General features: G+C 36.8%; 1 protein-coding gene across 4 annotated transcripts; it reads left to right on the forward strand.

Annotated features, from left to right (window-relative positions):
- Window positions 1-34,228: 34,228 nt before the first annotated feature.
- LOC131027864 (uncharacterized) lies at window positions 34,229-114,241 on the forward strand. 4 transcript variants are annotated; one of them, XM_057957973.2, is made up of 7 exons: window positions 34,229-34,379; window positions 36,997-37,114; window positions 57,922-58,060; window positions 96,818-96,988; window positions 112,356-112,486; window positions 112,696-113,075; window positions 113,223-114,241. In XM_057957973.2, exons 2-7 carry the CDS (start codon window positions 36,999-37,001, stop codon window positions 113,897-113,899), a joined length of 1,614 nt encoding a protein of 537 aa, XP_057813956.1. In that variant the 5' UTR covers window positions 34,229-34,379; window positions 36,997-36,998; the 3' UTR covers window positions 113,900-114,241. The 4 variants fall into 4 exon arrangements, with proteins under 4 accessions (XP_057813956.1, XP_057813949.1, XP_057813963.1 ...); XM_057957966.2 differs by having other exon boundaries at window positions 112,696-114,241; XM_057957980.2 differs by lacking the exon at window positions 96,818-96,988 and having other exon boundaries at window positions 34,231-34,379; window positions 112,696-114,241.
- The last annotated feature ends 29,938 nt before the right edge of the window (window positions 114,242-144,179 follow it).

The raw sequence follows: 144,179 nt of genomic DNA on the forward strand, positions 1-144,179 counted from the left end.
TATATATATATATATATATATATATATATATATATATATATATATATAACTCATTAATTATACATATGCATTAATTAATAATTTAATAAATAGAAGTTATCATTAAAACTTTTTAGTAAAAAAATTAATATATAAAAAAAAAACTTTTAAATAAAATATAATTATAAATACATTTATATTTATATTTTTTTTGTTTTGGTTTTTTAAATAAAATAAGGAAGGCCACCCACGTGGTTCCCCACATGGGCTTCCCTTTCAAAGGGATGGCTGATGTGGGGACCATGACGTGGTCTCCCCACAACCTGGATTGTGTGGAGACCACGCCATGGTCTCCATAGCCATGGCCCCTCCCATGGTTTGGGGAAGCCACGACTCTTCCCAACCATGGGTTGAGGGCCATGGTCTCCCCGACAGCCCCCTCTATAATTAAAAATTGTTGCTATCATTTTGTTTTCATTTTATTTTAATTTTATTTTTATATAAAATGAAAACCCCCAACTCTTGCTACCTCAAACTCAGAATTTTCTAAGAAATTTTTGAAAAAGAAAAGAAAAGATTTACAGAAACATACAAGTTTCTATGATTTTTTTTTATTTTTTTATTTTTATTTTTTTAATTTTATTTTTAAAAAAGAAGATAAATCCTCAAATCAACAAGATAACTCAGAAAACACAGAGAAATCATTTTCTGTTTCCATTTAACCAAACACAAACAAATTTCTCAGATTAAAACCTGAATTTGAAAGCATTTATTTGGAATTTTAACAAATTCTTATTGTAAACAGCCAACCCAATTTTTTTTATTTTGAAAACCAATTAGAACAACCAAAAAAAATGTAATCTGAGGTTTGGAAAAGAAGCAAAGAGGGTTTGAATTGGAGATTAAACTATAACTCTTTCATTTTCCCCAAATAAATGAGATTTTTCAACAACACAACCAGATTTCTTCCAAAAAACCAAATAATCGAAGAGTTGAACCAAAAACCTACCTCTTTTAGCATTCCTGGCAAGATTTGATGAAGAGCCTAACCTATAGCTCAAGCAATCCTTCTCCAAAATATTTTCCCCAAAATTTCTCGAGAAACATCTTCCAAAATGTCTCCCGGCCATTTTTTTCCAAAAATCATTTCTCTCCAAATATTTTTCCAAACCTAGGTTAAATGGCAAGTTTTTGACCGAAAATCTCATTTCTAAATAAAAATACTTTTACACAATTTATTTCTAATTTAGAAAAATCAAAATGCCTCTTCCTCATTTAATTTCTAATTTTCTCAATTTTGACAAAATTAACCTTTATATTCCAAAATATTAATGAGCATTATAGGGGAAAAACACTTGCTTCGAATGGCGCTCTGCAACTCCGACTAGACCTAGGGTTTGGACTCTGGGTTGCAGGGTCATAAGCACTGATGTGGGGGAGTACGCTGGTTCTCCTCCACGTAGGTAAGTGGATACATCGGCTTGTGTGCAAGTTAAACTCCCTGCGTCCTTCTCTGTCGTCGCCTTCCCTTCCTCTGTGCGAGCAGTTAATGCAATTTAATGGAGAGCTCTTCTGGAGGTGTCGGAAAACCTAGTGAAGATGTGACATTTAAACCTAAGTCACTCAAAGATGCAGTTACTCTCTCCTCTCTCTCCATCGACGAAGGTGCAAGGTTTGTTAATAACTTTAATGGCAGCCCCCGTGGAGAAGGTAAGGATCCTCACTCTTCTCGGGATTCCATCTCCATTTCCTCTAATGATTTAATGTGAAAAGAAATTAATATGGAAAAGAATAGGCTTAAAGATGCAACAATTTTCTTTGCGACTGTAGATGTAGATAAATGTCTTGCGCATAAATTTTTGGATGATTGGATTAGAAATGTTTGGAATATTAAACTAGGTTATCTAGTTTCATTTTGTAGGCTCATTCAAAAAGCTTTGTTTGTAATTATTTTTAAGGATCATAAAATGCAAAGAGAGGTGCTTAATAAACAATACTAGACTGTCGAAAGATGCACATTTTGTGCCCTCTAATGGTCGCCTAAAGCGATTAATGAGGAAATACTTGCACTCTCATGCCCTAGATGGGTTTTAATTCGAAATGTGCCTCCCTTGTTGAGGAGATTTATACCTCAAATCATTGAACCGATAGGAAAGGCTATTCAGGTGGATAATTCAACCTCTCTAATTCCGCATCTGGATGCTAGGGTATTGATTTCAATCAACCCTGGATGCGATTTCTCCAAAACGGTTAACATTAACCTAGAATCTGAAATTGTTACATGCCCTATTGAAGTCCTTGGCGAGGTGAATGTGTGATTTCTCTGCAGGAAAGAGGGACATATTCATAAGAATTTCCCTATTATTAATAAATTCAAGGGAGTGGATAGACCCCGAAATCAATCTAATAACCCGCAAATTGTTCATGCGAAGCATATCCCGAACATGGAAAACCTTAATGCCATTAGTAAGAAAATTAATAATCTCTTAACTGGAGAAAACTCTAAACCCCAGGAACCGATAAAATCTTCAATTCAGGTAATTATGGAGTTGTCCCCACCCCTCATTATGTGATTTCGGACGCTCTAAAATAGATGAATGAAAATTCGCAGGATGGGTTTTAGGTTGTAGGGAAAAACCCTAAGAAAAGAAGGAGGAAAAATGCTCAACAGTTAGCCCTGGAAAAAATTAGGGCAACTTTACCTAATAATTCAAATTATGCTATTAATAAAACCCCTATGGATAGCAATTTAATATCGCCTATGGAGGACAATGTGCAAGAGATCTCCCCAGAGATGAAATTCTCAAATTTAGCTTCTAGTTTGAATAACTCTGGGTTTCAAAATCCTGAAGATAGAGATTGTGTGAATGGTGAGTTGAGTAGGGGAGGGAGTCGGTCTGGGGTGATGAATAAAGCTCCCCATAGAAGTTCGGCAAACATGGATGTCTCCTTTGAGGTTGACTCACCAAAAGTCTTCTTTGAGGTTGACTCACCAAATGTCTCCAAGGCAAATCCCTCCTCCCTTGCTCAACCCACTCCTGACACATTCTCTGTCATTCCCCCGAAGAAGTTTGTTGAAATAGAGGACACCTGTGTGATCGAGGTCATTGTTGCTGACCCTAAGGTTGGTGAAACTAATTCCTTAACTAGTGATACAGTTAATTTAGACCATCTAGATAGGTTGAAGGCATTTGAGCCTTGCTTTGAGACCCCGAAGATCCCCAGTCAGGGTGACAATAGGAAGGCATCTGAGGTTGAGGAGTGCACAGGAGAAGAAGGAGAATGGACAATGGATAATGAGAATTCTGAGGCACTTCCTAGAAGAAGAAGAGGTGGACCTCTGAGATCCAAAAATAGGGTTTCTAATAATAGAAGGAATAATGAGGAGAAGAAAGATCATCTCTCGAGATGCTTTAACAAGTTTAAGGCATCCAAATAATAAAAATAATACACCTTGTAAAGATGAAGCGCATCTCTTGGAACATTAAGGGTCTGGAATCTCTAGATAGGAAGCAGATTGTCAGGAAGTTTGTCAATCAACATAAGAATGCAGGCTTTGTTATGTTTCAAGAACTCAAGGCTGTCAAGTTTACCCTGGAAGTCAACCTAGAATTTATATAGAAAGACTCTATTAAGGTTTTCTCAAAGCATGATAGAGGTAGAGGAGGTGCTGGGTTACTCATTAACCCCAAATGGAAGGAACACATAGTGAACCAAGGATGCTTGTCATGTAACAGAGCGGTCTAGGTTTCCTTAGAATACAATGGTATCAGATTTGGAATTTGTTCAGTCTATGCATCCAATGACTATAGAGAGAGAACTGAAATGTGGGATTGGATCGTTGCATTATCGGATATACCTTGGATTGTTGGGGGTGACTTTAATATGATTGAATCTAGTGAAGATAAAAGTGGAGGTGTCCCTATGGAATGGAAAGGAATGGAGAAATTACATTGGGAGAGAATGAAAAGTTGGAAGAAGCTTTTTGACCCCCTGTTCTGCAATAAGAAGGAAAACACTGAAATTTGGTAGATTTGGTGCAATTATCAGAGAGGAAAACATAGGATCTATTGTAGACTGGACAGATTCTATGTTAACAGAGAACACTTCTCCTTTAACCTTGGCAAGAATGGCAATGCAATGACAGTTTATCCGACCACACTTTCAGACCATCATCCTATCATTTCACAGATTAGGCTCAGAGACTCCTCTGAGGGACAAGGAATTGCTAAGGATAAATTCTTTCTAAACTCCAGTCTTTTAAAAGACACGGATGTGTTGAATGCAGTAAAGATTATTAGGTTGTTTAACAAGAGTAATAAAAAGTTGAACTCTAATGTGGACAAATGGAATCAGAATGTCAATAGTTGGTAGGTTCTACTGTAAACCATAGGACAAAAGAAAGCTAAGGATTATAGGTGGAAAGAGAGAGCACTATCTGATAACCTTCACTTATGCGAGGCGGAGATCCAAGACAATCCTTGCAATGTTGAACTATCTCAAAAAGTAGCCCTCACTAGGGATAACCTCAGGAATCAACAACAGACTAAGACCAGGGGGGCCATGATCAGGGCTCGGGCTCATTGGATGCAATTCGGGGATAAAGGATCTAAGTTCTTCTTCAATATGCTAAAGCAAAAATAGTGTAGAGAACAAATTGATAGGATTTGGATAGAGAATAAAAAAGTAAAGGATCTGGAGGATATCAAGGAAGCATTCTTTCAATTCTACAAAGGTCTCTTCACATCTGAAGATTCCACTAACTTCCGGGAGGCTAGAGAAAAATGCAAAAGGGTTATCCCCTCTAAGATTTCAGTGGAGGATGTGCAGGCCTTAAGGGGGCCCATCACTATGCAAGAACTAAAAGGTGCCATTAAAAGTCTGAATAACGATAATTCTTCGGGCCCGGATGGTCTGATGATAGAGTTTTACAAAGCTAATGAGGACTGAGTTTGTCAAGACTTGTATGAGCTTTACTCTAAGGCATTTGTTACTGGTTCCTTAGGGGAACGAATTAACAATGGGATTATCAAACTACTTTCCAAAGATGGAGACAAGTCTCTTATCAAGAACTGGAGACCAATAACACTTCTTAATGTATCCTATAAAATATTGGCTAAGGTTCTTGCGATCAAACTAGAGAATTTACTTCCTAAGTTCATTTGTTCCACGCAAACAGGATTTATCAAAGGAAGATATATCCTTGAAAATATAATTACTAGTTGGGAGGCCATGGAATGGGTGAAGACTTTAGGATAGAATGCGGCCATGTTTCTCCTAGACTTCGAGAAAGCATATGACAGGGTAGAATGGGGATTCATTATGATGATGTTAGAAACATTTGGCTTTCCAATAGAATTTTGTAAATGGGTAATGGTTCTCCTCAAAGATGCTTTGGCCCAGGTGGAAGTTAACGGTTCCCTATCACAGAATATAACTCTGAGCAGATCTATTAGACAGGGTTGCCCCCTAGCCCCTGCTCTCTTTATTATTGCAGTTGATGCTTTGTTTTACATTCTAAAGGACTCTACCTATCTCACAATGAAATGGTTAGTGCATGATTAATATTCAATAAACACAAAAACCTTCTAAATGAGATATCAAGAAATATTGAATAAGAACATCATGAAAACAAGACAAATACTCATGAAGCTCCCATTGCAAGTAGCTCTTCCTTGTCCTCCTCACCTCCATGAACTTTGCTAGCTCTAAAGTTTGACTAATGGAGAGTTGGAGAGAGATGGGGTGAATGTGGATTTCTCTCCTTGTGCTCAACAAGATAGGTAGATTGATTTTTGGATTATGATAGATAGATAAGAATTTGAATTAGAAGAAGATGAGAGGAGAATAGAGCAGCATGACAATGCATGAGAAGTGGATCTGATTGTGAGGATAATTGGCTCCAATTTATAGATTGGAGAAGGCCAATTGAGGGCCAAGATTGATTTGATTATGAAGGGTTGAGATTGATTTTAGATAGAAGGCATGGATCAAGGGTACCTTGGGAAAATAAACAAGAATATAAAATTCCTTTGGAAAAAGGGGGGAGAAATTTGAATTTCAAACTTGAGGAATTAAAAAATTCCAAAATAAGGATGCATTGAGGGATTCAAAGAAATTTGAATTTCTTTGAGAGACTCAATGTTGATGTGACATGAGTGGGAATTAAAAATTGGAGAATAATGATAAGCATGATTATGAGAGATTCTAGAAGGATTAATTAGGATAAGAGGGATTAGGAAAAAGTGATTTGTAGGAATCACATGACTAGGTTAATTAATTAAAATTAATTAATTGAGTGGGTTTAGAGGAAATAATTATTGAGATGACTTTAGAAGAATAGGGGAATAATTAATTTATTTGATAAATTAATTATTGGACTATAGTGACAAGATTAATTAAATTAGATTTAATTGATTCTGAGAGGAATGAGGATAACACAATTAAATTAATCAATTATGTTAATAGGCTTAAATTAATTAAATATTAATTTTAGGTGTCTACACTACCATTTCTCCTAATGTCCAGGGGATCAAACTTTTGAATGGTGAGGAACTAATCAATGCTCAATTTGTTGATGACACGACACTCTTTATAGAACTCAGTAAACCGAATATGGAGGCCCTGGAAGGAAAAATCAAATTCCTAGGAGAAATATCAGGGGCTAAAATATCTCAGAGCAAATCTACCATGCTTGGGTGGGAGGATCAGCCTCTTGAGTGGCTACAACAGTTTGGGATCCAATGGGGAGGGCCCAATAAAATAGTCAGATACTGGGGAATTCTGTTTGCCATATCTTCATCCCTCAAAGAGATGTGGCTTTGGGTTAGAAGCAAGATAGACAAAAAGCTTAACAAATGGGATAATAGGTATCTCTCACTTGTTGGGAGAGTGCAGGTGTGTCACAAAATTCTCTTCTCCTACATCATTTACTACTCTTCAGTATGGATGTTCCCCAATTACCAGATCATAGAAATTCAAAAAACCATTAGGAACTTCCTTTGGTCTGATGGAAAAGGTAACAAAAGGATGTATTATGTGAAATGGGAATGGTGTCATAAGGACAAGATTCTGGGAGGGCTAGGACTAAAAGATTTGAGAATCGAAGGGATTGTTGTTGCAACAAAATGGATCTTTCAGGCACTTGATGGCAATGAACCTTGGAAGGTTCTTATTAGGAATAACATCGTGAGGGCTGTACCGAAAAAGGCCAAATCTTGGAAATCCCTATCTTTTTGTGACCTTGTGGCTGGAGACTTCGCAGTATCAGTTCAGGGCTCGAATGTCTTCAAGTCTATCTGGAAGGCTTGGGAGAGTATTAAGTCTTTCATCAACAATAGTAGAGTTAGCAACAATGAGCTAGTCCATGGAGGTATATCCATTTGGTGGAACCTCTTGCACTCCTCCAAACAATTGGCACTTACACAGGGGTGCTCTACTAAAGCATGCAAAAGGCATTTGTTGCTTTAAAGATATTATTGAGGATGACAGGCTACTTGACTAGGATATCCTCATCTAGTTAGATTTAATCTTCAAGTCTCCCATAAGCAGACTTATAACATGTTGGAAAAAGCTTGCGAGAAACTCTATTTGCTCAAAAAGTGTAAGAATGATATTGACTGTTGTAAGGAATTTTAGTGGAATAATACCATCTCTGTTTCTAATATTAAAGCTAGCAATATATATAAGACCCTAACATATGATGAAGCAATAATTGTTCATGTTCATAAATTATGGTTTGCAGATTTTTTAGTTAAACAATGGCAAAAGGTGTTTGCAAGACTATGGTGTAATCTCGTTGTTCCCAAAGAAAAGTGTTTTAAATGGCTTATGATTATCAACATGTTGCCCCTCATAAAAGAACATAATAGTTGTAATATTTGCAATATTTGTAGGGTTCTTGAATCAGTTAAATATATTTTCTTTGAATGTAGCATTGCTAGAGAAATCTAGTTATTATTTGGCATTGTTATTCCTAATCAATTTACTATGCTTGATGTTATAATTGGGTATATTAAGGGTCTGAAAAAAGACTCTAACCTCTTTTGGAATGTTCTTACTTCTGAAATTTTATGGTACATTTGGAAAATTAGAAATGGGGATAAATTTCAGGGCATAGGTAGAGCCCTTACTGATTCTTTTCGTAGACTCGCCCTTCACCGAATTCTTTTGCAGATATCAGTGATGATGAATATTGAAAAGAACAAATTCTTCCAGTTCATTAAGGATGGAAACGCAAGGATGTATCTCCACGAGATGGAGAACGGATATAAATGGAAGCAGGCAATAAGAGGGAAGCAGGATGTTGTCCTAGCACTGGAGTGCCTGGGAGCAAAGGTGGCCAAAGTGAGAGATCCTGTTAAAGATCAGATCCAAATGCTCACAAAACTGCTTGACGGAAAGCAAGTTGTGTGGATGGAGGGTCCCAAGGGATGGACTACGTGGGTAGATACATCACAGGAGCAGATACTGTTTTGATATCCGACTGGCAATTATGAGAATAGTGGTCTTTTGTATAAAAAGCACTATAGTTTTATGTACTCAAAATTGTATATTTCCATGTATATATTTCAGTAGACAATCTGTTTACAGTTTTGTAAATCTGGGCCGGTGGTCCAAGTAGACAATTCGATCACTCCTTTGTAACAACATTTCTCTCGTTATATGCAATACAAAAAAAGAATATTAATGAGGGTAAAATATTTTCAATTAAAATAAAATCCCAAATTCATTCTTTCAAACTATATCAAATATAAATAATAAACTTGCTTTTCTATTTAAAATTGATTTTCTTAAATAATTAAAATCAACCTTTCTATTTTTTTTTAAAAACCAAGGGAATTAACTTAATTCTATTTCAAATAAATTTAAATCTTTCCCTTCCAAAGCATAAACAAAATAAATTAATCAATTTAAAATTAACCATTTAATCAACTTGCTACCAATTTGGATTGAGCAATTCTAATTAACGATTAATCGCATAAAGGGAACCTATTTAATTTAGTCCCTTAATTTCTAATGCATAAACACACATTAAATCAAATTAAACATTAAGGATTAATTACTCAATTTAACCACACACAAAAACACACAACCCAAGAAAGCCAAGCAGACGGATGACTTGCATACCCACCCAAAGGGAACACTAACGACGCTCACTTGAGCACGACTATGGTCAAACAAGGGTCTTACGACCACCTAATCCAAAATCTAAGGACCAAAGAGGTACACTCAAACCTGCGAAACCAGGCGAAGACAAACCTCGCACCCATGTGGTACTGTACCTGAAATCTCCTACAACCAAGAGTCATGCATGCATACATATATATACTTAATGAAAGTGTTAACCTGAAATTAATAACATGAAATAGGAGAACTTATAAACTTGCATACGAATTGGTGCGGAAACCACATTAATAGGAACACACAAGAAATCAAAACATCTGACTAAAACATTATAACATGATAAACTAACCAGGGTCAAACCGAGATTAGAAATTGATTAGGGCAGGGGTCCTACAATTGCAATCTTCATATATAAGGCTTATTTTTTGTCTTACATTTTCCTATTCTTGTTTTCATTTTTATGGTTGCTACATTAGATATTTTCTCATTGGTCATCCTTGCAGATGTTAAAGTTGCCTGATGACAAAGCTTTCATTGGAAAATTGTTTCTTTTGTCCTTGTCTAGCACAATAATATTTAGTGTTAACAATTTTAAGTTGGGGGAACAAATAGTGAAAAAATGACAAACAAAAACTAGTGCCCATTTGGGAATTTTTCTGATTGGACTAAGATACATTACAATAGGAACAAATAGTGAAAGAAACCACAATAATTTTCTTAGTATGACAATAAAATTATTTATTTTGTTCTCTTCTATCACAATGCATTAACAATTTCAAGTTTGTCGAACAAATAGCAAAAAAAAATCACACAAACAAAACCAGTGTCCATTTGGGGATTTTTCCAATTCAGTAGCTCGAGCTTATAGAAATATTTTTAAAAGTAAGGCAAGTAAATAGTACAATTAAACAAGCAAGAAATAATTTTTCTTTTAGACATAAAGAGAAACAAAACTAACCAGTTTTTCTGATTTCACTTAAACTATTATTAAAATTTCTTTTGAATCGCTTTGAACATACTAATATTGTTATTGAAATTGCTTTTGAATCACTCTGAACATAAATAATCAACAAGCACAACAATATGCAATCGCAGACAATATGCATTAAAATTGCATTCAATGAGACCATATATGGTAAGATATGCATTAAATGACAATGAGTTGTTCTAATATTTATTTTCACTCACATTACTTTGCATTTATCACAGTACTTTGCATTTAATAATATGCATTCCACAAAAGATTTCGCTAGATATCAATGTTTTTGAATTCGGCTATGTAGATAATAAATATTTTTGCACAAGACATTAGAAAACCATCTCAATTTTTTTCTGCTCACATTTGATTCGTCGTTTTTTTTATTTTGAAGAAAAAAAAAAGGAAAATATACACCCGCCAATCGGAAAAATCTAAAAAGATAGAGGAAATTGATTTTAATAAATAAATTACTGTTAACTATAGGAAACTATAGAATAAATTTTGACTCATTTTTTGTGGCAAAAATTAATTGAAAAATTGAGAGAGACAAAAACATTAGTCTCCGCATATAGATAGGCAGGACTAATAAGTTCAATAGAAAGTTACCATCAAAATAGAAAAAATAATATTACCCTTAATAGTTTATTATAATTTAATTTCTTCTCTAACAAGAAATTGGATTCCCAAAAATATTCTTTCAAAATTCACACGGCCCACAAAGGTGAACGAACAAAAAATGTGGATGTGGATGTTTGTTATTTCTTTTTAAAGTTTTTTGTTTTATGTTTTATGTTAGTGCTTGGGTTTTCTTTTATTTACTTTATTATTTTTATTATGTTTAAAAAATTAATTTTATTTAGAATCAAAATTATTGAAGATTAAAATAAAGGGTAATAAATTAGGATTAAGTTTAAGGGTGAAAGTAACAAAATTTATTTACAATTTTAAACAATTATAATTAAGAAATAATTTTAAGATTAAGTTATAATTATAATTATAGTTATGCATATTAAACTATAATTAAATATATTATTATTAATTAAATTATGATTAAAGTTATAATTAATTTGAATATATTTAATTAATTTAAGTAAAATTTAGTTGTTTATTCATAATAGCTAAAGTTTCATTTCCCAGTTCAATGTTCTCATTATGATGTACTATAAATTCAATTTAGAATTTTACATTTACATTACATAAATATATATGTAATATTTAATTTAACAAATACAATTATAATATAAATTTGATATCAACTAAATATATAATTTAAGTTGATTTAAAATTTCATTTAATAATTCAGTGCCCACATTGAACCGAGGTGTAACTCTTAAAATTTAATAAAAATATTGCGGCTATGGCCTATTAACTATAAAAATAAAATAAAAAATTACATTTAATAATTTATAATACAAAAGATATATAATAAAGATAATTATAATATATAATATTATATAATAACTAGCTATCTCTCCTTTCTATCCTATTTCTATATCTCTATACTTCTCTCTCATATCTCCATTTCTCGCTCTCCCTCTTCTCCTCTCTCTATCTATTTATATATATCTCTCTAATCCTCTCTTTATCTATTTATATATCATCTCTCTCTCTCGCTCATACACACACACACTCCCTTTTCCCCTCTCCCTCTCCCTATTTGTATTTTTATTTGTATTTGTATCTCTATCTCTCTTACTTCCCCCTCTCTATCTCTCTCGCTCTTTCGATGCCTCTCTCTTTATTACTTGTTCATCACCTTCCCTCTCTCTCACTCATGACCCTCTATCTCTATCTCCCTATCTCCACCTCCTCTTGTCTATTTACTTTGTTATTTATATCTCTCTCTTATGACTTCCATCTATCCTACATTGTATCTCTATCTCTCTCCATTTCCCTCTTGCTCCTCTCTACATGCTTTTATCTATATCTCTCTATCCCTATCTACCTTTCTCTACCTCTCTATGTCCCTCTCTATTTCTCTATATATCCCTCTATCTATATCATTCCTTCCCTCTCTATCACATTCACTCCATCTTTATCTCAATTTCTCTCTATCTCCCCCTCTATTTCTCTTTCTATCTCCCCATGCTTCTATCTCTATATCTATATCTTGCCTCCTATCTATCTCTCTCCCCCTCTATGCATGCATCTCTCTTTAATAATTGTGTATGTCACCTTCTTTCTCTCTCACTCATGCCCCCCTCTCTCTTTCTCCATCTATCATGCTCTATATCTCTATCTCTTTATCTGCCTCTCACACTTTTTTGTCTTTATATCCATGTCTCTAGTTCTATCTCCCTCTCTATCCCTTTCCTCAAATATCTCCATCTTTCTATATCTCGCTCTATATCTATATCACTTCATCCCTCTCTCTCATTTACACCATCTCTACTATATATCTTTATCTCTATTTTTCTTTCTCTCTCTTTCACTCCTCTCTGTATATCTTTCTCTACCTATATCTCCCTCTATCTATATCTCTCTTTGTCTCCCTCTATCTATATCTCTCCCTCTCTCCCTCTTCCTCTATATATTAAGCTATCTCCCCTTTTCCCCTTGCTCTACATTTCTTTCTCCCTCTATATCACCATCTATATCTATCTATCTATCTATCTATCACTTCCTATATATCTCTCAATCTCCCTCTCTATCTATCTCTTTCTTTCTCTATATACCTCTATATCTCTAGATTTCTCTACATTTCTCTTCACTCTTCTTTATGTCTTTATATCCATATGTCTAGTTCTATCTCCCTCTTTATCTCTCTCCCCATCTATCTCTATCTTTCTATATATCACTCTATATCTATGCCCCTCTCTCTCATTCACACCATCTCTACTATATATCTTAATCTCTATTTTTCTTCTCTCTTTCATTCCTCTCCTTATATCTTTCTCCGCCTATATCTCCCTCTATCTATATCTCTCTTTGTCTCCCTCTATATATAGATCTCTCCCTCACTCCCTCTTCCTCTATATATTAAGCTATCTCCCCTTTTCTCCACTTGCTCTACATTTCTCTCTCCCTCAATCTCACCATCTATATCACTCTATCTATCACTTCCTATATCTCTCTCTATCTCACTCTATATCTATCTCTTTTTTTCTCCATACCTCTATATCTTTAGATTTCTCTACATTTCTCTCTCTCTTTCTTCCTCTATAACTCTATATCTCTTGCCTCCTATGTATCTCTATATTTATCTCTCACTATACCTCTCTCTATATCACCATCTATTTGTCCCCCTCTTCCTTCCACTCAATCTTCATCTCTACCTCTATCTTCCTCTCCCCCCCTCTATCTCTAGACATGTCCCCCTTTCTCTATCCATCCATCTCTCTCCCTTTCTCTCCCTCTTCTTAAACATCTCTCTCTCTCTCTCTAAATATTGTATCTCTTCCATATCTATCTATCCCTCTACCCCTCTCTTTATCTATCCATCTCCTTCATCTCAATCTCTATCTTCTTCTCCATCTCTATATTTTGACCCCTTCTCTCCCTCTCTCACTCTCACTCTCACTCTCTAACTAATTTCAAACATAGAATGAGCCTATTGTTAATGAGCATGATTATCCTTTTATTCATGTTTGGATCCCTATAAATGGATACGTAGTTGATTTGAAGCTATCACTTCTGCATTGATACCTTTTTTGTGCAAAGATCATCATTTTCTATAGGACCCACTAATTGACCTCATGTACCACACATATATATGCAAAAAATAGACCAAAATTTTCCCTAATTAACCTTCCAAACCTCTCTAGTGTACCCATTGCACACCAAATGCGCAATTTCTAGTTAATATGAAATATTACCCTTTATATAAATTGGATTTCCTAGAAAAGATAGGCAAACTTTGATCATTAATTGTGTTTATACTCTAAACTTGGTATTTACCATCAAATGATAGATTTTGTGTCAATAAAAATAAATATTATATGCATAATCTATTATGCATGTTTTTTTTTTAAAATAGGTCTTTGCTATGAAATATGTGGAGAATCGACTAAGCTTAAAGCAATAAATACAAGTTGTATAAGTCTATAAATTGACAAGAATATAATTAGTTTCAAGGCATAGTTGTCAATGATTGAATGTTTCTATGTAGATTTCATTTGACCCATCACAATTTAGAGCAGTGCATGCAAATTAAATTTAGCAAGCCTACAAATAATATATACCCTTTTAGTAGAAAATGTTTTCAAATAGAAACTTGGAGATTCAATGTTCCTTTATTTGTAGTCCAATTTTAATGCAATAAACAATTGCAACTCTATTATAGCTAAAATTCTTACATAACTTTATCAATTACTGTATGCTTTGAATTGTGGTACCTGGAAAAGAGACACAAACAACACAAACACACCAATGGGATATTGCATTAGAGGATAGAATCAACAAAACAAGTTAGTTAATAAAAAAACTCTCAAAATCATCTCATTGTCCTCTATCTCCAAGGATCCCTCGGGTTCAAGGTGGCTCTCAGCTTGGAAGAGCACTTGATCTTGGGATGACTACTCAAAGAATGAGAGATAGTGTATGATCTAAGATCTAAATGGATGCAACTAAGATCTTAGTGATATGCTATGGATATGAAACTAGATATGGTGTAAGATAACAAGATTAGTATGATATTAAGCTAGTATGAGAGTGATATGAAGATGATGTGGAACTCGCATGAAATTAAAACTAGCATGATACTCTAAGCATGATAAAATCTAAGCTATGATGCAATTAAAATGATCTAAATGCTTGAAGATGACAAAATGAGCTCCTTGATAACCTACACAAGACAAATTAACTATAGCTTGGATGCAAAATAAAGATGGGATTCTTGGATTGAAGAAATGGGCTTTATTTATAGAGGATTTGGTCAAATGGATGGCCAAGATTGAATAATCTTAACAAGGGCTAGGATTGAAATTTATCAATCCATGTAGGGTTTTCAATCCAATCTTAGGTTGACAAGTGTCGCTATGAGGAGGTTTGAGAGGATGCTAAGTAAGCACTAGATGCTTAACAAGCTTTGAAGGTTAACCTCAAGAGGATGATCCAATGGATAAAGCTAATATCCAATGAGAAAGGCTATTGTCCAAGAATTAAACTCTTGTGCAAGGTTAGAATATGGTCAAAGGGACAACCATCATGGGCTAGGGTGATGTCTTGTAAGAAGCATTAAATGGTTTAGAAGACTTTAGAGGCTAATTTGTAAGAGCCTTACAAATTTGGGAGAACTCAACAAGTTAACTTGTTGAAGAGATAAAGTCTTTAATGCATTTAGAAGACTTTCTTCCAAATTTGGAGAAGTGACTTCCCCAAATTTAGGGATGTGACATGATAGAAGGATTAAGCTAGTTAAGTGGGATTAGAGGGGTTCTAGAAGAATACTTAGGAGGTTAATGGAAATTGTAGGAGAATGCAAGTGGGGGGATTTATAAATAAATTTGATTTATTTATATGCAAGAAATTATTTTAATTAAATGTAAATTCAATTAAAATGTGGAAAGAGAATTTAATTAAATAAATAGAATTTATTCAATTAATGGAAGAAAGGAGATTTAATCAAATGTTTTGAATTTAATGAATGGCTAGATAGAAGAAAGGGAATATTAATCAAACTTTAGTTTAATTAATAGGTGGATAAAATGATAATTAAATAAATTAAATCCATTTAATTAAGTGTGCAAGTTTTAGGTGTGTACATTTTTCCCCTCTTTGAAGTGATGTGTGACCACATGTTAATTCAAAGAAAAATCGCTTGATATGTCACCAAAATTTCTGATTTTGTTGTCATCGCTAAAATTTTTGATACGATGCCCTAAATATGAATACTAATACTTGATATGAAGTTTATATGATGATGATGCCCCCTCAGGAGATGAATTGAGAAAAATTTGACGCTCGAGGTGATTTTGTTGATTTTTGACGATTTTTCGATTTTTTTAAATTTTGATATTGATCTACCAATAAAGATTAATTAAATTTGGTAAAAAAAATGGTGTAAGTATAGCACGAACATGCCCCACACGTCCATCTAGGCAACAAACTTTTCTTACATCACCATGGGCTATATAAGCCTCCAAGAGTCTATTTCCAACTCATTTGTGCACGTGGCTTTTGAAGATTGGAGCTTGGAGTGGAGAAGAGAAGAAGAGAAAAATGGAGCCCCTCTATCATAAGCACAAATTCGAGTCAGTTCATCGATTCGATAGGCTAGCAGAGTATGGCCCACCGGTAAGTTGATTTTCGAACCTCTTTGTGTGATTTTAACTCATTTTTAGATAGATTTTTCAAGATTTTTAGCCATTTTTCCGTGTTTTTGTGCCCTATAGTACTTTCTTTCAGCGCATGTACATTTTTCCATGGCGCATATGGTATTTATCATGGTGCATACAAATTTTTATTTAGCGCATGTGATTGGTCTTTGAGCACATTTAAGGATTGTTGTAGCGCATCCAATTGTGTTTATGGCGCATTTGATTGATTTAGTTGTACATATAATGACGGTTGTGGCACATATGATTTAGCACATACAAAGATTGTTTGAGCGCATACGAAACAGTTTGGTTTTTTTGATATTTTGTGAATTTTTTGAAGTTGGCAAATTTGACATTTAGATAGTAGATGATGTTTGATACTTAGTTTGATGATCAGTTGGCATGTTTGGATCGATTTTTTAAGGATGTTGAATTTTGATATTGATAAGACAGGATAAAGTGTATGTTTGTGTTTGGATAGATAGATAGAGTTTATGATAGAAACTCTAAATTGATAGCGTGACTTGCATCACTGATAGGAGATGTCTGCTTGACAGTGCATGATCGACACTCCAAGTGTTTGATAAGTTTAATGACTAGGTCATTGATAGGATAGGCTAAGATGAACCTTCCCTTGTTGATAAGAGTTTAAGATTGAAACTCTAGAATGATAATGTGACTTTCGTAGCTGATATGGATCAACTTGATTTTTGTTATAGGACAACTTGATTTCGATATGGATTCATTATGGATCTTTTGATTTGATATGGATTCATTTGATTTTGATATGAGGCATTGATGTCGATATGGGTTGCTTGAGTCAATGGGAGATAACTTTGTGTTTGATATGGGATAACTTTGATTTGATATAGGTCACTTGTATTTTGATAGGAGTCATTTTGTTACTGATATGGGTCAACTGATGTGATAGGCTAAGATTAACTGACTTGTATTGGATAGTGTGACTTGTGTCACTGATAGGAGAGGTCCTGACTTGTATTGGATAGTGTGACTTGTGTCACGGATAGGAGAGGTTTGTTTGATAACTGATAGGATAGGATAAGATGAACCCACCTGACTAATTAAGAGTTTATGATTGAAAACTCCTAAATGATAGCATGATTGACGTCACTGATAGGGGCTCAATGAGATTGTTTTAAGATATCACGCTGAGTTGATAGAAGATTGTTCGATTGACACATGTTTATTGATTGATTTAATAGATAGAACTGATATGGTGTTTATATTGTGATGTAGGCTTGACGTGGTGTGTTGAAGTTTCGAGAGCGATACACGAAGACTTTGGCTATGCGGGGAGATTTGACTGACGAGGATAGAGCGGTTATTGCTGCATGTGGTTTGTCACACATCATGTTCATGCATTTCTATCGGAAGAACAGGGCCCTATTGACTATGTTAGTGGAGATATGGCATAGTGAGCATAACACCTTCCATCTACCAACTGGAGAGATCACTGTGACACCCGAGGATGTTTATAGGATACTTTAGATCTCAATCATCGAAGAGTTGGTATAGTATGATGTGGAGGAGTAGGGTGGGACTCCTACATTGTAGGAGGTATTTGCTAATTCACGGCTCAATGGTTACTCAGTTGCATGACAGGACATGGTGGATCAGTATGCCCCACTTCCATCTATACTAGCAAGTTTGATTGGTGGGTTCCTTTGCTCGAATAGGAGATCACATGGGTTCTTGGTGGAATAGGGATGGATACTTTGATATATGGTTAGACAACAGATGTGGTATGCTTGGGGGATTTTTTTTTGGCTCACTTGTACCATGATCTATACCAGGTTGTGTATGATGAGGGTGCTTGCCTAGTAGCGAGGGTCACACTGTTACAAATTTGGGCTTGGGAGCATATAGCAGCGTCATGCCCAGTAGTAGAGAGATCACGACCGATCGGGCTACTATATCTATTTATGTATCGACAGGCAAATTCCAAGCCCATGCTCGAGAAGTTGGAGTACTGGAGACGGGTCTTGGATGACATAGACTTAGTGGTTTGGCGTTCGTAAAAAGATTGCGAGGCCTAGGAAGAGGATGCGACTGAGATCGCTATCCTATTTTAGAGCCGATACTTGATAGGGAGGACCCCCTATATTGTGGAGAGATCCATCTTGCCTTGTGTACTTTGGTAGTTTGTTCGTACCTAGGCGATGTCACAGGGTATGGCCATCTATGCCCAAGTGCACAAGGAGAGGGGAGAGTGGCATCCCCCTTTGGATTTTGATAGAGCACGGGCCGAGTTCTAGGCTCTTCCTCATGTACGGTGGGATATGCGACCAGGAGTGGCAGATCCAGGTATGACCGTGTAGTATGCCCAGTATCTGACAAATCATCAGTTTCCATGATTGACATGACCCGAGGAGCCAGTGCCACTTTTAGAGGAGGGTGACCATGATGATGATGAGGGAGGACCTGGAGGACAGAGGGGTGGGAGATGAGGTCGGGGTAGAGGCTGAGGTAGGAGAGGTGGAGGGGTAGGAAGAGCAAGAGGACAGATTGTTCAAGGGGGATATGGAGGAGGTGGGGATGGTGGAGGTGGAGGAGATGCAAGATGAGGGGTGAGAGGGAGAGGGGGTGGGTACAGATAGGATCTAGGTTAGGGAGGGCCATTGCAGCAAGGGGCCGCAACAGGAGGTGGGGATGATGAGGGTTCAAAGTCTGAGGTGACTGATGAGGAGGATGGATCTTCTAAGGAGATCGAGTTAGAGAAGGAGGGCGAGGAGGTGATGGGTGGGATGGGAGGGGTTGGATATGATGAGGAGGAGGAGAAGGAGGATCCACAAACCTTGGTCAGGTGGAGGAGGACGAAGATGTTACCCCTAGAAGCTCTTATACAAGTTAGTGAAGCATAGGTGCCACCATCACAAGATCTACAACCTTCATAGCTTCCCTCAGTTCAGATTCTCGTTCCCCCTCACCAGCAACAAGCATAGATAGCTACCCTTGAGTCCATGGTACAAGGATTACAAGTATAATTGTTTTAGGCACGAGGATGGATAGTGTAGTTATAGGGTGTACAGGGTCAGCTAGTGCAAGCACAAACACATACTGCCCAACTGTAGGGGCAGGTTGCTTAGTTACAAGGATAGGTCGTTCAGTTGACAGCTAAGTGTGATATAGAGAGAGCAACGGGGTCATGCAGAGCAACTCGTACAGACAATCCAGCAAATCGCTGCCTAGGGTTTGATGAGTGATACCATTAGGGATCTCATGCGATAATTGGAGAGAGTCGAGCATTATAGGAGCTTGTATCATCAGGCAGTGCCACTAGAGCAACAAGCACCATCATTTGTACCTAGCTCGCAACGTGGGGGATCTCAGAGACGGGAGGGCAACCAGGGAGTCACAGGGCCTAGGAGAGCTCCCGAAGGTGATGGTACAGGTGCAGGTCCTACAGGTGGAGGTGATCTCAATGCCTGACCGAAAGATTGAGGTGGCAACCACTCTCAAATTTCCCTATGACGATGTATTTTTCTCATGTGGATTATATGATGTACTTTTTGATATTCTTTTGATCATTTGATATGATGTACCTATTGATGTATATTTGATCTTTGGATAGTGATGATCTCGAGCTCTTTGTTGATGGTCATGTATTGATATTCAGGGATATTTGGACATTATTCTTTCCAATGATTTATCTTGACATGTATCAGTGATTTTCTTTTGGATTGACATGGGTCACACATGCATGATGATATGATACTGACATGCTTATACATGATATGGATGCATTTACTTTGATGATCTAGATGCTTTGATATGTAGATCTACATGATTTTGTTGCTCTTTATGTGATGTGTGTGATGATGTGATTTTTGATGAGATAATCTATATGTTTTGAAGGTGATATATGCCTATATTATGATTGCTTACTGAGATGTAGATGTTTATGATATGCAAATGAGTTGATGATATGGATTCTATATGTGTGATGAATGGGTGTTCTATTATGTTCTATGTGATGCACTGCATGTTTTAGATGATACGTGATGTTTGATATAAATAATTCTCCGAACATACTTCTTAATGTTTTTGATGATGAGATGGTAAATGCTTGTGATATTTTCTATATGCACGAATGATTTTAAATGATATGTAAATGAGACTAATGCAATTTGCATGAATGGAACTATGATATGCATTTTAACTGAAATGATATAATAATGAGAATGAGCTAAATGATATGTAATGCAACTATATGATTTTGAGACCAAATGAGAATGCACTTTTAAAAGATATGAATGACAATGAAATGATAATGCAACTAATTCCAAGTTAAAATGATGATGAAATGATAATGCAACTAATAAAAAGTTTAAAATGACATGATATGAAAATGCAACTAAATGTAACTGTAAATGATATGCTACTAAAATGATTAATGATATAAAATGCATTCTAAATGATATGACAATGAAGTGATAATGGAACTAATGCCAAGTTAAAATGATATGAAAATGAAACTAAATGAAAAGTTAAAATGATGTAAAAATGATAATGCAAAGTTAAAATGATATAATAATGATAATGAGATGTATCTTGAAAATGAGATGCATAATGATACTAATGCAACCTTTGAATGATGTTAACCAACTAATGATATGCAGCTAAGGAGATGTGATTAATTAATGCAACTAAATACAGGCGACTATGATATGAAATGATCCTCTCATTACTAATATAGTCATCCTTTCGATCAATTTTTGATAGTGCTTCCCTTTTATCATCATTGAGCCTTTGATATGTTGAAATTTGATACAAGAATCATAGTATAATTAAACCATAATGACCTGAGTATAACTTACATGGACTTTGATATTGCAAGATGACACAAGCATCGAGGTATAATTTAACCAAGATGACTTGAGTGTTGCTTGCGTGAAACAGACAAGAATTAACCTATGTCCTATGCAAATCTGAAATGTCCTCAGTGATATGTTACCTGATCACGTCTTGAGAGAAAATTTCACAATAATATGGCTTCACTCTCAAACAGTAGACAAAGAAAAATCACATTCCTTCCTTGCATCTCTAGTTTGAAGACATCCTTGAGTCACTCAAGAGATAGGATATCAAAAATAAAAAATAACCATAGGTGAACATGCATGATACCCTATGTATGTCAGATAAAACATTTTGCAAGGAGATCTTTGTTTAGTTTGTTCAGTTCCAGGTTTTTGATGTCTACCATTGATAGTTTTGATCTTTGTTTTCATTCAAATGTCTTTGTTTCGATGGTTATCTGCTTTGTTTAAACCCTTAAAAGGCGAGATGCCCCTAGTTGTGGTCAGGATTTTGCCCCTAGCTATGGACACTTCTTTTGATATGGATATATACATTGATCACCAAGCCATGGTGAGATATGATGCAGATAATTGTTTGGATAATCAAGGACAGTGACTACGCTAAGTGTGTCCAAGATTGTTGTGTTTTTAAAAGGCTTTATGATTTTGTGGATGATTTCCATTAGCTTATATCAGATGGATGAAAAAGATATGATATATGTACCTATAGATGGAAGATGCGATCTATCACAAATAGCGCCTGTTGCCAGATTTTCACTACTTGCTTTTATTGCACTTTTTTTATATATAATTTTTTTGTATTTTTCTTGATTTTTTAATTTATTTTTTTATATTTTTCCCTTATCTGTGCATTGGATAACTCGGGTATAGAAATTTTTGAGGTGAATGTTGTTGATAGGTTCGTCAAACAGGTTCCCTTCTGATGTAGACAACTGATATGCCCCCGATCCATAAGCTGATATGATGACAAAAGGACCTAGACAATTTGGTTCAAACTTGCCCTTCTTTTGCCGATCTTGTTGATTGCGGGGATTTTCCTTTAGTACCAAATCATCAATTTGAAATGCCCCTGGCTTTACTTTGTGATTGTAGCTTCAACACATGTGTTGCTGATATGCTTTGAGGTGATCAAAGGCACGTTGTCGGCGCTCATCCAACAGTTGTAACTCTTGCAATCTGTTTACCCGATATTCCTCATCTAGAATGAGTCCCCCTTCAATGATACTCTGAGTGATGGAATCTCAAACTCAAAAGGTATAAGAGCCTCTCATCCATACACAAGTGAGTATGGTGTAGCTCTTGTAGGTTGCAGATTCTAGTTCTATAGGCCCATAATGTTGGGTTGAGTTGGACATGCCAATCACGACCAACCTCGTTCATTGTTTTCTTGAGGATTTTCAGGATGGTTTTGTTTGAGGCCTCTGCTTGTCCATTCCCTTGTGGATATTAAGGTGTGGAGAAACGATGTTGAATATGGAATCATTCACACAGTTCTTGCACATCTTGATTTTTGAAGGGTTTCTTCCATTATCAGTGATAATGGAACTAGGAATGTCATACCGACAAATGAGATAATTCAAGATGAAAGAAGATATTTGTTTGTTGATAATAGTAGTAAATAGAACGACCTCTATCCACTTTGTAAAATACTCAATGGTTGGGATGTAGTGAACGGTTGCAACTAGGTCAAGTCCCCATTGACAAAATGGTTGGGATGTAGTGAACGGTTGCAACTCCTGCGCTAGTGCATGTATAAGATTACCATGAATTTGGCATTTTTGACATTTTCTGGCAAACTGGTATGATTCTTTTTCCATGGTCGGCCAATAATATCCGATCCTTAGAAGTTTCTTGGCAAGAGTAGGACCACTTGAATGTGTGCAACAAATACCTTCGTGAAGTTCCTGCAAGGCGGTTTCAAATTCGTTACGATCCAGACACCAAAGAAGAGTACCATCAAGACCTCGGCGGTAAAGTGTATCAGTGGTTAGGGTATAACAGGTTGCCTGATGAATAAAGTCGTGTTTCTGGTTTCAGGATAGATCTAGTGGAAGGATATTGTCTTTTAGGTAGGTGTAGATCTTTCCATAGAGGGGTGAGTCTAAAGTATTTATTGCATGAAATTTAAAGGAAGTTTGGAAAAAGTGAGTCTAGTTTTTTTATCACCCAATTAAGAGGAGAACATATACCTATCACTTAAGACCAAGCAAACAATGTTTCTTTTTAGCTCTTCATAGCAATGATTTTCTAATTCCTATTTGGAGATGTTGCTCCAACAAGCATGATGTTCTTTTTATCCACAAAGCAATTTTTTTGAACTTGTAATGAAATCGTGGTCAACAAAATAAATCGCTTTGGTTAACAAAAAGAAATCACTATGCAAATTTGAAAGTGGCTTGTTCTTTTTACTTGCAAAAAAATATGATTGATTGTTCTTTTTACCTTGCAAGAAAAGAAAGTTTGTTTTGTTCTTTTTAAGCCCAAATGACAATGATCTCTCTAAACAAAAGCAAAATTTGTTGTTCTCTTTAAACTTTTGCAAAAGGAGGTGAAGTTCTTTTTAAAGCCCAAAAGAAAAATGGAGTTCTTTTTATGCACCCAAAAGAGATATGAAGTTCTTTTTAACTTGCCCAATGAAAGAGATGAGTTATTTTTAACTTGCCCAATGAAAGAGAGGAGTTCTTTTTAAGCTAACCTAAGAAAGTAAGCAAAAAAAGATTAAATACCTCTTCAAGAACCTACAAAACCACTTGTTAGACCTGCATAAAACTAGTTTAGCAAAATTAATAATCAAGGTGGGCTTGACAAGCCTAATTTTCTTTTCAAATTGTTACATTTTGTCCTCATTGTCTTATATGCGCTAGAGCAGTCTATAAATGCGCTAAATTTTTTTACATATGCATCACAACAGAGAGTGTATGCGCCTTAGAATGCAGTATATACGCTAAAACAACGGGTGTATGCACCAAAGAATGCAATATATGCGCTAAAACAACGTGTGTATGCGCCTTAGAATGCAGTATATGTGCTAAAACAACATGTATATGCGCTAAAGTGTGTTTTCAAAAACCTGTGTCTGCACCTATGGAAAAAATGTTAGAAATGTCTAAAAATGGGGTTTAGCCCCACGATGGGTTGCCAAAAATGTATGCTCAAATTATGGTACCTAGAAAAGAGACACAAACAACACAAACACACCAATGGGACATTGCATTATAGGTTATAATCAATAAAACAAGTTAGTTAATAAAAAACTCTCAAAATTGTCTCATTGTCCTCTATCTCCAAGGATCCCTTAAGTTCAAGGTGGCTCTCAGCTTGGAAGAGCACTTGATCTTGGGATGACTACTCAAATAATGAGAGATAGTGTATGGTCTAAGATATAAATGGATGCAACTAAGATCTTAGTGATATGCTATGGATATGAAACTAGATATGGTGCAAGATAATAAGATTAATAACTTGTTAAGCCTTGTTAATAACTATATATGGTCTCGGATAAGTGTGCAAGTTTTGGGTGTCTTTGAGTTTAGTTGTTTGCCCTTGTTTTCCATCTGATTCAAGTAGTGTCATTTGAGGTCACTCGTGTGGATTACAATCTTCTCTACCTGGTCATGTTCTATTTCAGTGGAGATTCTTCAGATCAACAGTTACTCTTCGATAGTGTTTGCAGCTATTTCATGCTCTAGTGGTGTTCTTCATGATCTTCTCTTGTTCATATCTTTTTGGAACATTCTTGTTTGGAAGCTTCTTCAGTCCTTCACTTGCTTTTTCCATCTCTTTTTGGAGTAGAGTTTTTTTCCCACGTGGTTTTCTCTATTTGTCCGATTCATAGAGATTTGGTTGTGATTGGGTACCTCATCAGGCCTTGCTGTCGGGACCCAAATTGTTTTTTGCCTTCTCATGTAGTTGCATTTTGTTTGCTTCAGCATTTAGTTTTTTAGCTACTCCCTAAGTTCATCTTAAGGGGGGGTGTTAGAGTTATCTTGTATTAGCTAATAATTATTTATTTAATTATTAGTCTATTATACTCTACGCTTAAGCTAAACTTAGGCATTTAATAATATTGTAGGTATTTAATGATTATTCTAATTATTAAATACTCCTTATCTCTTTAGGGTTGCACATCTTTAAGCTTTCTAATTATCCTTTTATAAGGATCGTATTGTACTTGTTAATTCAATTGATTCCCTCTCTGAATGATAATCTTTTTTTCAAAGGCTTTATTGTGTTTCTATCTCCAATCTTCTCTTGTGACAGGTATTTTGCTAATAGGTGTTCTTGGGATCTTTGAAGTTGTATTTTCTCAACTTCTTCATACCATGTTATATATTATACAAATTTCTTTATTATAAAGATTGAAATAAGAACTGAGATTATTTAACTAATAGAAATGTTAGTAAATATTTTTTTTAATATTTTATATATATATATTTTTAATAGGTAAAGGGTCGTAGCCGAATAATTTTATTAATTTTAAGAGTTTTACAATCCCGATTTAGTGTGGGCACCGGTAGGAAAGAATCGGGTAAGAAAACCTTTGGTCTCGCCCAAGGAATCCAATCCTCGAATATATTATACATTACACTCCTGACCATTAGCCATTTATTACACTATTAACTAACTACCATTGATGAGATTTTAATTTGGTACTTTGCTTCCATGATTCAATTCCTCCTAAGCCCTTAATCTATCTTCTTCATCTTTATTTTTGCTGCTACATCACCTGTTATGTTTGTGATAATGTCGAGACCTTGCTCTTAATCTCCACCATCTTTACTGGGTAATATTTTAAACTAAAAATCTTACAATCACCAGAACTCACAAATTTATCAGCTCATTAGTTAGTAAACCTTAAAACCAACTTATTGGATGCTAGAGAAGCCATTCTGACTATAATTCAAATTTCACTGAAATATTACTAGCTATTATCCCTAAGAATAGTTACCCCTACTGAGTTTTATATAGCATGCAAGCTTAAATGACTGAAAAGAGAGCCACTTCCGTGATTCAAAGCCATTTACGAGAATAGTTCACCTGTATGCCTGGCTACATACCATGATTGTGCATCATCAGAATTTCATTACTCCTCTATTTATATGATCTTCATATACAAACAACCAAGCATTCAACAAAAACAAAACCAAAAAAGTTTGTACCTTAAAATATGCATTCGAAACTAAGAGCATTTACCAATAACTTCTCGTATATTATATTCTATATGAACCATTTGAGTTGTCATCTTTACTGAAAATAATTTTCCTAAAGTCTGATAATGTATTGATGGAAGACTATTTCTGTCAAAGTCATTAAATCTAACCCAACATATTCCTATCACTAACTATATTCAACATATATATCATTTTATTATAATAAAAGTCCAACTACTATAGAGCCTTATAGTACTATAACAGTAACCATCTTAAATAAGAGAGAGTATATATGTCTAAATCCAAACTATAATAACTAAATGACCTCTAAATTAAAACTACTACAATTTTCAAAAGGTCATCTAAAGCAAACAAACTACCTAGTTTAGTCCTCTAGTAGACTGTGATTGACGTAGTCACTTTCCATAGCTTGCGGCCCAGTAGTGGATGGGCCTACCTCCCCTGCATTCGGAGATTGGGTGCTACCAGAAGCCCTCCCTTCATCCTCATATTTTCATTTGGTTTTGGCTGCCTTGATGATTACAGGTGGGAGAACTTGAATCCTTTTCATCGAGATTTATGGCATGTCCTCCGGGGTCTTAAAACCTTCCAGTTTTAGGTATTCCACCCACTAGTTATTATTAGGTGCTTCCTTCAAATGTAGCCATTTGAAGAGAAAATCCACATTTCTTTCAATTCAATCTCGACGTTGTTTGAAGGCCTCTTTATCCCTAATGATTAACAACAGTTGCTTGATAATAATCCTTCCCTCATTCTGAAGCCCACCAAATCACAATTAATGCCATAATCTTTTGGAAAGGGGATCCTTAATTTGTCATCCACACTGCCTACAACTATCTTTAGATTTCCTAGAAATTCTTCTCTAAAGATGGTCCTACATAATTGCACTACATCCCCTTTTCCTACCCCTATTGTGAGAAGAATAGAAGCAAATGTGGTCGGTATATCACAGTTAACCCTATACCTAAATTCATTATTTAGTTGTTCATCCCCCAGTATTTCTTGAACGGCTCTACGAGAGAAATCGTCCACCTCTTTCAAGATAATTCCCCATCTTTTTGAATTAATCTCTCCCTTGAATGCCATCAGTCTATTATCACTAGCCGAGATCAATCTTAGATTTGACTCCATTACTTCACAATTTATATTTCTATCATTCAAACGCCAAACTAAAATGCGATCATCTAGAGACTACTTCGCAATTAATAAAAGTTAGGAGCGATAAAGCTGATCGTTTCACATGGTGTAACACATGCAAAAAATCACTCCTACTGACACTATCATTATTAGATAGCCTTTGGTTGTTAACTTCCTTTACAATCCACGTCTCACTTTACTAGCTGAGTATAATGCGGCTGATGGCATGATCCCTAATGATGACAACCTTTTAATTAATATATCTTCCTTTACTTAATTAGATTTGAACTATTATACGGTTACCCTTTAAAAAGAACAAATCTCAAAGTTATAGTCTAATGTATAAATCCCTTTCTAACTTATACATTTTATCCCTCTATTCTCTCAATGAAGATTCCATCTGCTCCAAAATTAGATTTAATCTATCAGCCTCTACATTCCCTTCTCTCTATATATGTTTTATAGTGTATTAATCAAAACACTTTAATAATTGGATGGCTCTAACTAGCCTGGAGTTTAATTTCCAATTAGGAGTGATTTTAGTTCTTACTGCATTGATGATAATCTGGGAATCCCCCTCTATTGCCAACTTTTTGATTCCCAAATCCTTACACATTAGTAGTCCTGAAATCAAAGCTTCCATTTCCGCGATGTTGTTGGTTACCCTTCCTATTGGTTTGGCAATCTTTGCACAAACAGATCCATCCCAATGATGAATGATGCTTCCTATGCCTGCTAAGCTAGGGTTCCCTCTAGATGCTCTGTCAAAGTTCAGTTTAAACCATCCAAACTTTGGTTTTGTCCACTTACATTCTTCTCTTGCCTGCTTACTTTCTTTTCCTCCTTTTCCACAATGTGGAGGCACTATTAATCCGAACTAATCCTTCTTGATCTTACTATCCCAAACTGAGAACTTACAATCTTTTAGGTTATTATTCCTAATTCTATTATTTGTTGTTTCTACTACTGACACCTCTATCTTATTGCAAAGATTATATGTTTCTATACCTTTTCTTTGGAATATCCTTCTATTTCTTTCCTTCCAAATTTCCCATACTAAGATGGAGGGAGAAATCTTCCAAATATCTTTGTATAAGCTATGCTTCTGAATGATTGGCCAACTTTTCATACTGCTCATTAGTTCATTGATCATGGTTGATTTCCACTGTAGCTTCCTACAAAGCCATTCCCAATATTTTGAAGTATAAGGACACCTCATAAGGAGATGATCCACTGTTTCCTCATATGATTCACAGAGAACACATCTAGAAGGTCCTTCAAATCCTATTTTCTTAAACCATTTTGCCGTTAGAATCCTCTTCCGCAATGTTGTCCATAAGAACATACCTTCTTTTGGTAAACATACTTTGTCCCAACAAAGTTGATGGGGGATGTCTATCTTTTCCAGCCATTTTGTTTTGATCAACTCTTCGTAGCCTTCTTTAACTTTATATTCTCTTGATTTCATTACTATCCAGACTATTTTGTCTACTCCTTCCCTAATAGTTATATTCCTTTCTGCTAACATGCTCCTGAACTCCAAATTTTCTTCTTCAGAGAGGGGAGTTTGATCTAGAGATTTTCATTTCCAACCTAACGTTTGGTCTCCCCCAAGGATTTCAATGTAGTCTTTTCTAGAGAGTCCCCCCATTGATTCCATAGGGTTTCCTTTGTGTTAGGACTAGTAAGGATACTGGCTAATGCCGTGTAAGCCCCCCAAGAGTCACTCCAAAATTTTACTTTGTTGCCATTTTCTACATCCAAGTAATATAATATGTGATTAGTTTTCTGCAATCTAAAATGAAATTCCAAATCCTGGATCCCCTAGGTGGATTTGCTATCCTGAAGATATTGTAGGGTTTCGATCCTATCAAGTATTTCTTTCTTAGAAATTTGACCCACTTCCTATGTGGCTCCTTGTAAAGTTTCCATACTAATTTACCCCTAAGGCCATGCTCTGCTTACTAAGGTTTTTTATTCCAATGCCTCCTACATTATGAGGCCTGCATAACTTATCCCACTTTATTAAGGCTAATTTCTTATTCATTGAAGCCCCTTGCCAAAAAAACCTCAATCTTTTTTCTAATTGTGCCTTTGCGGCTTGAGATAGTGGAACACATGATATTTGATACGTTGGAATAACTGTTAGGACTGATTTCAACATTAAGGCCCACCCCAAATTCGACAACCATTTGCCTTTCCATGAATCTATCATGCTTTCTATCTTTGTCACAATTGAATCCCATACTTTTTGACCTTTGCTTCCTTTATCCAATGGAAGACCTAGATATTTGCAGGGGAAGCTACCTTTCTTATATCCTAAAATGTTACAAATATCTAGTTCCATCCTTTCATTGGTATTTAAAAGAATATTTCTGATTTGGTTGCATTGACAATTTGTCCAAAAGCTTTAGTATATCTATTAACTAGTGATCTAAATTCCTTTGCTTCTGATTTATTAACTACTCCAAAAAGCATCGTATCATCTTCAAACTGTTGATGGGTTACATTATCAATCCCTTTAGTTATTCTGATTCCTCTGATTTTGCCTTGAGAATGAGCCATATTAATCGCTCTACCAAATGCCTCTCCCATAATTATAAACAAGAATGGGGATAAAGGATCCCCTTGCCTTAGACCCCTGGAGATGTCCAAATAGCCTTCTGGGGTTCCATTTATTAACAAAGATATTTTAGGGCTGGCTATACAGTTGAATATTATGTTAATATACTAATTAGCAAATCCAAATGCTTCCATACATTTACAAAGAAACCTCCAGTCCACCTTATCATAAGCTTTTTTAATATCTAATTTTATCAGCATACTAGGTTCCTTGTTATTTTAGACCGAATGAATAGCTTCTTGTGCTATTATAATCCCTTCTAATATGGATCTCTCCAACACAAACCCTGTCTGTTCTTCCGAAATGATTGAAGGCAGTTTTTTTCATCCTATTTGCTAGGGCTTTAGAGAACACTTTATGAACTATATTGCATAGAGAGATGGGTCTAAAATCGTCCATTTCATTTGCTTTCTCTTTCTTGGGAATTAATGTGATGAAGGTATTCTTGATTTCTTTTAGTATCCTTCCTGAATTTCTCATGTTTTCCACTACTTCCCATAATCCAATCCTATAATAGGCCAACATTTTTGAAAGAAGCTTGCAGGGAACCCATCTGGTCCTACAAATTTTTCCAAATGAAGCTGAAAAACTTCTTCTTTAATTTCTTCTAGTGAGAATCTATCAATTAGCATCTTATTATCTTCTTCTGGGATAACCTTAGGTATACTAGCTAACAATTGTTGTTGTGAGCTCAGATCCGAGTAATCCCAGTTGTTTAAAATGTTTTAAAAGTAGGGTACTAACTCTAGAGCAATTTCTTTTGGGTCTTCAACTAGATTTCCATTATTACCTTTGATTCTAAGAATTCTATTTGTAATCCTTCTTTGCTTAGTGTTGTTATGAAAAAAAATTGTGTTTCTGTCTCCATCGGATAACTAATTTTCTCTAGATTTTTTCTTCCAAAAGATCTCTTCTTTGGCTAGAATATCTTTGTATTTATGAAATAACTCTTTCTCCTATAAATATTTTACTTTATCCATCCCATCCTTAATGATTGTTTCATTAAGCATATCCAACTCAACCTCAATTCCTTCTTTTTCTGAAAATATATTCATAAAATGTTCCTTATTCCATTGTAGTATTTTCTGCTTTAGTTTCTTCATTTTGATAACAAAGCAATACATTTTGGAACCTATAATTTGTTCTTCCCTCCACCATTCTTCTACCAACCCCACAAATTTTTGATCCTGAAACCACAATCTTTCAAATTTGAAAGGGCACTTCCTTGGACGACTTTCTTCCTGAATGGTTAACGATATTAGAAAATGATCTGAACCTGTTGTGGTAAGGATTTTAGAGCTCAAAGACCTATTTAACTCTACTAGGTCTCCTTTAAAAAGGGACCTATCTAATTTTTCTGCTATGAAATTACTTCCAATCCTCCTATTATTCCATGTAGCTTGACCATTAGCAATACTAATATCTAGCAAACCATAATTTTGTACCCACCTCCTAAAATCCGTTTGGGTAGTGGTTTCAACTTGATTTCCCCCTACCTTTTCATTTTGATTTAAAATGACATTAAAGTCTCCCCCTAGGATGTAATTCCTAGTTACATCTTGTGCCATGAATGCTGCCACCTCAGCCCAAACTGTTCTTTTCCCTAGAGTACTTAAGGGTCCATATATGTTTATTATAACAAAGCTTAACAGATTACTAATGCTTCTTACCTAGCCCCCTTTCCAATTCTCTTTTAGCATAATTTCTTCAAAGTTGATCTTCCTAGGGTCCCATAAGATGGCTAAACCACTTGCTTCCCCAGATGTTTTTGTGAAGGAACTTTTCCATACTCCTAATTTTTTGCCTAACAGGTTCCAATCCTCCGATCTTAACTTAGTTTCCTGCAATAATATTAATTATGAATCCAAAAAGTGACTAGACAACATTTGATCAAACATTATTTGTTAGGGGCGTTTAAGCCCCTAATATTCCATGATGTGACCCTCATTGCTCTGTGGGAAGGCACTTCCCCTTCCCAATTTGTAACAGAGCAATGATCTTAGTCTGATCTTCTGCAGCTCCTGCCATCTATCTTAGTTCATTCAAAGATTTCCTCCCCCTCTGTTCGATTGCTTTCCCACAATTTGGGGTCTCTTTGTTTGGGCAATCCAAATCTAAGCCCAACTTAACATCATTTGCAGTCTCCAACTCTTAGATTAGAGGTTCAATATTTCCAGGCTCCACCTTTTCTACTTCCTCTAGGCTCAATATTGCTGAAATCAACCTTTGTTTTTCCTAGATTGCTTCAATACTATCTTCTTCTTCTGAGTTCGATCCTACATCTGACTCATGATTTAATCCCATTAAATTATACACTACCTCCACCTCCATGGGAATTTTCTCTTCCCCCATGATCCCAAATGCCCCTGTCTCTTGGTTAGTAATGTTAATCACATCTTTGGGGCCATCGGAGTCAACACCATCTAACATTGGTTGGGATTTGGAATCTGCCTCAACCTTGTTTACTTCAGGGTTCTCTATCATCCATGGTTCCCATTTCCATCTCCTGTTTATTGTTATTTATCATGTCTGGGTTGACATTTTCAATTTCGAAGCCCCTTGCCTGTTGATTAAATATAACATTTTATACCTACTTCCTATTTGTTACCAGGGTAACAAGATTTGTCACCCGTATCTAAATGCGTAATTATATTTTCTGATACTAGCCCATTATGAAATTTGACCTTTATCAGATAGCCTACCTGAGCAGTTATCAGTTCCAGGGGTTCCGACGATTTCGTATTCCTATTGAAATCCACCAATATCTTAACATCTATAGAGTTTAGATTATCCCCTTCAATACCTATAAACGAACCTAGAGCATTGCAAATTTCTACCAGGGCTTCAAATTGTAACAATTCTACCGGAAGATAAGGGATTCTTACCCATCTAGGAGTGGTTTTAAATTGGATAGTTTTCGAGTCAAATTTTTTATGCCAATCAAAGAACTATAAATTATAACCTTTAAAGATGATTGGATATCCCATTAGAAGTTTTGTTTTCAATGCCTCATTATTGCAAGTAATATAAAGAAAATCTTCTGGCAGGATAAAGATACTTACCTGGTTGGGGAATGCACTATTCCACCATTCACAATATTCTTGCTTGATTGACTCGAACCCCTCCATTTTGCAAATAATCCAAATTTGTGACAATGCTCCCAACGCTCCTCCACAATATTGCTATGAACTATGAATGCCTTGTAATCTCCCTTTTGCTCCTATCAGGAATTGAGCTTTCCCTGAGAATGTGAATTAGGGTTTGGAAAGGCCCTAAATCTATTTCTGCTATCGTTGTGGTAATTTTCATTAGTTCACTAAATCGACTGAGTAGCCTTACCATCAAAATCATCTTGCTTTCAGAAGGATGCATTAGGTTTGTTAGGGCCAACCCTTTTATTTGCCGTTGAATAAAGCCTATGGTCCACATTTTATGTTCCAGGTTGAATAAATCCCTTCTTCAACCGGGGTTTGTATGTGTGGTTTGGGTAAAGCTTATGCTGTCTTTCCAACTTCTTGGTTCTTTTTGACTTGACCGTCTGCCATTCATTAGTTGTAGACCGAGGCATCGTGTTAGGTAGGGTTTTCTGTGTTGTTTCCACTCTGCATTTGTCCACCCAATATCCATTCTCAAAAACCCATTGAGGTCTATATCCTCCCCGAGAATTCAGAAGATCTCTGTGTATTTCCTTAATCTGCAGGAAACTTGATTGTTGATGGGGATTTGGGCCATGTCGAGGGGGAGTTACAGATTTACAGAACCCCTACGACCCATAATTTTGCTTCCAAGCAAGGAACCTTCAGAAATAATTGTTCGGAAGACCTGCCGAATAAGTGTTTTTAATAATTCGCATTTTCGTTGATTTCAGAACATAGCGTTTTTTTAATTTTCAATACTAAATATTTTAAATATTATTTATTAAATAATTTACATATTTATTGTGAAAAAATAAGTATTTGCTTTCAAAGAAGAAAATCCATAAAATATGATTAATTGACAAATGCAAAAATTAATATCTATTCTTGATTACAATAATATATGCTTTAATCATATACTAATAACATGGATTATTAATGATAATATGTGTTTTTAATTCAATAAACATTACCGTTACTAATGTCTTCGAATTTTGAAAATAAAGATCGAGCTTTGACTCATTTGACATTTTTCTCCATCCTCCGTCTGCATCGATTGCATTTACTTCTAATGAACGAGGAATCAAAGCTCCAAAGAAGAGGCGTGTAGGAAGGTCTGATGCGCGTGTGTAAGGTGATTCTTTTTTACTCTTCTCTGTTCGTGCATTTTATTGTTTAAATATTTCACTGTTGCCCTAATTAAGTGATTTAGCTGCTTAATGTTATCTTTTACGCCAGAAAATTGCTGTTCTTCTTGTTGTTTGTTCTAAATATGCTCTCTTGGACTACGATTTTTAACATTTCATTGTTGCCCTAGTAAAGTTGAATAGTTTTCTGCAGTTTTTATTTCTTATTTCAAGGGTTTGAAATCATTCAGCATTTAACTTCATTATGTTTTCTAAACTGTTAGAAGATTGCAGATCTTCTTGTTTTCCTTTGCAAACGCACTATGTGGACAATGGTTTTAATAGGTTCATTTCACAAGTTTGCAAATTATTTCATATAATGTGAACATATCATTTATACATGCATACAAGATGTGGAAACAAATACAAATTCACGTGATTTTTTTGGACAAAATGTAAAAAAAATGAGGTCTCATTGCCTGTAATGGTTCATAAATTTGACGAGGATGATATCGAACTCTTTTATCTAATGAATTCCTGCGGATCATATATAAAGCTTGTAATCTGTTTGTCATAATGTTTCATGAGACATAAGTAATGTATGTTATGGATATCCATCAAAGCATAATAAGAATTGTTTTGTTTGTTACAATAAACACACACACAGAGCTTATCGAACTCTTTTATCTATTGAATTCCTACGGATAATATATATGGCTTGGAAACAGCTTGTCATAATGTCTCATGAGACATAAGCTATGTATTTTATGGATATCCGTTAAAGCATAATAAGAATTGTTTTGTTTGTCATAATAAACACACACACAGAGCTTATCGAACTCTTTTATGTAATGAAATCCTACGGGTTATATCTATAACTTGGAAACTTTTTGTCATAATGTCTCATGAGACATGAGTTATGTATGTTATGGATATCCATCAAAGCGTAATAAGAATTGTTTGTTTGTCACAACAAACACACACACACAGCTCATAAACTATTTGTCATAATGTCTCAATGAGACAGGCGTTTCCATTGAAGAATTAAGAAATACATGTTTGTTCTGATAAAAATGTATGAAAATGTGGATGCATGCTGAAATCACATGAACAATTTGATAAAATGCCTGAAGTAAATGTGGTCTAATTGACTGAAATGATTGCAACACATTGCTATATATGACTCTGGATACCTTTTAGTGCCGCTGTTGGCAAAACACACAACTTTTATTTATCAATAACTTATGTCAATTTTCTCTTATAACCTTGCAGGCTTGCTCTCGTTTTTCTTCAAAATATTGGTGCCATCTTTTGCATACTGTTCAAAACTCTCGCGCATTTTTTATGTTTCACCGAATGAGAGATGGCTTGGCTGTATTTATTTTAACTTTTAGGAATAGTATCTGTTATCTTCTTTTTGTATTTATTTTTAATATCTTATAGCAAGCGATGTCTACTGAGGTGTCAGGAGATGCTAGCATATGATACCTCCCTTTCTAGCTAGAGATTTTTTCTTCAGAAAGGATACATTCATTGTATGCCTCCAAGTTACATACCTGTCTTCAAAATGTTTCTTACTTTCTCAAATCATATATTCTTTTCTTCTGAAGAATTGTGTGGCTCTCCAAGTCAAGCCATTGCAGTTATTTAATTGGAGTGTCTTAAAGTCATCACTTTGAAGATATTTTATGTTTCTAGTTCTCTCTCAAATTCTATGTGTGTTGAGTCGCTTAAGGTAAATGTGGCACAACCACATGCTGAAGCCTTGAGAATTTGTTCAAAGATAGTTTGTTTCGAGATCAAATCCTCTATAAGTCTATACTAGAATTTATAAAGATACAAGTACAGCAATATATATTAAACCCAAATTTGTAGCTCCTCATTTTGTAGCACACCCTTAACCTTTAACAATATTTCTTGCAGGTTAAAATGATCTTTCAGTTGTATTATTTTATTAATACCTATTCTAGACTTCCAACTTCTGTATGTGTTCATATTTAGTGATTTTGAAAATGCAGACTGCTTTCTATTGTATTTTATTTTGTTCTGTCCTTTATTGTGATTTTGAGTGAAAGGAATTGAGGTACTATGAAGGGAAGCATCACATACAGCTCTTGTTTTGAGTCTGAAACAAGGTTTGCTTAAGCCTTTTTTTGAAGCTTATATGCACACTGAAGCTAATATTGTAGGAAAAATAGAAATATTGTATCCAATGAATTCAGTAAACGGGCAAGCATTTTTTATTTTTAATGTAACTCCTTTTCTCATTTCTATTTTCAACAAACCTTCACTTCTCACTAAATATTACCTATATTTATGTGGTGCACAGTGCTTTTACCATCCTTAAATTTATTTTCAGATTGTATTGTACAAGCATATACCAATGACCATAGTGTTATGATGACTAATTTGTGTCGACATCATGTATGTTAAGGGTCCAAGATTTGCTTGTTATAAGTAATTTATTGACTTCTAAGTTTGTATATTATACCAAATTTTGAACTGGTGTAGTAATTGTAAATTCTCAAGAAGACTGTTCGGAATATTTTGCAGTTGTTCAATGTTTAATTCTCACATGGAAAGGATATTTTATAATCTAATTTTACTCTTTTTTATATAACGCAGATATGGAAATCAGTATGGATGAAACACATGTATCTCTGAAGTCCAAGCAACAATCATTTTTTGCCTGCTATTTACTTTGTTCTTTGAGTTCTCGTTATAAGGGTTGCACCTATATTGGGTATGATCTCTTTACATCCTTATTTTACTGGAAGTAATAGTGCAAGTTGGGTGGAGGCAAGTTAAAATAAGAGTAGGAAAACTTCAAAAGGGATTATTCCATTTAAGAAAAAGGAAATTTGGGCAATTGTATAAAGTTTTAAATGATGCTTTATAACATTTCAGATAATGCAAGATCTTGTTACAATTACTGATCATATGGGTTAAAAGAAGTATACTTTGGCAGAGTGAAATTTTCTTTGTCCTAAATTTTAAATTAATTTAGTTGTAGTTAGCATTTGTTTTAATTACGACCTTACTGTTGTCAGGAAGATTGCACCTTGGCTAAGTGTGAAACTTAGCTATCTTGTGAAACATGGGATCATCCTCAAGATGTGGATTACTTATCTAGAGGACGAACCTCTAAAGAGGGCTGGTTCCCTTGATGGACCTCCTAAAACTATTCTGTTGACAAGGAAAAGGGATAGAGAGATAACTTGAATTGAAACTTGGGATCCTGGGAGATGATGCACCAAATTTTGAAGATCTATTTGCTGTCCTAACTCACAATCTGCTTCAATAAAGAACTTTTGTTTGTTCACAACTCAATTTAGAACATGCTATTCATGAATATTTTATAAGAAAGTTCGAGTTCAATCCTTGTTTGAAGGAAAACTGCTGGTCTTCACAACTTCAATCTATTGAAATCATTAAACACAACCTATGACATGTACTGATCATGACCTGTACTAATCATGAACTTTCTTGCTTCAACTTTGTTTGAATGAGACAAAATTAAAGGATTTGTATGTAAATCACAAAAATGCATCAAATCCTTCATTCATCATGTAATTAAAGGATTTGAATTTTTCTTGATCTCTTATTTTCTCATGAGTACTATATCTTCTTTAAGATGGCTTTGATAGATATCTGTACCCTCTTGTGACCAGTTGTTGTCACTGCCTTTTGAATTCCATCAGGACTGTCAGCTTGCTTTGACTCTCTTTTGTCATCACTATGCTCTGCTTTTAGTCTCAACATGACTGTAACCCTCTCCTTAATGGTGACTGACATATCTTCATGTACAGGTCTATGGTTGTGACTCTCATCATTTCATTAAATGGAGCCTTCACTGCCTTAAAGAGTTGTGACTATCACTTGAACTGTGTATGTTATCCTTTATACCATTACCATATAAGACTTGTTGCCAAAACTCCGCTTTCCAAGTATCACAGTAACAAGGGTTTGATAGAGATTTAAGCATGCTTAAGGCTTTTATACCCAAACAACAGCACTATATAAAGCTCCAAGGATAGCACAAACCCTTCACCATAACTTAGGAGAGTTTGCCTATGGTTGTTTGACTGTTCCTTGACTATCATAGCTATCTCCATGGCTATTACTAACTTGGCATCTTTTGTACTGTCATACATGCTTTATGTGTGCCATAAGGCTATCACTGTCAACATTCTGGGTTTCTCTTTTAAGTAACCTGTTGTCTCATCTTGTTGTTGTGTCATCCCTATGACTTTTAAATTTTAATAGGAACAGTATACAAAACCCCAGTGCTTTCTATTATAATCTACTCTCTGCCCTAGGGCTAGCTCCTTAGTTGTGCAGGGACATCTCCAGAGGTTTTTGAAGGGTTTCCTTTGATTGCTCTTTTCAATTGCTATCACTGTATGGTATGAAACCTCACTGCCCATCTTGCCAAAGAAACCTCACCATGGCCTTATGAAACTTGCCTCTATGTGATCTTTAGCAATGGATTCATTGATATTTGTCACTGCTATGCTATCATTGCCATGTAGCTGCATTCTTTTTTGTTCACTGTCCAATTAATGGACTGTCAAACTTTGCTTTATCCTTGGCTCTTTATGTTGCCTTAAAGAATTTCAAAAACTTAACAACATCAATAACCTCTGACCGTCTTTGCAAAACTGGTCATCTCTCATATTAATGACTAAGATCTCCTCTGTCATCTCTGGATTTTACAGACTTGACCTCACGACCTCACTGTTGCTTACATTAAGTGATTAATGTCATTGTTCCTCCTCTCCATGGCTGTCACTTAATGACTATCATTTCATGTATTTCACATGACTGTCATTCCTAACCCTCCAATTCCTTACAAACATGCCTTTCTTTTGGACTGCTATTATTTAGCAAACATTCATTTGTCTTCATGTCATCATTCAAGCAAATTGCAGGTTTAAAGGTTTCCTTATAACCAGAACAAATTGCTTTCAGACAATTCCTTTGTCAAGTGTTCCTCTATATCGCCTATTTTTGATAAAAGAGTGGGTACTATTGTGAGAGGACGACGAGATCCATGTCCAACTTGTGTAGCTTGCTCAGCTTCAAAATAGGGTTTTCTGTATCTGCATTTGGATCTCCCATGCATTTCTCTATCTTCTTGCTATCCAAATTAAGAGATTTGATGATATTGTCTGCTAATTCTCTGATATATTTTTTTCCCTCTCATATGACACCTAGTATTGAAATCAGTGTCATAGTCCCACCAAAACCAAGGTCTGTTATCTTCTTTTGCAACTTGAAAGACACACAATTGTCTCAGATTTTCAATCATCACATCTTTCCCAGCAAACCCCTAACTAAATTGCTGTTCAAAATCAAGTGCACAGTATCTTCCATGATTAATGCATTGAGCTTTGCACTGCTTGCTCAAAGTAAATGCCCGAGGGCACTGCCAAGTGAAATAGTGAGGGTAAATTGTGTGTACCCACTTTTCTCAAGAATTTGAGCAACTCCTTTGAAATTCTTTAAAAAACTCCGTGTGCATATCAGACGTCAATCCCCAGTCATAATTGTCATTTATCCATAATTCATACCTCACACATTGATCTATCTGTGGAACAAAATCTTTCCAGGAAAAATTAATATTAACCGTTTTCTCCTTACTGATAGCTTTTTTCAATTTGTCACCTAAGTTTTCCCCAATGAAGGCAGATGGAATAGAGAAATCCTGAATATATTCAATATGTGTATCATCTTCAGGCGAATCCATGGTTATCAAAGGTTCTTCCTTGTCATCAGACACAAGGACAGCCACTGCCCCAGCTTTCTGAGCATTCCAGACTTCAAGAGAAACTCATGAATGAATTCCTTCAACTCATGCAAGATTTGCTTATCCATATCAACAACATATTAATGATTAAGAAAAACTTCACATGATATAGGGAGGTTTTTTAGCAGAAAACTACAGACCTCGCATGTAATGGACTGTCATGTGTATGAGAATAGCACAGCCTGAAATACACATCTTTAAGACTCCTGCATTCATTCTTTTGAACCTGTAGCTGTTTAACTTCCGCTTATCTGCTGTTTTGTTGCCATTATAGCTTCAAACTGCAGCTGACAAGAGAGCAAGAGAACCTAGGGTTCTTCCTTGCGTGAAGTTAAACATTTGGCAAACTAACCCATGCAGTTAGTGTTTCCCACCATGACTCGACCCCAAAGCTGAATCATGATTTAAAAAAATGGCTGTTTGAGTTTAAGAGTTCCCTCCAAATGCTCTTAAAAAGAACTTAACATGGTTTTTTTTTACCAATTTAGACTTTTAAAACTTATCAACTTAAAACAAAGGTATTTGAAATAATCTTTTTCCTTCTTGCTCTTTTAAAAGCCCTACAATAAACTCTTCTAGAATTCCTAGGACTCTGTCTTATATTTATTTTTGGCCTGGAGGCCAAAAATAGGTAACGCTTACTTAATTGGAATTTTTTCAAATCAGTCTACAAGAAATATTGGTCCTCTTTTAGATCATAAAATTTATTGAACATTTTATTTATTGTCTGAGTCCCAGTGCATTGCTTTGCCTTTAGATACACATGAAAATCAGTTCTATGAAAACTGTAGTGGGTCAAGCATGATGTGTTGCTTTAAACATCTTGCATTTTACATGTTATCTTTTTCCTTGCCCCCTGTATGCTTGATGCTTGTACTATAATTTTAGGCCTCCGAGTTAAATAGCTTTATCTAGGGACATATTGAAACATAGGTTACTCAAAGTGATGGACATGGGTCATCTAAACTAGCCACTGATCAGATTACTGTATTCAAATTCAGACTTTGATGCATTTTCTCCTTGTGGTTATTTGTAGCTAGAGAACAAGTTGATCTTATGGTTTTCAGTCTTTCTTGACAGCCAAAAAGGTTGCTTGTGAAGTTATACTCTGAAGGACCCATGACCTCTTACTTGAAATGCTTACAGAGCCTTATTTTGGTTTATTGAACCTCTGTGTTTCCAATCTTGCCTAGAGTTCTTTTGACTACTTTTAATATCTTGGATAATATGAATTTAGAAAGTCAAGTGAGCACGCTATGACTGGCATTTGCTACTTCGGTAGCTGCCATACTATTTATCTTTTGTATTCTCTGCCTACATACTAATAGAAGAGCATAATAAAAGTTCTGTTTCTCTTGTGCATCCACTTGCTTATTGTCTCTTCTTTTGCTCATTGTTCTCTTCTTTTAGTTATGAGCTCATGTCAAGAGAAGACCTTGAAAACGCTGCAGTTTTACACTATTATACTTGCCAAGTTGATCCAACACACTCACTATGGGGGAAATAATTGATCACTTGATAAATAAGAAAAATGCCAAACTATTCATATATTGTTGAATAGATCACAAATATATCTGGAACACAGTGGATAAGAGTTGGTATGCACTGCATTTTTACATGTACTTGCATGTTACTTGAGTCCTACATTATTTGGTGTAAGCTGCATTATAGTCTACAAACCTAAAGATAATAGAGGATTTGTATGACTACTTTGATAGGACATATCATTCTGGTTACAAACTTTGTGCCCCGGATTCTACCATTTGAATTTTTGCCCAATCCACTAGCTCACTTGCTTATAAAAGGAATGGAATGCATTTGAGTTCACTCGATTAAATAAGAGAAACACGTTGAAGCCTATTGAACTAAAGTCTCTTTAAATCACACATCCTATGTTATGGTTACAAGACTAAAACATTTGTTGATGCTGCTTATTATGATGATTCAATGATTTTGAAAATGAGCAGGTCTGTAATTCTAGTACATCATTAGTTCCAGGCAATGGAAGTAACTTTGTTGAGAAAGTATTGGCACCGGCTTAGGTCAAGAATGCTGTCTAACAGGCTATGCCTTCTGTATTTAAGCAAGTCATAATATCCATAGATCTGTGCAAAAAGGAACTACTGCCGAAATTCCCTTTTCTTACACATAGGAGTATATTCATAGCAGACTTCTCATTCTAGTTCCTTTGTCTTTTTGCATGTGTGATAATTAGCTTTTTTGTTTTTAAACAAAAGGCAAACTTCACCAATTAAAAGATAATATAGATCACAATAGAAATTTGTAATGGACCCTCAAAACTGTTAATCTAGACCCACATAAATTATAATGGACACACAAGGTACTAATAATTAGTTCTGAAGTCGATTATCCTTAAGCATCATGGAAATGCCCCTCATTTGGTCGGTGTAAATATGAGCCTTTTTTTTTAGCATGGAACTTCTTTCAATGATATACTCTCTGAAAAGTACTTATTTGAGTATGATTGTGTCATCATTTTTGTCCAAACTTTTAGCTTTATGTCACAACCTCATCTAGAAATTGTCACGTCATTTTCAAGTGACAAGACAAGACAAAAATCATCATAACGATTATTTGCCCTTTCCATGGTGCGTTTAGGTCCTCAAGACCTTTTGTCAAAGTAAACAAGGATAATTCACAATTGCAATCTATTGGAAAATGAGGTCATCTAGAACCAATGATGGTCCGATCACCAAGAGGGCCTATAGCTCAGTGGTACAGAGCAAATGGGAGGACTTGGGCTCAACTCCTAGCTACTCCGCTACTCCATGTAATTTTTACATGGTATTAGAGCTCAGGTCAATATAGCTAGGCTAAGCTAGGATCCTTGAGCAATTGCAGTGTGGCTCCACAATGGTGTTGGAAAATGAGTAACTCCTAAACGAAAGATGGACTGGTCACCAAGAGGATCAATAGCTCAGTGGTAGAGCACCCCATCAACAAATGGGAGGTCCTAGGTTTGACTCCTAGTTGGTCCATGAAAAGTTTAACACAATCATCTATATGCAAATGGTAGTGAAATTTAACATAGGAAAAATGGGAGGTAATCATCAACTAGATAATTTCAATCATAGTTTGCAAATATTCAGTGAGTTGTCAAGTACTTGTAGGTATTTTTATTGCACAAGTATTTGCAAGTTTAACTTGCAAGTCCACAGGGATGATTTTTTGGTGAAGACCTAAGTTTACCAAATTGGGTATGGATACAGACATGGGTACGAGTACAGATTTACGGGTACAACAATTTTTTCCTCGGGTACAAGTACATGTACGTCTGTATATATATTTTCAAAAAAGTTATAAATCCACAAAAATAAAATAATGTTTTATTAAACTTGAATATGTTATAATAAAAATATGTTTAAAATTTTAATTCAAATATAATTTATATAGAAATAAAAAATATATTACTTAAAAATCTAATTTTAATATATTGAATAAAAACCAAATTGGGAATGTTTAAAAAAAAAAATTTTAAAATTTAAAATTAATTTAAAAAACTAAAAACTAAAAAAACAAAACCTCAAAAAATCAAAATCTAAATACTCATTGAAATGTGTGGACAGGATGTTGTTAGGAATGGATGATTGAGCAAGAAGTGGTAAGCTTGCTTGTAATTTCGCCTGGAATTGCAAGCACAACACCTAAGGTTATGAATTACAAGTCCACATTGTGTAAGACCTAGGTGAAGTAGTGTCAAAATTTGACTAAGTCAAGAGTCAACCCCTTTATACCACATACAAATTTGTGTAGGACCAAGGGCATTAAGTTGTGCATACCTCCATCTATAAAATCAGACTTCATACATGGTGCAAATCAAGTAAGTGTTGCCTTAGGGTGGCCTCAACATTCATTTTGTGCAAGAAGGCATCCAAGTAATCTGTGAGTAGTGCAAACTGATACCTTAAATCTGACCCCCTTTGTGCAGAGCTACCCTCAAAATCCACTCAAGGAAGCCTTTGTGTATGTAGGGGTTAGATTTGCGCCTATGGAGGAGATGAAAGGAAGGATCAAGACACAAGGTTTGTGCAATAGGGGGGTCTAATTTGCGCCTTTACTTGTGCACCGATACCCTTCATTTGTGCCCAAGAGGGGAAAATCATGAAAATTATGAAGGATCAACCCCCTTTGCGGCTTGTATAAACTGACACATCATGTGTTGTGTAAAGCAACCCCTCAATGCCACCCATGTTTGTGCAAAGCAACACTGAAATCCTGCTCAAGGATAGGATTTGTGCATGGTTACCATCAAAACCCGCTCCAAGGGAAGTTAATGCAAAGGTGCTACTCAAACTCGCCTTCACATTTGTGGATGCGCTCAGCAAGTTTTGTGCAATCAAGCACCTCAAACGCTCTCAAGGGAGAGCAGTGCAAGCATACACTTAAATTCCACTTCTCATTTGTGCACATACATCCCTTGAAATGCGCTCAACATCCTTAGTTGTGCAAAGGTAGGTCTAGAATCCATCCAGCAACTTTTTGTAACTCAGACCTAAAGGCATAAAAACTCAGATCTAAGAATATTGAATCAGACAGAAAACACAAAATCCAGACCTAAAGCATGCAATCTGACCTAATCTTAATTCGCAGTCCTAATAATCAGAGCAAATTAATGATTGAGTTTGAAGTTGTGTTTTGAAAGGAGCTCTCAACACTTATTTATAAGGGGTTCAATACAATATTTTCTCTCTGCCAGCTGACTTGATGAGCAAAATGAATCTCTTAGTGCATAAAGCCAACCTCAATTTGTGCAAGCCTCCCTATCAATTGCGCCTAAGCTAGTGCATGTGAGCTATCAAAACCTGCTCAGCCAAGGGGAGAAGGTGCAAGTCCGCCCAACTTTGGGAAAATCTAAATTTTAAAGTTGCAAGATAAATGCTGTTTCTACCACCGACATGAGTAAACACCTGATCAATTCAATTTCCAACTTAAGTTTGTGCATATCGGCTTCATTGATATGAGATGAATTCAAGGGTAAAAAGGCATATATAAGGAGGATCAAAATTCATCCATTCAAGAGGCATATTCAAGTGTAATTCGCAGCAAACAATCAGAGGATGAGACCTGATTTCAAGGACAAATTCCATCATTAGATTGTTATTTCCAGATTTAAGTTGATCTTTGAAAGCATAGTTAATAATGCATTAAGGGTATGGAGGGTTATATTATTTGCATAGTTCTTGATCTGTTGTTTTTGTCTTTCAGGTTATGAAGCAAGAATGAAAGACTCCACCAAGATGTACAAGATCAAAGTCAAAAGATGAAGATTAGCTGAAACATGAAGGAGACTTCAAGGGATGGAAGACCTTTCAACACAATTTCAAGATCATTCCAAGGGAATTACCAAGGGTTCAAGTTCTAATTACTCTACCAACAAGGCAAGGATGCAAGAAGATTATGGCAACATTACTCTACAAACATGGTGAGGATGCAAGAAGATTATGGCAACATTGCTCTACATAATGGTCATCCTGCATGGAGAAGGCAAACAGCAATGCAACATCAAAGAGTCAACATCAAGACAAAGACTTGGGCATCATAACTTCAAGGTTATAATCACCACACAGAGGTTGCCTTACAACACCTGGATGTTCAAGGCGTAGCATTTGAGTGAGGAAATTTTACAATTATCTTGAATTTCCTTTAGAAATCCAAGATTCAAGGCTAGTACACGATGGAGATACCCTACATCAAGTGAAAGAATTCAAGTCTAATTAGGGATCAATGTAAGGTTCATGGTGAAATACTACACAAGGACAAAGTTCCCAAGTTAGGAGATGAAATTGCACAAGAAGAACAAGTGTAGGCATCATGAAGTCAAGATCAAACATCATCACAATTAGTACATCACGAGGAAGATTCCCAAGTATGAACACGAAATAATGCAAGTATGATCAAGAGATATTTTCAGAAGAGTTAAGCAAAGCTAGTAACTTGATCATGATGATGCAATTTGAGAATATGCCCCTTCATCATCACAATTGGGCAATTGGAAATCTTGAGTATCAAGAGATATTGCCCCAACACAAACACTTCTTTGTGATGATCTACAAGGCAAAGTGTGCAAGTAGCTAAGGTGGCATCCAATCATCACTAACCCAATTATGTCATGACAAGTCAGCATGTCGAAATACATTGAACCTAACTCATCCAGTGAAGGAGCAAGTGACACATGGCATTGGATCAAATAGTATTCATTGCACCTAACCTCGTTTCCCATTGGTTTGCATTCATGGAACGATGTGTGTGTAATACAATGTAATTTTCTTATTGGTCGAATAGAAGTTACTTATAACTTACCCTAATTAGGGTTTTATCATGTAATCTTGACCTCTTGAATCAATTAGAGCCATTGAATTGTAAAGAGACCTTAATATAAGGCTCAATCCTTTGATTTGTAAAAGTTAATAGTCAAAGAATAGTTGTTAGATAGCAGTTAGCAGTAGAGTAGGAGGAGGAAACTCAAAGTTGTTGCCGAGACTTGTTGAAGTTAAAACACGATTTTCGTTGACGTTTGGTGGATCTTTATGTGTTGTTTCAACATTTTGCTTTGTTACTTCTCAAAACTAGTTGAAGTTCATTGATTATAATGGAGAAATGTGAAGATGTTTGATGGCATTCCAGTTTGTACCATTTGTAATTTGCTGATTGTAAGTTGCAGTGTATGGTTAGTCCGAATCTCATTAAGCACTAGTTCGATTGTGGATATTCACTTGGACTGCACCGGTATTGGGTGTTTGAATGAATGTTCATAATATGAAAACCCTTCGTTATCCTTTGGAGATTGCATCAGTTTTGTGTAGTTGTTTCTGCATGGCGAAGCAAGGTTTGATTATGGAATCCATCTATCAAAGCATCATCCTTTATCATCATTGTCCTTAGGACTCTAGATTAGATTTCCTAACCTTATCTCGTTTTGCCTTTTATTTCTTCCAAGTTAAGTAAGATTCCACATTCTAGCTGTGTTCATAAGCGTAAGTTCCTTTGTGATTACCAACAAGATCACATCATACAGTGAGTCTATCCAAGATATAAGTTGATTGTTCACATTGTAAACCTTGGAGTTGTCTCATTTGATCATATTTCTTTAGCATATGAGGTTTCTTTGTTCAAGAGAGGATAGAATACTTAGTATTTAATTCTGTGTTCGAGGTGTCCTAAAAAGCACATCAACAGGACCCGATACGAACCTAGGGATGAACCCAAATCATATCGAAATCCGCATCGAACCCATGTCTGGTTTTGCCCCTAAGTGCACAAACCTGGTATCATAGCTGAAAACTTGTTGGTTTTTTTGGTGAGTACTCAACAAAACTCTGTGAACCCATCGTGAAAAATCATGATGCAAGATTTTTTTTTTTTTTTTTGTAAGCATTTAAATTTGTAAAAAAATGACAAATTGTCAAAATTGCCAAACATGTTGAATGGCCAAAACATGCTGAAAATATTTCTTCGGCTTAGTCTAATGAGCTTGTTGAAACGCCTTCGGAGTGGCAGGGGGCTACACTCGACCCACTATGATCCCTTGGCTATTTAGGTCTTCAACCTAAACTTTCTACCTTTGGTACGCCAATGCATATGTCACTACCTTAGACTCACCATCAATTGTTCAATAAATGCTAGATAATTAAAAGTTACTTCACATACCAACATGACTTCAAATTGTTATATTTTTTAATTGTGTAAATATGAAATTTATGATGATGATTTTCAAAGACAATCATCATAAATTCATAAGAGTTATCAGTTAGCAGCTACCTATTGTATCCACTATTTTGCTTTGCATGATGAAGCAATTTTGTTATCCATATGAATTGAAGAATCAAATTTAATAGAAATCATTTCCTCAAGGCTTTTTAGACCCATTTGATACATTTTGTAATTGAATTTTGCAAAAAAGATGTGCTTTTTCAAGAAATTCTATTATTTTTTAATTTTTCAAGTTTTTGTTGAGTCAAAAATTGTGGGCTTGCCAAGTACTGTCCGTGTTTGCAAACTATGATTTCAATAATTGCATGATATGCTTATAATGCCCCACAATAACCACCAAGAAAAAGATATTTTATGCTATGTCATAATGATAGATTTGATATGCATATTATGTTTTGGAGGAAGAGACGTGATATGTCCACCCAAAGCCATTTCTACACTAAGCCCAAGAGTGGATGTTTGCTAGAGCCCTCATTGCTTGTGTAGTTGTTGGAATATAATGCTCCAACTGAACAATAAAACTAGTGTGTCTTTAACAACTGAGGTGTTCAATTTGATTTCAAACACCTTCAATTTGCTGTCCTCTTTTATAAAGTTAGCTTTCATTATTCAGCAGTTAATTGTCAGTCTATTTAGCAAATTTGTAGGGAAGTGTTGACGTGTTTTTTATGACTACATCGAACACAGAATAAAGTTGTCTAACGATCACTTCACTCTCTCTTGATCAAAGTGCGATTGTCTGCTAAGATTGCAGGAAGATCAAACAATCAACTCCAAGGTTCCTTTATGCTATGGATGTGACACAGTTGGCTGATGTGATTGTTGGTAATCCAAGGGGCCTTACGTTTGCATTGTCTTTCACTTCTTTGCTGTGGTTGGAACACCATCATCGGATATGGCAATTCTGCGATGCTGCTGCTTCGAAGGGACTAAAATGAACTGAAAGTAAAAGAGAAAGGGGTTAGAAGGATCTAAATCTACTCCTAAGGGTAGTGATAACAATGAATAGTGCTTTGGTGGACAAATTCCAAATAAACCAAGCTCGGCTTCGCCAAGATCAACTACAACTCCGCAAGAACCGGTGCAATCTTCTGGGGATGGTAGAGGATTTTCAAATTGAGAAAGTACATTTGAATACCCAAAAACGATGCAATCCAAACGACTATCCACAATCGAACTCAACACAAATTTAGGGGGCTCAAACTAACTTTACACTGCAACTTACAATCAACAAGATGCAAAAAGTATGAACCATGGAAATTCATCAGACACCATTACATTCTCCATTGAAATCAAAGCACTTTACTATTTCTAATCTAAGTGAGGAAGGTGAAACCATGCAAGCTTTGAAAAAATAACTTAAGTGGACACCATCAGAGAACAATGTTTCATTGTTATTGTCTCAAAACTTATCGCAACAATTTCATACAAAGCTCCCTCCTTTTACAAATGAGGGGGGGTCACCCCCTTTATATAGGCCTCAGGCCATGATTACATTCAAACCCTAATTAGGGTTTACCCTAGAAGATTCCCACTCAAGGTGCAACAAGGTGGGAATCGGTAATTAATAACCCATCATGCCCATATACAATTAATTACAATCCTGCTAGAAATGGCGCCCATAAAGCATTAAATGTACCCTCATGCAAAATTCGCCCATGATGCCATAAATGCACCGTCATCTTCTGAATGTGACGGTCGCATGCAAAGGAATCTGTCAATGCCATAAATGTGACTGCTGTATGCAAAGAGATGCTTCATCAATTCAGCATGTGTTGACTCGGTTGCCACTTGGCGAGACAACCTTGGAGAGAGAAAACTTCAGGAGAGAAGAATTTGATCCATGAAGAATTTTCTTGAAGTTTCTCGAACTTTCCTTGCTTTGGAGGAGATTTTTAACAATTCTCCACAATCTCCTATTTTTTAGGAATTTCCACAATTTTAGGGTTTTGGTGTAGGAGAGAGAGAATTCTCTCACGTATCCATATCTTCAAAAATTTCTAAATTTGGAGGTCATTTGAGCCCTGAAAAATGGATTTTTCAAATTTTTCCTTGGGGGCGAAATTTCTTGTTCAGATCATCCTTGATTCCTTCCTTGCCTTAGAAATTTTATCTTCAATTCATCCTTCAATTCATCCTTGGGTGTGATTTCTTGTTGTGGAGGAATTCTTCTTTGGAAAGAAATTTGTTCCTCACCTTGAGGAAGGAAATTCTTCATGTCTTAGCCAATTTTCATGATTTCCAAGAACTATGTCCTGAAGGAAGAAATTTCAAACACTTAGTCAATTTTTTACCTTGTCAATTTTTTACCTTTCCTGGAATTCTGTCCTGAAGGAAGGAATTTCCGACACAGCCAATTTTTTCACTTTCTTGGAATTTCTTCTTATTGGGTGCAATTCTTCCCTGGTGAAGGAATTCATCTATTTGTGCACTGTCCCTGAGAAGATCATTTTAGCGCACTCCTGTGTTCCTGGGTGACATTTTACACTTGGTGGGGAATTCTTTCAATTCCATGGATTCCTTGCATCCTTCTATTTGGCGCTCCTTCTCTCACTTGGGCGCTAAAATGCCTTGGTCAAGGACTCTTGCAATTTGCCTGTCTCTCCATGCATTCTTCATTTTGGCGCCTTCCACAAGGCTGGGGCGGAAATTCCTCTTGAGGAAGGAATTCATTGTTTTGTGAATTGTCCATGTCTTCTTTTCAAAATCCCTATTTTTTAGGAATCCTCCTAAAATTTAGGAGTCAAGTTCATTGGATTCCGAATTTCACCTCGATTCCGGATATATAAAATTTTCCATACTCCGTTGAGATTCGGTGCCTAAAAATAGCAAATTGAAAAATTTGCCCGAGGGGAATTTTGCTTTTTATTCCTCCTTGACTCCTTGGATTCTATGCCTTAGGCGAAACTTCAACTTTTAGCTTGGGCGGAATTTTCTCTCTGTGGAGGATTCATGAAATTTATCCAGCTGTCCTTGCCTTCCTCATTTTGGCGCCCAACTACATACTTGGGCGGAATTTCCACTATGCGATGGATTCATGGAATTTTCCATCTGTCCTTGCCTTCCTCATTTTGGCGCCCAACTGCATACTTGGGCGGAATTTCCACTATGCCATGGATTCATGGAATTTTCCATCTGTCCTTGCCTTCCTCATTTTGGCGCCCAACTGCATACTTGGGCGGAATTTCCACTATGCCATGGATTCATGGAATTTTCCACTTATCCTTGCCTCCTCCATTTTGGCGCCCAATTGCATCCTTGGGTGGAATTTTCACTCTACCATGGATTCATGGAATTTTCCATCTGTCCTTGCCTTCCTCATTTTGGCGCCCAACTGCATACTTGGGCGGAATTTCCACTATGCCATGGATTCATGGAATTTTCCATTTGTCCTTGCCTTCCTCATTTTGGTGCCCAACTGCATACTTGGGCGGAATTTCCACTATGCCATGGATTCATGGAATTTTCCGTCTGTCCTTGCCTTCCTCATTTTGGCGAATTTCTGAGCTTTCCATTTTAGGCATAGGCTTCCAGCACTTGATCAATTTCTGGCTTTCTTTGTCTGTTGTCTGACTTATCGGAATTAGAAATGTTTGCGAACGTATGATCCTTGTCGCCTTATCTGACTGACCCTGCCAGTACTGACTTTCCAAAAATAGAAACCTTCAAAATGTCAGCATTAGACCCCTAGACAGGGTGCATAAATGACTTACTATAAATAGAAACTTACTAAAAATAGAAATTACTAAAAATAGTAAGTTTAATTTTTAGCAAAATGACGACATTCTGGGACTCGGAAAAATCCCTAAAAAATAGGGACTTTCTAAAATTAGAAAGTTGCTCCATTTGGGCTCAAATTTTACTGGGAGGTCCTTTGAAGGGTCCTGATTCCAGTCATATGTTTATTTTTTTCAAAACTCTAACAGAAACCCCTAAAATCTGGGACAAAAGGCATAAACCCCCAAAAAGACAAAACAGGCCCTAGACTTCACCAAACTCGCTCAAACGAAAAGCAGATTTAATCAATGACCCCCAAACACTTGCAAAGCAAAGAGACTGACAAGAATACTGCGAAAAGACCCCAAAAACGCAAGCCAAAAGACCGGGAGGATCTAAAAGGTAGGGGGTCCCCATTTGCAATGGGATGATGTGTGAAAACGTCACAATAGAAAGTTGTTTGGTTTCACTGCTATATAAATAAGCATTATTTAAACAATAATAAAGCACTGAGTTCTACTATTTTGTTCTGTATCTTTCCTGCTGTATTATCTCTGTTTTCAATTTGGTATCATCGCTAATACTATTTGATTTTGTTTTTTTCTATATTTGTAATGGCATTTATTTTAGGAGTTCATCGCTAATACTATTTGATTTTGTTTTTTTCTATATTTGTAATGGCATTTATTTTAGGAGTTCATTTAAACAGTTCAAATAAGAACTTAGCTATCGTACAATCCCTGTAGTTCTCACTGCTGCTGCTAAGAAGATGTTGTGCTTAACCAAGAGATTTTGTTGAAGTTTGGGGATTTAGTCTGCCCATAATCTGAAAGAGGAGCTGTCAGAGTTTGAGCATCTAACAGAGTTGAAACAAAACACAAATAAGGAGAAGAAGCTGCTGCCAGTGTGTGAGGGTGTAAATCTGCTGCTACTACAAATCGTGTTGTTGTGCAACATTTAAAGGTATTTTGTTGTCTTTCATCATAGAAGTATTCGGAAATGGATGTACCTCTAGAAAAATACAATGGTCATAATTTTCACACATGGAAGGTGAAAATGCAAATGCAATTGATGAACAAAAGTTCATAGGGTATAGTTAATAGCACTAAAGTAGTACCTACAGATGCTAAAAAGAAGATTGATTGGGAAAGTAGATATGAGAAAGCCAAGTCCTTTATTGTCTTGCTCTATCAGATTCAGAATTGCATCATGTTTATTGAAAAAAATCATCTAAAGAAATTTGGGATGAATTAAATAAGTTGTTTGGAGCAAAAGCAACAAATGCAAAGCTCTCTTTGAAGCTGCAATTATTTAGATTCAAGATGTCTGATAATATTACTATGTCTAACCATATAAGCAATCTGAGATCTCTCATTAAATAGCTAGCATAAGTTTTTGTTGTGGTTGAAAATGAAGATGCTAAAGCTATTTTGTTGAATAGTAACTAGTTTGCCTTCAAAATATAACAATGTTTTGAGTCAGATTTCATCACATACTTTAGAAGATGTGATTTCTCTTAGCTGAAGAAAAGAGTGCAGTTAAAGGAGATTCAAGAGAAGATGCTCAGCTTGAACTTGCATTATACTCAAAGAAAAGGATGGGAAAGAGAATCTCAAGTAAGGATGACATTGAATGTTACTACTGCAAGAAATTAGGTCATACTCCAATTAATTGTAAAATTCATGAAAATGACCTTCTCAAAGGTAAAGTTGAAGAATCCACAAATATAGCTATTGTTGGAGAACCACCAGATGTTGTTAGCGATGATGACATCATTGAAGATGAAGAACAAACCTATACTGTTTTGAAGAGGCCAATCCTTTGAAGATAGGAAAGGATGCAGTAGAGGTTAGATGGATGTTTGATAGTTTGAGGTGCTAACGGACCAAAGAAACTATACCTCATTGAGGTTATGAGACATACATGTGAGGATTGGTGTCCCATAGTTTAAGGGAGATCAAAAAAATCTAGAAGTTCAACATTAGACCTTTACGAGGGTGATGAGACACTTCATGTGCAAATGGTGTCCAATGGTGTTGGGAACTTGGATGGTAGCTGCATGACTATACCAGTAGTTGGGAGCAACCTGAAGAAGTCTTATTGGTCTATGAACTATTTTCAAAGAATAGCTTCTATATAATGTATTGTTTTTTTTATGTTGTTAGTTTGATGTTGTAGCATTAAGAGGGAGTGTTGGAATATAATGCTCCAACTGGACAATAAAACTAGAGTGTCTATAACAGGTGAGGTGTTAAATTTGATTTAAACACCTTCAGTTTGCTGTCCTCTTTTATCACGATAGCTGTCATTATTTAGCAGTTAGTTGTTAGTCTATTTAGCAAATTTGTAGGGAAGTTCCTCTGTATCTTTCCTGCTGTATTATCTCTATTTTCTAATTTTAGCGGCTTGTACCTACTTTCTCCATCAATGTCTCATCTTCCTAAAGACAAGTGCCATCTTGCGGAGTTGGGTGGAGGTTGTAAGGGGGTTTGTTGGCTCTTCTATTTAAGTGCCCTTTGGTCTTAGGAGCCATTATGGTCAACTCTAGGACGACCCACTTACTTAGCCCTCATATACCCCTTTTTCTTACACCCTAGGCCCTTCCTACAAGGTGGGTTTCAAACAATCAGGTATGTCTTATATTCTATCATATAATCGTACACTTGAGCATTATCTATTATGCATAAGCAACATGTATATAAACATACCTCAATGGATTGTGAGAAGGAAAGTGCCGAGGAAGATGGATTTGATGTAATATCAATTTGTTGTAATGTGTCTGATCTGAAGATAATTTTCTTGGATTTATAGGTTCAACTTCTATGAGTCAACCCTAGACTTGGTGCTCTTATGTTGAGAGCTTCGATCCTCTTGGGTGAATGCATTTAATTACTGAATGTGCTTTGATCTGTGAGTGATTCCCTCCTTTAAATGCTTGGGCAAGGTCCCTTTATACCCCTCCAACATATTTGGAAAGTTATACCTTCAAGGTTGTTACCATTGGAGTAGGGTATGTCCCTTGTTATCCATTGCACCTCTTCATGGCTTAATTACTTCATAATTTGTGATTGCCTTGTCTAACTAATCTCTGTTGTTTTGGTAGGCCACATCTAATTAATCTCTTTTGCATTTTGGGAGGAGATCGCCCCTAGAGGAAAGAGAGATCAATCCATACTTGTTAACCCTTGACCTCCGACGATCTACATGGAAACCACGAATTGCTTGTTTGTTGTTGGCGTCAAGAGGAAGAAATTGTGAAGTCTTACTATTGTAAGACAATTTCTTATTCAAGTTTGTTGTTTGTGAAGTGGATATCAAATCGGAGGCATGTCAATCTGTCCTTCCCAAATTTGCTTGTCCTCAAGCAAAGTTAGTTTTCTTTGATTTTTTGTTACTAGGCGGATCTTGATGAATCCTTAGGGTTTATGGTACAATTAGTTTCTTTGCAACTCTAATGTTATTTAGCAATTGGAGGTTCTACACCAAGTGATGTTTCTTTCATTATCTTGGTTATGTCAACTTGTGCTAACAAGATAGACATGTTGGAAATACATCAGGTCTAAATCAATTGTGCTAGAACTAATTGTACTAAGTATTTTCAGAATTGTTAAGCATAAAATATTCATAGACTCACATGAAGTAGACATGCTAGAAACTTATTAGGTATGAACCAAACACGAAGCTTACACGTGAAAACACGAGGCATACACTTGGATATATTCAAACATGGAGCATACACGTTAATACATGTATTGCTAGATTCTTTCACGTTGACTAGAATGATTCATTGATTCGTCTTTACCCTACAGGATGGCAGGATCATGTTTTGATACCATTTGTAATGTCTTCTTCCTAATCTGCCCTAGAATTGAAATTGCAACAAATTAGGGTTAGGGTTACATCTTACCAAGTAAAATATCTCTCTTTAAATAATGTGATTCTGAATTTGAATCCTACAATCACAACATAAGAAATATATATATATATATATAAATAATTACTAGGGTTTGACAAGATCACATTGCATTCAACTACTAACCATAATATTATTATATATGCATATTAGGTTTCAGACGAAGAGACATGATAGGTCTGCTCGAAGCCATTTCTACACTAAGCCCAAGAGTGGATGTTTGCCAAAGCCTTCTTTGCTTGCTTAGCGGCTTGTACCTACTTTCCCCATCAATGTCTCATCTTCCTAAAGACAAGTGCCATTTGTGGAGTTAAGTAGAGGTCATAAGGGGGTTCCTTGGCTCTTCTATGTAAGTGCCCTCCGGTCCTAGCAGCCATTATGTCAACTCTAGGATGGCTTACTTAGCTCTCTTATACCCCTTTTGCTTACACTCCAAGCCCTTCCTACAATGTGGGTTTTAGACAACCAGGTATATCTTATATTCTATGGTATAATCATACACTTAAGCATTATCTATTATGCATAAGCAACATGTATATATATTATAAGTATACCACAATTGATTGTGAGAAGGAAAGTGCTAAGGAAGATAGATCTGATGTAATATCAGTCTGAAGTATTGCATCTAATCAGAAGATAATTTTCTTGGATGTATAGGTTGTTCAACTTCTATGAGTCGACTCTAGGCTTGGTGCTCGTGTTGAGAGCTTCGTTCCTCCAGGGTGAATTTATTTAGTTACTGAATGTGCTTTGATCTGTGAGTGATTCCCTTCTCCTTTGAATTTGGAAAGTTATATCTTCCTTCAAGGTTGCGACCCTTGGAGTAGGGTATGCCCCTTGTTATCCACCACACCTTTTCATGGCTTACTTCATAATTTGTTATTGCCACGTCTAACTAATATCTTATGCGTTTGGGAGGCCATGCCTAATTAATATCTTATGCATTTTGGGAGGCCACGCCTAATTAATATCTTATGCGTTTTGGGAGGAGATCACCCCTAGAAGAAAGAGAGGATCAATCCATACATGTTAATCCTTGACCTCTTGTGATTTGCATGGAAACCACGAATTGCTTGCTAATAATATTGTTGGCACTAGGAGGAAGAAATTGTGAAGTCTTACTATCGTAAGACAATTTCTTATTCAAGTTTGCTGTCTGTGAAGTGAATATCAGATCAAGGGCATGACAATGATCAATACTAATATCCTCCCATGGGCTTCCAACCATTATGGTACAACATCACCTCCCAAGATAATAGAACATAAAACTCCCAAACACTTCCACTCAATCTCTACACTTCGTGTCATATACACATCATCTACGTAACTTTGAGATCAAATTGTTTTGGCAAGAGTTTAAGGCACTAGATCAAATTGAACTCAAAATTGAAATTGCTGAAGTCAAAAGATTATGGCAATTTCTGGAAAGAATTAATTACCAAGCAACCTTCAATAATGCAGAAATTCTTTAAAAATGCAGTACATAACATACATACATTGATTCTCCCTAGGACAGTTATCTCACATTGTAGGAGAAACCAGTACAAATGCCATTCAAGAAACTTCACTTGCAGTACATCTTTAGCAGAAAGAAGTTCTCTTTGGAGAAGAATATGTTAGAATATAAGGCTTACCTTTGTTAATGAAATCATTGTAGCAACTTAGTGGTTTGTAATAGCGATAGCTATTATTAGTATTTAGAATCTTTGACGAGTGTCACATTTGGTTATTGTTGGTTACATTTTTCAAATTCTATAGAAGGAGATGAACGCTTTCTAATAGACACTCCAATATTTTACAACAATATTTTCTGTATACCTTGTTTGTGTTTATTGTTCATTGTTTAATAGAATAATCTTCCTCAAACTTCAATCACAACAAATTTCCTTATTTCATGAAATTACTAATTGACATTAATTGCTAAATCATGAAGATAGCTTATCTGATTTTGTTGAATTTTTTTTTACAGCCTTTGCTTGTAGGATTTGTTGTTAACTATGGTTTGATAATTTTGCAATCCCGATGGTCCCTTTTGATGGATGGGTATCCATTTTAGGTCAACATAAACTCCTAGAGGTCTATATGTGGATTCTCACCTTGATTTGAAATTTTTCATTAGAGTCTAACCTGGGTTTCACGGTCAAGGATTTCAAATAATCATTGAATAATTGAGAATTAGTTTGTGGCTTAACACATGTAATTTCGATTTCAAAAGGCAAAAACTGGCTTTAATATTGGATCTTTTGGAATTACGAACTCTTCTAGGGTTTTCATAGATTATTGAGCACTTATTCATTGAGTTTTGCATTGCCTTATTTTCTGATCTCCTATCTTACGATCTATGCTTTTGGTGGCTGTCTATTGTGTGTTGAGTTGATAGATTCACTGTCAATCCTCGACGTCGAATAAGACAGCATAATGGAGAAATTAAGTCAGGGGCACGGAAAACTAAAAGGAAGAGGCCATGGGAAATGATTTTATGTATATATGGTTTTCCTTCACAAGTTTCTGCACTACAGGTAATATTTTTATTGTTTCACTTATAGTGTTAAATTATTTGGTTGTCTTTCCTCATCTTTTTTATTTAATGATATTATTCTCAGGATTTTAGAAACAGGGAAATCAATGATATAGTTAGTTGGCACATAGAACTCAGTAAAGATTATTGTTCTTATTTAATATGCTTTAATTTTACTGAAGACATGCCACTAGGGAATAATCAACTTGTACATTTTAAAGATCAGCTTGCTAGCACACAATTCTAATAAAGAACAAGGAAAAGTCAAAATTTGATTACACAACTGTAATGTCCCCTACTTGGAAGCTGTCACGTTATCAACAATTGTCATACATCATTGAATGCATTACCAAATGTTATTATGCTTTTTTTTTTAATAGATTAATAACTGCAGAGGGGCAGCACCCTTGTATTAATCAAAATTTGAAAAATACAAACCTGGTTCAGAAAGAGCCGTAGGGGGAAAGAACCAGGAAGAAAACCCCCTACCATTGCTCCAAACAACGACCAAAAACCAACCGAGCTGGCGAGGATCCTACATTGCTAGACAAAATCAACCGGATGAGAACAAAATGCTGGCTGTTACTATGCCTAATTTGGCCAAAGGCCTACAATCTTTTTAATAGTACAAAGAACTTGAGAAATGGAATACCAAAGAGAATCGACACACAAAGCCGAGGAGGTCACAACATTTCAAGACTTTTCAGAGCTTGAATCTGGGTCCTCGTCACCGGGAGCAGGAGCAGCAATAACATCCAATATCACCGGGCAATCATTCCCGCAAGCAGCATGAGCCAACGATTCCGCTTTTTCCCAGGGGTGGCGGACATTGTCTGGAAACCACTCTTCACACGACCAAGACCCCAAGAGTTGCCATCGTCTATGTCACCGTTGGCCAAAATACCAATGTCTCCTTTGCCCGAAAGCCCTTCATCCAGAATAAAGGTTCTTCTTCAGGCAGTCGTGCAGCCGGGCAGTATTCCGACAACCTTGAAAAGGAACTCAATATTTCTGTTAATGTTAGGCCAGGAGGCCTCCAAGGCTTTGAAATCAAGAGAGGTTACTATCACCTCTTTCCTCACCTCCACACCATTTCCCAAACTCATATAAGAATTTTTGGGAAAGGGCATTCTGAGATTGCCGTCGACATTATCCAGTACGACGTCAATTTCCCCAAGGAAGTGGTGCTCGAACACCATTTGAGTGAGCAGCTTCACCCTTTGCTTGCTAGTCCCCATGTAGAGCAGCATCGCTAAAAAGAAAGCCAGAATGTCTGCATTGGCTCTATATCTGTGGTAAGCATTTAAGAATTCCTTCCCCAAAATTCTTTTTACACAGTGTAGAATCAAAGGGTGGTTTGAGGAAAGAACCGATTGCAGGCGCTTATCAAAATTTTTGCCTAGAAACGCAATCTGAGGGTATGTTGCCTCCAACAATATTGGTGTATCCATTGTATAAACAATAGAACAAGAAAGGGGAAGAGATTGGTATGCTTAAATTAAGTAGGCCTTCCTTTATTTATCTTGATAGCTCATAAAGGTTGAGGAGCTCGAGGAGCTGGCTAAGCCGTGCCAAATTACTTCGCACAAACAAAACACATCTTAAGCATGTTACCTTTATTCGCAATTTATTGCCTCTTTGATGTCTGCCGCCGTTCGACTTTATCATATCTAATAGTAATTATGGGCATTAGATTACCTTTCTGACAACATCTACACCGGAATTGAAGTAAATGACCCCGGTAAGATCATATTACCGGAAAAATAGAAAATACCGGTAGGAGACAAATGCAAGAGACCTGTGCAGCCGATAACATAGCCAACCGTTAGACCTTGCAGCCGAGGTGATACCCCTACCAAGAAGAGCCAGAAGGAAACCACAATTGAAGAAAAAGCCCACACTCGGTAAAAATTCACCCCCGGTAAGTACTACAAACCGGTAGAGGCCAAGACCATCGGGGAAACAAAGTCGTTTCATTCTTAGACCAAGATAGGTTGCATCACTTAAACCATATTAACCACCATAATCAAATATAGATGTGCCCTAACCGTATGTTCTGGATTAGGGCCTCCATCCGCATAGGGTTACTTGAGGAGAAAACCGATTGCAACCGCTTATTAGAAATTTTGCTAGATTATCTTTCTGATAACATCTATTCCGGCACTGGAGTAAATGACCCCGGTAAGACCATATTACTAGAACATAATAAATACCGGTAAGAGACAAGTGCAAGAGACCTATGCAAATGACATCATCGCCAACCAGTAGAGACCGCGCAACCGGGTGGGATACCCCTACCGGTAGGAACCAGAAGGATACCACAATCAAAGAAAAACCCACACCCGGTAAGAGTTCATCTCTCGGTAAGTACTACAAACTGGTAGAAACCAAGACCATCGGGGAAACAAACCAGATCATTCGTCTGCCATGATAGGTTGCAACACTTTAACCATATAAATTGCTATAATCAAAATTTATCTATGCCCTAGCCGTAAGCCCCGGATCAAGGCCTCCATCTACAATGGCCATCTTAGATAGTCTGTCTGCTTCCATATTACCTTCTCTATAGATATGGCTAATCGGAAATTCTTCAACGGTCTCAAGCATATCCACCATTGGTCGAAGCCATAGGTTAAGACGCCAACTAGGGGTTTGGTTACTATGAACAACATTGATAACATTTAATGAATAACCCTCCAAATGGATTCTTTTTATCCCCAACTCAATTCCCAATTGCAAACCTCTTAATGCCGCTCAAAATTCAGCCTCATTGTTAGTGGCCATACCGATATCTTCAGAGATTTCCTTAATACAGATACCTTCAGAATCTCTAATAATACATCCAATTCCACTCCGCCCTGGATTCCTTGAAGAGGCACCATTGAAGTTAATCTTATGCCACCCTGGATCTGGGATTTCCCATTTAACATCCAATCTTGGATTAACTGGTATCTCAGGGTTACCACTTCCAAAAAGCGGGGGGATGATCAAATTTGGGAATGCAAGCTTTAGCTTCCAATCCCAGTTAGTGTATAGATTCTTTTTCAGTGATTTGGACTTAGCCGATTCATTCAGGAGCTCAACCAGGTGATTCTCAATTTTCCCACAGAGGGCAATCTTGCCCATATCTTTATCCTGGAAAATTTTACGACTCCTCTCTTTCCAAACTTCCCAAATCAACAGTGAGGGCATGATGACAAATAAGTCCCCAAATAACACCTTGCATTTTGATTTAGGCCATAGTAGAAACCAATCATCCAAACCTTTTGGAAAAGGGCATGCAAGATTTAATTTGCCCATAAAATGCCACCAATAGTTGCTGGAGAATTTGTAGTGAAGCAGAAGGTGATCAATTGTCTCCTCTTGATTTCGACATAATACACATCTACTAGGCCCATTAATACCCAATTTAAGGAGTCTTTCACTGGTTAGAATCTTCCTCTGAAAAGCCATCCAAGCAAAGGAACCTGCTTTAGGAAGTAGATGTCTGTGCCAGAACAGATTAACCGGCCAATCCTTCTTATCTACAGCAGCTTCTTTCAATTTATAGCCAAAACATACCTTATACTTACCATCAGACAAGCCACACCATCTAATGATGTCCTCATCCGGGGATGGATGAATGATTCGATTCCTTAGAATACTGACAAAAATGTCTTTCTGATTTTGGACTAAGTCCAAGGGGTCCAGAGAATTCCACACCCATCTGTCAATACCATTCTCCTTAACTGAATGACCATAATCACAGACTTTGTGTCCCCAAAGTCGACATGTTTCTCTCATTATAGATTGAAGAGCGGGGTTATGACACAAGGCTTCTTCGCCACTCCAAGAATCCAACCAGAAGGATGCATTCCTCCCATTTGTGACATCCCAAGTGACCTGATCGCTTATGATTTCTCTGCATTTCAGAATGAAATTCCAAATGGACGAACCTCGAGGTGGGTTGATAACTGTGAGAATCCTTTTAGGCTCAAGTGAGTCCAGATATTTGTGTTTTAGGATTCTTACCCACTTTTGATTACCACCTCTACAAATTTCCCATACCAATTTTGCTCCCATAGCCAAATTCATAATAGAAATCTGTCGAATTCCAGCACCACCAGCATTTTTTGGTTGACTTATTTTATTCCAGGCAATCAGGGGAAATTTCCCTTTGTCATCCGACCCATTCCAAAGGAAATTCCTCATTATAGTAATTAACTCATCTTCTATGGTAGCCGGTAGTCTCAAGCAAGCCATGGAAAAAACCGGTATGGCAGAGAGGACTGATTTTATCATAGTAAGCTTACCGGCATGATAGCCACTTCCCTTTCCAATTTTCAAGCCTAGATTTACATTTCTCAATAAGATGCGTCCAATATCAAATCTTATTACTGCCAATGAAAAGAAGAGTCCCAAGGAATTTACCTGGAAAGTTTGCAACTCTTAAATTGAGGATCCTTGATAGAACACCTTGCATATTCGACAAAGTGTTGATAAAGAAAACTTCTGACTTGTTCCAATTGATTTTTTGCCCTGATGCCTTGCAATAGTCATTCAGGCAAGTATTTATAGTCCTTGCCTCTCTTCTACTAGAGACTCCAAATAGAATAGTATCATCAGCAAATTGCAAGTGGGTTGAATGTTCAACTCCTGTAGCCACATTGACACCCAGCCAACTACCATTATGGTGAAGATATTTAATCAACCGACCTAAGCCTTCAGCCATAATTATAAACAAAAATGGTGACATAGGATCCCCGTGGCGAATACCTCTCATTGAAGGGAAGAAACCATGAGATGAACCATTAACCAAAACTGAGAATTTGGGTGTTGATAGACAATTCTTGACCCATGTGATCCATTCTTTGCAGAAGCCAAATTTCCTCAATACTTCTACAAGAAATTCCCTTTCCACCATATCATATGCTTTCATAATATCCAACTTTAAAATCATACAAGAATCTTTAGTTTTCCTTGCAGTGTGGAGTGTTTCATGAGCAGTGATGATGCCTTCAACAATAGAGCGTCCAGGGGCAAAGCCACTCTGCTCATTTGAGATAATATGTTTTAGAAGAGGTTTCATTCTGTTGGCAATGATCTTTGTTACTATTTTGTAGGCTGAATTGCATAATGAAATTGGTCTAAAATCACCCATTTACTGAGGGTTTTTCTTTTTTGGGACTAAAGCTAGAAAGGTGTGATTAATAGCTCCCAGCATAGTCATTCTTTTTCTGGATTCTTCTACCGCTAGGTGTAGGTCCTGGGCAATAATGTCCCAGAAATGCTGAAAGAAGGCCGCATGAAAACCATCAGGGCTTGGAGTCTTATCAGGATTCAGCTGGAAGGTAACTTTCCTGACTTCATCTAAGTCAATGGGTTTGAAGTGTTGATTGTAACTAGGTAGAATGCGGATTCCAATTGCCTTAAGGCAACATTGGAATCCGCCAAGGGCTGGGCCCTTCTCTCCCCTCACACACTCCACACTAAAGGGAAATGTGTTCCTTCTAATAGGGCCGTCCCTATAACTAAAAGACATATGCCACTCAAAAGGGAAACGTGTTCCCTCTAATAGGGCCGACCCTATAAAGTAATAAAATAAATAAAAAGGATCAACACCAAGCCGACCTCAAATAGGTCCTCTTGCCTCATATAAATAAACAGCTACTTGACCTCATTAACATACAATGATATCATATGCGATAATCATTCTGCAAGTGCGAAATTAGAAAGAAAGAATTCTAAATGCGAGGTGAAGGAAGAGTGCATTGAGGCGATTGTTAATACAAGGGTGAACTTCAATAGAAGATGCAAATTGCAAGACATATGTGAAGCCAAAGACAATTTCCAGATCTGTTCATCTGAAGGTCATCTTGCCGTTATATGCAAAACAAATTCAAGAGGTGTATTGCTGTGTGAAAGGCTTAGACAAATTGGTTTGCCACATCAAAGCTACCAGCTAAGTAATGTACTGTTACAATTGGATATAATTCATAGTCAGATCTGAGGATCTGTTGGTTGGGTTTTTCCTCCTAGGAGGTTTTCCCAGGGTATTTGTGTGTCGTGTTCATTTTGCTCAATTTATGTTTATGTCTAAGTCTGAAAGTAATTAAACTAAACAACAAATATATTGATTTAGTAATTAACTTCAGTTTTTTGAGTATAGTTTAAATCTGAAAGTCTAAAATTCAACATGGTATCAGAGCCAGGTTTGTACTAACTAGTTATCAGATTTAATCATGTAATTGCAGTCTCTTGTTCCTTCCTTCTTTGGTGACAGGTCCAAATAGAAATCAGATCTGAAGAAACACTGAAACCAAAAGAAAGAATTAAGTTATGGCATGTTGATCAATGAATTAGGTCTTCAAACTGTGAACATCTTCCTTAGGCTGGAAACAAGTTTCATTGATCAGCGAACCTATTGCAAATGAGGGTGCAGTTGCAACAATTAGGATATGATTCACCTTCGACCAATGGAGAAGCCTGCATGGTAGTATTTGCAATTCGTGTGGAAGTCTTCGTCAGGTTGATAGAGAATTTGACACATTCAGGTGTATTCTCTCAATAATTTAAAATAAAAGATTCGTCATTTAACATTTAATGTTTTCATTGTCATCAAAGTCGTCTTATTGAGAGGTCCTTATATTTACTACTTGATTAAAGAATCTTTATTTAGTCCTTGTTAAACTGAATATTATAAGAGGGTTCTTGGTTAATTAAGGTTGTTGTTAAGGGCTTATTATTTCGTTTGGGCTGCATATTTATGTAGTGTTTAAGATCTGATTTAAATAAGAATTGCATATCTGATCATGAAAGGTTGTGTCCCTTTCAAAGGGCAGATATAATGAAGAGTTGCACTCTCTCAAAGGGTGCTAATTGTGGAAAGGGCATACATGATGAAGAGGTGTGACCTCTCCCTCACATTGAGAGATATAAAGGAAAGGAATCAAAAGCATCCAGTGACATCACCATGGATCGGATCAGATCACAACTGTTATTAAGTTACAGGCAGTAACTTCTTTATTCTTTGTAGTATGCAAGGGGATGATTTGAATATGTATGCTTAATATATGAAGCCTGATAATGTTCTTATGCAGAATTTAATAGTAATATTAACATAGACTGTAATATGTATGGCAGTTTAATAATGCTTTTATATCACTAACTGTTCATATGACGATTAAGTAAATTATGTGATGGAGTCTGTAATACCTTTCAATCTCACCATCCACTTATGGAGGGAGAATACAAGGAAGCAAGAGTACTAGGCTCCAGCAAGTACGCCAACCCCAAGTGTGGGCCAAGAGGCCAAGTTGATGGGTCCTTGGTGCACTTGGGCTTGTTGGAGAGGGATAGTCTTGAGGCACCTTGGGTGATTCTCCTTGAGCTCCATAATGGGAACTGGTGTAGGGAGAGAAATGGTTTTTGAATCCTTCATATAACTATGCAATATATAAGAATGTTGAATATATAGTCTATCAAGGCATAATGAAAATGTTGACTAATCTGTTGTGCAGGGTTCAGACCAAGCTTAGTTGACAATAATGTCCCCATATTGTAATCACTATGCACAAATCTTAATATAAGAGGGTCCCATTAGGGGACATTACACACACACACACACACACATATACCACCGGCAGTTGTTGGAGTATGGAGTGCTGAAAAGGGCAAATCTGAAAATAATATTAGACTGCCGTTTTATGCTTGATCCGAAGATTAATTCCTTTGATGTATTTGTTGTTGGATGCCTAGAGGTTTGATCTGAAATACCTTTATATCCTCTATCAGAATTATTTTGATTATATATACTACAGCTTACTAATTGCTATTGATTTATGGAAGTATAGTTCTCTATCAGGCTCTCACTATCATTGCTTGGTTAGTATCTTCATTGGTAAGTATATTTCACTCTCCTTGTAAACATTCTATGTCACCATCATGTGGTACTTCATTATTAAAAGGTATTAGTACTTCCTCATCTATGATCTGATTGAGTTTTGACTATCAAATTGAATGATTCTATAATAGTTACATAAACCTGACTTTTCAGTTGAGTATTTGTTATCATGAAGTGTGAAGTATTATGGAAATTAATGATATACACTATATCCTCAATTGCTGACTTAGAATTGTTCTAGTTTATAACTATCGTACTTTTGTGAGCTAATTGTAGACTCTATTAGGTCATACTAATGGTTGAATGCATGTACTCTCAAATCTATGAAAACCCTGGTGAGGTAGAAAATGAACATGACTTAACCCTTATGAATTTCTTTGTACATCCTTCATGAAAATTAGATTTTTGTTATAACCTGTATGGTGATGTACAAGTTTCAGGTTGTATGTTACAAGATGGCTCTTTTAATTTGTGTCACATAAGTATTGTCTTAGCATTCTATGTATCATTGGTTATATTGTTAAAGGGATGCATCTAACTTATCATGAATGTTGTGATCCTCACCCAAGGTCATTTTTATATAACCTCATATAGTAGATGATGTATGGCGAGGGCCAAGGCCATACTGACATCAGAAATCCATAAGCTTGGATTGATGTGGCTTCAGAGGGAGCTTTGAAATAATGCATAAGGATCTTCACACTCAATTAGAAGAAGTTTGAAGATATGTCATGATCATAATTGCGCCATGGGTCCAAATCATAAAAGGTGAAGTTGGCATTTCTCTTCCTTGTTTATGAATACTTATGATACTATGATGCTTGGCTATCAGTCTGATATTGAGGATTAAGAGGGAGCCCTATGATTTTCAATAAAACTTTTGGTATGAAAGAATTGACAATTACTTGATAAGCCTAGGGTTTTGTAAAGATTCTAACCTGTTCCTTAAAGTATTTGAAAGGCTAATTCTGATTTCTTATGTGGATGATCTAACTCTGACTGATAAAGATAATCTCATAATTTGATATAAGAAAAAATTAGCTCAAAATTGAGATGGAAGATCTAAATCTAAAATGCATTACTTCTAGGTTAGAAGTGTGGCAAGGATCTAATGAAATTATTCTAAGTCAAGTTTTCTATTGTTATGGATTGTAAACCTATATGGAAACTGATTTGAAGAAGTTGAGTATGTCTGCAGCCAACTATGATTTTGCAGATTCATCTGAATAGAGGCAGGTTGATTGGTGAGTGCTTCAGCTAATCAAAGCTAAGCATATTGTTGCAGCCAAGCATATCTTGATATATTTGCAAGTCACAATTGATTATGGGCTGAAGCTACCATCACATTAGAAGACTACTTAGGTTCAGATTGGTCAAGAAGTGTTACGGACAAGGAAAACACTTCAAGCATTCACCTGCTGCGATCTCTTGGACCTACAGGAATAGTCCTCAGTTGCATTGAGTATTGCTGAAGCTAAATGCATTGTTGCAAGTGTTGCATCAAGAGAAGCAGTGTGGTTTCTCAAAATTCTTGTTATGTTGTTTTGATTTATTATCAGGGTTGTATAGAGATCCCTGACAGTTCAGTGTTTTATGGCAGGACAATCCTGTGTTGCAGATGTTCTCACCAAGTCTCTTGAAGCTTGAGTACTTCAAAAGATAGACTTGGAGCTATGGGGAACACCGCCTTGGTTGAGAGGGAGTCTCAACCTCAGTGATACATTGTGTTGTATCAACCACCTTCTGTAGGCAATGCAAGGTGGTATTGTACTCTTCTCAGGGAGAAGATCAAATGTAACCATTCTCTACAGGCAATGTAAGATGGCAGAAAAGATCTTCTCCACCCTCTGCGGGCAATGTAAGGTGGATCCATTCTTTGCTTGTGTGCAAGATGGAAATTATGTTTATTCCATTCTTTGCTTGTGTGCAAGATGGAGGATTATGTTTATTATATTCCATTCTATGCTTGTGTGCAAGATGGAGGACTATGTTTTCATTCTATGCTTGTGTGCAAGATGGAGGACAATGGTTATGTAACTCCACTCTATGCTTGGGTGCAACATGGAAGATTATGATGTTACATTCTTCTTTGGGAGAAGACTGAGGTAAAGGCAATGATTGGTGGATATGCGTGATGGATAGCATGGAAAGACTCCATGATGTGCATGGATACTTGTGTATGTATTCATGACTTGCAAGTGTGCATGTTAAAGTTTTGGATTCACCCTCCACAGGCAGTACAAGATGGATACTATGGGCTACTATTTGTGGCTACTTGTTGTGATCCTCTCTAAGGAGTATTTGAAGTTGACAGCTAAGTTCGGATTACAATTTAAACATTGTATGTATTACTTAGGGTTGGGCCCTAATCTTGTAACCTGGTTGTAAGATTATCTTTCTCCCTAGTTAAGAGGGAGTGTTGATTGTAACTAGGTAGAATGCGGATTCCAATTGCCTTAAGGCAACATTGGAATCCGCCAAGGGCTGGGCCCTTCTCTCCCCTCTCACAGGCCACACTAAAGGGAAACATGTTCCCTCCAATAGGGCCGACCCTATAACTAAAATACACGCCACTCAAAAGGGAAACGTGTTCCCTCTAATAGGGTCGACCCTATAAAGTAATAAAATAAATAAAAAGGATCAGCACCAAGCCGACCTCAAATAGGTCCTCTTGCCTTGTATAAATAAACAACTACTTGACCTCATTAACATACAATGATATCATATGCGATAATCATTCTGCAAGTGCGAAATTAGAAAGAGAATTCTAAATGCGAGGTGAAGGAAGTGTGCATTGAGGCGATTGTTAATACAAGGGTGAACTTCAATAGAAGATGAGAATTGCAAGACATATGTGAAGCCAAAGACAATTTCCAGATCTGTTCATCTGAAGGTCATCTTGCTGTTATATGCAAAACAGATTCAAGAGGTGTATTGCTGTGTGAAAGGCTTAGACAAATTTGTGTGCTACATCAAAGCTACCAGCTAAGTAATGTACTGTTACGATTGGATATAATTCATAGTCAGATATGAGAATCTGTTGGTTGGGTTTTTCCTCCTAGGAGGTTTTCCCAGGGTATTTGTGTGTCAAGTTCATTTTGCTCAATTTATGTTTATGTCTAAGTCTGAAAGTAATTAAATTAAACAACAAATATATTGATTTAGTAATTAACTTTAGTTTTCTGAGTATAGTTTAAATCTGAAAGTCTAAAATTCAACATGAAGAGCTCTTTATTGTGTCTTTCAGTGATTATAGAAGGGATTGAGTCTAGAATTTTGTTTCTTGCTTCCTGCCCACTCTGGCATTTACCATTCATCAGAGATTCAAAATGTCTTACTGCTTCTCGGGCAATATCCTCATAGTCCCTGACAATATTGCCATCCGGCCTCACAATCTCCGATATTCTGTTCGTGTTTCGGTTGGCAATAGCAGATCTGTGGAAGAACTTGGTATTTCTATCCCCATCCTTGAGCCAAAGTTCCCTAGATTTCTGCCTCCAGTGAATTTCTTCACGCCGAAGAATTTCATTTAGTTCAACCTTAAGAGAGCTCCCCCTTTTGAAAAGTTCTTCATTCATGCCTGTCTTTATGACAATTGGTTATTTCCTCCAGCTCTGCATCTCTGTTGTGACCCTAAGTTTCTCCTTATGGATGTTTTGGAATTGACTCTAGTTTCACTCTTTGATTTTGATCTTAATATACTTGAGCTTCTTATTTAGCTTGAACAACCTCGATTTATTTCCTAGTACCAGCTCATTCCACCATGCTGCTATCAATTCATGTAGTTCGGGCACTCTGAGCCACATCATCTCAAATCGGAAAGGGTTGCCACCCTCGGATTGTCCTATAGACACATTTAGGCAAATAGGGAAATGGTTTGATCCTACAAGGGGTAGAATAGTTGATTCAAGGATAAGATTTTGTTCAAGCCAATCACGGGCCACCAGAAACCGGTCTAGGCATTTTGCAATGTTAGTGAAACCGGTTCTCCTATTTGTCCATGTGAAGGTTCCATTCTTCGGGGCAACATCCAATAGCTGGTTCTTTTCTACAGATTCTTGGAAGTCTTTCTGAACCGTACCAATCCTCTGAATACCACCCTTCTTTTCATTACCTGCTAGGATAGCATTGAAGTCGCCTGCAAACACACGGCTGCCCTTAGAAATATTTTGGAATCTGTTTGATAGAAGTGCCCAAAGGTCTCGTTTGTCATTAGCAGCAGAGGGTCTGTAGACATTAAAGAGATTGAAACTCTCATTTTTTGCATAAACTAGTGACCAGACAATGTTGTCAATATTTATCTTCTCCAAGGAGTGTGATTTTAACATTCATAGGATTCTAGATTATTCCCATACCACCAAAGGCCCCCTTGGATTGCCTCAACAGACCTTTACATTGTTTCCATGTTTTCATTTTTTTTCTATCTCAGCTTGACTCCATTTAGTTTCCTGTAATACCCAAATATCTCCCTTAGTCTCATCAATTTGGTGCTTAATTAAGCACCATTTGTTAGGGGCATTAAGGCCCTTGACATTCCAGGATAGTAGCCTCGTTGATCCTGGGGAAGGGGGGTCCCCTTCGCTAAATTAAGTTTTGACTGCCCATTAGCTGCACCTGCGATTTTCAACATTGTATTCCTTGATTTGCACCCCCTTTTGCCCTTTGGTTTAAAGTTTGGAGCATTAATACATGAAGCAGTCTTCCCAAAACCTTTCGCAGTATTATCCATTATTAGGTTGGCAACTGGTTCAAAATCTTCTTCCCATTCCGAGGCAGAGGAAACAATTTCTCCTTCTTCCAAGTCAGTGTTGATGCCTTTCTTGCCCAAAACACCAAAGGCGTTTGGATCAACTGGCAGAGGGGGAATATTCTCATCCTCCGTCACCCTAAATTCACCGACCTTAGTGGATTCTGAGGAAAGAGAAGCTGCGAGCTCTATTGCAATTTCATTTTGAAGGGATTTAGCATCTTCCAATAGATTTAGTAGAGCTTGAGCACTATCACTATTGTTAGTATGGATTTGTTGCTGGCTAGATACAACGAGGGGAGAATTATCAACAGGATCATTAATTTCCACCTCCTTCATACTGGCCGCCGAGGATTGTTCTACATCATTTGTTCTTAGTATTTCTGTATTTTCCTTATATTACTTCACATCAGTCGACTTAGTTTACACACAAGCATAACTTCTTAAGATAGAGGCTGAAACTTCACATTCAAGACCAATATGTTCCCTTGAGAAGCATTTGGGGCAAAGATGCAACTGATCTTCTCTGTCGATCCTTTGAATCCATATGAAAAGTAAATTGAATAAATAATGATTCAATAATTGGATAATGTATTCAACAATATACAAGCGTATATATAGAGATTACAAGACGACGTTCTAAATTAAGAACAAGTCGTTTAAAGTGAACTACCAAAAAGCTAAACGCTAAATAAAGCTTAAAAGCTAATTAACTAAAAAGAAAAAGCTAAATGCTAAATAAAACTTAAAAGCTAATTAACTAAAAAGAAAAAGCTAAATGCTAAATAAAGCTTAAAAGCTAATTAACTAAAAAGCTAAATGACCATTAAACAAGGAACTAAATATAGGCGACTAAAATATAATTAAATATTCTAATACCCTTCCTTAATGGTCATTCTATCTACTAACTACCGTACAGAAGACACTGCAGGTCTTTTGATCACAAATGAAAAGAACACTTTGCTGTGGTGGATACCCTCCCTGGATCTGAAAAGTGTTAATGACCAAGAATACCAAAATCCATCCAACTTGACATTGGATAACCAAACTGAAACCTGAAACCATGATTTTGAGGAAAAATCGGTAAACCCTCCAAAACTGAAGATACAAATCATCATTTTTGTGGAAAAAAATGGTAAAAACCCTTGAAACGATTTTTGTGGAAAAAATCGAACAAAACCCTGAAACTTTGCATGGCAAGACCCAAAACACCACGTGGTAAGACACCAAACATCACGCGGTAAAACATCAGACATCATGCAAGAAAACACCAGACAACATCACGTGGTAAAATACCAGACATCACGTGGTAAAACAACAAACCTCACGCGACAAAATAGCAAACATCACGTGGTAAAACAACACCTTGATTTTTGAGGAAAAATCAAGCAAAACCCTCCCATGATTTTTTTGTGGAGAAAAATCAGAAAACCCACGCAAGCTTTGCAGATGACGGCTAATAATTTTTAAGGAAAAAATTCTAAACCCTGCGAACAATTTTTGAGGAAAAAAAATGTGAAAACCCTGGGACCTGTAGGACGAGGTTTGACCTAAATCAATCTAATCAAGGCAATGATATCCAGATATCGTGAATATGCACTGTTTCCAAGTGTTGTTGCAGTTGTTGAACTTTTGACTGTGTTCCAACATGATGTTGGTCAAAGATGCCATCACGAAAATGGAAGTTGAATGAGGTCAACCTAGTGAAAGCATGAGACAGAAGAATCTGATTCAAAAATCATAATAGAAGCAGTTGCACAAAAAATCTGAAACCCTGGAGGAGAATTCTGACACAAATTTCGAGGGTCGGAAGAAACCCAGAACTTAAAAAAATTCTGCAAACTTAAAACAGCATAAACGGTGCCCAAAAAACACCGAAATTCCCGACGTCCACAGAACTAGCTGAAATTGCGGTGTTTTTAAATTTGAAGGCAAATTCGTTGGCACAAAATTTGAGGCACGAAAAACGAGGCACCCCCCAAAATCGGAGACCAACCTAGAAAAACTCTCGAAAAACCCACCAAGAATCTGAAATCAGAATGTAGATCGGACGGCTCAAAAATTGAGGCACGGAAAACGATGCACCTTGAATTTTTCTACGAAGACCTTGTCGAGGTCTCGAAAAACCTACCAAGAATCTGCAATAAGAATAAAATTTCGACTTGAATTGAAGGGTCAAAACCCTAATCGAAAATTGCAGAAACCCTAGGAAAATTTTCAATCTGCAAAAAAAAACCTCCATTTTGCAGGTTCGAAAAATCTCTAGAACCCTAAAAAAAATGAACTTCTGCCTAGCACAAAGAAATTCGCCCATGAACCAGAACCCTAAAAAAGCCTTCAAAAAAGCAAAATCGTTTTTTTATAAAAAAACCAGAGTTACTCGGGGACGTGTCCCCGACCTAAAAACCCCCGTCCCCGTCCCGGGGACGTTTCAGGGACTTGGGGATGGCCAGGGGACGTTTCCCCCCGTCCCCAAATTGCCCTGTTTTTTGAGGGGACGTCTCCGAAACGGGGGGACGCCTGCCCTAGCTCTGGGGGACATCCGTACGTCCCGGGGACGGCTAGGGACGGCTGAGACGTCCCCAATCCGTCCCGGGGACGGCCAGACGTCCCCCATTTTAAGGCCCTTAAAAAATATTAAAAAAATTTAAAAAGTTGTACTTTTAATTTTTTATTTAAATTTTCTAAGGGAGTCCGCAAGGGGCGCTGCCCCCAAACCCTCGCTGAAAAATATGGGGGGAAACTGCGTCGATAGAAGTAGGGAAAATTTAACCTCCAAGTCTATTGATATGCATATTGACAATGTGAATGAATTGAAATTCTGATTTATGAATGCATAATTGCATATTGTCTATTGAGTATTAACAATGTTGTATGTTCAGAATTTACATTCTAAAATGTTTTCAACTTTTCATAGTATCATACACATGCTATATCCATGTTTTATTGTTTTCATATAAATATAATGTATGTATGCATGCTTTATCCATGTTTTCATATGAACATTTAGAATTTTGAAATTTTCCTATATATTTTAAATTTTTCCTATATTTTGTATAGCCGTCCCCTTTGCCGTCCCCAAATTTGGCAAAAAAATTTGCTGTCCCGGAAACGCGTCCCGCCGTCCCCTGCCATCCCCGTCCCGGAAACTCGGGGTAACTTTGAAAAAAACAATAAAAAAAATCTGGAAAATATTCCAAAAAGAAGGCCATGAATTTTTATTAAAATATTCGCCAAACTTTAAAGAATCCCATCGACCTGCTCTGATACCATGAAAAATAAATTGAATGAATAATGATTCAATAATTGGATAATGTATTCAACAATATACAAGCGTATATATAGAGATTACAAGGCGATGTTCTAAATTAAGAACAAGTCGTTTAAAGTTAACTACCAAAAAGCTAAACGCTAAATAAAGCTTAAAAGCTAATTAACTAAAAAGAAAAAGCTAAATGCTAAATAAAACTTAAAAGCTAATTAACTAAAAAGAAAAAGCTAAATGCTAAATAAAGCTTAAAAGCTAATTAACTAAAAAGCTAAATGACCATTAAACAAGGAACTAAATATAGGTGACTAAAATATAATTAAATTTTCTAATAGCCGGCACCAATAATTTTGACTTTTTTCGGGATTCTAGAAATTTGGCCGGTATTAATGCATATCCTGATAAAACTACCCCAAACCCTATCCTCCAAAATGTCATCGACATATACAAAAGTGCCAAGGTCTTTGCAGATGTCTTTAATAATCTCAATGTGCCAATAGTCCGATGGGCAGTTGTATAGCCTTAACCAGACTGTGCTTTCTGGTAAGGTATGAAACCGGGGATTGAAATTAGGTATCCAATCAATAATATGCACTCCAATCCCATCCAGAGTATAAGGACCTTTATTTTTAGCATTCCATATGTCCTCTTTTTTCATATACTCAATCAGATAGTAATCATTCGGAAGAACATTAAAGTTAATGTCCTCCTCCCATTGCGATCTACACCATTTCTCAAAACTTCCCTTTAACCATTTACCTCCACCCCATTTAGTAAAAAAACAGTAATCTTGAAGATTTGTCCTAGCCAAATTGATTTTGTTATCATCCAAAGTAACAGTGGGTCTCGAGATTTTCCTTACCGGTTTGTGAATGTCTGGATAAACCGATGGTTGGTATCTTCGCCAGGGTTCATTTTGCCCCACTCAATCCAAGTTAGATCGCTGGTTTCTGACCGGAGCAATGGACCGCCAGACCTTTGCACGATCGGCTCGCGAAGTTCGGTCTTGCCTAAACCACCCATTCTGAAACTTTTTAGGGCCATTACCCGGTGGAGTGTTGAAACCTTGCCTATGGCAATTAGGGATGTTAAATCTTCTTGTATCCGATATAGAAGGATTAGGATTTAATAATGAATTCCAATTGCGTGCCAACTCAATAGCAGGAAGCTTCGCATTGCGAAACCAACCATCATTGCTCCATGAAAAGCCATTCTTCTTCCATGCTTGCAAGTTTATTGGCCTAAGGTTACTGTTTGTGTAGGGATGACTAATGTCTATTTTCCTCTGAGGTCTTAGATCCTTATATCTTCTTTGCACGGGATTAGGTACATCCACCTTCCATGGCCGGCCTGGGATCTGATCTTTCCTTGCTAATGACTCAAGAGCTGGTCGCTTGCCGACAGTTTGGCTCCTCATTGCTTCGATAGGAAAGGCTTTGTTAGCTTCGTCGCTACATGATCTAATCTTCCCCCGACCTCCCTTGCCTTGGATTGGAGCCACAATCACCTGCTCGCCGGTTAGGAGCCTGCTGCTGCCACTGCCTCTGCCGAATTCGCCATCTTCGCTCGCCATTATCCGCCAACTTTTCTTGGAATAGTTTGTTGAAATTCTTGAGCGGAATGTTATTATGCTTATTACTACTATTCCTCCATCTATATAAATCATAACCCTCTATATTATGGTCTAACCTGGTTACTACCTAACCCTAATGGAGTAAAGGGGTATTATGGTGCTAGGGCACTGAGAAACCAAACTACAAACAGGCTCCCTCAAGGTTTCCGGATGCATGCCCTTACCCCATCTTGGGATTACTCCCTCAAGGTTTCCGGATCACTAATCCTGACCCCATCTTGGACCACCTGATTGGTGTGGAATTAGACTGCCTTTCCCTTTGCATAAATCATTCTCATCCTCCATAGGAATTAGCAGGAGACTAAGGACTGGGCTATATATATAATAGTCTTTCTTGTACCATGAATGTATATGAAATTAAGTATGACTATCATACATATTGCAGTCTATATTAATATTACTACTAATTTCTGAATAAGAACATTATCAGGCTTCATATATTAAGCATACATATTCAGCACATCCCCATGCGTACCAACAAGAACAAAGATGTTACTGCCTGTAACTTAATAACAGATCTGATCTGATCTATGGTGATTCACTGGATGCTTTGATTCCTTTCCTTTGTATCTCTCAATGCGAGGTAGAGATCACACTTCTTCATCATGTATGCCCTTTGGCAAGAGACACACCCTTTCATCATTAGCACCCTTTGAAAGAGTGCAACTCTTCATTATTTCTACCCTTTGAAAGGGACACAGCCTTTCACAATCAGATCTGCACTTTTGATTTTCAAATTATCCCCCCTCAAATGAAGTTTGTTTCTCCCTTTTATATCTCATGTTTGAAGGAGTCACAACTTTTCATTTCATGTCTTTTGACCATTCATTAACTTAATTAAATTTTAATTATACTTAATTATATTCTTTTATATTTTAATTTTATTATTATTATTTATTATTAAATTCTATTTCAAAGTGGGGACATTACAACAACTCAATTTAATTCTGGTTTGTATATGCTTCTCATTTACAATTGCAACTCAGCACCGAGTCAAATGATGGTGTCAAAGAAATTGTTATATGCTGCAACAAAAAGGAGAACAAATCCGTATGAAGAAAAGAACATTTGTAAAATATTCAATTAATTTTTAAATCATTACCAAGAAGTGTTAGAAAAACATTTGTTTACCATTTTTACTAGTGTGAGAGATATGCAAGGTAGAGGTAAGGAAGAGCACTCAAAAAACTATAATTGCAATATTTAATTTAGAATAGTGCAAAAAAGAATGGCTATATATGTATAAAAGTCTAAAGAAATAATTAATGCTAATTAGAATGCTCCCCGCTCACTCCCCAAACACAAAACAAGGTCTCTATTATGTTTTAAATATAAACAAGGACGCAAAGCGTCAAGTTCCTGCCATTAGTATGATTAGTTTATAGTAAATAAAAATAGAGATAAATTAAAGGGAGAGGAAGAGGGAGACAAATACATAGAGAGATAGAGAAAGGTAGAGGAAAATGAATATTAGAAAATTTTAATTAAAATACTATTGTAGTTGAAAAGATTTAATTTTAAACTCTAATATAATTTTAAAAATAAATTTACATTAATATACAATAATATTTAAATTAAATTAATTAAAAAAATCTATTTACCATTTTAAAAGAATAATAACTAATTAAATTTTATTAATTACCATACTTGAAAAATACAATATTAATATAACAAAATTATACCTAATCTCTAATCTTTATTTTTTCATCTTTAACAATTGTAATCAAGATATATAAATTAAATTAATTTATAAATTTATGTTTCAATTGTTTAAAAATATTTAAAAATAAATTAAAATCTTGCGTGAAATTTTTTTTTCTCACATCAAAAAATATTAAAATTTGAAAATTTGAATATATTTTAATTTATTTTTACTCAAATGTAAACTAAAAATAATGACAAATTTCTAAATTTGAAAAACTATATTCCCATTAATATTGTGGATCATTAAAAATAAAATAAAAATAAAAATAAAAATAATAAAAAAATCAAAATTATATAAAAATATTGGTATGAAGTTAATACAAATGCATAGAGTTAATATAGCCGTAGCATGGCATTGTAAGTTAATTAATAATAATAAAAAGTACAGCATGGTTAATTAATAAAAAGTACATCTACGGTACTCAACATTTATTTTTTTAATATTAACTCTTTTAGGTGAAGTAAAAAATCTGATTATCGAGCAAATACACGGCGTTTACTTCAACGGCATCAATGAAAAAGAAAAAGAAAATAAATAAAAAACTGGTTGATTTGCTTATAAATCCGCTCTGACTTGTACTGCCATCACTGACGACGATATTGAACGGCAGATAGGAGACTGTGAGAAAATAATAATTTACTTTGATAAAATTGCCTCTCTTTTTAGGCATATTCTTTTCCATAAATGGCTTTATCCACCCACGCAACTATTCACATGAGTCCGTATCCAAACAAAAAAAATTAATATTAATTTAATACAGAGTTGTACATGTGAAATAATTACTTTAACAGTAAGTGATGTTATTTAAATCGAATCAAATATATAGAGATGTAAAAAAAAATATTATAATCAATTTCGTACAGTGGTCGGATTAGTATTATTAATGAAAGGATAAATATGTTATTTTTTGCAAAGAAAAATTATTTTTTTACCTACTATTTTTAAGATGAGCCAATAAGAATCAAGATAAATGATATTTAAATAATTCTGTAAAATATCAAATAAATATAAACTATAGAATTTTTGGTTAAGTTTTTTAATTCTAGATATTGATTGGTTCAATTAATTGAAAAAGTACATTTAGGTGAATGCAATAGTATTCCTGCCATGGGCAGGAACTAATAATATAAAAAAGAAAGTGTATATGTAGTTTTTGAGTTCCTTGGCAATGATGGGAATCAATCAAACATTCCTCAAAGTCAATTCTAACTGCTTGATATACGTATCTTCATTCGTAATTTTTGTGCCCTTAAAATTCCTTATAGTCAAGATCATGTTGTTAAGTAGAGCTATCATGTGTCATCATGATGATCAACTACAATTTCTGATTGTTATTCATTTGTACACATTTTGTGCCATCAAATTATTTATAGCAAGATTATGGTGTCAAGTAGAGCATTAATATGTAATAGTATGTTCTAGCAAATTTGTGGTGCCATTTAACATTCAAATGACATCTGCTCCTACAAGGGGAAATCATCTAGTCAAAAACTGGATCTTGCTTGAACCTGAAGATATCAAAATGATAAAGACCTAGGCAAGTAGATACATTCGACAAGAGTGTCCCAGAAGATGCACCTTCTGTACAATATTAAGTGACCTTTACAAAATCAATGTTTTGACTCTAGAGGAACAACAAAATCGAAGCAATTTTTTTGTGGGTGTGAACATGGTATATTACCTAACTAGTTTCCTTTTAGGTCTTATTCACACTTACATACTTAAGCTTACTTAGGTCATTTGCTTTTTTGGTTTCATATAATAGGATTATGACTTTGTCATGATCTTAGTTTGGCCTAGGGTTTCATCCTTGTTTTTATAACAAGAGCTTCCTCATTGTATATTGTACTAGTTTCTTTTTGCATCTAATGGTTTCTCTAGCTTCATAGCATTTACATTGCCTCTCTCTTGTGTGCATGTTTGGGTTGCAGGTGCTCCTTGTTAAATAGGAACCAGAATAAAAGAAATAGAACAGAGAACAGATTCTAAAACAAGAGCACAACAAGACAAAACCTTATCCTGGGAAAACCCTCCACTTGAGGGTGAAAAACCCAGCCCGCAAAAATAATTCCTTTATTGAAAAACTTCAGATGATCAATACAAATATTGAAAGCTTCAATTGACCATCACAAGTCTGAATTGCTTTCTTATCAGATACAACTCCTTGACAGAATAATAACTATTGATATACTCCTCTTCTCAAAACATAATGATTACACATATCAATTGTTCTACATAAAACAATGAATACTGAAATTCTCAGAATTTGGATATAAAAATAATACTGAAAATTATCATGATGACAATGAGATGAAGCACACAAACAACTATCTATCAAACTCTGGCAACCTGCCCAATACAAAACAAATATCGCAGTAGTAGAATCTGAGAGTGCATCAATAAGAATAAATATAATTCTGAAGCGAACATCATATCTTTTGGAACGTCCAAACGTATAGCTGTCGCGGGAAGACAAAAGACATCTGTGTCAAAAGAAAACGGTAACACATCTGCCATAACTCATGAAGAAGGCAGACGAAGAGACAAGTACGAACGGAAGAAGACAGGTCATACACCGACAGCGATCCAGATAGAAAACAATGAACTTCACCGACAACAAGAGGAAGGAAGACAAAAGAACAAGCCACGCTTGCCATGCTGGAAGGATGGTTACGAAGGAGCTAGCCACGCATAAAATTAGATATGAAATAAATTACCAACGCAAGAGGAAGGCTCTCTCGCAGCTATATAACTTCAACACTTCTTGGGTTATTGGGGTTGATCAACAACTCATACATTGTATTAGAGCTTCCAGATCTACAATTTCTTCTTTTTTGAGATATTTGGCCAAGAGCTTTCAAAAAATGTATCCTAGTGCAAAATAGGCCTTACAATTTAGCATAATCGGCCCAAAAATCTATAAATTAATGTTTGTATACTTTGCATGTTTGTAGATCTTGTAGACCATACACCCTACCATAATAGGGGGGGTGGGGGTTTGAGGGGTATAAGTGACCAACAGTGGGAGCCACTTGATCTATTGTAATGTTCCCTTTTGGGAAGATCCTAATTCTTGCCCTGAAATCACAAGTTCAATTAAAATAAGAAATGCAATATAGTTATAATTATAATATTACCAATTAAAACGTCTTTAGCAAGATAAATCCCGGTTTAGGTCTTGCAATCATGTTAGACAATATTTGAAATATAATTCATAAGACCAATTATTTCTATAAGGGTTAGGAATCCAACAACATACAAGTGCATATATATTAATAATCATCTTAATCTATTTAGATAAACCATGTAATAGCTATTTGAACTTTAGAAACCAAGCATCTATAGCTCCATTTCCCATAATCAACCATAATAGGGGCTGGAGAAAAAGCACAATAGGGTGCCCAATGTTTGCCACAATTAAGCCCAAGGGCATGGAACATCCAACCAAGACAACTTGACCCCTTGGCCCCAAGTTGTAAGAGCTTTTGTCAATCCAACATGAGGTGGCTACTTAGAAGGGGAACCTGTACCTACTCTCCCAATCATGGCTCCAAAATAAGGTGCCCAACATTCACCATAATTAAGCCCAAGGGTGTGGAGCATCCAACCAAGACAAGTCGACCCCGTGGCCTCAAGTGGCAGGAACTCTTGTCCATCCAACATGTTGGTGGGCTACTTAGAAGGAGAACCCATACCTACTCTCCTTATTGAGACTCCTCTCTAATCCTTACATGATGGCTTATAGGAGACTCAATTGAATAAATAAATAATTATATAGATTAACTACTTTCACTATAACTATAACAAAATATTGAAAGATTATATATCAAATATTATCATTATATTGCATACCACAAAATGAATAGGACACAAGACTGCTGTATTGTGAATGCTGATGCCTATATCAAACTGATCTCCTTTGATGAGTGCAGATTACATGTAATGATTTCTGGTCTGATCACTATTCTTCATGAATGCAGGTTGCAGATTATATATTGATTCTGATCCTCTTTCGATACCCCCCTTGGAGTGTCCAATCTGCTGTATATATATCTTTCAATCGGTAGTGTAGAGTCATGTCCTTTCCAAGGGCACAACCCTCTTACAAGAAGTGTCCCTTCGTAACTTGTCCTTTGCTTTTTCACAAATAAATTGCTGTAGTTTAGGTGTAATTGTTGACATATGCTTTAGTCTTTAGCGTTGTATTGTTGTTTTGTGTAGTGTATACATAAGTTTATGCATTGCTGATGACTAGTAATGCTTTCCTTTGATGTGATAGAACCATTGCTCTCTCATCTCTGCTATTATGAATACGATTGCTACCTGATACATTCATTCCTTTAATCTAAGTCACAGACAATTGTGAAGTCTTATAAATAAGACAATTTTCTGAGCATATATATCTGAATACATCCTAAGGTTGGTGTAAAAAATGTTATTAAGTTGGGGGCATGACAGTCTGCACTTCCTGAGATTTGCGTGTCCTCAATCAAAGTTAGTTTTCATTGAATCTTTTGTTACTATGATGATCCCAAAACATCCCTTAGAGTATTATGGTTTAATTAGCTTCTGCTGTGCAACTCTGATATTACCCTAGTTGCAATTTTAAACTAAACTTGTAACAACAGATTCTAGGGTTGGCAAGGTTTGTAAGCTTCTCTTAGCCTTATTTTGCATCATTTTGTAAATGTAAAGGACAGATTAGGTTGTCCCATCATTTGCACAATAGTATGGATATTTCTTAATGTTAAGGCAAGAACTTATATATTAAGATGAGGATTAGAAGCATGAGACATCTATGCAATGTTCTTTGTCAGGAAGGTTTTGAGAACTGTCTTTTCATCTCACAATATTGTCTGCTTTTGTGACTGGATTTGACAAGGTGTGATAGATCTTGTGGTAGGATAATCTTGACTGAAATGAAAATCCAAAGTTCGTCTCTTAGTTACATATGGGACAAGTCTGATTTATGGGTTTGGCATCTGTATGGCCCTTCGTATTCATGTCCAAGCCTCTATAGGAATCAGTGGCAATTTTCAAAATTTGTTCTTCAATATGTCAAAGGAACACTTTGGCAACTTTAATTAGTGCTTTACGAATTCCATACCATTTGGGTATATAATTATATTAACTTTAGTTGGGTTGGATTAAGCGTCTATGTCATGCCCCATCCCAGACCCTAGTCACAGCCTTCATAATCCCTGGTCACAGCATTTATAAACCCTAGTCACCTCTTAATATAAAATAGGCAAATAAATGAAGAAGGGCCGACCGGAATAATAAATAAGATTAAGATTGTTAAGTAGGGCTGACCTGATCAATGGCTACTTATTTAGGGCCAAATGAATTAGTTTTATAGACAAATAAGTATTTATTTATAGCAAATGATTGCTCGGCCAGGAATTTAACTTTGAAGGGATGCATTGTTTAGTGAAAGGGTGTGTGTATTGGTATAAATATGAGGTCTGTGGGATGCATCATGGAATAATTGAAGGAATATGGGTTCTAACCAGAAAATATTTTGGAATTTAAGGCAGAAAATAAAATTTATCAGTCTGTTCTAGAAGCAGAAAAAGATATATCAATCCGTCTAAAAGCAGACAGGAAGTAGAAATAGAAATAAGAAATCTGAGCATAATAAGTATGATTTCTGAGGTCTGAGAGGAGTCAGAAGAAGGCAGCGACTTAGTCTCTAAGTAGCAGAAAGAAAGGCAGTGAATTAAGTTGGGAATGCAGCGATTCACTATTAAAGACAGCAGTCCTGATTACCAGGGCAGTGATTAGGTGTAATATCAAGGAGAATTACATCTGCAAGTTTGATCAGCATCAGTACTCATAAGAGCAGAGAAATTCTTAATTTATATAAGCATTCAGACAAACAGATCAGATCAGAAAGAGAATCAGATCAGGTGAATCCATCTGAGAAAGATAGATCGGGATCAAGCATCTTCAGCACATACTGTGATCAAATCTAAGGTTCAATCCATATAACATCAACAGTAACTGTTGTGGGCAAAAACTACGGCATCTATAAAATGGGAACATTACAGTCTATAAGGAAATATATCCTTATTCTTGACCAAAAGCAATTTCATGGCAAATGAGGTTATAGCATATAGTTGCCTTATTTTCTACTGATTATAAAACAAACATTGTTACAATGACTTCATTTTTTGCAAATATTAACAGTCTTCAAAATGTTGAAGAATCTCATCTATCATGCCCGTCAAGTGTATTGAGGTTCATTACTATTATATCCACCAGCCGGTAGATAAGGAAGATATTGCCTTCTTCAAGGGGTACGTTACAAATATAATGACTAAATCACTTTTGTTAAATTTAGAGAAAGCTTGGGATTGGATCTAGTTTGAGGTGATGTTAGCTATGTTATGAATGGAGTTAGATAGCAGCCAAATTAGGAGCCTTGTTTTTACTTTGTTGTGATTCATATTTTTCTTCATTGCACCTTTTCCTTTTGCTTGGGTTTTCCTTTTCTTCTTCCCCAGCTTCCTCCTTGGATAATGCCTCTATGTTGCGTACTTGGCTTCTTTTCCCACATATATGCCCTGGTTTCCATTTCTCCTTGCACTTGAAACATAAATTTTCCCTTCAAAGCTTTTCACAATCACCTCTAGGAGAAAAGTTCTTTTATGCCCACCTTTTTCATACAAGGGTTTATCTTTTGATTATACACTTTTAGAGTAACCTTTATTGCTCATTTTAGTGGTATCAAGTCGTAGGGGTTTTAAGAATCCGTCATGGAGAGTGGAAGGATCAAGGGCACTTACTAGGCCACAAATAGTTTCCGATAGTCATTTTTCGGTAATTCCGAGAACCATGATGAAAATCCTTTGGAATTCTGCCACATAGTCCTCAATGGTCTGTTCATGTCTTAATTGAGTTAATTCTTTGAAATATCCCTTAGGGTGTTTTTGGTCAAATTTTTCAACAAGTTTTTTGGTGAAGTCATCATAAGATGTGATGTTTTGGTGGCCTTGAGTAATCAAGGCATGTTACCACCAGTCATTTGCAACTCCTTTTAAATGTAAGATGGTGAATTTGGTGGCATCTTCTTCTATCATGGGATTTAGAGATAGATAGGTATCCAATTTTTGTATCCATGAGTGGGCAATGACCTTCCCCGATCCATCAAAGTTAGGGAGAGTCAATTTGCCCATTGTATGATATAAGTTTTTATTAGGTTGACCCCTTTCCCTTATAGGGTTACTTCTTGATCCGGCCCCACAAAATTTCGTAAATGGGATGTTTCTCCTAACTTTAGGGTCTAGTTTGAATATGATTCAGCAAGTTTCCGTAAGTTATGATTTAGTGCATTAATTTCTTCTTCTTCTCTAGTTTGCCCTTCTTTAGGTATGAAGCAGGGTTTGGTTATTCTTGGTGTTGACCCTAATGGAGCTCTATTATCATTTTCAAAATGATTAGAGGTGACATCCCTTCCATTAGCTTGATTGGGTCTAAGATTGCTAATTGTGTTCATATTTTGAAGGGTTTGTAGAAATAGTTGTGTCGTCTTCTCATTTTGCTTCATGAAAACCCTCAATTCATTTTCCAATTGTTCACTAATTGTATTGTTTTGAGTAGAGTTATTTCTTGTTGGAAGTTTCCTTTTTTCTCTTTCTAATGCTCTTTGAGCTCTTCAGCTTGCTTGCATAAACCTTCCCTCTTGATCCTCAGGTTGGCAGGATCAAGGCTTTGATACTAATTGTAATGTTCCCTTTTGGGAATATTCTAATTTTTTCCCTAAAATCACAAGTTCAATTAAAATAAGAAATGCAATATAGTTAGAATTATAACTTACCAATTAAAATGTATTTAGCAAGATAAATCCTAGTTTGGGTCCTACAATCATGTTAAGCAATATTTGAAATAAAATTCATAAGAACAATTATTTCTATAAGGATTAGGAATCCAACAACTTACGAGTGCATATATATTAATAATTGTCTTAATCTATTTTGATAAACCATGTAATAGCTATTTGAACTTTAGAAACCAAGCATCTATAGTTCCATTTCCCATAACCAACCATTATAGGGTTTGGAGAAGAAGCATGATAAGCCGCCCAACGTTCACCGAAACTAAGCCCAAGGGCGTGAAGCATCCAACCAAGACAACTCGACCCCTTGGCCCCAAGTGGCAGGAGCTCTTGTCTATCCAACATGAGGTGGGCTACTTAGAAGGGGAACCCGTACCTTCTCTCTCAATTGTGGCTATGGAATAAGGCACCCAACATTCACCGCAACTAAGCCCAAAGGTGGGGAGGATCCAACCAAGACAACTTGACCGCTTGGCCTCAAGTGGCAAGAACTCTTGTCCATCCAACATGAAGATGGGCTACTTAGAAGGGGAACTCGTACCTACTCTCCTTATTGAGGTTCCTCTCTAATCCTTACATGATGGCTTATAGGAGACTCAATTGAATAAATAAATAATTTATAGATTAACTACTTTCACTTTAACTATAACAAAATATTGAAAGATTATATATTAAATATTATCATTATATTGTATACCACAAAATGAATAGGACACAAGACTGCTGTATTTTGAATGTTGATGCCTATATCAAATTGATCTCCTTGGATGAGTGCAGATTACATGTAATGATTTCTGGTCTGATCGTGATTCTTCATGAATGCAGGTTACAGATTATATATTGATTCTGATCCTCTTTCCATGCCCTCCTTGGAGTGCCCATTCTGCTGTATATATATCTCTCAACTGGTAGTGGAGAGTCATGTCGTTTCCAAGGTCACAACCCTCTTTCAAGAAGCATCCCTTCATAACTTGTCCTTTGCCTTTTCACAAATAAATTGCTGTAGTTTAGGTGTAATCACACCTCATTAATGATTAATAGTACTTGTATTAGACTAAGCACAAGTTGGAACTTAAATCATTGACATATGCCTTAGCCTTTAGTTTGTATTGTTGTTTTTTTGTAGGGATCGCTGTGTATACATAAGTTTATGCATCGCTGATTACTAGGAATGCTTTCCTTTGATGTGATCGAAGTTTAGAACCATTGTCCTCTCATATTTGCTGCTATGATTACAATTGCTACTGATACATTGATTCCTTTAATCTAAGTCACATAATAATTGTGAAGTCTTATAAATAAGACAGTTTTCCAAAGCATATATATCTGAATTCATCCTAAGGACGGTGTGGAAAATGTTATTAAGGTGGGGGCATGACATACTGATAGCTGACAAGTTATGTTGGAATCCAAATCGTCATACATATAGAAAAATATATAAGGCCATTGTGCATCGTGCATATGAGAGTGGGGCCCGCATTGAACACTGCAATGCGATGTAACTGTGCAATGCAACAAGATGTTGCCACTTGTCACAAATTGACAAGATATTTTGCACTTACTTTTTGATGCATATATATAAGCATTAATAGACTAATCAAAGGATGCAAGCTCAACATAGGGACAAGACAACATCAAATAAGTTAGCATGTATGACTCCTCACTCACAGACATATGGCGTCATATTGCTAGCTCGTGATTTTTGCAAAAGGATTCAAAGTAAAATTGCAATGTGAAGAGCCCTTGTGATGCAATCTTGATCCAATCTTGGTTCTTGCTATTCGAATTGAGACAATGAAGTTTTGATAGATTGAGATGATTTATGCTTTGCTTTGGTTCAGTCCTGCCCACACTTGTGGGTTTGACCCTAAATTTGCTTTTTTAAATTTTTGTTGTGGCCTTGATCTTTGCACTTCTTGCCTTTACAATTTGTTTGTCTTTGCTAAGAAAGGAGGGCCACTAGCTTCCCATGGTTTTCCTTAGTCAAGTCCTTGTATTGATTTGATGTTTTGAACAAGTTGGAAGATATCCCAAGTAGAAATGCAAATGCCTATTTTGTCCTTAAGACCTTAGATGTTGATACAATGCTCTCTAAGTGATAATGCAATAGTTGGATAAGAGATGATGGATTTTCCTTGGATGCTGAAACGAATTAGGGTTTTGTCCTTTAATTTAACACCATAATGTCAGAATTTGAATATTCCATGCTCAAGTTGGTGGGAACAACTTATTCAAAGTAAGTTGTCTTGGACCCTTTTTTTAAGTTTGAATTTGGAATTAGCAAGTCAATCACACTTCTAGTCTTGAACTAGGTCGAGGGCAGCTATGGTTTTGAACTAGGGTAAGAAACAACTGAAATAAAGGTCAAGTTTGGACCATTGGGGAATAAGGACTTAGGATTTGATATGGTACAGGCTAGGTGCCAACTCTTGCACATAAATATGCCACTTGGACATTAGTAATTGCATTCAAAACAGTGGGATCAATGTGAGTCCAAAATGAATGGGAAAAAAACAGTGTTCCACAGGGACGCGTCCCCCTGTGAGAGACGTCTCGGGGACGGGGACGCGACGTCCCTCGCTGTCCCGCCACCACCACCCAAATGCCGCCGGGACGTGGAGACGTCCCCGCGTCTCCGCATCTCCCAGGGAGACGTGGAGACGTCTGGGCGTCTCCGTGGGAGACGCCTGGGCGTCTCTCGAGGGACGGGGAGACGCCCAGGCGTCTCCCGCATTCCCACGCGAAAAAAGACACTTCTAAAAGTTTTTTTAAAACATGTGCCTTTTGGGGGGGGTTAAGGGGTAACCCTAATTGGACGTGGGCCCCACCCTACCCCCAAAACAACACAAAAGCATGTTTATTTTGGATTTCACTCTCATATTGGAAAACTGATTTTTTTTCCAGCAACTTGAAGAGGAGGAAATACTTGAAGAAGATTGATTGAAGGGGTGAGCAAAGTGACCGCAAGCGTGATAGGAGCTAGAAGAAGCAAGAAGAAGAGGAAGAAGAAGATTCTTCTACATTTTGGAGATATTTTTCAAGCACAAGGTAGGGTTTTTCAACTTCTTCTTGTTTTTTTTTTGTTTTACTTTCTGATTTTCGTTGTTCTATGTCATTTTTGGTTTTTTTTTCCCTATTCATCTCAAGACTCAAAATGAGATTTGATGTTGAATCTTGAGGGCAAAATAATTCATCATTTTGCCCTCAAGATTCAACATCAAATCTCATTTTGAGATGAATAGGAAAAAAATTTAAAAATATATTGTTAAACAAGGCTGATTTTATTTTTATTTTTATTTTGTGAAATGCAGTGTCAATTTCACAATGAGCTCCCAAGGCATGAGTGAAGATGACATGGAAATCCATTCTCATAGTGAGAATGATTCAGAATATGAACTTGAAAATGAGGGGGGTGACCATGGGGTTGATCCTGGAGCCCAATCTAGTTCTATGGCAAGTGCACCAGCTAGTACAGGTTGCCCTTCAGAGTTGTTGGCACCATATGCTAGGGGTCATTTTGATCCTAAGTCTCCTCTAAAACAGTTTGCTTCACAAATATCAGTACAAGGCACTGCATCACATTCAAGTGGGGGAACAAGGAAGTGGGAGTGCAATATTTGTGATAGAGAATGGTTCGGTAGCATTAGCAAGGTGAATGCACACTTTCTGTTTTGGAGAGGAAAAGGCGTGAAACATTGTAAGTTTTTGGAGGAACCCAAAAATATACAGTACAGAATTGAGTTTAACAGGCTTTGGGGGGTTCCAGATGACACAAATATTTCAATGCCTACTACTTTGTCTGCTAGGGCATCACTTCACGACAACCAGAATGTGCCAGTGCCACATACTTCTCATGCTTCGCAGGCGGGAGGAATGATGTTTGGATCTCCATCTACTTCCACTTCTACTGCTGCCAGGGCTGGGAAACGTAGGTTGCATACACCACAGAGCAACCCCATTGCTGATATGTTTAATGTGCAGCTGAGAGATGAGATAGATGAATCCATTGGAAATTTCTTCTTTGCCAATGGCATTCCATTTCATGTTACACGGTCTCCTTATTATAGGAAGATGATGGATATGGTGGCCAAGGGAGGACCATCTTATGTGCCACCAGGGGAGACGAAAATGAGGACCTCGATCTTGGATAAAAGCTATTCCAAGATCAATATTTTGATGGAGAAGATGAAGGCATGTTGGGCGGCATCGGGGTGCAACATAGTTATGGATGGGTGGACGAACATTAGCCATCGTCCACTCGTCAACGTCATGGTCACATGTGCAGAGGGCCCATACTTCCTTAGAGCAGTTGATTGTACAGGGCATCGTAAAGATGCTGATTTCCAGTTTCAGGTCCTCAGGGAGGCTATTGAGGAGGTTGGGCCACAAAATGTGGTCCAAGTAGTGACAGATGCAGCCTATGTGTGTAGAGCAGCAGGGAGACTCGTTGAGGCAGCCTATAGACACATTTGGTGGACCCCATGTTGTGTGCATGCCATGAACAATGCACTCAAGGACATGGGGAAGATTGACTGGATTAGAGGAGTGGTCACCGATGCGAGAGATGTGCAGATGTTTATCTGCAACCACCACACTTCACATGCACTCTTCAGGACCTTCGCGAAGAAGGAGTTCTTGAAACCAGTTGAGACTAGATATGCATCCTATTTCATTCTCTTGGAGAGAATGATTGAGTTGCAAGAGGCATTGCAACTCATGGTTATGACTAATGAGTGGAATAGGTGGGCTGAGGCCAAGACAGAGCAGGGGAGAAGGGTGAAGGAGACAGTGAAGAGTGATGTGTTTTGGACTGATGCGAAATACATTGTCTCCATCATTTCTCTAGTATTCTAGGTGATCAGATATGGGGATGGGGATGCACCTAACCTTGGAGAGGTGTATGAGTGCATTGACTCTATGCTTGACCAGATGAGGGCTGCTGTGCGAGTGAAGGACCCCTCTCTAGCATTCTACAATGAGCAAATCCGGCCTATCATTCAGAGTAGATGGGACAAGTTGAACACTCCTTTGCATATGGCTACCTTTGCCTTGAATCCTAAGTGGTACAAGGCTAGACCAGGTAGAATGACACCGATTGAGGATGATGAGGTGAAGGCGGGTTTCTTTAGGTGCATAGAGAAGATGTTTGATTCCAGAGATGCCGGCACAATGCGCACTGAGTGGGGAAGATTTGCCACTCTTAGAGGTTATTTAGATGCGGCAAAGATGGATATAGACACTATGGCATAGGAGGACCCACTTTTGTGGTGGACTTGTCATGGCCCGAAATCTTTGACCACCACTCTAGCCATTCGTCTGCTATCCCAGGTTTCCAGTTCTTCAGCTGCTGAGAGGAACTGGTCTACATATAGCTTCATCCACTCTCTTAAGAGGAACAGACTTACCTCTAAGAGAGCAGAGAAGCTTGTGGTTGTACACAGTGCTTTGTGTCTCATAGACCGCAAGACACTCGTGTACAAGGAGAGTCCAGCGGCACGATGGGATGTAGAGCCAGAGGAGCCTTCACAGATTGATGAGGATGATCCTACCACTTCAGATACAGGGCTAGTTGGTGTGAGCTTGAGGGACCTTGATCTTCAAGAGTCCAGCAGTTCTAGTGAGGAGGAGTTCGCAGATGATTAGAGGCCTCCATTAGCTACATTTTGAGTTTTGTCATTTTGTCTTTGACTCTAGTCTCTTTTGTAATGCTATTGCTACACGTATTTGTATTTGGCTACTCATTGTAATGATGAATCATGTAATCATCTTTATTATTATAGACTTTGCAATGGCATCAAATATTCGTATTTTCGTTTTCCTTTTTCGATATTCATATGATAGAAATGAGAAATCTCCAATTTGACAATTTCATTTGTCAAATTTTATTTAGCATTTAGCAATTAGTATTACTAATCTAAGTAATCTTGGTATTTCCTATAGTTTCATTTGAAATCTAATTCTTATACTGTTATACTGTTATACATCTTTTCAAAACTAGTTTTTCAAGTACTATATGTATATATATGAGCACCACCACCCTACCACCCACCCGCCGCCGTCCCCCCGCCGTCCCCTCGCCATCCCCAAATTTAGGCCCTTGGTCCCCCCGTCCCGGAAACGCGTCCCCCCCGTCCCCTCGTCCCCCCGTCCCCAACGCCCGTGGAACACTTTGAAAAAAATGCTAGGTATGCACATTTCACCCTTAGAAGGAAACACAAGAACTAGTTTACAAAAGCCACAATAAATCAGTCACAAAATATGGCGTTGCTTTCAACTATAAACTTATGTTTGGGCAACTTCTGTCCAACATTGTCGATGCACATTTTACCAAAATGATAATTAATTAAACCTTAAAAGCATTGTCTATTGGATTTAACAAATTATTTTGATCAAAAGTAGATTCAAAATGGTGGATAGACATTGACCCCGCATTAAGTAGTCTTTTGGAACAATGGATTCTAATGGACAAAGGCCTTTCCTTTTGAAAAATTGGCAAGTCTCCTGCTACCATGCTATTTGGAATGCCCAAATGCCCTTTGAAATCACAAAAGCCTCAATGCCCCATTAAGATGTATTCAATTAGAAAATGCTTAGTCAAATTATCAAACAAAGACTTTCTAAGAGATATTTTTTTGCAATTCCCATATACCTTGATTGATCTATAGCAAATGTGTGATTATTGATTGTATAGCAAGACTTAAAAGAAGCCAACTTAATAGTTGTTTAAGGAGCCCCTTTAAAAAGCATGTTTTATTACTTACTAGGACTCATGGTTCAGTTGTCATTTTATGACACCCTTGGTCTATCATTGAGAACTGATCGGAGATACATTCTATGGACCAATTATGCCCCAATTGAACAAGCGCCAAGTCAGGGAATTAGGAAAATGCTTGAGTGCTCTTTTGTCATGAGGCGGACTTTGGGCCTTCTCCCTTCATCCTTGCATCTTGTCTTCAATACCTCAAGGTCCATTGACCAACTCTCCTTCCCTTAAAGGATGCCAAATTTTGGATTTTGGGGAACTGGTCTAACCCTTACTTTTTTGGTTAGCGTTAGATTGTTTCCTTGAACCTCGAAATCCGAAATCCCTTCCTTTGTCAGATTTCGGATTTTGGGGAATTGGTCTAACCTTTACTTTTTTGGTAAGCGTTAAATTGTTTCCCCGACTTCGAAATCCAAAATCCCTTCCTTTGTCAGATTTTGGATTTCAAGGAGGTCTAAATCTTACTCTTTTGGTAAGCGTTAGACTATTTCCTTGAACCCCAAAATCTGAAATCCCTTCCTTTGTTAGATTTTGTGGAACTGGTCTAACCCTTACTCTTTTGGTAAGCAATAGACTATTTCTCCAAACCTTGAAATCCGAAATCCCTTCTCGGGTTTTGGATTTCAGGGAACTGGTCTAACCCTTACTCTTTTGGTAAGTGTTAGATTGTTTCCCTGAATCTCCAAATCCGAATTCCCTTCCTTCGTCGGATTTCGGATTTCGGGGAACTAGTCGAACCCTTACTCTTTTGGTAAGCGTTAGACTGTATCCCCAAACCTCAAAATCCCTTCCTTTGTCAAATTTTAAATTTCGGGGAATTGGTCTAACCCTTACTCTTTTGGTAAGCATTAGACTATTTCCCTAAACCTTGAAATCTGAAACTCCCGCCTCCCTCTTGTCCCTTCGGTCTTTTAGACTTCGAGGTTCCTGACTCCTCATCCTTGGCGACAATTTCCCTAAGGCTCGATGCTCGATCTCTGACAACCAACAACACTTCCAGATGGCGTGATCGACACTCAAGGATCTTAATGCTTCACTAACTCTTGAAACTTGTCTACTTTCATTCATGAACATACAAGAGTGCATTTAATGTATTTTGCAAGTTGCCATCAAGTGGAGTTCGCGACCATGCCTATTTAAGGTTGCTTGATGCTCTTTATGTCAAGTCTACATGCTCTGATCGTGAATTGTCAGGCAATCCACCTTCTAGAAGTACTTTTCTTCTTGGGAGATCCTTGTTAGAGTATGGTTAGGTTTCTTGCATGCACAATCATGTTAGACCTGATCGCTTCTCTATCTTCTCAAACTGACATTCTCCTATACACACCAGAGTCAAGGTTTACCCTCTTTGACCATTGGTTCCTTTGCGACCAATTTTCTATAAATAGGCTATTAAGCCTTATTGTAAAGGGTTCTCACCTTGGTAGTGTTGTGACGTATTCACACATCGCCCCATTGCAAATGGGGACCCCTGCTTTTTTTGCTTTCTAGGTCTTTTAGGGTTTTGTCTATTAGCCTTTGGAGGATGAGTGCTGTCGAGGGGATTATTGAATGGTAGGCTCTGCTTGAGCCAGGGTGAGTTCGCAGGGTCCCAGAATTAGGGTTTCCTTGAGAGTCTTCCTTAGGGCCTGGTTTTGCTCTTGTTGTTAATTGTGTCTTGCTTGGTGAGCGAGTATCATTCTTGGAGGTTTGAGTTAGGTCAAGTTGGTGAGTGATGAAGTATGGAATGTCATCCTGATCTTCAAATGCCCTGAAATTTGGCTAAGTCTGGAATGTCCTGATCCTGAAATTTGGCTAAGTCTGGAATGCCCTGATCCTAAAATTTGACTAAGTCTGGAAAACTGAAGAATCCTCCAGAAACTAGATTTTGCAATATATCTCCTGGAGGTTCGAAACCACTCTCAAACATCTTGGAAGTATATATGGAATATAACTTAAAGTATAAGTGACATTCTTTCTTATACTTAAATGTTATATTCCATAAAATAATCCTGACGGAGAGTTCAAAAAGTCAAATTTCGCTCCTGACCCTTCCAGAGGGTCCACAACGAATTTCGCTCCAGACCCTTCCAGAGGGTCCAAAGCAAATCTTGTCCCTGACCCTTCCAGAGGGTCCAGGGCGAAAATCAACCTAGGACTCATTTCTTACCTTATTTGACCAAATTTGCAAGGCATTTTTGAAGGGAAAATTGGAAATGTTTGAAAACCTTGAAAAAAATGATGGATTCTAGCCTGGAAGAGGAATTTCGCTCCTGACCCTTCCAGAGGGTCCAGAGCGAAATTCATTATAAAATTCATTTGCCACCTTGTTTGAGCTTGAAAACTTGTTCCTAACTTGAAAACCATCTAATTTTGCCTTGTGAAGTGGTTTGAAACTTGAACATTGAGCAGTTTAGCCTAGGATGAAGATTTCGCTCCTAACCCTTCCAGAGGGTCCAGAGCGAAAATCTTATTTGAGCTTATTTGTCACTAATTTTGGCTAAATTTTTATGTGCAGGGTCTCCTGGAAGGAAGATTAGATGTCACTTGATGCATTTGGAGGTTTGAAAGCATGAAAAATGGTGAATTTTGGGCAACAAAGGTAAATTCGCTCCTGACCCTTGCTGAGGGTCCAGGGCAAAAATCTTGTGGGAGATGTTTTTTCCTCAGTTTTGGTTGAATTGAAATGCCAAAGGTATGATGAATAGTGAGATGAACTTAATGGAGCCCTTAATTCGCTTGAAGATGAAGGAATTTTGCCCAGAAGAGGAAATTCGCTCCTGACCCTTGCTGAGGGTCCAGGGCGAAATTCTTTATAAGCACAGTATTTTACCTCTCTTGGACATGAAATCATATTCATAGCATATCACAGGGTGAGATCTTACTTGACAAAGAGGTTTCAAAGTGAAAAGTGGAACTTTTTGGTTAAAATTGCAAAATTCGCTCCTGACCCTCTCAAGAGGCCCAGAGCGAAATTCTCAAAAACACCTCTTTCTTGCAAAGACAAAATGATTTTTATGGTTGGAGTGAAGGTGAAAAGATATGTTTTATCTTGTGAAGACAATTTGGATGGCCAACAAAGGAGCAATCAAGCTAAATAAGGAAAATCGCTCTTGACCCTTGCTGAGGGCCTAGGGCGAAAAACCTAAAATTTGACTTTTCCTCCAAAGTTTGAGCGAAGCTAAGCCAAGGAATAGGGTTGAAATGATGTTTGAATTACCTTGAAGTGAAAAAGGATTGTTGAGAGTAAAAGTTTTGAAGGCAATTATGAAAATCGCTCCTGACCCTTGCAGAAGGCCCAGGGCGAAATTTCTAAATCCTCCTATTTTCTTGCGCTTCAAGATGAGATTTTGGTTTTCATGGCTTAGATGGGAGAAGGACGTGATATGTTATGCCTTAGAAGTGATTTGAAGATAAAAGAAAGAAGGAATGTGTTCAAAATTCAAAAGTCGCTCCTGACCCTTGCAGAAGGCCCAGGGCGAAAATCACAAAATCTACCTATTTCTTTGAAGTTTTGCTAAGGCAAGGATGCACTAAGGTAGAAATGGCCTTTAAGACCATGATGGGTAATGGTTTGCTTCAAAACTTGATGATTCTAGACAAAGGGAAGAAAAGTCGCTCCTGACCCTTGCAGAAGGCCCAGGGCGAAAATATGAAAAACCTCTATTTTGCCTTGCAAGAACAAGCCCAACATGGATGGAGTGAATGAGGGAGACTGTTGCCTGGCTTTGAGTGAAAGATTCAAGAGATAATGATGAAGGAATTAGCCTAAGGAGGAAAAATCGCTCCTGACCCTTGCAGAGGGTCCAGGGCGAAAAACCTTGAAATCACATTTTTCCTCCTAGTTTGAATGAAACTAAGCCTGGAATTCAGTGAAAGAGCGTATTTGGAGCGCTTTGAAGAAGTTTTGAACTTTAAAAAGTGAGATTTTTGAGCTCAATGTCAAATTTCGCTCCTGACCCTTGCAGAGGGTCCAGAGCGAAATTCCCTTAAATACACTATTTCCTCCAAAATTTTGATGAGCCGACTCAGTGGTGCAAGGAAATGGACCCTGGAGATTGCCCTGGAAAAGTTCAATGATCAAGCTAAGGTGGATTTTAGCTCAAATTAAAAAAAATTGCTCCTGACCCTTACAGAGGGTCCAGGGCGAAATCATTAGCAAACCTATCATTCAACCTTGATCAAACGTTGATATTCTCCAGTTTGCACTAAATTTCACCAAATTTGCCAAGTTCGAAACATTTGGAAGGTTGGATTAAATTTGCATTAATTAAGGCATTTTTCATTTAATAAATTAATTTTTAGGCCTTGACATAATCAAAATTTTACCTTGGAGGCACTAAAATTAATTTTTAAAATTAAAAAATACAACTTGAGCACTCAAAGGCATTATTTTTGCCTTTATAGGCAAGTTGGCCACCTTTTAAGGAGTTTTTAATTTATTTTTTACCCCCGTTTTTGTCAAGTCGGCCTTGAAGGGAGTAGGGTGAGCGCTCTATATTATGGAGGAGTGTTGTTTCAAATTTCAAATCATTCATTCATTCCTTCTAAGTGCGAAATTGAGGAGCAATTTGAGGAGCGAAATCCAGCAGAATGGAGGCGAAATTTTGCTAAGTGTTGGAGGCTAAAGAAGGAGAAGCTCTTATGGAGGCTAATGGAGGCATAGGAAGACCACAATTCAACCCTTGTCCAGCAAAATCCGGTCTTCTTTCATCATTTTCCAAGGTTTTATAGTTAGGCTTTCAAAGGAGGAGGTATGAAGAATCATTTTGAAGTTCTTATTTAAGATTTATTTTGATTTCATTGCCATTAATTTAGAAAAATGAGAATTCTGGATTTATCATGTCATTTCCAAATTAATATCTTAAATCATTCTCTTGGAAGATCCTAAATTCTATGCTTTAAGGTTTGATGCTCAAAGACTAACTTTAATCTTTTGTGTAGGCATCAAATGGCGACCCCGGAGTCGGAAGATCAACTACTTGGCGGACCCTCATCAAAGAAGATCAAGTCAGGACAAGGACGACCTCCTCCAGTCTAGCCTCGACAAGGACGGCCTTCTTCGGTCAAGCATCATCAGGAATAACCTCTTTCAATCCTGCATTCCAAGGCGAGGTACATCATCATCCTGCACATCAAAGATAAAAGAAGTCGGAGCAAGGGTTCGTTGAAGAAGCAGATAGTTTCAGATGAATTAATTAAAGCTAGCTTCTCAACAACATCAAGTTGAATTTCTACCAAGTTACAAGTGTCAGACGAGGTGGCATCCCAGTCATCACTTCTCCATTCGGATTGGTCCACCTCAGCATGTCCAGAGTCAATGTACTTGGCTCATTAAAGGTGGCACAAACTTCGATGTACCTACCCCAGCTATCCATTGGTCAAATATTCCAGAGAAGACATGTGTCCAATTAATACAATTATTTCATTGGTCAGAATTGAGTTTGTTGTAACAAACCCTAATTAGGGTTTTTATTGTAGAATCTTGGCCATTGATCTCAAATTGATCTTAGCCATTGAATTGTATTAAGGGCACTATATAAGCCCCGACTCTTCATTTTGTAAAGGCTAATAGGAGAGAGTAGTTAGAAGGTGAATAGTTAGCTAATAGTGGATAGTTAGTTGATAGAATAGCAATTAGAGTAGAATAGAAAGAGAAGGCAAAGATTGTTGCCAAGACATTGTTGTAAAAGACTTGTAGAACTTCATTGAAGAAATGGTGAAATTTATGGGTCGATTCAACAATTTGCATGGTCTCTATACTTCTCATATTTGATTTTATGTTATTAGATGAGTGGAAGAAATGTGTTTGATTGATGGTGAAATTCGTATATCATACTACTAGCAGTTTGTTGATTGCAGACTTGCCTTGTGTAGTCAACTGGAATCATTTAGCTTAAGCTTAACTTCAATTGTCGCTTCTTCATTGATATGCATCAGCCTGATGGTGTCTATGCCTGTAGTGATGATTTGAACATCATAAAGTTTTCCTTCGAAGATCGCACTAACCTTGTGGAGATGGTCCTGGGATGTCAAAACAAGACTTAGTTAGAATTTCATCAAAGATCATTCATTGCTCCTACATTCTTAGTGTCAAAATTAGATCCTTTCCTCGACCTCGTCCTTTTTCCTTTTTTTTAAAAATCTAGGCCAGTGAAATCTTGTGATTCCAGCAAATCAGACGTTTAGGTCATTGAGTGTAAGTCCCCTTGTGATTCCAACAAAATCACATCATACCACAGAGAGCTTATCCACACGTAGAGATCCTACAGCAAAGAACCTTGAAGTCATCCCGATTGATCCTTTTCGCGACATCTTCAGCATTCAGAGACTTTATTCAAGAGAGGATAAGGTACCTTTAGGTATTTTATTCTGTGTTCGCATGTGCATGAAAAACACATCAACAGGTAGCTTGAGCTATCTTTTGCTCTTTCACTTCTCTTGAGGATTTGTATATTTTTTTGCCACTGTAAGTTTGTGTTGTTTGTAACTAGGTTAATATATGGGTTCGGATTGCCTTAAGGCAACATCCGAACCCATTTAGGACTGGGTCCTATCCTAAAGGGTAACGTGCCCCCAAGATTAAGCCCAACCCTATGCTTGCACGCCATCCTAAAACCCCACGCCACAATAACAATATTGGTGCCAAAAAGGAAGAGGCCGACTTGCAACAATAAAGGTTAAGACGCATATAAATAAAGATACTTTGTAAAGACAACATCATCAAGCATTAAGCGAATCAGCTCTGCATGAAAAGTGCGAACTTACACTAGGAGGGTGCGAAATTGTCTAGACTTATGCGAACTTGTTCTAGAGGACAAAGGCAATCTTTGGTGCAGACTTGAAGAGCTTAGAAGTGCAGATCTGTCATACAAGAAGGATTCAGATTTGTCAAGGAAGCTAAGTATTGTACTTGTGTTATTAAGGGAGAATATATAATCTGACCTGTGGGTCTTTAATGCTGGGTTTTTCCTCCTTGGAGGTTTTCCCAGGGTATTTGTGTTTGTCTCTTGTTTACTTCCTCCATTTCTGAGTTTACTGAATTATGATTTACTAAAATGTTACAAACCTGATTACAAACTAGGGCTAAGGTGTCACTAACTTCTGATTTTAGTAAATCATTTGTTGCATATAGCTGCTGTTTGTTTTCAGATTAAAATGTCAGGTTGAGGGCTGAAGATAGACTTGATGGAGCCCTTGATTTTGCTGCTTGGAAAGTCCGTATTCTATTGATCCTTGAAGAGAATGATCTGCTGAAATTTGTAGAAGAAGAAAGGCTGTTTCCTCCAGAAGATGTTGAAGAGCTGAAACAGTTCAAAAAAGATTCCCTCAAGGCTAGGAAGATCATAATTGAATCCGTCAAGAATCATCTTGTCGCTATCATATCAAAGTTTGTGTTTGCTAGGGAAATGATTAAACACTTGGAAGGGATGTATGAAGTCAACAACCTCAGCAGGGCTCTTGCTCTAAGACAACAACTTCTTCACATGAAAATGAAAGAAGAAGACTCAATCATAGCCTACTTCATGAAGATCAATGAACTAAAGGACAAGCTAAGTACTCTTGATTGCCAAATCTCGGATAAAGATCTTGTTATGATTGCATTAAATGGTCTACTTGATGAATGAGAACTATTCATTCGTAGCATTGGTGGAAGAGCCGATCGTCCCAACTTTGAGCGTCTTCAATCTGATTGCATCGAAGAGGAATCTCGAATTGAGGTAAGAGGAAAACTCAACAACTCTCACAAAGACAATCATGTTCTCTTAGCTAAATCTAGGAAAGGTGGACATTGGAAGAAAGAAAAGAGAAGCAAAGATTTTAGATCCTCCTCCTATGATCCAAGGAAGAAGTCAAGAGATTCCTCTCACATTCATTGCTTTAGATGTGACAAGTATGGTCACTATGCTAGAGATTGTCAGAATGATCCAAAGGAAAGGGAAGTCAATTTAAATGAAGTTGCCGAACAAAGTGAAGATTATCTTCTTATCTCTGCTCTATCCAGCAATGTTCCTACGGACAACAATACGTGGATACTTGACAGTGGTGCCTCCAAACACATCTCAGGTTTTCATGAGCATCTCTCAGATCTGATTGAAAAGGACACCAACCTTCATGTGGTAATCGGTGATGATGCTCGATACTCGATAAAAGGTTCTGGTACTACCTCTTTAAAACTAGATTCTGGTATTTCCTTACAACTCTGTGATATTCTCTTTGTACCTGGTATTAAAAGAAATCTTATTTCCATTTCTGCCTTAGAAGATAAGGGTTTGCAAATAGCATTTTCTGAAGGGAAAGTACTTGCTTGGTCTAAGAAATCTAATTTCAAAACTGCTCGTATTATTGGAAATAGATGTGATAGTTTATATAAGCTTGCAGCTAATCCAATTCAAGCTCTTATTCATGAGGCCCCTGAATCATGCGTTCTATGGCATAGAAGACTTGGACATCTACACTTTCAAGCTCTTCCCACTCTCGGTAAAATGGTTAAAGGTATGCCTAAACTCAGTTTATCTCATGATGATGCTTGTAAAGGTTGTGCAGTGGGTAAGAATGTAAAGAATCCTTTTCATAAAAGCGATAGTAGGGCTAAAGAAAAGTTAAAACTTATTCATTCAGATTTATGTGGTCCTATGTCTGTAGCATCTCCTAGCGGTTTCCTATATTATGTTATCTTCATAGATGATTTCTCTATTAAAACATGGATCTACTTTCTTAAATCTAAAGAGTCTGAAGAAGTCCTAAACAGATTTAAAGAATTCAAAGCCTTAGTTGAAAATACTACAGGAAATCGAATTAAATGTTTGAGGTCTGACAATGGAGGTGAATACACCTCAGGTAGTTTCTATGACTTTTGTGTTAAAGCAGGAATTAAGAGGGAGTTCTGTGTTCCCTACAATCCTCAGCAAAATGGAGTTGCTGAAAGAAAGAACAGGACCATTGTTGAAGCTGCAAGAGCCATGATCCATGATCAAGACCTGCAACCTTTTCTATGGGCAGAAGCATCCAAAATAGCAGTTTATATTCAGAATAGATGTCCTCATCGCGCCCTAAAGGATGTGACTCTTGAAGAAGCCTTTACAGGAATCAAACCTAACATCAGCCACCTAAGGATATTCGGGAGCCCGGTGTATGTTCATGTGCCTAAAGAAAAATGAACCAAGTTGGATCCATCTGGAAAGAAAGGCATCTTAGTGGGATACAATGAATCTTCCAAAGCCTTCAGGGTCTACATTTCAGGTCAAAGGTATGTCGAGGTAAGTAGAGATGTAACTTTTGAAGAAGATATTGCTTTCAAAAGATCTAAAGGTTCATTATCCAACAATAATGATATGGTGATTGAAAATCAAGATTCAATAGTTGATGCTAACCCTGAGATACAGGAGGAGTCTATTGACCTTCCGGATCAGGAAGTTTAGAATGACCCAACAGAACCTATGCACTCTACCGATATACCTCAGGATATTGTGGTCTGCAAGAAGAGACCACTTTGGGTTAGAAACACGATTCAAGATGCTGAAGGATTTGCTGCTCCTAGAGGAACCTTTAGAGATAGCAAGAGATCCCAAAATTACGCCAACTACATTTCTATGATGTGTAATATCATTGAGTCTGAACCTCACAATGTCGAAGAAGCTATGTCCCATCATGCTTGGAAATTAGCCATGGATGAAGAGTATTGATCTATCATCAAGAATGATGTCTGGGACATTGTACCCAGACCCAAAGGTAAGTCTGTTGTTTCCTCTAAATGGTTGTTTAAAATTAAACATAATGCTGATGGTACTATTGAAAAATATAAAGCTAGGTTTGTAGCTCGTGGTTTTTCTCAAAAGGAAGGAATAGATTATGAAGAAACTTTTGCCCTTGTTGCTAGATATACTTCTATTAGATCTATAATAGCTATTGCTGCAGCCAAAGGTTGGGAGCTGCATCAAATGGACATTAAGATAGCCTTCCTCAATGGTGTCATTGAGGAGGAAGTCTATATTGAGCAACCAGAAGGTTATGTAATCCATAAAAGAGATTCTCATGTTTGCAGGTTGAAGAAAGCTTTATATGGGCTCAAACAGGCTCCTCGTGCTTGGTATGAAAGAATTGATAAGTACTTACTAAGCTTAGGTTTTTGCAAGAATGATGCCGATGCTAACATTTACTTGAAAATTTATATTGATGAGATGCTTATCTTAGTTTTGTATGTCAATGATTTATTTCTCATTGGTGAAAATAAATTAACCATAAGATGTAAGAAGGAATTAGCCTCAGAATTTGAAATGAAGGATTTAGGTCTAATGCATTACTTCCTAGGGTTAGAAGTATGGCAAAAATCCAATGAAATTTTTCTAAGTCAAGGAAAATATACTATTGATATTTTGAAAAGATTTAGAATGATGGATTGTAAACCTATGCATACTCCTATGGAATCTAACTTAAAGAAGTTAAGTGTTTCTGCAGCTAACTCTGATTTTGCAGATCCATCTGAGTACAGGCAGTTGATTGGTTCCTTGATGTACCTAGTCAATACTAGGCCAGATATCTGTTATGCTGTGAATGCCCTCAGTCAGTTCATGAGCTTACCTAAACTTGTTCACCTGGTTGCTGCCAGGCACATTCTAAGATACCTGTGTGGCACTATTGGTTATGGGCTGAAGTATTCACTTAATACCTCAATCCTCTTGGAAGGCTACTCAGATTCAGATTGGGCAGGAAGTGTCAAGGACAGGAAAAGTACTTCAGGTATCTGCTTCAACTTGGGCTTTGCAGTGATCTCTTGGGCATGTAGAAAGCAATCTTCGGTAGCATTAAGCATTGCAGAAGCTGAGTACATTGCCGCATCTGTTGCATCCAGAGAAGCAGTGTGGCTTCGCAAGCTCCTTGTTGGATTATTTGGTAAAGCTAGTGGTCCTACCACCATTCATTGTGATAATCAAAGTTGTATAAAGATGTCAGTAAATCCCATATTTCATGACTGGTCCAAACATGTGGAAACACACTATCATTTCATTCGGGACATGGTGCAAAGAGGCGCCATTCATCTAAAGTACATTAGCACGGATGAACAGATTGCGGACATCCTAACAAAACCTTTATCCAGAGTGAAGTTCGAATACTTCAAAGACAGACTTGGTGTTGTGGAAAACGGAACCCTGATTGAGAGGGAGCTCCAATCTTCGTGACTCTATCTGCAGTAGTTTGTATCATTCTTTACTTTTGTGCAAGAATGAATTGTGTCCAATCTATGCTTGTGTGCTAGATGGATAATTGTAACTATGTAAAGACCCACTTGTGTATTACACTTTCTATGCTTGTGTGCTAGAACCATCCTATGTTTGTGTGCTAGGTGGAAGATGTAATTCCATGCTTGTGTGCTAGATCCATTCTATGCTTGTGTGCTAGATGGAACTCTAAAGGTTCAGATTATGTGTTCTCTTCTTCCCTAGTTAAGAGGGAGTGTTGTTTGTAACTAGGTTAATATATGGGTTTGGATTGCCTTAAGGCAACATCCGAACCCATTTAGGACTGGGCCCTATCCTAAAGGGTAACGTGCCCCCAATATTAAGCCCAACCCTATGCTTGCACGCCATCCTAAAACCCCACGTCACAATAACAATATTGGCACCAAAAAGGAAGGAGGCTGACTTGCCACAATAAAGGTTAAGACGCATATAAATAAAGATACTTTGTAAAGACAACATCATCAAGCATTAAGCGAATCAGCTCTGCATGAAAAGTGCGAACTTACACTAGGAGGGTGCGAAATTGTCTAGACTTATGCGAACTTGTTCTAGAGGACAAAGGCGATCTTTGGTGCAGACTTGAAGAGCTTAGAAGTGCAGATCTGTCATACAAGAAGGATTCAGATTTGTCAAGGAAGCTAAGTATTGTACTTGTGTTATTAAGGGAGACTATATAATTTGACCCGTCGGTCTTTAATGTTGGGTTTTTCTTTCTTGGAGGTTTTCCCAGGGTATTTGTGTTTGTCTCTTATTTACTTCCTCCATTTCTGAGTTTACTGAATTATGATTTACTAAAATGTTACAAATCTAATTACAAACTAGGGCATAATTAAGGATATAATTCTGATTACTAATCTAGGGCACAAAAATTACAGCTTGGTCCCTCGAAATGAATTGAAATCATCATTCTTGCCTCTTTTTGATTGTGCATGTTGTGTATGTCTTCTTACCTTCATTTCAGGTTTGTAATTTGTGGCTTTCTCTCACACATATGTTGTGTTAACTTGTTCTTGAATGTGATATGTGGAACATCTTCCCTTTTGGCATTCAACAAACCCTAACCTCCATACATGTGTTTGGTACTTTGGTGTCATTTATACAATTGAAGTTTGTGCATCTCTATGGTATTTTGATTGATTCCTCATGTCAGTTCGGGGCTGGGAGAGAGACATCTCTTATCTTGGTGCATCACCTTTTTATTTTCTACATTTTCTCACCTCTTTTCTCCTACAAGCTGTTAGAGTAGGTTTAGAAGTAGGATTTGAATTGTTGAGGTGTCTCAACACTTGCACATGGATTAGAAAGGAAGTTGGCCTTCTTCGGAGATTCAACCCCTTGCACAAGGTCCCACACTTAGTGGTTGTTTCCATGTTTTACAAGGTTGTTGAATTGATAGCTCAGCAAATGTGCAAACTTTTGTGACAACAGGTCCCTTGTGTTTTATGTGTAGGGGGGTAAAGTTAAGGCATAAAGGAAGAGGTTACGGGTTCATATTTCCTCCTTTCTCATTTAATAGAATCTTTTGGTTTGTTTTATGGGCGCAAACTTGATCATGAGGTCAAGATGTAATTGATAGAAATTTTGGACAATACATATAAGGTTAAGTCTTCTTGTTTGCACAAGGTCTCATACCCCTAAGAGTTGTGTTGGCTAAGCTATGGCCTATAATTAACATTTACATATACCTCGTTTATGTAACAATTTGTCTCCCAAGAGAACAAACTTTGAAAATTTTACCCCTTTGTTATCTAATTTTGTATAGGCAACATTCATAAAGGAACTGAGTAACTCCTTAGTTGTTTAGGTACATAGATGCGATCAATATGTTGAAGTTAAGTTATGAGAAAGATATACATCCAAGGTAGGTTCAATCATCCAAATAGATAATAATGTTTGAAGAAATACATCTTATAACTCTAAAGAGAACAAAGGCTTACATAAGTTGAGCATTAGGATTACAAGGAAAATCACTCACTACATAAGCAAAGAAATGAAGTACTTGGGCATACTCCTTTAATGAACAAAGGATTCACATGCATCAGATGAAGAGAAAAACACTAATAAACTTATGCAGGAGAAGCAATACTAACCAAATTTTAAATGCAATAGAAAGAAAACAATGATGCTCATAATATAGCATGATTATTTACGTTGCGAAACCTTGTCAAATAGAAAACCCAGCAAAAACAATGCATACTATATTAATTCAACTATTTAGAATACAATAAAATATTTCTTGCTTGTGCTCTCTTGTACTTATTGCAAGTAGTAATAATAATAATAATAATAAAGTTAAAATACAAAAGAATAAATATAAAAAATTAAATTAAAATATAAAAGAATATAATTAAACATAATTAAAATTTGATTAAAGTTAATGAATGGTCAAAAGGCATGAAATGATAAGTTGTGATTCCCTCAAACGTGAGACATAAAAGGGAGAAGAGAAACTCAATTGAGGGGGGGGAGAATTTGGAAAATGAGAAGTGCAGATATGATTTAAATAAGAAATGCAGATCTGATTGTGGAAGGTTGTGTCCCTTTCAAAGGGCAGAAAGAATGAAGAGTTGCACTCTTTCAAAGGGTGCTAATGGTGAAAGGGTGTGTCTCTTACCAAAGGACATAAATGATGAAGAGGTGTGACCCCTCCCTCACATTGAGAGATATAAAGGGAAGGGATCAAAAGCATCTAGTGACAACACCATGGATCAGATCAGATCAGAACTGTTATTAAGTTACAGGCAGTAACATTCTTGTTTTGGGTAGTATGCATGGTATGCACTTAATATGTATGCTTAATATATGAAGCCTCTGATGTTCTTAGAGAGGATTTAATAGTATTATAAATATTGATGATATATATAATAATGATAATTATTATAATATTTTCTGGAAACTACTTTGTAGTAATACATATTATAATAACACCTGAAAATAAATAAAAATATATAATACATATTTATAATGTCTTAATCAGATAAATAACAATACTAGATTGCAAATCAGAAAGAGATTATAAATAGTAAGAAGAATTTGTTTATATATAATTCTTGTTACTACTGTCAGTATTTAAGAAGTTGGGAATTGAGATGTTTCCAAAGAGGGGCAGTCTAAATCCAGACAATAGGGTGATTCCCAAGAGAGGGTGGGGATCAGCGTCCCAAGAACCTTGAGGGACAGGGTCCCAAGATGGGCTAAGGGCCTGGATCTGTAAACTTTGAGGGAACCTATTGTATTTGGTATCTAAGCGCTTTGGTAATATTCACATCCTCTTCTTCCTTAAAACTGAAGTAGTAATAAAGTTTGACAATTGCATTAAGAATTATGGATGTATGATAGATGAGCAAGTTACTTATTATTAAATTAATTGATTGAACTATGGATTATATTTGATGTGATTCATGTTAAGATAGAATTGTCTCCTAATTAATTTAGTTTAAGTCATAAGTACATTGAAATAGGTTAATTATGGTTAAAACAAGCCTAAACCTAGTAGGGGACATTACAAATGGTATCAGAGCTATGATCCTACCATCCTGCGGGGTAAAGATGAATCAATGAATCATTCTAGTCCATAAGGAGAAATCTAACAATATTTGTATTCACGTGTATGCTCCGTGTTTGCATATATCCATGTGTATGCTTCGGGTTTTCCATGTGTATGTTTCGTGTTTTTGATTCATATTGGTAGAGATGACTTAGTTTGAGAAAATTAAAATCGAAATTTCTTGAGGACAAGCAAATTTGGGAAGGGCGGACTGTAATGTCCGTAATTTGAAATATAATTCAATAATAAATCATAATAATAATAAAATTAAAATACAAAAGAATAAATATAAAAAATTAAATTAAAATATAAAAGAATATAATTAAACATAATTAAAATTTGATTAAAGTTAATGAATGGTCAAAAGGCATGAAATGATAAGTTGTGATTCCCTCAAACGTGAGACATAAAAGGGAGAAGAGAAACTCAATTGAGGGGGGGAGAATTTGGAAAATGAGAAGTGCAGATCTGATTTAAATAAGAAATGCAGATCTGATTGTGGAAGGTTGTGTCCCTTTCAAAGGGCAGAATGAATGAAGAGTTGCACTCTTTCAAAGGGTGCTAATGGTGAAAGGGTGTCTCTTGCCAAAGGACATAAATGATGAAGAGGTGTGACCTCTCCCTCACATTGAGAGATATAACGGGAAGGGATCAAAAGCATCTAGTGACAACACCATGGATCAGATCAGATCAGAACTGTTATTAAGTTACAGGCAGTAACATTCTTGTTTTGGGTAGTATGTATGGTATGCACTTAATATGTATGCTTAATATATGAAACCTTTGATGTTCTTAGAGAGGATTTAATAGTATTATAAATATTGATGATATATATAATAATTATAATTATTATAATATTTTCCGGAAACTACTCTGCAGTAATATATATTATAATAACACCTGAAAATAAATAAAAATATATAATACATATTTATAATGTCTTAATCAGATAAATAACAATACTAGATCGTAAATCAGAAAGAGCTTATAAACAGTAAGAAGAATTTGTTTATATATAATTCTTGTTACTACTGTCAGTATTTAAGAAGTTGGGAATTGAGATGTTTCCAAAGAGGGGCAGTCTAAATCCAGACGATAGGGTGATTCCCAAGAGAGGGTGGGGATCAGCGTCCCAAGAACCTTGAGGGACAGGGTCCCAAGATAGGGTAAGGGCTTGGATCTGTAAACTTTGAGGGAACCTATTGTATTTGGTATCTATGCGCTTTGGTAACATTCACATCCTCTTCTTCCTTAAAACTGAAGTAGTAATAAAGTTTGACACTTGCATTAAGAATTATGGATGTATGATAGATGAGAAAGTTACTTATTAATAAATTAATTGATTGACCTATGGATAATCATTGATTTGATTCATGTTAAGATAGAATTGTCTCCTAATCAATTTAGTTTAAGTCATAAATATGTTGAAATAGGTTAATTATGGTTAAAATAGGCCTAAACCTAGTAGGGGACATTACATGCTGCCTGACAGAGAACAAACAGGAGTGGATCATTAATTCTGAAATGAGCCCCAGAGAATTCTGGTAAAAAGAGGATTCAATCCACAACTTTAAAGGGTTATAAACAGATGCACATGAATTCATACTTTTAAAATAAATTAAATCTTTTATTAAAAATTAGAGATTTTGTATTTCTGATAATACTGGGCTTGCCAAGAGATAAGTAACCTCACTTTGTGAGGATAAATAAAGAGACTGTCTATCCTAAGAAGATGTTGGCAAGGGAGAGAAAAAGGGCCAACTATATATAAAGGAAACAATAATCTGAAACCATAAGAGAACATAATAGCATAAGAATACTAGAAGGATAGGATAGGAATGAAACAAGGGAAGCCTCACTACCTCCAAATTTCCATTCCATTATTGTTCTTGTCATGCTTGCTCCATCCTATTGCTAGAATGGGTATTGCCACAATCCTCCTAATCATGCATTTTGTTGGGGTTGAATGAATCCTCAGCTAATCCATAAATAAATTCCTTGACTTAATCTCTCCATCCATGTGGTTGTCTGGATAACCAAAGAGGTGGAACTTTACGGGGACTGGGGCCTCTGCACTTACATTATTGGATCCCATTCTTCATCAGATCAAACAGAGCCTCTCTGCATGTGCCTCCCCAAACTCTCACCTACTTATCTGATATGCTAAAAGACAGACAAAGGTTCAAAGCTTTAATAAGGGTCTCTACAACTTTGTCTTGGAGCTGAGAATGAAAATTAAAAATTCATCAAAGCAGTAAAGGGGTTTGAGAATGTACATCAAAGTTATCAAAGAGCATGGCCGACCTTCCTGCTCTCTTAAGTTAGTTAAGAGGAGATATTTTTGAAGACCTTCCACATTGTCTTGACTCTTGAGAATAGAAGCTTTAAAAGCTTTAAGGACCTAAGGTCCATACAGAACCTCCTTTGTGTCTTGGTACTCGATTCTTACATGTTTTTGTTGTTGCATTAACGAAGTGAATTTGAACAATCACTTGGTTCACAATATAAATGGTCTGCTTCTCATTCGTCCTCCTATACTTGATTCAGCACACCATAGATCCAAACATCCATGAATGCACTCAACCAAGAGGATATTGCCTAATTGTTCCTACTGAACACAGTTTCGAAGGTATTCAGATCAATGTATGTTTTATTCATGCCATGTGAGCCGGAGAAAAATCTTCACCTGCTCGTGAGTAAATTATCTTGCTCAACTTGAATAGCTTATGCAGACCAGAACCTTCTGACAGGGCAATTTCTTTTCCATATGACTGGTATAGGATTACACGAAAGCAATGGGAATAACATGACTAAGAAGAAACCTTTCACAAGTTTGAAGGGCACTTTGCTACCCGGGATTCAATTTAAAGCAGGCATCAAACCAAATAATATTTTTTACTTGTCTTTGATAGAACTTGAAGTGCTGTGAGTCTGCATATGTGAAAGATTTACCTTTAACTAGTGAAGGCATGGGCATAAGTTGTCTATATAGCCAGGGTGAGGATGCCACACAAGAGTTCTTGCTATGCATGCTCACTGGTGATGACTCTAGATATAACAAAAAGCAAGGTCAAAGCCATGTCTTTTCTCTTTGAAGAGAGAAGACTTGGCAAAAATACCAACCCCTGGCTTTTTTTCCTGAAGAATTCTTATTTCTAGCAAATAAACCTTTGCTATGCATTATTGGAAGCTTAAATTGTAGACATTTTGAATCTTATTTTCATTTCTTCCTTAAGGTCTGACATTTGATGAATTTTTATTTATTTTTAATTCTAAATGGAGTCATTTGTTGCGAGGATGAGCCACAAATCGAATGTATATGTCATGGATAGGTTCTTGTCCTACTTTTGTGCTTTAAGCTGCAGATCTTTTTGCTATGGCATACCTGATAGACCCTGGCTCCAATATATTCGGCAGTTTTTCATACATCAATTCACTTACAAGAACCTATAGGTTTTGGAATTAGTTGTCTTCTAAAGGATTTGTTAGACATAGCAAGTATTGGTTTCTCTAGTTTTGTTGAAGATATGATCCTTAAGAAAAAAATTGGAAGTGGTTTTACCAATATGTGAAGTGGTCTGAGAAAAAGGGTCATGAAACTGTTTTTAGAAAGGAAAACATCTCTATGTGGGGACATAACCAGTCGTCGTAGAGATTGGGGAGCATTGAAATAGCCTTTGGAAGAGTTTGAAGCTTTTAAAAAGGTTCAATAGATCATTTTTTTATGTTTGTAAAACTGAACTTGATTTCATGTCTTGCAAGTCATCAGTAGTACACATGGTTACATAATTGTTTGTCATTTAATCCTTGGAGTTTTCTGTAATGCATAATTTATTTTCAACAAGCAAAGGAAGTTGACTATGCTAATGAGAAGATTTTAGTTTTGATTTAGAAACCTTCTATGGATAACTGAGACTTTTATCAAGCCTTTCAGTTTCTGTGAAATAATATCTCATGGACCACATAATTGCTCGTCACATAATCCCTGGAGGTTTCTGTAATGCTAGAATGTTCAACAGTATAAGGATTGTATGCTTTTCTTGCATCACACGCCAATTTGGTGATTTCCGCTTGTAAGGAAAATAACACCTGACATATATACCCCAGGGTAGACTAATTGAATAACAATAATAAATAAAGAAGCCCAGGATAAAGAGCTGTAACTCATAACTTATAATGCAATGAACACTGAAATTAATATTGGAATAAAATAAAATAATTGAAAGGTACTTAGCTCTGTATCCAGCATAGATTTTGATGTGCTAGGTGTTGCAAATTGATTCACCAAGGTAAGGTATCAGAAATTCAGGGTCTGTCAGACAACTGTTGCAGAAGTGAAAACTGATTGTATGACCATCTGGTTCACTTTCATGAGTGCAGAACTGAACATCTCTGGTTTGAACCTCTGTAACCTTTTTTGCCTCTGTGTCTGTGACCAGTAACAATTGATTGGCAATGTTCAGAAACGCTAGTGAGAAATTTGTTGAGCAGGAGGATTCTCCCTTGGTCAAACATCTAGGCAGGTCAATTCAATGATGATGAACAAAGACTGAAAACAACAGGCAAGCATGTGGTATGCTCCTAGGATTCTAATGCAATACTGAAGTGACAATATTCTGCTTGATATGTGCTAGATTATTTTAAATCCTTGGCGATTCCTAAATGATTCAATGAGTTGGGGTTAGTCCTTAAATACACCACTCTAGCATGCAATCTGAAATAATTCATGCTTTGGTTGGCTAGCTATGGCTACTAAAGGAAAGAAGCATGTGCCCAATTTAAGAATTCAAATTTAAAATTTTGGGGTTCAGATCCACAGGCATGGAAGTGACATGGTCAATTTTGCACCTGCAGATTTTAATTAAGATGTTGAATGATAGATGGAGGGCTAGGATAGGGTTATTTTCCAACTTCCACTCAAATTCACACTAGTCCATGGATAAGGATAAGGAAATTGCTATGGGTTCAAAAACATAAGGGAGAATTGCATGAATATGCAATTCAATGCAATTCTCGCCATTATTTTACCGTATAGTAGACTAACAAGCTACTCACCACACAAAGTAAGCAAGGTAATGAAAACTGTACTTGAACAGGACAGTTAATGATTTAGACTTGTTCTAGGAAGACTGCATTTTATTATTATATTCGGGAGACTCCATTTGTTAGATAGTGCATCTCTTAATCAGACCTACTCTTGAATAAATTTAGAAAAGCCTACTTTTCCCACTCCACCTTAATAAAAAATTTAATAGGATACTTCCAATTATGTATGTGGTTAATCTTTGAGCTGCCCAATATCTTGCTAGTATGGGTTATCCTGTGGATACTTGTTCTCCCAGGCAATAATGTTCTTAGTATTGTAAATTTGGACAAATGTGGACTTTCTCTATCTGTCCTATATAATATATATTTCTAATCTTTATGCTGAAAGAAGATTAATTTAAAGCTCAAAATTTTTCCTAGTTGCATTTTTTTTCAGGAAGATTGTACATGAGTTACATGTGAAGTAAATTCATCCATTTGTTACAAAATATACTTGGATTGCATTTTTATGAGTATGTTTGGACATGATGAGTTTTTGTAAATAAAATATATTACTGTTATGAATTTAGTAATTCACCACTCCAGTCTTTACAGATTAGTTGCTTTTGACTTCCGTTTCAAACTCTTCATTATTTGTTACTTTGTGCAGTTTGAGTGGGCTTGGCAGCATCCAAGAGAATCTCTGGCTGTAAAGGAAGCGGCCAAAGGGATGAAGCTGGGTGGGACTGCGGGTAAAATAAGGCTTGCTTACACTATGCTCACACTTCCCGAATGGAAAAGGTTAGATTGCATCTAGCAAAGCCTCTGGATAACAGCTTCTTAAAAACTGCAGGAGTTTCCAACAACAAAAGGAGTCTAGGATTAAAATTTATAGCAATGGTAGACATAAACATATTGATTTAGTTGGAGGAATTTATATAAATTCTGTGTTGCCTATAGAGGAAACTAACATTCTATCTTTTCTAATCACTGTATCTTGTATTTTGTAGCTTAAATCTTACTATCAATTTCTTGTCAACAAAGTACGTAGGCAATACCAAGGGTTGCCCAATTCTACCTTCTCATATGAAAGTTCAGTTTTGTCCCGTGGATGAGCTTCCCTGTTACACAGATGATTGGGTGTCAGATCCTGAGGATGATCTCAAAGAAGAGTGTTACTTAGGAAAAAGTGATGCCAGTGATCCTGAAGAGGAAATGGAGGTTGACAAGGGACCAGCATTAATGAAACAGCATACTGAAATAAAAAAGCAGCAACAGCAAGAATGTGACCAGAATCCTGCTAAGAAATGCAGGAGAAGAGGCCGCCCTTTAAAGCAATATAAATGTAATTCAGATGAATTGGCTTCTGAAGTTACAGTTCCTTCCCCAAGTAAGTTATCTTCATTTTCAGTACTGGCAGGTGCAGAAAGTGAGGGATTGGATAGGTTAAACAGTTTTTTTCCCAACAGTTTTAGTTCAGATCAATTGGCTTCTAAAGTTACAGTTCCTTCCCCAAGTAAATTATCTTCATTTTCAGTACTGGCAGGTGCAGAAAGTGAGGGATTGGATAGGTTAAACAGTTTTTTTCCCAACAGTGATTGCCTACTTCAAATATCAGACAGTGAGAACAGTGAGGATGGTTATGTTGCAAATGGTACATCTGTAATGCCAAACACCTCTTTACCAGTCAATCTCAGTCAAGAAGCTTCAACTGCTGTAAAGAATAATTGCTCCATCAACTTCAGAGCTGATTATTCCCCATCCAATGTTAGTGACTCTGACAAGCTAAAAGGTATTTCAGACGAGTTCAGTATAAAACGTAAAATGATTGCTGCCTCAGATCCAGTGGAGTATAATTTGTCCAATGAATTGAAAATGGATTACAGTGTTAGCAAAGATAGTGAAGTTGACAAGATAGTAAATAATATGGATGATTTTAGCATAAAAAGCAGAACTACAAGCTTAAATATGATAGAGTTTCCATCTCTCCAGGAATACAGTCCTGTATGTTATATCTCGCCTCTGAAAATGTCTGAGGAAGCATTGTTGTCATTCACATCACCCTCCAAGTCCCCTCCCACCAAGAAATTAATTAGTGTAAGCTGTACATTCTTATCCCCTATATCTTCTCAGAGACAAGTTATAACAGTATTATCTACTCCTCGGCCTATTTCAAAAAATGTCATCGATTTGACAGATTCACCTGCAACATAAGTAATGGTTCTTAAAGTGTGTGCTGGGGTGGGGGCTTTGAATCAGAAAACAAAAATAATGATATTGATAGATGAGATGTATGATACATTGGATATATGATATTTGAAACCTGAATAAAAGATGACAAAATGTTCAGTTGGATCGAACATCTTCTCTTCAGACTTATCCAAGAATTATTGTTTGAATGATTTATTTGTAATATGTTTCATAGATGTACATGTAACATGACAGCTACTGCAAAGTAGAATAAAGACATTCATTTAAGGACCGTTACCCAATAAGGCTGATAGATGGCCTTTAGTTAATTTCAATTATATAAACTTTGCAGTTACTTAAAGATAATTTGTGATTAGTTGTTTAGTATTGTTCATTGTAGTAGAACTTATTTGTATAAATAGATTTTATAAATCACCGAGTTTAGTACATTATAAGTTCAAATTTGCTTTAAAACCCATCAAGCATAGAACCTTGGCTTAAAAGTTAAAAGTAAGCTCCAAGGGGTTTCTATCTCACTAAAATATTCATTTAGAACATGTATGCAATTTCATGAGTATGCATGAATGAATAGCACCACTATACTCAAGCTTGCTAGATCGATAAGATTGTAGATATATAAATGGACAGCCATTAGATGATATAAAGGTTGAGAATATAGCTGTTTGAGTTTTCTTAATAATAGGAATTGCTATGCCTAAACCAGAAGTTTGTCAGTATTTTGTTGCACAGTTTTATACTTCTTGTTTGTTTTATTTTTTGCCTTGTGCATCATAAAGTAATATAAAGCTACCATGTACTCTTCGACTCTAATATTGTCTTACAGCTAGCTGGGAGTGATTTCTTCCACTGTTACAATTTTGCACAGTGGAGCCAAAGTTTGATAAGATAGGAGGTCATTCTTGTTATACTCAGACAAGAAGATTTGAGGAGCACAATCCTTAGCAGCACAAGGGTGGACAATGGGCTAGGTACCATGAGCACATGAGCAAAGAGAGGATTGTGCAGTAATTTGAGTTTTGTTGCAACATTTGAGTTACGAGTCATCAGTGCAGCCTATGGTGTTTTCAAATATTTAAATGTGGTCTATAAAACTTCAAATTTAGGGTTGAAATGTTTTTTGTTGAGTTTAAATTTTAAAACTTGACTAAATATTTCTTCATGGTGGTTTTCTGATCAAGTTAATTTTGTATCTTTTGATCTAGTGGGTAGTTTCTAATGTACTATTTCCAGCGTGTCCTATAGCAATTTAAAGTGATTTGTAAAGATTGTTTTGCTTCCGCACTACCAGTTTCTCAGGCTTAATAGTTTGTGCAAGCTAGTGGACTAGGTGTGTGGAAACGATGGGTAGCAACATTAGCCATTGCTCGAATCTGAAAAGTACTCAAGGGAAAAACTAGTTCGTGAATTCATTAAATACTTTACCATTTGTGAGAGAAGACATTGACCAAATTGTGTTCAACAAAGAACAAAAACCAAAATATTTAAAGAGAACAAAAGACATAAAGAGGTTTTGATGCTTATAAAATTGTCAGTTGCATAAAACACTACTTTAATATGGACAAACCTAGAACAAGTGAGGACTCTATCTGAAAATCGCTTGTTTTCTACTAATGCAAGGAGGACACATTTTTTTAATATTTGTTATGGTCAAAGAATATCAATGACTAATCTATGGACAAACTAGAAACTAGTTGGTGATGAAGATATAGCAGCTTTAGTCTTAAGTGGCTTGTCATAATCCTATGATTCAAATGAAACAGCAAGAGATGGAAACAGAGGAGGTGTTGAAAGGTGAAAGCAAGCTATAGACAAATACAATGCTAACTCAACTCCTTTAACTTGGTCCTCAGATTTGTATGTTAAGGAACTAATGGGACTAAAGAGGAGGCTCGAAGGTTTGGAAGCATCATAACAGTTGAAGTATAGCAAATGGCAAGAGATTATGGACACCAATCATAAAATTACTTAGGAAAACAAGTTTTTTAAAGAGGAAATAGTCAAATTGCAAGTCAATTTGAAAATAGTGCGACAAGAAATCATGGACATGAAGGTGTCAACTAGGAAAATGGTTAGAAACAAGCATGGTATTCAAAAGTGAACCAAAAAGCTAAATAACATGCAAATTAACCCAATCAAACCGATAATGCTACCAAAACAAAAAGGAAAAAAAAGTAAACAACATAAACTCAAAATGATATCACCAAGTTGCATTCCTTTGATGTTGCTTCATCGTTTCTTCTTTCTCCTCTAATGTGATGTAGCTCTCAAATGGGCGAGTGCACATATGACAAAAGCAAAGTGTTTCAACAACGTGATTGCGAGGATATTCGAAAAGTGTGGTATGAAGACAAGAAATGAGACCTCAATTTATAAAATTCGAAGATCAATCGGACAAACAAGATCAATTTCAATCAATGGACAAGATTGAATGTGGGATTGAGTTAAGTGAAATGAAATAGGAAAGGTGTCATTTGCTAGTGGAGAGTGAAATGGATGGTTAGTGAAGTTAAGTGGAGGGAATTGGGAAAGTGGAAGAGATAAGGGGAGTTAGAAGTGGAGACCAAAATGGAGGTGAAATTAATAAATATTCATCTATTAATTCAAAATGGAGGTGAAATTAATAAATATTCATCTATTAATTCACTCCAATTTGATAATTAGCCAATTAAATATTCATTTAATTGTGACAAAAGGAATTAGGGATAAATATATTTATTTATCCAAAGAGGGATATGTTAGCATAAAGGGAGGGTCAATTAATTAAATGATTATTTAATCCCAGGAGGGAATCAGGCCAAATTGATGTCAGAGATAGAAATTAGTTAATCGACAAAATTGTTTAATTAGATAGTCAAGAAGGGTGATTTAGATCAAAATGATAGGAAATTGACAGGAAATGATTAAATTAGATGACATAAGAATGATGAAGATCAAATGCATGACAAGAAGACATGTTAAAAAGGGAGACACTGGCGTTGACCATTTTTTGGTGTCTACAAGAGGAACTAAAACTAATTAAAAGTGGAGATTTACTTAAAAGAGCAGAGGAAAGAGACACTTCACATCTATAAGAGTTTCTATCAGCAATAGCAAACACGAAGATTAAAGAAGCTTAAGCTAAAGGAGCAACTAGAAGAAGCAAAATCATGGGTACAAGTAATCAAAGGGTCAACAAAGAGCCAAAGCGAACTCATAGAGAAGCATATTAAAGTGCAAATAGGGGAAGAAAGGCACCGAAAGGATAGGGTAGCAAATATAATAATAAAATGTTTGAAGGATTACAAAGAAGGTGAGCACTCCAATAGGTTAATAAAAGACTTTCTAACAGACAAGTTGGAATGTATAGGGCACATTCATCAAGCAAGCAGAATTGGTAGTGTCACAAGATGGCATAATCGAGAATGTAAGAGTAACATTGAAAAGTATAGAGGACAAGAACATAATTTTAAGGAATGAAAGGTTTCTCAAAGGTACAAAATTCTCCATAGATGAAAATTTAACCTCTCTACAATTAGAAGAGAGGGAAAAGGAACAGGAAAAATTAGTAGCAACAAGAAGTGTAGATAATGAGACATAGATATTTAGAGGTAAAGCCTAGTTCAAAAACAAAACAACACATAGTAAACAGGAAGGCAGAGCTCCTCAGACACCTCTCAATAGTAAGTTGGAATTGTAGAGATTACCCTTGGAGGAGAGGGTCTAGTTTAGGGCCCATAACTGAGGGGATGGACATAATTGTCCTCCTTGAAACATGTGAGTATGAGGATTGTAAGGTACCAAAATTTGAAGGCTACATAAGATATTAGTATGGAATGAACTAATTGAAAGTGGAAAGGGACATAAAGCTGTAACAATATTAGTAAGAGAATATTGGGAAAGAATTATACAAGTGGAAAAATAAGAACCAAATAAGCAGTACATATGGATAAAAATACAAACTAATAAACTCATATTTTATTTTGCAACATTTTACTTTGATCTTCATGGTTCAAGTTCTATAAGCAGAAAAAATTAGACAAAGAGGACCCATATGTAGCCTTGAAAAAAGATATATCAACATACAACCACAAAGGATAAATTATCTTAATTGGAGACTTTAATACTAGAACAACAAATAACTAATCTCTTTGCCTTAGTAATGAAGAGGGAATATGAGACAATCCTTTATGGTTAGAAGAGGAAGGGAGTCAAAAATTGGAAAAAGTATCTTAAGAAAAAAAAGGAGCTATCACACAATATGGGACATAATTGTCGGGAGTTTGCAGCTTATATGTTCTTATCATATGCAACAATTTACAAGATTGGCCAAGCTCAGGGAACATTATGTGCCACACCTAAAATGGTCAAAGTGGCGCGGACTATGTTATAAGCTCAAAGAAACTTATGACAAGTTTAATAAGCATAGAAGTGAAGGACTATCCCATAAAAATGAAATTAGATCACAACCCAATATATGTAAAGATTAACATGCAAAAAGATAATCAACACCAAAAGATGTAAGAAACAGAAAAGAAAGAGGTCACTCAAGGCACGATCCTTTTGACACATGAAAATCAAGAAACCTTTCAAAGAATGCTCAAAAAATAGCTGCATAAAATGGGAGCCAATTGGTTGGTCAATTCAAACAAGGAAACAATAGGCAACATCAAGTTGACCTCAATAGTACTTGGGGCACTTAGCTCATCCAAAAGGTCTAGGCCTAAAAGAAGCAACAAGAATAGCTTCCTATCTGTAAAGTGGAAAATTGGGGGCTTAGCCAATTCGCCACTTGAAAGAAAAGGGAATTAACTAAGCTCAATTTTCACCTGGGGGACTTTACATTCAAAAGAGGAGGATGAATCCACTAGATCCAATCCCAAAGGATACAACAATTGAATACTAAGTAGATTGGAACGGAATTAACCCTCTTTTGTAAGTTGATTGATTGAATTAAGACAAAGTGCTGAAAATGGAGACAAAGTATGCGAAAACAATGAGCTACAAATTTGGGATTCAACCATGCACCTGGATCTGAGAAGTTTGAGATGATTCAGAGCTACTTTGCGAAATACGGAAAAAGTTGCAGGGACGATGTGTCCGGATAGGGGCGCCCTCCTATCGGTCCTCCAAACTTTCGTGTGTCGAAAAAGGGTTTTTCTGTCTTTGTGAATAAAGCTCAATTCCAGAAGTACAACTACACACCTGCTTCCTACACATAGAAAGAAGAAGAAAGAGTTTGGGAATAGGGGTTTGCCTAAGTCAAACCCCGTTTTGGAATCAACCTTGAATAAAATACTGCAAATGCTTGAAATAAATGATGGAAAGGTATACCTTCAGATCTGCAATAGATGATAATGATGCTTTGGTTCTTGGATGTAATCGCATATGTTGTATGAAATGGCATGAACATGACAAAACCCTAACACACACACATGCTTGCAAATGAATGATGTGATGTTGCTCCAATGGATGAATGAAGAGTATGCAGCCTTAAGGAATGACGAACACTCGATGTGGTCTCTTGTGATCACTATCATGCTCTTGCCTTATGATTGTGTGTTATGATGATCTATCAAAATGAGAGGGGAAGACCTCCTTATATACTTATCCTTCGTCAAATATTGTTTAGTTTTTCGGCATAGGCCGACATAGGGGACTATTTTGCACTCACTTTTGAGATAGGTCCAAGGGAGAGGGGCCAAGATAGGTTTCCTTTAGGAGATCCCAAGGCGCCATGCCTTGGTCCTACCCTATTTTGGGGTAGGATCAAGGTGGCTGTGCAAGGTGTAAGATGAAAAATGAAGTTTAGTTGCATGGAGGAGACAAAAATAGGTCCCGGTCAAACATGGGGATGAGACTGATAAGGCGAGGACCCAAAATACGATCAAAATTGCAAGGGGTGCAATTTTAGGACACTACATTTAGCCCCCACTTTAGCGAGAGTATGAGCTTACGAAAAATACTCACGGTAAAGTAGAAGAAGAGAGTGTTGGAAATATGCCTCGATTTCCCCTGACCAGTGTTCAGGTTGATTGGTGTAACTTACCCCAATGGAACCCTCTTCTTGTGATTGACTATCGAGTGAGCAAGTTGAGTAGATCTGATGGTCGAGTGAAAAGATCCAACGGCTGTCGCAATACCGTGATGGGAAGATGACCGAAATGTTATCCCTCACGACATGGTGACTAAGTGATGGGTCCCGGCAAGACAGAACTCAAGCAAAGTTAACTGGTGAGCAAGTCCAGGATGATCGGACTGTGATCAAGGTTGATCCAACGGTGATTTCTAGGTCACGATGGGAAACTGCTCGTTGGAATATCCCTCGCGACATGGCGACCAAGTGATGGGACTCGACAGGTGAACGACTCAGGTGAGTTAAAGGCCGAGCATATCATAGATGATCAGACGTCGATCGCAAAAGATTCGATGGTGGTCGCTAGGTCGCGATGGGAAATTGTTCGTTAGAATATCCATCGCGACCCAACGACAAAGAAGAATTCCAGGCGGATAGTGAGGTCGTGCTAAGATGTCATAGCAGGGACCCGAAACCAATCTGGGGTGCCACGTGGTGGAGCACAGAGAGAAAGATCGGACGTTCGGGATAGCTGATTGTTTGTCTTCCCGATACCTGATGGAATCGCCTTCAGGGTTCGGGTTGATGTCGCCTGGACCAAAGACTAGTAGGCAGACACTTGGAATATTCCTGTCGGTTGTCTTTGAATACAAACCGACCTGTCTTTTGGATGAATGTGGGATATTATGTTTTCCACGAATTCATGAATGAACAAGCTGTTACTGGATAGTTATGCTCCAAGGCCGATTTGTTTTGCAGATGGTGGTTGCCAGAGATGTAACCGATGGGCAGATGGGTGTGCATAAATACTGTGGTGGTAGCCAAAGAGAAAAGATGGAAGTTGAAGAATCTAATCCGAGATGTCTGCATGTTGTGTGAACAGAGTTTTGAGAACAAAGTCCATAAAAGAGGATCTGAGTACTTTATTGTAATCATGTTGTTTACTGAATAAAGGGATCTCTTTTTTGGTGGTGGGTTTTTTACCCGTAAGGGTTTTCCCACGTATATCTGATGTCTTTCTTTGGTGCTATTCTGTCTGGTTAATCTTAATCTTTTGTTTGTGTTTTATCTTAATGTATTGCAAAATGAAATTAAAATACTTCCCTGCTTGCAAATCCCACTTAGAATTGATGTTAGGAGAGCGTTTTCCATGCACTGCTTTCCTTACAAGTGGCATCAGAGCTATTTAGTTGTGTTATCCTTGTTGGGTAGGGCTGTTTGGTGTCAATACTGTTTTCAGTGGGAATCTAGCAAAGTATTTTGTTTGCAGATTGAGATGGCGAACAACTCTGGACGAGTGGAGATTGAGAAGTTCAATGGTTCAAACTTTGAGTTGTGGAAACTCAAGATGGAAGATTTTCTAGTTGATTGAGATCTATGGGTTGCTGTGTTTGGACAAAAACCTTCAGGCATGAAGCAAGAAGACTGGGATCTTGCAGATAGAAAAACCAGAGGATTGATCAAACTCTATTGGCAGACTCTATTTTGTTAAATGTTCATGAGGAAAAGACAGCACATTTTCTATGGACGAAACTTGGAGATATTTATCAAGGGAAATCTTTGGTAAACAAGTTGTTCCTGAGGAAGAAGTTGTATTCCTTGAAGATGGACGAGGGTACATCTATTGCAGATCATTTGAATGTTTTCAACATGATGGTTTCTTAGCTAACCTCCGTGGGAGTCAAGATTGATGACGAGGATCGATGTATGCTTCTGTTGTGTTCTCTGCTTGACACATGGGATCATCTGGTAATGGCCATTGGAAGCACAACACCCACTTTCAAGATGGAAGAAGTGGTTTCTTCGTTGCTATCAGAAGAAACACGAAGGAAATCTTCTGAGATGGTCAAGGAGGCCCTTGTTGTTCGTGGCAAGACAAAGGACAAGAAGTCTAAATCCAAGTCAGAGGATAGTTCTGCTCCTGGAAAGAAGTCCAAAGGGAAGTGCTGGAACTATGGGCAGGTTGGTCATATTCAGAAGGATTGCAAAGAGAAGAAGAAGAAAGGAAAAAAGAGTTCTTTAGATTCTTTGTCTTGTGCATCCTCACAGAATGAGGATGGAGATTCCTTCTGAGCCACTTTGGCAAGTCAGACGTCTGGTGGTGTCTGGTTTTGTCACGATGCCATGTAAGACTAGGTACCATGGGTCTTTGGCAGTGATGCATATTCATCATTTGATGGTGGATGATCTTCATGTGATTGAAGATGCTAACATCTTGAGGATTGATAAGTCCTGGTAGAGATGTTGTTTTCCTTAGTTAGGATGTGTTATATTATGTCTGGGTACACTCTTGAGATGCATTTAGAGTTGTGACATAATATGGTTATGTTCATACAAAGCATGTAATCTCTTTGGAAGAGAAGTTTTAGATCATGTTTGTCATGTTTATATTCCTGATTCTACAGTTGGAATTTTGACAATGATCTAGTTTTTGTTTATGTAATTTTGAGTACATTGATCATATTGTTGGATACTTCATGATAATGTGATTATGCATTTGGAGGTTGGCATGTTGATCAGTTACAGGTGCTCATGGAAGTAGTAGATGTTCCTACTTTTCTCTTGTGGCTAGAGATGTATGTGTTGGAATGTTTAATAGGTCCAACTGAGATGCATTCATCTGTTATAACACAATTGGTATTTAAGAGGTGGTTATAGAAGGGCATGATACAGGGTGATGTGAAGACTTGTTTGCAACAATATTGGGAAAGCTCTTGGTACAAAGATTTATTCACATCTATGTGATGTTGTAAACGGTTATTTTTCAACTTTGACATTATCTGTGCAGTGGAAGCTTCTTGGTGTATATTGCATGTGAAGCTTGAGTAACAGGTTGTACATGTTAATGTTCTAAAATTCAGTTTGGTATATCTTAAGGGTATGTGTAGTTGGATGTGCTAGCACTTGCTGTGGGTGCTATTCTAGCTATGCTTGTGACAAATGTTGGAACATTCGATTAGTTTTTAGATCATAAGTTTTGTGTGCTCGGGAGACAAAGTTGAAATTTTCTCAGTGGATAGCTTCTATGTATGTCCTGTTGTAGTGGCATGGTAGAAGGTGGAAGTGTTCATGAATGAGATGAGACTACTCTACATTGGTGCACATGTTAAATTTTGTTTTCTGATCGAGTGGTATATCAACATTGATGGGCTTTAGAGTCCATGGTTCTCAGTGTAATCGATGTGTTCGACATAGTAGACAAGTCCAATGAATTCCTTGGCAAGTGGGAGATTGTTGGAAATATGCCTCGATTTCTCTTGACCAGTGTTCGGGTTGATCGGTGTAACTTACCCCGATGGAACCCTCTTCTTGTGATCAGTTATCGGGTGAGAAAGTTGAGTAGATTTGACGGTCGGGCGAAAAGATCCAACGGCTATCACTATACCGCGATGGGAAGATGACCGAAATGTTATCCCTCGCGACATGGAAACTAAGTGATGGGTCCCGACAAGAGAGTACTCAAGCGAAGTTAATTGGTGAGAAAGCCCAGGATGATCTGACGATGATCAAGGTTGATCCAACGGGGATCGCTAGGTTGCGATGGGAAACTGCTCGTTGGAATATCCCTCGCGACATGGCGACCAAGTGGTGGGACCCGACATGTGAATGAATCAAGCAAGTTAAAGGCCGAGCAGATCGCAGATGATCGGACGATGATCGCAAAAGATCTGACGATAGTCTCTAGGTCGCGATGGGAAATTGCTCATTAGAATATCCATTGCAACCCGACGACAAAGAAGAATTTTGAGCAGATAGTGAGGCCGTGCTAAGATGTCAGAGCAGGGACCCAAAACCAATCAAGGGGTGTCACGTGGCAGAGCATAGAGAGGAAGATCGAACGTTCGGGATAGCTGATTGTTTGTCTTCCCGATACTTGATGGAAACGCCTTCGGCGATCGGGTTGATGTCACCTGGATCGAAGACTAGTAGGCAGACACTTGGAATGTTTCTGTCGGTTGTATTTGAATAAGAACTGACCTGTCTTCCAGATGAATGTGGGATAAAATTTTTTCCACGAATTCATGAATGGATAGGTTGTTAGTGGATGGTTATGCTCCAAGGCCGATTGGTTTGGTAGATGGCGGTTGCCAGAGATGTAACCGATGAGCAGATGAGTGTGCATAAATATTGTGGTGGTAGTCGAAGAGAAAATATGGAAGTTGTAGAATCTAAGCTGATATGTCTGCATGTTGTGTGAACAGAGTTCTTAGAACATAGTCCATAAAAAAGGATCTGAGTACTTTATTGTAATCGTGTTGTTTACTGAATAAAGGGATCTCTTTTTTGGTGGTGGATTATTTACCCGCAAGGGTTTTCCCACGTATATCTGATGTCTTTCTTTGGTGCTATTCTGTCTGGTTAATCTTAATCTTCTATCTGTGTTTTATCTTAATGTATTGCAAACTGAAATTAAAATACTTCCTTGCTTGCAAATCCCCTTAGAATCGACGTTAGGAGAGCGTTTTCCATGCACTGCTTTCCTTACAGAGAGAAGAATATGAGGAATGCAGAGCAAAAGCACAAGGAGTATAAGACATCACTAATTTTGAGGAACTAAGCTCCCAATGTTAGGATCTTAACTCACTCAAACATATGCAAGAGCACACAAAATAAGACAAAAAGACAAACAACGGTAAAGACACAAAGGCACACAAGACCTAAAAGCTAAAGACCAAAAACAAGACCTCAAGTCAACTAGCCAAAGAGACTTCGATATCAAAATGTCTCAACAACTAATATCATTCTTGAAAAATGTCATCTCACGAACATAAGTGATCACATAAAAGAGAAAAGCAAGCATCATACATGAACTATCAATAGAAAAAATATGAGTTCATGAGAGGAAGAAGAGAGAGCATGAATACACACTAGATGTGTTTATCCAAGTGATCCATGAGAAGAATGATGAGAGAGAGGGCATGGACTACTCGCCCCTATATGTTTTTATCTAGGTGATCCATGGTGAGAAAAAGACATGGACAACTCACCCCTAGATGTTTTTATCTAGGTGATCCATGTGGGGAGGAGAGTAAGAATAGTCTAGCTGTTTTTAGCCAGTTTCACCCATTCTCGTACATGTGTGCTAGTGATGTCTGGTTTCAAGTGTAGAGAACCTCGTGTAAGAGTCTTTACTTTGTTTTTGAGTGTGCTTCAACCTGTTTAAGACATGTAATGTAAATGCAAATGCCAAGGGGTGATTGTGTGTGCAAATGTGTAATGCCAAGTGGCGAAGATACATGCCTAGTTTTGAGGCCATCCCGTTTAAGACTTTGTTGTTTTCAGTGATGTGTTAACCCCATCTAAGACATATATCAAATGTTTCATCTGGTTTTGAGTGTGAAGCATCTCGCTCTAAGAGTTTTTACTCTGGTTCCGAGAATGAACACCCCTTTTAAGACATGCAAAAGTGATATGCAAGAGCATACTACAATATGGTACAAAGGGAGCGATGTGGGTGCCCCCCTTAAGATATCAACATAGTTGCATGTTGATATCTTAAGGAAGCTAGAGACAAGGATACCTTACCTTTAACACCAAACATAACATCTTCTACCAAAAGGAGGGAAGGAGAACAAGAATTCATACCTTCCTCCTATTGCTAGGTGAAAGAGATTCTTGATGAAGGATGACACACTTTTGTCCCAATGTGAGGGGTAAGTTTATGATAGATGTACATTGCCAAGTGAAGAAGATGTTGTAGCCAAGGACTTACACCTCTTGTATAAGAGAGAATCCTTGAGCAAACAATAACTTCATACAAGGAATAACACCAAATCATGAACAAACACCACTCCACAAAGGAAAAGTAGATCCTTAGAGGGGAGAGAGAGAAGGAGAAATCAATCATTTCCCCCCAAGTGTAAGGACAATGAGAAGAATTAAACAATATTCAAACGAGAGATTAAGCATGAGTAAATGCACAATAAACTCACATGAATGAATATCCAATGCAAGAAAAGACACTGGTTTATGTAAAATGCATCTCAAAAGAAGTGGTAAGCTTCAAAGAGAGAGAGAGAGGGAAAAAGAAAGATCACATATTCCCCTAAGGAGGGATTAATAATAAGAGACATGCCATTGTAAGAAAGGATATCAATTCATGAAAAATGCAACCCCTAAAAGGGAATAGTGATACATTAGATAGAAAGAGAGGGTGAAAAAGCCATCCTTGCCCCCCAAGCAAGAGGTCAAAGAGAAAAATTACACATCTTCCAAAGAGAGGTTATTCATAAAAGACATGTCATCTCAAGCAAGAAATAGGTTCCAATCAATGAAAAAACATCTTCTCGCATGAAGGATAATTCCATGCAAGAAAGGATACCAATTTATGAATAATGCAATCTCAAAGAAAATAGTGAAACCTTAGAAAGAGGAGAGAAGGAGGGGAAATCATGTTGCTACCCCAAGATGTTTGATTTTGAAGAAGTATCACCTCTAACGACAAAGAGCCCCCAATTAAGTTAACTTCTTATGTAATAGGGTGAGGAGAAACATGAGCGTGAAAGGAGTGCTAAGGCACTACCTTTTCACCTAGAAAGAGAGCAAGATCTATTGAAAGACATATATGAGCACGATTGTATTGTTCTTGAACAAATTCCTTAAATTCTTTACACTTTCCAAGATAATGAGAACCACCATGATGAAAAAAACAATATCCATTTCCTTTTTATGTTTATTTCTAAACTTCACAAACAGAAAGACAACATTCTTATCATACTTCAATTTCCAAAAGATTCTAGTTACTAAGCTTTCTTGGTCATTAATAGATGTAGGTTCATTCTTTGGAGATTGAGAAAAATAGTAGTTATTATAAGAAGAAGTATTTTCATCCATGATTCTAACTTTACTACTATCAATAAGTTCTTTTATTGAATTTTGAAAATTAGGACAATCAACGACATGGTGTTCATGGGTTTGATGAAATGAAAAAAAAAGAGTTTTTGAAGAAGCTCTTTTACGAGCACTCTTGCAAGATGATTTTTGAAATCTTGAATCCTAAGGAGATTTATTATCATTTCCTAGGCCTTCTATGGTTATTTGTGCGGGAGGGTTTATAGGGACTCGAATTCCTTGTTCAAATTTTCCAAGTCCTTGTCCTCTAAAACCTTGTTTTGATATTATGTTAAAGCCACTTCTATAAGAGTCTTTTATTTGAAAAGGCAGGGGAACATTATAATAAATTTCTTTGAATTTTTTAGTGTAAGGATGTTTAGAAGGAATGAAAGGATTAGTAGATAAAGAAGGAATATCTTGTGGAGGACTTTCCTTTCTTTCATCATGCATATCCTCTTTGGTAGATTGGGAAGGAAGATCCTTATCATCTAAGGCCTCATATTTGCTTAATATTATATGGGGAGAGAGATCATGAATTAAATGCATGACATCATTTTCTCTATAAATGTTTTGATGTTTAAGATAGGATCTAGGAGAATAAGGAGGATCTAGAGAGATAGAAACACTAATATTTTGACCTTGCCCCCTTTGCACAAGAGTATATGTATGAGAAGAAGATGGGGCCATGTTGCTCTTCAATTCTTTCTCTCCATTAGAGAGATCATTGATAGAGTATTAGCTCTTTCTTCATGCACATTAGATACCCTAGGAGAGGTACAAGTATTAGGTTTCTCATTGTCATCTCTGTGATTAGGATCTACAAAAGCTTTTAGGTGATCTATGTATGAAATACATTTGCCTAAAAATATCACCATAGCACAACATGCATGAAAAATGAAAACTTTGAGATCTAATCGATGAAAATGAATCAACTTGGAAATTTGAAAAATACAATATGTCCAAGTGCTATGAATGAAAATAAGTAACATGAAGTGAAAAAATCCATTATCCAACACATGATTATAATAAATGTACGTAAAAAGTAATGTAATCATATGTGAAATAGCAAATAGGTCAAGTCTATTAATTGCCATGATGAATATTTAAATTTAATTCCAAGCAAATTATTTGAAAATAAATTAAGATTTTATAAATAAAACCACTTAATTTATTTAAATTAATGCGATTCAAATTTGATTTTATTTTTTTAGATTTTAAAAAATGTGAAATGAAAATTTGAAAATGAGAATTTGAAAGTTGTGATTTGGAATTTGGAATTTGAATAATTCAAAATTTTAGAAAAATGATTATTCAATTTTTGCAACCTCCTAGGAAATTGAAATTTATAATTAGGGCCTTGAAAATAACCTCTTAATTTAAATTTAAAATTACCCACTAGAAGATGTGATTTTAAAATTAGAGCCTTATTAAATAACCTCTTAATTTAAAAATTTAAAAATGTCCACAAGATAATTAAATTTAAAATTAGGGTCTTGAAGAAAGAACCACTTAATTTAAAATTTAATTTTTAAAATAGATCTAAGATTGGAATTTGGGCTTTGACAAATTGGTAAGTGCACAAGATTAATTTTAAATTTAGAAATTAGAGTTTGTTTAATTAACCACTTAATTTTAAAAACTAAAATTCAAATTTGATCCAAGGTTGCAATTTTATATTTGAATTTTAAATTATCAACCAAATTTGAAGAGGGAAATTCAAAATTTAAACAACCCACAAGCTCAATTTAAAAATTTAAAAATTAGGGTTTTTGAAATTAACCACTTAATTTCAAAAAAATAATTGTGAAATTTGACTTGTAGATGAAAATTTGAATTTGGAAATTGAATGAATTCTCAAATCTGAAATAATTAATCCAAATTAATCACAAGCTCAATTTTGAATTCAAAAATTGGGGTTTTAGTGAAATTAACCTCTAAATTTTTAAAATTTGTAAGAAAATCAAACTTGTAAATGGAAATTTGAATTTTAAATTACATACACTCAAATCTGAAAATAGAAATCAAAATTAAGGGTGTAAGGAGTAAGGTTTACCAAAATGTAAAGTGGAAAATTGGGGGCTTAGCCAATTTACCACTTGAAAGAAGAGAGAATTAACTAAGCTCAATTTTTACTTGGGGGACTTTACATTCAAAAGAGGGGGATGAATCCACTAGATCCAATCCCAAAGGATAAAAGGATTGAATACTAAGTAGTTTGGAACATAATTAACCCTCTTTTGTAAGTTGATTGATTGAATTAAGACAAAGTGCTGAAAATGGAGACAAAGTATGCAAAAACAATGAGCTATAGATTCAGGATTTAGCCGTGTACCTAGATTTGAGAAGTTTGAGATGATTTGGAGCTATTCTTCGAAATCCAACAAAATTGTAGGGACCATGTGTCCAGACAGGGGCACCCTCCTATCGGTCTTCCAAACTTCTTGCGTGTCGAATAAGGGTTTTTCTGTCTCTACGAATAAAGCTTAATTCCAGAAGTACAACTGCACACCTACTTCCTACACACAAAAAGAAGAAGAAAGGGGTTGGGAATAGGGGTTTGCCTAAGTCAAACCCCGGTCTGGAATCAACCTTGAATGAAATATTGCAAATGCTTGAAATAAATGATGGAAAGGTATACCTTCATATATGCAATAGATGATAATGATGCTTTGCTTCTTGGATGTAATCACATATGTTGTATGAAATGGCATGAACATGACAAAAACCTAATACACACACATGCTTGCAAATGAATGATGTAATGTTGCTCCAATGGATGAATGAAGAGTATACATCCTTAAGGAATGAAGAATGCTTGATGTTGTCTCGTGCGATTGATATCATGCTCTCTCCTTATGATTGTGTGTTATGACAATCTATCAAAATGAGAGGGGAAGACCTCCTTATATACTTGTCCATCGTCAAATATTGCTTAATTTTTCAACATAGGCCGACATAGGGGATTATTTCTCGCTCACTTTTGAGATAGGTCCAAGGGAGAGGGGCCAAGATAGATCTCCTTTAGAAGATCCCAGGGTGCCACTAATGCAAGAGCATACCCGGTTCACAACAATCTTGCATCAACCCAAAACATTTCCTTTCTATTTTGTTTGCAGTTTCAGTTTTTCTTTTTGCATGTCCCGACTTTGGCTCATCGGATCCTATGGAGTTAAATTCTACTTGAAGACTTGATCATCTTTCTTTCTTTCAAACCACATCTCATTTGGATCACTTTCCGGCAAGATATCACTACCAGTTTCCATGACAGTTTCTTGTTACCGGTTGCCTGAGACCTATTTTGGTGGTCTGTCAAAACCCTTTCCGAAGCTTGCAAAGCCTTGGACGTTGGTCTCGATGTTTCTTGGTGCGTGGCCGACCTTCTACATTTCATCCTTTGGATTTTTTGGAGGAATCTCTTGGCGGAGACCAACCTTGTTCATTTTGCACGTTAGGTTTTGTTCTTCGGGTTTTGATCCCTTTTGGGCCGACTGGATCCTTTTGATCGATATATATATATATATATGTAATCATGCTTTAGAATGCAACCAATTGAAGATTAATTAGAATCAATCAGAGATAGACTGTGCATAGAAGATAGATCTTTCGATTCAAGGTTTTGATGTGACCTATTCTACCAGGCCTGTGTGCCAGTATGTTGTAACCCGGTTGTTATCGGTTGGATGTAATCAAATTTCATGCAATAAAACTATCTATTCTGCATTGCCTCCATAATGTCTTTGTGTTTCCGTTGTGTTTACTCTTGCTGACTGGTTTTGACTGATCTCCTTGAGGTCCCTCTTCACCGGTGACTGCTTCAAGTGCTATCAGAGCGAAATTTCATTCCAGAGGCTGTGTGTCCTAAATTTTGTTGTAAAGTGGCAGATTGCGGATCCGACCTGCAATTGCAGAGGACTAGTGTGAATCAATAGCGTGAAGAGGAACTAGGAATGGTGGAGCACGTAGGAATGCAGACCCTGCTGAGATGGAGATGTTGTGAGGAATAGCAACCTAATTAGAAGTCATGGAGACAATCTAGAGAAGAGGCCGACATATTGAGGATGTGAGTGAAGATGAAGGAGAAGAAGCCCTGACAAAACAAGTGAACCTACCAGCAATTAATTCGGATGAAGAAAGGTTTTTAAGGGTTTTGAGTAGGGCGAACACTAAACCTCATTTTACCCCACCAGAATATGATGGGATGTTAGATTCAAATGATTTGATGGATTGGATCTCGGAGATGGAGAAGTATTTTAATTTTGAAAACATTGCAGAAAAGAGGAAGGTGAAATATGCCTGTACCCGGTTGAAAGGTCATGCATCTCTTTGGTGGGAGAATTTGCAAGTTGATAGACAAAGAAGAGGTAAAGAAAAGATTAAGACATGGGATATGATGATTGCTAAGTGCAAATCAAAGTTTGTCCCAACAAATTATCAAGTGGATTTGTTCCAGAAATTGTAGAATATGAGACAAAAAGAATCTAGTGTGAAGGAGTACACCAAAGCATTTTACAAATTGAACATCTGATCCAGACATGTTGATGATGAAGTTGAACAAATTGCAAAATATTTGAACGGATTACGGATGTCTATACAAGATGAACTCATTATGATAAAATTGGAGAGTGTTGAAGATGCTTACTAGTATGCACTAAAGGCTGAAGAGAAATTGTATAAAAGATATAAGTAGAGGTAGAGAGGTGGAGGTGGAAGGTTTATCGGAGGAAGATTTCAAGGAGGAAGAGGATATACCAGAGGAAGAGGAACCAATATAGATCAAAACAAGGACAAGGAAGTGAGAAAGGAAGGTAATTCATACCAGAAGGATGATAAAAATTTCTACTGGAGGAGAGAACCAAATGGTTACCAAAATGAGAAATTCGGAAGACAAGACAAGAGGACATTTAGAGGAACCTTCTTTAAGTGTGGAGGTGAAGGAAACCGTGCATTTGAATGTAAGAAGACAGAGGCTACCATAAGAGCAACAATAATGGAAGAAAACCCAATCGGATCAGACAATAAATCAGAACATGGAGAACTGTTGATGATGATGAGAGCTTTGTGTCATACTGGAGGAGATGAAGAACCCTTGCAGAGGAAGAACCTGTTCAAGACTAGATGTAAGGTATCCGGTAAGTGTTGTAAAGTTGTTATTGATAATGGTAGTTCAGATAATCTTGTTTCAGAAGAGATGGTGAATAAGTTGAAATTGGAGAGTTTGAAACACCCTAAGCCTTATCAAATAGCATGGATTTAGGATGAACATAAGTTGTTAGTAAGTGAACAGTGTTTGGTAAAATTGAAAAATGGGAATTATCATGATGAATTTTTGTGTGATATTATGCCTATGGATATTTGTCATCTTTTGTTGGAAAGACCTTGGCAGTTTGATAGACATACAGTACATGATGGGAGGAAGAATACATACTCTATTGTGGCCAATGGGATGAAGCAAACCTTGTTACATTTGGAGGAACCTTTGAATAATGAAGTCTGTACGAATACCAGAATTTGTTTAGTAGATGGAAGGAAATTCGTGGATGGACTGAGACATGAGAATGTGTGTTTTTCCTTAATTTCTAAGAAGACTGAGAGACTTGAACCGAAAGGAGAACACCCGACCAAGATAAGAGATTTGCTGACAGAATATGAGGACATCATTTAAAATAATGTACCTGATGGATTGCCACCTATTAGAAGTATTAGTCATTGCATGGACTTGGTTCCCAGAGCTAGTTTGCCTAACAAAGCTGTACACTAGTTGACACCGACAGAAAATGAAGAACTGAATAGACAAGTGCAAAAGCTGTTGAAGAAAGGTTTGATCAGGGAAAGTTTGAGCCCTTGTGTAATACTAGCAGTATTAGCACATAAGAAGAATGGAGAATGGAGGATGTGTACCTATTCAAGAGCAATAAACAAGATCACAGTGAAACATCGGTTTCCTTTGCCTAGGATGGATGACATAATGGACTGTTTGCGTGGAGAAAAATACTTTACAAAGATAGATTTGAAGAGTGGATGTCATTAGATCAGAATCAAAGAAGGTGATGAGTGGAAGACAACATTTAAAAGAAATGAAGGACTATTTGAATGGTTGGTGATACCTTTTGGATTGAATAATGCACTGTGTACTTTCATGAGGCTGATGAATGAGGTATTGAAGAAATTCTTGGGTAAGTTTGTTATTGTGTATTTGGATGATATTCTTGTTTTCAGTAAGACAAAAGAGGAGCATTTGTTGTAGTTAAGACAATTTTTACAGAGTTTGAGAGAAGAAAAGTTGCTGATCAATATCAAGAAGTGCACTTTCATGAAGGATGAGTTAGTCTATTTGAGCTTTGTGATACTCAAGGATGGTTTGAAGATGGACCCTGAGAAAGTAAAAGCCATTGTTGAGAGGCCTACACCGGAAAACATTGGAGAGGTAAAATCATTTCATGGATTGGCTAGTTTTTACTAGAAGTTTATCAGAAATTTTAGTTTAGTTTGTAACCCTATGGTTGAGACCATGAGAGGAAATGGGAAGGAATTCAAGTGGACCACCGGAGCAAACAAAAGTTTTGAATTGTTGAAGCATAAAGTGACTGAGCAACCTATGTTGGCTTCACCGGATTTCAATAAGGTATTTCAAGTGGATTGTGATGCAAGTGGAACAACAATAGGAGCAATTTTGAGTCAAGAAGGGAGAGCAGTAGCATATTTCAGTGAGAAATTGAATGATTCCCAGAAGATATATTCAATGTATGATTAGGAATTTTATGCCATAGTTCAAGCCTTGAAGAAATGGAGACATTACTTGTTTCCTAAGGAGTTTGTATTGTATACAAATCATCAAGATTTGTAGTATTTGAACAGTCAGAGTAAGTTTAATCAGAGACATATGAGATGGGTAGAATTTTTGCAGACTTACACCTTTGTGTTGAAGCATAGAAGTAGGAAATATAACAAAGTTGCTGATGCATTGAGTAGGAGAAGGAATATGCTGACAAAGATGAGAGTGACAATATTAGGTTTTGAAGATTTGAAGACCTTGTATGATGAAGACCCAGATTTTGCAGAACCTTGGAAATCATGTAGAGAACTGATTATGGTTGATAGAAGCAAATGGTTGGATTATTTCATTCAGGAAGGGGTGTTATTCAAGGGAGTTCAGTTATGCATACCTAAGAATTCCGTGAGAGAGACCCCGATAAAAGAGAAGCATAGTGGAGGTTTATTTGGACATTTTGGCATTGACAAAACAGTTGCATTAGTGAGTGTGCAGTAATTTTGGACCCAGATTCATAAGGATGTTAAGAGATATGCATAGAGTTGTAGAGTTTGTCAAGTTGCAAAAGGTAGTAGTCAAAATGTGGGATTGTATAAACCTTTGACAGTACCGGTAAGACCTTGGGAGGATATAAGCATGGATTTTGTATTTGGATTGCCTAAGACACCAAGAGGGAATGATTCTATATTTGTGGTAGTGGATAGATTTTCAAAGATGACCCATTTCATACCTTGTAAGAAGAAATTAGATGCATTGCATGTAGCATACCTATTTTTCAAGGAAGTGGTGAGATTGCATGGATTACCTCAGAGCATAGTTTCAGATAGAGATACTAAGTTTGTTGGCTATTTCTGGAGAACACTTTGGAAGAAGATGAAGACAGATTTGAAGTTCAGTTCTAATTTTCATCCATAGAATGATGGACATACCGAAGTAGTAAACTAGAGTTTGGGAAACTTGTTGAGATGTTTAGTAGGAGATAGAACTGGAAGTTGGGATTTGGTCCTTGCACAAGTAGAGTTTGCCTATAACAATTTAGTGAATAGAAGTACTGAAAAACACCTTTTGAGATTGTTACCGGAGTACATCCTAGAGGAATAGAAGAATTGAGAGACATTAGCAGTGAAGACCAGAAGAGTTCAGAAGCAGAAGAATTTGTAGATCACATGGCAGCATTGCATATTCAGGCTAAACAACATTTGGAAGACATGACTAGAAAATATAAGGAGAAGGCAAATGAGAAGAGGAGATATAAGGAATTTGAAGTTTGCAATGAGGTGATGGTATACTTGAGAAAAAAGAGATTCCTGGTTGGAACTTATAATAATTTCCAGATGAAGAAGTTTGGACCTTGTAAGATTTTGAGGAAGTTCAGTTCTGGAAATGTATATGAAGTAGGGCTACCAGATTGTCTAAGTATTTCACCTATATTCAACATTGCAGATCTTCATGAATACTATGGACTAGAATTCAGTGAGGACAATGTTTTAGACGTTGAGAAATAATTGCCCTAGAAGGAACTAGATCAGATTGAAGAAACTTTGGACAATAGGATTGGGCATAGTACTCGGAATAGTTAGTACAAAGAATATCTTGTGAAGTGGAAGAGCATACCAGTCGAAGATTCATCTTGGATTTCTCAGGCAGAGGTGGACTGCCTTGGTTTCCCTCTGAACCCAACAAAGTGAGAAGCTCATTTTTTCATTAACCCCGGATGTCTGATACATGAGCATCCCCACTTCACAACAATCTTGCATCAACCAAAAAAATTTCCTTTCTGTTTTGTTTGCAGTTTTAGTTTTCCTTTCTGTGTGTCTTGATTTTGGCTCACTAGATCCTGTGGAGTTGGATTCTATTTGAAGACTTGATTATATTTATTTATTTCAAGACATATCTCATTTGGATCACTTTTCGACAAGATATCGCTACCGGTTTCCATGATAGTTTCTTGTTATCGGTTGTTCCTTTGTTATCGGTTGCCTGAGACCTATTCTGGTGATCTACCGAAACTCATTCCGAATCTTGTAGAGCCTTAGACATTGATCTTGATGTTTCTTGGTGTGTGGCCAACCTTCTACGTTTCATCCTTTGGATTTTCCAGAGGAATCTCTTGGTAGAGGCCGACCTTGTTCATTTTGCATGTTAGGTCTTGTTCTTTGGGTTTTGATCCCTTTTGGGCTGACTAGATCCTTTGGATTGATATATAGATATATATATATATATATATATATATATATATATATATATATATATATATATATATATATATATATATATATATATATATATATATATATATATATCTATATATATATATATATATTTGTAATCATGCTTTAGACTGCAACCAATTGAAGATCAATTAGAATTAATCAGAGATAAACTGTGCCTAGAAGATAGATCTTTCGATTCAAGGTCCCAAGGTGACCTATTCTACCAGGCCTATGTGTTGGTATGTTGTTGATGCTCTGCAAAAAGGAAAAGGTTAGTCAATGATAAATAAAACACAACACACAAGAAACCATTAGTGTTAATCAATCAAAAACTAATCTAAACATGCATATCAAAAGAGATATCAAAAGCATGACAAAATATCTAACTAAGAAGATAAATATGATGAGGCATCTCAAAATGCCTCCTAACAAGCTCTTGGTTTCTTCTCCTTTGTTCCTCTCCTCTCCAAGTTCCAAAATAGTGTAGCTCTCAGCAGCTTTTTGCACTATGGATGCTTATGGAGGATTGAGATTGAAGTATTTTGCTTTAAATGTGAATAAAAAAAGCTAATACTAAATGCTATTGATGCTAAAATGATTTATTTTATCCAAGATGACAAGATACTAGTGGTTTATGCTAAATGCTCTCTAGAATTCACTATAGCTTAAATGCATACAAGTTTTCAGGATCTAGATTATGAAAAAATGAACTCTATTTATAGGAAAAATGGAGCAATGGATGGTTGAGATTGAGCAATCTCAACAAGGGTCAAGATTGAATGATTTCAAATCTATGTGAGGGCTTTCAACCCAATCCCAGGATGACATGTGTCAATGTGAGATAGGTTGAGAGGAGAGGGAATAAGCATTAAATGCTTGACATGACCTTGGGAGTTAAGGTCAAGGTTAGTTGAATGAATAAACTCTTTATTTAAAGAATAAAGCTTTTATCCAATGGATAAACTCTTGTGCAAAGGCAAAAGGGGATAAACATGGTCAAAACAATAAATGCTTGAGGAGACAAATTGAATTAATCATAAATGGTTATGTAAGAGCCATTAATGGTCATGTAAGAGCCATTAGTGGTTTTGGAAGACTTTGGAGGTTAAATTGTTGAACACACAAAGCATTAAATATTTTTCAAAGACTTTGAAGTCTTTGAGAAGTGACTCCAAGTTGCTTAGGAATGTGACAATAATTAGGGAATGGATTAGGCTAATTAGGAAGGGGTTTAGAAGAATCTAGAAGGAGATTAGAATTGCAAGTGGGTTTGGTGGGTGAGGTAAAATAGGATTTTTATTAAAATAAAATTCATTTATTTCAATAAATGTGTGTAAGTTGCATTTTTAGGAAAATGCAAGTGGGGCGGTTTTAATGATTTAAATAAATGTTTTATTTAATTTATTTAAAAGAGGAATAGGGGGATTTAATTAAATAAATAGATTTTATTCATTTAATTGATTTGTGAACTTGGTTTAATGAATTAATTAAAATAAATTGAATAATTTATTTAATTAATAGAAGAATATTTTGAAGATGAATTAATTAAATGTTAATTTAATTAACTCATGGATAGTGTATTTTTAATCAAATAAATAGCAAATATTCATTTAATTAAGCTGGGCAGATTTATGTGACTACATTTGCCCCTCTTTGAGACGGTGCGGTTTATCGCGTTGTTTCAAAGAAAGAAAAACTGGTGTGAAGAAATGCCCCATAACATGTAAATTTAATGGGTGGTATGCCCCCTCGAGAGATGGATCGAATTTTTTTGAAAAATCGGGCGATCTCTCGAAAAAGAATGAAAATTGGCAGGGTGTTAGAAGAGAAGAAGTTAGCAATACTGGTGAAAAATAGAAGAAATTTGGGGGGAAATGGAGAAATGGGGGGTTCGTGAAGTGTACGGGGACTATGGTGGTGAGCGGGGGAAAATTATGGTGATTGCGAAGGGTTTAAATGGGGAGAAAGGGGTGAAAACATGATCATTTGTTACCGCGACCAGTATGAAACTATAGCTCTGACAGTGACTTTTGAGAGGAGCGAGCAACAGTCAGGATGCCGGTACCAGTAGCAGAGCACCGTCTCGAGCGAGTTCGTCGGTTCCAGCAGCCAGATGACTACGGACCAGCGGTACGCAAATGTGAATTTTTGATTTTTATGCATTTTTGTCATATTTTTTGCTGTGTCAAAGTTGAGTCGGAACAATAGCGCTGAAACTACGTTTTGGCGCTATTGTCCAATTAACTAGCGCTATTGTGCGCAATGGCGCTATTGAGGTGCTGTTTGAGCGCTTTTGAAAATTGTAGCGCTATTGTAGGCTAGTTTAGGCGCTGTTGATGGATAAGCGCTGTTGATGGATAATTGATCGCTTTTGTCATTGATCAATGCTATTATGATGTTGTTCTAGCGCTTTTGTAGTTTAAGCACTGTTGGATAGCTGATTGAGTGCTTTTGTTAGGAGTTCAGCGCTATTGTAGGTAAGTAGCGCTTTTGTGTACAAAATAACGCTTTTGTTTGCAAGATAAGGGATGCCCCAGTTTGTGTGATAATCTCCTGATGCCAAAGATGGATGGATAGGGAGGCGAAGTGGGAGTTGTTTTGAACCATAGCAGCCTGATGAGACTTAGGTCATTTTTAGGATAAATGCCTGTTGAACTCTAGGTTGCCATGATTGCTTACCTGTTGAGACCCGAAGATACTTGATCAAAGTATCGGTTGATAGTCTAGGTTTAAACTTAAGATAGTTTGAAACAAAACAACTGATGATGATTGATTGATGCCCATGTGTAGGAGGATCTACGCGTGTTGCAGTTACGCGAGAGACATCCGGCAAGACAGGGGTTGCGGGATCGGCTGACAGAGGCAAAGATCGATTGTATTGCTACGACGGGGTTATATGATGTGATGTACATGCCCGTGATTCAGATGAATAATGGATTGATTACTATGTTAGCAGAGCATTGGCACAACGAGACATACACCTTTCATCTGGCACAGGGGGAGATGACAGTGACCCTGGAGGATGTGTGGCGCATCCTGCGTATTCTGATTTGGGGGGAGCTGGTCACATATGACAGATCATGGGGGACTCTAGTGGTTCAGAGGTTCTTCGATGAGGATGTGTTCATTGATGATGGCTCCATTGCTTGGGAGGAGATAGCTGCTTTATATGAGCCGTTACCAGCAGTCATGGCCGGTATTGTGGGAGGATTACTATGTCCTGATAGGCGATCACAAGGGCTGGCCGTTGGTTGGGGGCAGGTGATCGAGATGATGATTATCGAGGGGAGATTTGCTTGGGGGCTGTGCATGCTGGCGCACCTTTATCAAGAGTTGCATGAGGTGGTATACCGTGGGAGGGGTTCCTTAGCAGTGGGAGTGACACTGCTACATATTTGGGCATGGGAGCACCTACTAGTGACTCGACTAGTGAGTCTTAGGTTCCGCACAGTGGATCAGTCGTATATGTTTATGTATAGCGGTATGATGAGTCAGCCCCACCTAGGGAAGTTAGAGTGGTGGCGATGGGCATTAGATGATTTGGATGCAGTTATATGGAGACCGTACCTGGAGTGCGAGCCCTGAGATGATGATGCGGAGGCACTGCCCTATGTGTTCATGACTCAATTCCTCATTGGGAGGACCTCATACCATGTAGAGAGACAGGTGCCGGGGAGTGTGATGAGGCAGTTTGGACGGCAGCAGGGACTGCCTTGTGGATCAGGGGAGTATGCTTGGGTGATACGGGAGAGATATGCATGGGGGCCAGTGCTGCTGTATGACCAGGCACTGGCGGAGTTTCGGACGCTGTAGGCGAGACCTTGGGACAAACGACCGAGGGTCGTGGATGTAGAGGTATCAGATGAGTACATGCAGTACCGGGCGGTGCATCCGATTCTACGGATATCCGATCTAGCAGAGCCGGTGCTCGATTTTGAGGATGAAAGGGGACGGAGACGAAGGAGGGTAGGAGGTCGAGGACCCATGGCAGGTGGAGGAGGGAGAGGAGATGGTGGAGATGGAGGAGAACGTGGTGGAGGAGGAGGTGGTGGGTTGGGGAGTCAGATTCAGCAGAGAGGGAGAGGTGGAGTGCCACTATAGATATCGCAGGGACCGTTGATGCGGGGAGGAGTTAGACTGGGTGGTAGAGGTATGGAGAGGGAGATCCCGATGGACAGAGGGGAGAGAGCCACTGGAGAGGGTGACACATGTGAGGCTGCTATGGATACAGGGGAGGGAGCCACTGGAGATCTTAGGGATCATATGATAGTACATTTGCAGACCCGTGTAGAGGATTTGGAGGCAGAGGTGGTAGATAGAGATGTGCAGCTATTTGCATGGGAGTCAGAGCTGACTGTAGTGCTGCAGGAGAGGGATAGTGCGGTGGAGAGATTAGTAGAGCAGCAGGAGAGAGTCCGGGTTGGAGTAGGAGAACAAGGGCCTATGGGGGAGGTGATGAGGGAGATCCGGTGAGCACAGGCTGAGATAGATTACTGGCGGGGGTTATATGAGTAGGTGGTGCCATCTAGTCAGCGAGCACTGAGCTATTCACAAATGCGGCAGGCCAGATCAGAGCGATCACAGAGGATGCAGAGCAGTGGGGGTGTGATGGGTCCTCTACAGAGGGATAGATCGGATGATGCGAGGACCAGTGGGGGAGTAGGTGGCAATGGTGGTATAGAATCTGGTCAGAGTGGCATCTGAAAGAGCATTTTGTATATATGTATTTTATCATCGTTTATTTTTGGACTGTATCTTGGATGGCTCTTGGTAGCCGATTTTGTAGACTTCATTGTACTCTGATACATGAGATGATATATATGAGGAGATCCCATATTTTGATGATATGCATTTGATATGTATGGATGTTTATGCAGGATGGTGAGTTTATGAGTTTATTGCTTAGATAGATATGTATGCATTGATGAGATAATTCTTATATGCATGTTTTTATTTTGATTTATGATGTTGGATACTGACATATGAATGCAGGTTTATATATGTATGATTTGTTTGATGCATTTTTTTGTATGTATGTAATGTCATGATGAGGATGTATGCATAATGATGATTGATGAACAATATTTTGGTGTTTCCTATTTTGATATAATGATGAGATAATTATGCAATGATGTTAATGCAATGTTTGAATAAATGATGTTATGTATGGTTATGCATCTAGATGTTTTTAAATGAATTTAATATGGATAAACAAAATGTAAAGTTCAAATGTTTATATGATAATGTCTAGGTGAATGCATATGTATAATGGACATATAAAATGATATGAACCAATGTTTTTGGAAATAACAGGTTTTATGATTTTTAAATGCTTAAATATGATTAAGTAAAAATGATAATGTGATGATACTACAACTTATGGTTTAATAACTGCACCTTAATGCAATTAAAAGAGGATAATGAATGCAATGTAAATGAATCCTAAAATGAGCATAATAAGATACTTAATAATGGATGAATGAATGCACCTTTTAACTAATGAATAGATAAATGAATGTATGCAACGATAAATGATAAAGGATAATGAAATGATAATGGATAACTGACACTAAATGAATGCATAGTAAATGGTTTAATACAATCAAGGACAATTTGATCTCATGAATGAATCTAATTATTTATGATTATGCAATGAGGCAAATGATTAATGAAGACTAATGTCAATAAACTAAATGAACTATATGCAATTTTAATTAAAAATGACATGAATGTACTTAATGCAAAATGCAACTAAATGTAATGATGATATGATCTTGAGGAAGGCAAGGTTTTTGAGACTTTGCAAGATGCATTGATGATGTATCAGAGTACTGGGTCGTGATTGTATCCAAGACCAGCTTAATGTTCACATAACTGTTCATATGAACCTCGTTCACATTTGCATATAAATCATACATATGAATGAGTGAATGGATCGGTGATATGCAACAAAATGCAATATATAAATAGATGAGATGAAATGACGATCCATAGTGCTCTATTTTCATCATTGAGCTTTAAAATGTTGGAAGAGAATACAAGCATCTTGACATAATGATTCAAGATGACCTGAGTATTCCTTACATGGATTTTGATATAGCAAGTAAATACAAGTAACTTGATATAATGGTCAAGTTAACCAAAGTATTGCTTGTAGAACAGACAAGGATCATCTCCGTTTAGGCATGACTAGGATCGTCCTCCTTGATCTTAGGCTGATCATATCCTGAGACAAGCTCATACCGTAATAAGAGATAAAACCTTTATCCAATTTGGATGAGGTAGGAGGAACCAAAGGAAGAGAATTATCCTTGCAAACAAACAGTATATACATAAAGAATAAAGAATATGGATCCTTGGTAATGGTTCATGCTCATATGGTCGAGGTATATGCTATAGTCAGCAAGCCGTAATGATCTATGACTGCATTTTGCATAAGATCACGTAGCTTAGTGAACTTCCCACGTAGACACCATTAGGACATGCCCCAGAACTTCATCGGGATAAAAACGCAGAAGACATACAAACAATGCTATAAGAACCTTATATAAATAACCCACAAATCAACCAAGTATTTGATAACTTAAACAAAATTTTCTTGTCAAAGAAAAAATGTCATCTTGTCTTTGTTTAGATAAGGAAGGATGCATCCTTGTTGAAGATAGTTTGATTATTGATGTTGATTGTTTGGTCGATTTGAGAAATGATCATCGTGCGAGTATTTTTCAATGCTTGTTTGGTATCTGCTCAGATGAGTATGTACAATGTGGTGCCATGTTTTTGTTTGTTTTTTGATGTTTTCCGTTGTTTTTGGATTTTGTGATTTTGAATGTTTTTGGTTTTTGCAAGATAGTTTTGAATGTTTTTGGATTTTGTGAGATAGTTTTGAATGTTTTTGGATTTTGTGAGACAGTTTTGAATGTTTTTGGATTTTGTGAGACAATTTTGAATGTTGAACCCAATGAATCACAAGTAATGTAGAATCCACTTCCATCAACTAGATTAAGGGCATTGCCCCAAGTTAGGCATGACTATGAAAAAGTGGGATGCAAGATGCATGAAGTACTTTCTTTGATTGCAGATCAAATAACAAGCCATGGTTTGGATGGATGGATGTGTGTATGTAATGAATGTGATCGCAACGAGCTTGAAAGATAATAGAGCCATAGCCTTTACGAGTGGTGCCTGTTTGCCAGGTTTTCACCATCACACTTACCCAAGGTGCCACCTGAGTGTTTGTTCACCATTTGGATGCATGATTTTTCTTTACTATTTTGATGTTTTTATATTTTCTTCAGGACATTTATCTGAATGTTTTTTGGATTGTTTTTTTGGTATGCATGGAAGCCTGATGCTCTGTACAACTTAGGTATAAAACCGTTTGAGGTGCATGTTGTTGATTGGATCTGCGAGCGGTTCTCCTTCTGAAGTAGCCAACTGATATGCCTCAGACCCAAATACAATAGTGATAACATATGGACCTAGCCAGTTTGATTCAAACTTTCCCTGATGTTCTCTATTTGGTTGGTTGTGAGGATTCTCTCGGAGAACAAGATCACCTACCTCAAATGTACGAGGTCTAACTCGGTGATTGTAGCTTCTGCTCATGCGTTGCTGATAGGCTTTGAGATGGTTGTATGCAGCTTGTTGCTTCTCATCAAGTAACTCTAAGTCCTGAAGATGAGATACTCTATATGCTTCATCATCAATGAGATTGTGCAAGGAAACCTGTAGTGATGGTATGTCGACCTCAATAGGTAAAATAGCTTCTGCACCATAGACCAATGAGTAGGGAGTTGCGCCTGTAGGGGTTCGAATGCTAGTTCAATATGCCCATAGTGCTGGATTCAATTGAATGTGCCAATCACGACCAGCATATTGACTGTCTTCTTGAGGATTCTTAATATGTTTTTATTTGATGCTTCGGCCTGACCATTGCCTTGTGGGTAATAGGGGGTGGAAAAGCGGTGTTGGATGTGAAACTTCTCATAGAGCTCATGAACATCTTGATTTTGGAAAGGAAGCCCGTTATCTGTGATGATGGACATGGGTACACCATACCGACAGATGATGTAATTGAGGATGAATGAGGCAATCTGCTTGCCGATGACTTGGGTAAGTGGAACAACTTTGATCCACTTTGTGAAGTATTCGGTGGCAGTGATAATGAATTTGTGGCCGTTGGAGGAAGATGGATGAATCTTACCCACAAGGTCAAGACCCCATTGACAAAAAGGCCATGGTGTTGTGATTGGTTGCAATTCTTGTGCCGGTGCATGTATTAGGTCTCCATGAATTTGGCATTTTTTGCACTTCCTGACAAAGTAGTAGGAGTCTTTTTCCATAGATGGCCAATAGTATCCATTGTGCAATAGTTTCTTGGCTAGTGACGGACCACTTGAGTGAGTCCCACAA

Source organism: Cryptomeria japonica, chromosome 1 (genome assembly GCF_030272615.1).
Source record: "Cryptomeria japonica chromosome 1, Sugi_1.0, whole genome shotgun sequence".
NCBI lineage: Eukaryota > Viridiplantae > Streptophyta > Pinopsida > Cupressales > Cupressaceae > Cryptomeria > Cryptomeria japonica.

Bases quoted from the DNA above. Each gene is read 5' to 3' on its own strand.
- LOC131027864 (XM_057957966.2), top strand. From the start codon at position 36,999: ATGGAAATCAGTATGGATGAAACACATGTATCTCTGAAGTCCAAGCAA. The intron at 58,061-96,817 runs GTAATATTTTTA...TCTTTTGTGTAG, and splicing joins CACAAGTTTCTGCACTACAG to GCATCAAATGGCGACCCCGG. The intron at 112,487-112,695 runs GTTAGATTGCAT...TGTATTTTGTAG, and splicing joins ACACTTCCCGAATGGAAAAG to CTTAAATCTTACTATCAATT.